This window comes from Lissotriton vulgaris, chromosome 1_1 (genome assembly GCF_964263255.1).
Source record: "Lissotriton vulgaris chromosome 1_1, aLisVul1.2, whole genome shotgun sequence".
Taxonomy (NCBI): Eukaryota; Metazoa; Chordata; class Amphibia; order Caudata; family Salamandridae; genus Lissotriton; species Lissotriton vulgaris.
In genome coordinates, this window is record NC_141685.1 from 87,060,348 (window position 1) to 87,191,707 (window position 131,360).

A 131,360-nucleotide genomic window follows, 5' to 3' on the forward strand; every position below is an offset into this window, starting at 1 on the left:
TGCAACCTAATTAGATGGTCAACGTCACAAAAAGCACACAGAAAAAAGTTCCCTAATTGTCCTTAGTTGCTCTAGATCTCAAATTGTATCTAGTTTTGTTTGGTACAGTCGGATCCTGAAAAAGTGTCTCTGGATTAGTTGTGTTCAATCTCAGATGTGGTGGGATAGCTTCTTGCAAAATATCATCATCTTCTTTCTCAGACTGCGTCCATTCTAGGTGTGCATCACCAAAAGGTAGAAACCGGGGGACCCTCTCTCCTTCACAATCACCTATACCTTCGCGAACCCATTGATCGAAGGGCAAAGGCAAGGGCACCTTTTTGCAGTGCACACCATGGATCCAGCTTTTTTTCCCAACAACTTTCACATCTGTACGTGTCGTCAGCAGGACCTGCCTCGGCTCCCGCCAGCGAGGCTCCAAATTCCTCTTCCTTTGGAAGTTTTTCAGACACACCCAGTCGCCAGGTTGGAGGGTGTGCCCTGGATCCGAGGAAGCCTGCGGCAAGGTGTCTTGTACCTGCTGATGGAGAACACGCAATTTAGTGGTGAGGTCATGCAAATAGTCAATTAATATTGGATATTCTATGTCAGAGTACTTCTTGGGTCTAGGGACACCCCAGACATTAGCCGGGCGTCCAAACACAATCTCGTATGGGCTAAGTCTCACATGAGAATGAACAGCTGTTCGAGTTGGCAAGAGGGCTAAAAGTAAAGCATCGGGCCAGGCAAGACCTGTGCTGGCTTGTATCTTCGCAAGTTTAAGCTTGAGAGTGCCATTATAGCACTCTACCAAACCCGCTGACTGAGGGTGGTTTGCCGCATGGAATTTCTGCTTAATACCAAGACCTGCACATACTTTCTGCATGATTTGACCCACAAATTCACTTCCGATGTCACTCCAGACAATTTGAGGTAAACCAAACCTCGGGAAGTATTCTTTCAGAAGGACCTTGGCTGTAGACAAGGCAGTATTATCCTTTAGGGGATAGGCCTCTATCCATCTAGAAAAGGCACACACCACCACCAGGACATACTTTAGGTTATTGCATCCCTCCATATGAATGTAGTCTATCTGCAATACCTCAAAAGGATACGTTGGGGGAGCAAATCGCCTGCTGGGGTTGGTGTCCCTCTTCCTGGGTTGTGCATCAAACAAACAATGCAATGTTTAACAAGATTGTCTGCACATTTAGGAATCCCTGCATTCTGCCATACCGGAGCCAAAAGCTTGCATATTCCTTTCGCACTGATGTGGGCTGGACCATGCGCCATAGTTACTACTGGAAGTACATAGGCATCTGGTAACAGCCAACGTTGGTGTTCCGACAATTCTATCCAACACCCCGTTGCATCCAACATTCCCGTACCATCTCTCCACTTACTCAATTCTTTTTCTGTAGCCTCTTCCTGAATCATTTACACACTTTCTATTGTGTCCTCACACAATCCTCCTTAACTGACCCATCTAGCAGGTCCAGCAACATACATATGACTCGTCACATCTCTCGCTGTCTCTTTCGCTATCTGATCCGCAAAAGCGTTTCCTTCACCCACATCATCAGTGATCCTCTTATGCGCACTACACTTCACAATTGCTATCTGAGTGGGTAAAGCAAGTGATTCCAAAAGGTCATTCACTAACTGACCATGCTGTATTTTAGTACCATGTGAGGTAAAGAATCCTCTTTCCCTCCAAAGGTGGCCAAAACTGTGGGCCACCCCAAATGCATATTGGCTGTCGGTGAACACATTCACTCTCTTCCCTTTAGCCAATACACAAGCTCTAGTCAGAGCTATCAATTCAGCTGCTTGGGCTGAATTCTGCCTAATGCGTGCTGTCTCTACAATTGTAGGCAAAGTGGAAACAGCATAGGCTGCAGTCGTTTCACCATTGGGGAGCTTAAAACACGATCCATCCACCCATAGGATCCCATCCGGGTCCAGGAGCGGCGTATCTTTTAAATCAATCCTACCTTTTGTCTCCTCCTCTGTACGGAGAAAACAATCATGTTGCTTCTGAATGTCTTTCTCTACTGGGATCGGTAACAATGTAGCTGGATTTAGGGTATTACATCGCTTGATGTGCACGTGACTAGCCAAGAGCGTCAGCTCATACCCTGATAAACGGGCGCTCGTAAGATGCTGAGTTTTTGTCCTGTTTAGAAGTCTATCCACTGCATGTGGCACCATGACAATAAGCGTATTGTCTAGCACCAATCCAGCAGATTGGCGAATAGAAACTGCTGCTGCTGCTGTAGCTTTCAGACAACTAGGTAATGCTTTAGCTTCAGGGTGTAACGTAGCCGAAAAATAAGCACACGTGCATTGCTTGTCACCAAATTGTTGTGTCAAAACTGACAGTGCGCAACCTTCTCTCTTGTGCACATAAAGTGTGAAAGATTTGCTGTAATCCGGAGTACCCAACACAGGAGCAGAACACAAGGAAGTACGCAAATCAGTAAAACTTTTCTGGCATTCCTCTGTCCAAGGGAGAGGTTGTGGTGTATCTTTAAGGGTAAGGGCTAACAAAGGTTTCGCTAACAAAGAAAAATTCGGAATCCATTGTCTACAGTAAGAGGTAATGCCCAAAAAGGCACGCACCTCTCTCTGTGTGCATGGTACAGACATTTGTGCAATTGCTTGGATTCTTTCCTGGGTCAATCGCCGTCCCTCCTTCGACAAGAGATGACCTAAATAGGTAAACTCTTGGCGACAATATTGTAATTTAGAGGGCGAAACCTTATGATGAAGGTCAGACAAGTGATGCAACAGTGAAACAGTAACTTGTTTACAAACGTCCTCAGAATCAGCAGCAACCAGCAGATCATCTACGTACTGAATAAGGGTGGCACCTGGAGGCAAAGTGAAAGCATCGAGTTGAGTTTTCAAAGCCTGACTATAAATAGAGGGACTTTCACAATAGCCTTGAGGCGCACGCTTGAACCAAAAACTTCAGCCTCCCAAAGAGAAACCAAAAATATCCCTACTTTCCTCAGCAATGGGAATGCTAAAGAAAGCATTCTTAAGATCAATGACCGAAAATCAAGCAGCCGAAGCAGGTATCATTGTCAATAAAGCAGTGATATGTGGGACGACAGGAAACTGGGGTACAACAATCTTGTTGACCTCCCGGAGATCGATCACAAAGCGATAAACAGGTGGCTGGGAAGAGTCAGTAAGTTTAAGGACAGGCAAAACAGGACTATTGCACACATTTCCTCTAGTCTCTTCAACCACACCTTTCTCAACCAAATCATAAATGATAGCCATCAGCGCTCTCTCACCATCACTCGAAATTCTGTACTGAGGAATGCGAGGTAACCGAACATTGGACTTGAGGGTGACAATATAGGGTGGAATCTGCAAGAGACCAACATCATTGGGGCCTGTAGCCCAAAGAGTAGCAGGCAGGGAACGTAATTCAGAAGGGAGTTGGTCTCTAGACAAATATGTCGGGGAAGTCAATCTCTTACCTAAAGTAAGATGTACACCAGAAGGAGAACAATGCAGTGTCGCATACAGTCTTTTCAACAAATCCAAACCCAACAAATTCTCCCCACAACCAGTTGTTAAAATAAGCGGAGCCTCCAAATCATAAGGACCAATGGAGATAGGCAAAGGACAAGAAACTGGGTTACGAACTGGGGCGCCAGAAAATCCTACAGAAACATTTGTTAAGCCAGACAAAGGTGCCCCAGGGAGTTTAGAGTGGATGATCGAACTCTTCGTTGCACCAGTATCCAAGAGAAATGGCTTTGACACACCAAGCACAACGACATCAACATAAGGCCCATTTTGGCCCACTGGAACTGAAATGACTCCCTCACTTTGTCTACGGCTGTCCTAGCTAGAGAAACCCTGATTCTCATCTTCCATATAATAATCGTCATTATAATATTGGGCAGACTGAGTATTTTGCTGATCAAAATAATTCATGGAATTTTGAGGCGGAAAGGAACGTTGATCCTGGGACATGGTACTTCGCCCCCTCCCCCTAGGTGTTGACTGGAAGCCACCTCGGCCTCGCGGCCCAGGCGTACCACCAGCACGCTGCAATAATATCTGGCAATTATTCTTGAAGTGACCTTCTTCCTTACAATAGGCACATTGATTAGGACCCAGTGAAGGCCGTGGGACAAAGGGCTCAGGTTTCTGAAACACCTTCTGAAACTGGGGAGTCGGCTGAAACTGGCGCTGAGCAGGTCGAGGGGGATAAGCCTGTTGCAAAAGAGCCTTCGTCTTTAAATCTTTAGTCTTTTTATCCAATTTATCCTTTTCCTCCTTATCCCTATTTTCATAATATTGGGCAGTAGCCAATATCTGGGCTGAAGAAGAAACAGCCCATGAACTTTCGGAATCCTTTAATTTATTAGAGAGCTCGGGAAGCAAATTAAATACAAATTTATCTACGAATAATCGATGTCCCCCCTCTGTGCTCATATCCTGACCACTGTGATCAAGAAACGTTTCTTCAAAACGAGTGAAAAAGTCAGAGACACTCTCATCCTTCTTCTGCTTGCAGGCAGCTAACTTATCCCAATTAACCCACAGAGCGGGCATCATAGTTTTTATTAAGGTGATTATTCTACCAAGAAGTTGCACAATTAAATCATCAGGTTTAGCACCGCCCACTTGGAGTCTATCAGCAGCAACTATACCATCCCAATCACCTCCTAATTCATTGGCGTGGTTCTCTTTCCGAATCCTAGCCCACAATGGTTGTGGAACAACATTTCCCATCAACATATCTATATCAGCCAAATTCATAATACAAGCATCAACCGTCTGAGACAATTCCTTGTAATAACCCGCAGGGTTTTTACGGGGGTCAGGTAAGGACTGTTTAAGGGCCAGAACCTCAGATCTCTTCCAAGGTACATGTACCCATATACGTTGGAAGTGAGCTGGTATAGGCTGATTACCACCTTGGGCTGGAACCGCATCTCATCCCTGAAGCCCAAAGAGTAGTAGGCAGGGAACGTAATTCAGAAGGGAGTTGGTCTCTAGACAAATATGTCGGGGACATTAATCTCTTGCCTAAAGTAAGATGTACACCAGAAGGAGAACAATGCAGGGTCGCATACAGTCTCTTTAACAAGTCTAACTCCAACAAATTCTCCCAACAACCAGTTGTCAAAATAAGAGGAGCCTCCAAATCATAAGGACCAATGGAGATAGGTAAAGGACAAGAAACTGGGTTACGAACTGGGGCGCCAGAAAATCCTACAGAAACATTTGTTAAGCCAGACAAAGGTGCCCCAGGGAGTTTAGAGTGGATGATAGAACTCTTCCTTGCACCAGTATCCAAGAGAAATGGCTCTGACACACCAAGCGCAACGACATCAACATGAGGCCCATTTTTGTCCACTGGAACTGAAATGACTCCCTCACTTTGTCTACGGCTGTTCTAGCTGGAGAAACCCTGATTCTCATCTTCCATATAATAATCGTCATTATAATAATGGGCAGACTGAGTATTTTGCTGATCAAAATAATTCATGGAATTTTGAGGCGGAAAGGAACGTTGATCCTGGTACATGGTACTTCGCCCCCTCCCCCTAGGTGTTGACTGGAAGCCACCTTGGCCTCGCGGCCCAGGCGTACCATCAGCACGCTGCAATAATATCGGGCAATTATTCTTGAATAACTCAGTTAGACTTAAGACCAAAACTTAAATTAAAGTGAGACTAAAGTCTAACTTTACTACACGTAAATACCTTTTGTGAATACCAAAAGTTGCAAAGTTAGACTTTCGTCTCAGTTTACATTTGTGAATCGGGCCCTAAGTGCGGGCCTCTCCCAGGCTGCCAGTTCACATGCGCGTGGGGGAGTGTGTCTGCCCATTGGAGCGCTTCACTGGTGACGTGGCAGTGGCGCTTGTGCTGAGGCCCCGGCTCAGGGCTGCTGTAAGTCCACCTGCATGAGAGTCTGCTGGCTGCAGACATAAAGTCGTCCGAGTTGTCACTCTGATATCTGGTGCTAGGATGCAGCAGACACTTGACCTGACTATGGCATGCTCCAGCACACCAGGAAAGAGTACATTCACTGCTGCTGCCTGCTGCAAAGCTGGTGGCCCTTTGGGGAGGTGCTGGAATGTCTGCCTCGCTGCAATTATGAATAAGCGTGGCAAGCCTTGCCAGAACATATCAACAGGCAAGGCGCAGCCTCATGGATCCACGTGTGCCTGGCGCTGTCTGCAGGTGATGGCAGTTATGTTATCACCGATTGAGGAGCAGCTACGCACGCCCATAAGACATGGGTTGACTCGGCTACTAATAATGATTTAGGACTTATTTTTGCCTGCGCCAGAACCCAGACCCGAGTAAAATCGACAACATAATGCAAGCACCCCCCTCCCCAGGATTGGGGCTGTAGGACATAAATACCCGTTGTGGCAGGCACTATTGTAACAGAGCGAGCCACGGCCCGACTGGAAACTGAAACCGGCCCCTGCAGACAGCTCAGCATTGGACAAATCATTGCAGTCTCACGTGACGGATTGGAGTGCCATGACTGAATGTAACTGAACTAGAACCCCTAAATGTGCGCTGCCAGCTTTGCTCAGTTTTACTTCTAATTATTATAGCATCGCTCCAGCACTTTACAGCTCAGAAAGCCATAAAAATGTGTGACTGCATTTCAGTACGGTGATGCGGACCACCACATTGAAATGCGTTAGTCTAACCGGTGATGCGTGGTACTTTGCAGGCCTGTTCCCCTCAACGCAGGCACCCTTGCACTATGGCGCAAGGCTGCCTGCATTGGCGCTAGGCAGCTAAATTCAGCACCAGCACAGGAAGAAACACAGGGCTGCACTATATTCTTGTAAATATGGTGCACCCCTGCATTTCAGAAGTGGAGAGTGCGTTGTTAAGCCAAGGAGGCTAACGCCGTACACCTCCAATTGCTTGTAAATATGCCCCTTAATGACAACAGCCTGACCTTTTGTATCAAGAGGCAGAAAGTCCTCTTATTTCAGAGGATGCACCACCTTGATGTAGCATTGCTCCAGGAAACACACCTGCACCTATTGAACATGATAAACTCAGAAGGATTTGGATGAGTACATGCTAGCAGGATCTAGACTACCCTTACACACCCATCTACTCCTGTGGAACAGGGGCACAGTGGGTTGGACATCTTATTTCCCAAATCCCTGGGCGTTTGCACACTGCGGACATTGCGGGACCCCCTTGACAGATGTATAACTTTGTCAAGGTTCAGATACTTATTGAATCTTTGTGTGTGGGCTCTATCAATGCCCCGGCGGCTGACCAAACTACTGCTCTCCTTTGGACAGCCAGGGTATTCATGAGGGGGGGTGCTGGAATATGGTACCTTCACAAGTCCAGAAACCACCAGGCAGCCCCGAGACCGGTTCATCCTCTCTGACATTATTGATGATCATGCCTTGATGGATCCATGGTGGTTGACTCACCTGAGGGAAGTGGACTATACTTTCACCTCCTGCGTCCATTGTAAACGTTTACGCCTTGATCCTCCCAAACAGTACCTCTGATCATGATCTTCTGCTACTCGACCATAAACTTCGATTGTTGCAAACCCCTCAGGCCCGTTGGCATATGTATACAGCACGGTACAAAGCCCCTGAAAACAAGCACAGATGGTGCCAATATCTGAGCCAGTACTTGGAGGAAAACATTGGGTCCACGTCCTCTGCACTGGTGCTGTGGGAGGGCAGGAAGGCCTTTTAGAGGTAATTTGATGAATGATTTGGCTGCCTATAAGTGCCACTGTGAGGCATAACAGCGTTGGTTGACTGACCTCATGCTTCTCCTGGCTCAGACGTATAACGCATTGCTGACACCTGCTCTTCTCAAGGAGCTGCTTGGGGCCAAGTATGATCTGAACTCCGATTACACAGTGGAGGACCAGAGGGATATGCTCTGTGGACGATATATTAGGGGACGGTGAGTTGGCCCCCTTTCCTACCCTCGTGCGTGATTATGGGCTGCCACAGTCGCATCACTGACAGTACCGACAGCTCATGCAGAGCCTGCCACACATGCTGGCTGCTCCCCCTTACGATCTAGAGACTGACCCAATGTTGCATTATATCGTGATGTGGAAAGGATTCAAGGACACTATGGTGGGATTGTATGTTACCACTATGGACAGCCATTCTTCGAGCACCACTGCCCACACTTAATGCTGTTTGTGGGAGCAGAGGCTGGGCCTCTCACTCTCTGAGCAGGATGGATACGACCTTTGGAAAGAACATGGCAGTTTCCTCCAGGAGGTCAGGTTGAAATTCAGTTATTTCAAGTTCCTACACCACTGGAACTGGACGCCTGAGTGGATCTATAAAGCACATACGGCAGACGATTCCAAGTGCCGGAGGTGCTGAAGGTGTGGCACACTCGCCTGTGACATTTTACATTTCCTGCGGACTGTACAGTGCTTTGTGCTACTGGGGCTCCGTTTGGGATACCTTGATGACCAACCAAGGGGTGGCACCGCAATTGATGGCCCGTCTGACCTTGCTTCACAAAAAGTCAGCCTTCCAGGATTTAAGCCACCACTGTAAGAGTTAGCTGGCTATGGCCTTTGTAGGAGAGTAGGGTCTGCAATCCTATGATCACCCAGGTTTTTTGCTTTTGTTTCACTGGTTTACGACTTTCTCTGGCTGTGGGCCTGCCAATCAGACCCACAGCCCGGCTGTTCTCTTTCTAAATTACGAGATGTACCCTAGGTGCATTTACCAATTGGTACTGGGCCACCTTATCAGACCCTGTAACTCAGGGCATAGGCGTACCCAGGGCCACCAGGGGCTGCAGCATGTATTATGCCACCCCTGGCTGGCCTCCTAAATTTGACACAACTGGCTGCATGACAGCTGGGGCGAAGTCGTGTAATCACCCTTTGCTTTAGGTATAGTAGTTCTATATCTAACCCTACAATGGACACCCGAGTTCCTATCAGTCACTCCTATGGCAGGCCTTGACAATCCTGAAGGCAGAGTGCATGGGCTCGTGTGAACTGTGTTCTGGCACGAGCCGAGCCGGTTGCAGCTTGCGGAGAAAAGACCCAATGGCTGTTCCATGATAACGCGTACCACATCGGTAACTTCGGTGTCGCGTTATCAAGACATGTCGAGTAAGGTGTCATACGAATCGGGGTGCTGCCCTCTCACCAACCCTGGCGACGAGGTTAGCATTCCGCCCTTCTAGAGGGACACGACATGTACGTAACTGTGAACCCCGGTTAAAGTTAACGAAAGCCTCAGCTCCACAAAATGGATGCTGCCACCACAGACACGAGTCTGACCTCCTGCTGCTGGGAGTCCTTCCAGCGAGGAGCGCTTGGACAAAGGGTTTCCTGTCGAGGGCGGTGTTCGCACCGTCCCAGACAGGGTTTGTGTATTCTGGGTAGGTAGGGCTTTTGCGAGAAGGTGACTGCGGAGTGGCACCCCGGTGCTCACTACGCATCTGACGGTTAGAACCAGTTCCAGGGGCGACAGCCCTGGCCTGGGGAAAGTCCGGCAGGGGAGAGGGGTGTAACTACCCCCCTTCCTGGTCCCACCCTTAGGGCAGGACCTAGTCATGTACCCACCCCTTTCTTTAGGATAAAGGCCGGAGCGGGGACCCTTCCAAATTAGATCATCTTTGAATCAAGAATACTTTCTACGAAAGGACTTCAAGACTCTTCTCAAGATTTCTCCCTTGTGGCTAAGGAGTAGTCACCCTGCATCAGCAGGCACCATCTAAGAACTCTGCGGTTTGCTGTAAGTCCTTCCTCAAGGAATCCGACGGCCCAGCTCGACGAGAACCGGCTTCCCTGGCACCTCTGACCTCTACCCACGTCATCAGCTCAGCTGTGATCTGTGGGTGCGACGAGACCTCGAGGGACCGGCCATCATCAGAACCTGCACGCTCTTAAAAACCAGCACGACCATCGAGGTAACTCTCTGGTGAGTGCTCTGGGGTCCGAGAAGCCCCGACCCTGAGCCGCTCCAGCACCGAAGTGCAGTCTCCCAGCATCTCCACGATCTGCGTGGGGCCCTTCTGCTCGCTGCTCAGCACGTTGTCTGGTCACTAGCCGCTGGCTTGTGTCCTTCTGTGACGACATCCGAGAATCATCACTGCCGGTCTGGTTGCTCCAGACTGGCCCTTGCTTCCATCTTTTCGAGAAGCACCCCGGACCCTCCTGGTCCACCCAAGACGCCGACAGCGCCATCCTTCGTGGGACAGCTCGCACCTCCACCGTGGTCGCCGACAACGCCTCCTGGTCCGTGAGACTGCAGAGCCTAGCGTCGCCCACTCACCTAGTCGAGGTGACGGCCAACCGGTGCCTTCCTGGTACCCTCTGACTACTGGCTAGTAGTACGAACTTGGTCCCCTCTGCTTTCAGGTTTCATCAATCTCCGATCCAGGCTTGGATCTCTACGAACTATTCATCACTGGTCGCCGGCCAGCAACTCTTTTTCTTCCGGCTCCTGGCTCGTCAGCGAAGACCCCGACGCCTGTAAGACTTGTGCAGCCGCAGCCCTCGTGGCTAGGTAACTCGGCATTTCGGTGCCTGCATAGCCTCCTTACTCTAGGGTCCCGAGTCCCTCGCTTCCGACTTGCCTTAACCTTTCCGTGTCTTCGGACACTTGTTTAAACGTGCACTTGAAGTATTTGCTAAAGAGATTTGGTTTGTGCTTAGTACCCTGTCCTCATAAAGAGTACAGGGCTGTTGTGATTCTTAATAAATATACTGTTTATTTTCATAACACTTGTGTGGTGTCCTTTCACTGGGTGTTCAAGGGGTACATGTGTGGTAAACAGCTAGCTTAACGCGCCCTCTCGAGTCTTTAGCCTTAGACTGCTCGTATCCACGCTACTAGGATAGCTGGTCTATAGGTTGACTTACAACCAAACACCATAAGGGTCGTTGGAACGATACATAGCGGTCGCTAGAATAGCGAACGTTGCATATCGGGCCAACTTCTCACATTGGTGGCAGCGGTGGGATTTGAGCTTGCTGTTGTTTTACCACACGTATCCTAAGAATATCTTGTTGAAAGATCGCACAAGTACTGTTAGTACATATAACTAAAAGCTTAGAATACTCTGAGTTCTACTGAACCAGCTGTTGTAGCTCCTCAAGGCTTAGCACACCTTGGCTACAACTCTTAGCAAGGGTACAGTAGGAAAACACATAGTGTAGGTAGGTGCATCACTTACACCACACTAGAAACAGTATGTCGGGCCAAGGAGGAAACTCTGAGTCTCCCCTTGTGTCAGTTGACCCTCCACAGGTCATCCCTTCAGGATATACTGTGCTGAGCTTCAAGGAGTTAAGACGACTGTGTCACTCCCGGAAGATTCAGCAGGGGTCTAACCCCACAACGTCCTTTCTGATTGGTCTCTTGGAGACTTATGATGCCAGGAGAGCTGAGAAACTTCGTAGCTCTTCTAATCCAGAAGGAGACATGCCTCCCCTCGAGGGAACCCGGGACGATCCTGACCTCATACACCTCGCAACTGAGAAAGAAGATGGCGAGGAGGATGAGGATGAGGATCTCTCTGGGGACGAGGCAGATAAGGGACAGGTAGAAGTCGTCAGACTAACACGGTCCAACTTAAGCAAACACGATAGTGGTACTGGGGAAACCCCGGCGCTACTGTCGGGTCCGCTTAACATGGGGAATGGACGAGCCAGATCTCTGTCAAGAGGCTCTGGCAGATCCCTTCATACCAACGGCTCTCACAACTCTTCTCAAAGAGGGATGACGTCCCCTCAGAGGAGAGTGTACGAAGCTAAGGAAAGGGCAGCTAATCTGAGGATCGAAAGGGAAGAACTTGCCCTGGCCAAGGAAAAGCTTGCTTTTGCTAGAGAGCAACAGTTAAGTGGGGCAGTCCCCACTGGTGGCAGCAATGTACCTAGTAATAGGGAAAAGAGTTTCGATACGAAGCACCTTGGGAAGATAGTGCCCCCCTTTAAACAAGGGGACGACATCCACAAATGCATTACTGCTTTGGAGAGGGCCTGCACTGTGCAAGGTGTTCCCCAGAGTCAGTGGGCGGCTATCTTGTGGCTCTCCTTTGAAGGTAAAGGAAGAGACAAGCTCCTCACCACAAGGGTGGAGGACGCTAACAATTACCAAGTCTTGAAGAATACACTCGTTGAAGGGTTCGGCCTAACCACTGAGCAGTACAGGGTGCTGTTCAGGGATACCCAGAAAACGCAGTCTCAAGATTGGTCTGATTTTGTCGATTGTGCCACTAAGGCTTTTGAGGGCTGGTTGCGGGGCAGTAAGGTTACTGATTACAAAGGATTGTATAATTTGATGATGAGAGAACAAATTTTAAACAATTGTCAGAACCAGTTGTTGCATCAGCATCTTGTCGACTCGGATCTGACCTCTCCCCAAGAATTGGGACAGAAGGCAGACAAATGGGTTCGTACGAGAGTTAAACAGAACCAGGGCCAGAATCAAGGTGGTCAGAAGAAAGCAGACCAGAAGGGTAAAGATTCTAAGGGGGAACAAAATGACCAGAAGTCTTCGACAGGTCCCCAACAACCCAAAGAGGGTGGGGGTCAGGCTCCCCAAAAGAAGAAAGAAGGCCAATCCAAAAGATGGTGCCAGTACTGTAAAAGTAAATCTCACTGGTTTAGTGAGTGCACCAAGAAAGGAGGAGGGCAGACTCCTGCCACTGCAGCCCCTAAGGCACCTGTGCCCCCTAGTACAGTCAGCAGTGGTAGTGCGCCTCCCAAGGGGTTAGTAGGGTTAACCCTGGGTTCTGAGGGGCGTGACAACTTAGTTGGCACACTCACTCAGGCTGTCCTTGTCAGTACAGGGGACGCGGACGTATCCCCTGACGTAAGCCCCAATACTTTGGGCAAATACCGACAGACGCCTTTCATAAATGGAAAGATGGCTCAGGCCTATAGGGACACTTGTGCCAGCGTCACCATGGTGACGCCTAACTTTGTGGACCCTGGACAGATCATGCCAGGTACAGAATTCCTGGTGACCAATGCAAGCAATGTCACTACCAATCACAGTATGGCAATTGTAGCTTTCTCCTGGGGAGGGGTAACTGGCCAAAAGAAGGTTGTAGTTAGTCCAGACCTCCCAGTGGATTGTTTGTTGGGCAATGATTTGGAGTCGTCACAATGGTCAGAAGTGGAGCACCGGACTCACATGGAAATGTTAGGTTTGCCAGCACATGTGTTCGCTGTGACTAGGTCACAGGTCAGGAAATGCCCCACTGAACAGGTGCTGGATCCTGGAACAACGGACCAGACACCTCCCAAGAAAAAGAGCGGTAGGGTTAAGGCTGCGCCTTCCCCCTTGCCCCAGGTCGAGGATCAAGTCTCAGAGGAGGCTGACCTACAGGAATTGAGGGAAACTGAGCCTAGGGAGTTCGAACTTGATCAAGTTGAATTCTTGGGCTCAGGGGGACCCTCAAGGGAGGACCTGGGGAAGGACCAGTTAGACTGCCCTTCTCTTGAACCCCTCAGACAGCAGGCTGCTGCTGAGGCTGCTGGGAACGCCACAGGTACCCACAAGGTATACTGGGAAGATGGACTCCTGTACACTGAGTCAAGAGACCCCAAGCCTGGCATGACCAGGAGGCTGGTCGTACCCTTGTCTGAGCGTGGTTTCCTACTTACCTTGGCCCACGAGATTCCCTTAGCAGGTCACTTAGGCCAGACGAAAACGTGGGACAGGCTTGTCTCACACTTTCACTGGCCTCACATGAACGAAGATACCAAGGAGTTTTGCCGCTCCTGTGTCACTTGCCAAGCCAGTGGTAAATCAGGTGGCACGACAAAGGCCCCCCTTATACCAATGCCTGTGGTGGGGGTGCCCTTTGAACGGGTGGGGATCGACATCGTCGGTCCCATGGAACCACCGACAGCATCAGGGCACAAGTTTATACTGGTGGTAGTGGATCATGCCACCAGGTATCCTGAAGCTATTCCCCTTAGGACCACTACAGCACCTGTTGTGGCAAGAGCCCTAGTTGGAGTATTCTCCAGAGTGGGCTTCCCTAAGGAGGTCGTCTCCGACAGAGGTGCAAACTTTATGTCGAGCTACTTAACTGCTATGTGGAAGGAATGTGGTGTCAACTACAAGTTCACTACACCCTATCATCCACAATGCAATGGGCTTGTTGAGAGATTCAACAGGACCCTAAAAGGGATGATTCATGGACTACCGGAAAAGCTTCGGCGTAGATGGGACGTCCTGATCCCCTGCCTCTTGTTCGCCTACAGAGAAGTCCCACAGAAGGGGGTTGGCTACAGCCCTTTTGAACTTTTGTACGGGCATCCTGTAAGAGGACCCCTGTGTTTGGTGAAGGAAGGATGGGAGAGACCTCTCAAAAAGCCTGCAACCAACATAGTGGACTATGTGCTTGGCCTCCGCTCGCGCATGGCTGAGTACATGGAAAAGGCATCTGAAAACCTTAAGGCCAGCCAAGAACTCCAAAAAGCTTGGCATGACCAAAAGGCTGTCTTGACTGTTTACCAGCCCGGACAGAAGGTGTGGGTGTTGGAGCCAGTGGCCCCAGCAGCACTCAAGGACAAATGGTCCGGGCCCCACACCATCCTGGAGAAAAAGGGAGAGGTCACCTACCTGGTCGACCTGGGAACTCCCCGGAGCCCCCACAGGGTGCTTCATGTCAACAGGCTAAAAGCATATGTCGACAGGAAGGACATGAGTTTGCTCATGGCCCTAGATGAGGGACAGGAAGAGGAGAGTGACCCTCTCCCCGACCTGCTCACTCAGAATCCTGACGATGGCTCGGTAGATGGTGTTGTCTTTTGTGGCAGCCTCTCCGAACATCAGCAGAGCGACTGTAAACAGGTTCTTCAGTCGTTCCGACATATGTTTTCTCTGACACCCAGTCAGACCGATTGGTGCACCCATGAGGTCGACACTGGTGACAGCTTGCCCGTAAAGAGTAAAATCTACAGGCAGCCTGATCACGTTAGAGACTGCATCAAAAGTGAAGTGCAGAAAATGTTGGAGCTGGGAGTCATTGAACCCTCGGATAGCCCTTGGGCTAGTCCCGTAGTTCTAGTGCCGAAACCTCACACCCAGGGTGGTAAGAGAGAGATGAGGTTTTGCGTAGACTACAGGGGTCTCAATGCAGTCACTAAGACTGACGCCCACCCAATACCAAGGGCAGACGAGCTTATCGATAGATTGGCTTCAGCCAACTACCTAAGTACGTTTGACCTGACAGCTGGGTATTGGCAAATCAGATTAGCTGAGGACGCCAAGCCTAAAACCGCATTTTCAACCCCTGGTGGGCATTATCAGTTCGTGGTGATGCCCTTTGGTCTGAAAAATGCACCTGCCACCTTCCAACGGTTGGTGAATCACGTCCTTACTGGGCTGGATGACGTCTGTGCGGCGTATCTTGACGATATTGCTGTCTTTAGCTCCACCTGGGAGGATCACCTGGTCCACCTGCGGAAGACGTTAGAGGCACTGCAAGCAGCAGGTCTCACTATCAAGGCCACCAAGTGCCAGATAGGGCAGACACAGGTTGTATACCTGGGCCACCTTGTAGGTGGAGGCCAGGTTCAGCCACTGGAGAGCAAGATACAGTCAATCAGGGACTGGGCTCCTCCAACCACCCAGACTCAGGTTCGAGCTTTCTTGGGCCTGACTGGTTACTACAGGAAGTTTGTCAGGAACTATGGTTCCATCGTGACACCATTAAATGAACTGACAAGTAAGAAAATGCCAAAAAAGGTTCAGTGGACAGCGAGCTGTCAAAAAGCATTCGATGACCTAAAGCAGGCCATGTGCACGGCGCCTATCCTCAAGAGTCCGGACTACTCCAAACCATTCATTGTCCAAACAGATGCTTCTGAGTTGGGTGTGGGAGCTGTTCTTTCTCAACTGAATTTTGATGGTCAAGACCAGCCCATTGCTTTTATAAGCAGAAGGCTGACCCCTAGAGAGAAGAATTGGTCAGCTATTGAGAGGGAGGCCTTTGCTGTGGTTTGGGCCCTGAAGAAGCTGAGGCCATACTTGTTTGGCACTCACTTCAAGATTCAGACCGACCATAAGCCCCTCTTGTGGCTAAATCAGATGAAGGGTGAAAACCCCAAACTGCTTAGGTGGTCCATTTCCCTACAGGGGATGGACTTCACAGTGGAACATAGACCTGGTACTGATCATGGCAATGCCGATGGGCTCTCCAGATATTTCCACTTAGAACAAGAAGACTCACCTGGTCAAGGTTAGCTAGTTGTTCCGACGTTTGGGGGGGGGTCATGTAGGAGAGTAGGGTCTGCAATCCTATGATCACCCAGGTTTTTTGCTTTTGTTTCACTGGTTTACGACTTTCTCTGGCTGTGGGCCTGCCAATCAGACCCACAGCCCGGCTGTTCTCTTTCTAAATTACGAGATGTACCCTAGGTGCATTTACCAATTGGTACTGGGCCACCTTATCAGACCCTGTAACTCAGGGCATAGGCGTACCCAGGGCCACCAGGGGCTGCAGCATGTATTATGCCACCCCTGGCTGGCCTCCTAAATTTGACACAACTGGCTGCATGACAGCTGGGGCGAAGTCGTGTAATCACCCTTTGCTTTAGGTATAGTAGTTCTATATCTAACCCTACAATGGACACCCGAGTTCCTATCAGTCACTCCTATGGCAGGCCTTGACAATCCTGAAGGCAGAGTGCATGGGCTCGTGTGAACTGTGTTCTGGCACGAGCCGAGCCGGTTGCAGCTTGCGGAGAAAAGACCCAATGGCTGTTCCATGATAACGCGTACCACATCGGTAACTTCGGTGTCGCGTTATCAAGACATGTCGAGTAAGGTGTCATACGAATCGGGGTGCTGCCCTCTCACCAACCCTGGCGACGAGGTTAGCATTCCGCCCTTCTAGAGGGACACGACATGTACGTAACTGTGAACCCCGGTTAAAGTTAACGAAAGCCTCAGCTCCACAAAATGGATGCTGCCACCACAGACACGAGTCTGACTTCCTGCTGCTGGGAGTCCTTCCAGCGAGGAGCGCTTGGACAAAGGGTTTCCTGTCGAGGGCGGTGTTCGCACCGTCCCAGACAGGGTTTGTGTATTCTGGGTAGGTAGGGCTTTTGCGAGAAGGTGACTGCGGAGTGGCACCCCGGTGCTCACTACGCATCTGCCGGTTAGAACCAGTTCCAGGGGCGACAGCCCTGGCCTGGGGAAAGTCCGGCAGGGGAGAGGGGTGTAACTACCCCCCTTCCTGGTCCCACCCTTAGGGCAGGACCTAGTCATGTACCCACCCCTTTCTTTAGGATAAAGGCCGGAGCGGGGACCCTTCCAAATTAGATCATCTTTGAATCAAGAATACTTTCTACGAAAGGACTTCAAGACTCTTCTCAAGATTTCTCCCTTGTGGCTAAGGAGTAGTCACCCTGCATCAGCAGGCACCATCTAAGAACTCTGCGGTTTGCTGTAAGTCCTTCCTCAAGGAATCCGACGGCCCAGCTCGACGAGAACCGGCTTCCCTGGCACCTCTGACCTCTACCCACGTCATCAGCTCAGCTGTGATCTGTGGGTGCGACGAGACCTCGAGGGACCGGCCATCATCAGAACCTGCACGCTCTTAAAAACCAGCACGACCATCGAGGTAACTCTCTGGTGAGTGCTCTGGGGTCCGAGAAGCCCCGACCCTGAGCCGCTCCAGCACCGAAGTGCAGTCTCCCAGCATCTCCACGATCTGCGTGGGGCCCTTCTGCTCGCTGCTCAGCACGTTGTCTGGTCACTAGCCGCTGGCTTGTGTCCTTCTGTGACGACATCCGAGAATCATCACTGCCGGTCTGGTTGCTCCAGACTGGCCCTTGCTTCCATCTTTTCGAGAAGCACCCCGGACCCTCCTGGTCCACCCAAGACGCCGACAGCGCCATCCTTCGTGGGACAGCTCGCACCTCCACCGTGGTCGCCGACAACGCCTCCTGGTCCGTGAGACTGCAGAGCCTAGCGTCGCCCACTCACCTAGTCGAGGTGACGGCCAACCGGTGCCTTCCTGGTACCCTCTGACTACTGGCTAGTAGTACGAACTTGGTCCCCTCTGCTTTCAGGTTTCATCAATCTCCGATCCAGGCTTGGATCTCTACGAACTATTCATCACTGGTCGCCGGCCAGCAACTCTTTTTCTTCCGGCTCCTGGCTCGTCAGCGAAGACCCCGACGCCTGTAAGACTTGTGCAGCCGCAGCCCTCGTGGCTAGGTAACTCGGCATTTCGGTGCCTGCATAGCCTCCTTACTCTAGGGTCCCGAGTCCCTCGCTTCCGACTTGCCTTAACCTTTCCGTGTCTTCGGACACTTGTTTAAACGTGCACTTGAAGTATTTGCTAAAGAGATTTGGTTTGTGCTTAGTACCCTGTCCTCATAAAGAGTACAGGGCTGTTGTGATTCTTAATAAATATACTGTTTATTTTCATAACACTTGTGTGGTGTCCTTTCACTGGGTGTTCAAGGGGTACATGTGTGGTAAACAGCTAGCTTAACGCGCCCTCTCGAGTCTTTAGCCTTAGACTGCTCGTATCCACGCTACTAGGATAGCTGGTCTATAGGTTGACTTACAACCAAACACCATAAGGGTCGTTGGAACGATACATAGCGGTCGCTAGAATAGCGAACGTTGCATATCGGGCCAACTTCTCACAGCCTTCATAGTGGGAGTTGGCTTTTTGGGGGCGACCATGGGGCTTGGCACCCTGACATTTTTTTTTCGTGTTCCCATGTCCCTTCCCCTCGTGTTCTCCCTCATCCTCCTCCCCTGATTATCTGCGGGGTTTTCCGAGCCACATCACCTCTATCTAGAGGGGTTATTTCATTTATTGTTTTTCCTGTTTTCAATGTCTTCTCACAAGTTCTAGTTTACACAGTATCTTGGACTCCGCTGAATCGATAAACTTCCATCCCTGTAATATGCTCATTGTATTTGAAAAATCAATAGAGAATTGAGGTATTTAAAAAAGACACAGGGAGTGGTGTCACTTAACATTTGACTTTGACAATTCCAAAGGAAGAGACATTACTGAATTTATAGACATGATCAGCACACATGTAAAGTGATAATATTGACAACCAAGTCTCACTAAAATAGACATTCAATCCAACATTCTACTGAACTGTGTGCAGTACTCATGGTGAAATATGAGAAAAGTGTTGCACCAAAATGTGGGACAGAGGGTCTGCTTTGCAGAATAGTCATGTGTGAAGTTCTAGTTAATCCCCATAGTTTGGAAGAGTGGGCCAGGTTTGTGTGAGACCTCAGCACGACCTCCAAATGTGTTAGTGTCACTCGTGATGAGTGACGCTTGAAGGCTCTGATATATGCATGTCCAAATTTATGTTGCTGTTGAGGCATTCAAGGCTGCTTGCATGACAATGCTGCAAAGAGTTGATGCACTCACTAATCAGCGGTGTATTGATGACGAGTGTACTATGATGGAGAAGCGTGGCTCAGTGGTTAGAGGCGGCAGACCCGGAAGCTGAGATCGGCCGTGGACCAGGGTTCGATTCCCTGCCTCGGCGGGTCTCGGGCTCAAAAATTCCACAGACTCGACAATTCTCGCTCCGGTGCCTACTCGACTCACGGGGTCACACTCTGCGACTCTGGGCAATAGCTTGCTTAATCTCCACTACGGCCCCTCGCGGCGGGATGCCTGGCTTTCACCTTGTGGATACCCTGCCGGGATATCTCACAGGGGAATACCAGGACGGGTTCCCTAAGCAAGCGCCTTGATACCTTCGGGTGATACGTGCGCTATATAAGTCGCAATACATTTACATACATACATTTACATGATATAGGGGCCTATGTGAAGGAGTAGAATATTTTCGAGTAGTGAAATGCCCCTCCCCCGTTCCTCAGACCAGTAACACCCACTCATTTTCATGATACAATGCAAACTGTGTGAGAAATTTCTGGTTCATACTTGGTTGCCCTATTTTAGGAATAAATTGTTTCAAAGATAAATTGCTTTATTTTTTGTCAGTGAATCTTTGTTGAAAGAGGATGGTGGTTATTGTAAACAAAACAACAAAGCCTGGAAGAGACCGCTATCTTAATATTTTAGGAGACAGTTGTGCTCTTAAACCAGAAACTCAAAACCTAATTAGAACCTACAATTCAGTCTTGTTTGAGGATATAAAACCGAATTAAATATAAGGAATAAGCCACAGGAAAATTAGAAATAAGCTGTTCCATCAATTGTCGCTTTGACACATGACCGATGCCGCATTGTCACTGATCTGGTGTTTAAAACTCCATGGTATTTACCTCTGTTTACTTTGCTATCTAGCACGTTGTGGATTTGAAAAACTGCAAATAAATTATTTAAAAGAATAAATAGGCTGCCCAGTTTAATTGGAAAACTGACTGATATTCTGATATATTCTTTGAAATACAGATATATTCATTGAAATACAGACTGCCACTTCCAGTTGTCACCTTTCTGTAAATACTCTTAAGTCCTTTACATCAGGGTTTGGAAGCTGCTCATCTGAAGTGAAGGTATAAATACTTTTTTACAGCAGCAAAGTGTGAGGCCCTGTACTTGAACTGTCTGACCCTTAAAAACATTCACATCTGTGACATCTGAAATCCCAGGTCTTTACAGGCACCAATGCTTTTTTGTGTGAGCCTGGAGGCGGTGGTTCCGTCAGCGGCCACCAGAGGGCGCCCCTCGCCTGCTGATGAAACCCACTGATCTGCATGTTGTATGAAAGGGAGAAGGGTTTCCTCTTCCGGGTCAGCGGCGGCAGAGACAGCACAGGCAGCGGTGCTGATATCACTTCCTGTCTCTCCTGTTGTGTCCAGCCTGCTGCAGAGGAGGAAGGAGCCCTGTCTGGTGGGCAGATACCTTAATCTTCAGACCCCCCCTCAGACCCAAGATCTGCCCCCCCAGGAGGAGGAGAGAGCCTGGACAGGTTTCTGCTTAGGAGGTAGGAGCTGCTAACTCACTTAGCTGCAATTTATTAATACATGGATCTTCCTCCTGCTGAGCTTGAGTGGGGTGCAGAGGAGGAGGGGCCTGTTCAGGGGTGCAAAGGAAGAGTGGACTGTCCAGGGGTGCAGAGGAGGCGAGGACTGTCCAGGGGTGCAGAGGAGGTGAGAGCTCTCCAGAGGTATAGCGGAGGTGAGGCCTGTCCAGGGGTGCAGAGGAGGAGAGGCCTGTTCAGGGGTGCAGAGGAGGAGAGGCCTGTCCAGGGGTGCAGAGGAGGAGGGGCCTGTCCAGGGGTGCAGAGGAGGTGAGGCATATCCAGAGGGGTGCAGAGGAGGTGAGGCCTGTCCAGGGGTGCAGAGGATGAGGGGCCTGTCCAGGGGTGCAGAGGAGGTGAGGCCTGTCCAGGGGGTGCAGAGGAGGTGAGGCCTGTCCAGGGGTATAGAGGAGGTGAGGCCTGTCCAGGGGTGCAGAGGAGGGGTGCAGCGGAAGAGAGGCCTGTCCAGGGGTGCAGATGAGGTGAGGCCTGTCCAGGGGAGCAGAGGGGGTGAGGCCTCTCCAGGGGTGCAGCAGATGAGATGCCTGTCTAGGGGTGCAGAGGATGTGAGGCCTGTCCAGGGGTGCAGAAGAGGTGAGGTCTGTCCAGAGGAGGAGAGGAGGAGAGGCCTGTCCAGAGGAGCAGAGGAGGTGAGGCCTGTCCAGGGGTGCAGAGGAGGTGAGGCCTGTCCAGGAGAGCGGATGAGGTGAGGCCTGTCCAGGGGTGCAAAGAAGAGGCCTGTCTAGGGGTGCAGAGGAGGTGAGGCCTGTCAAGGGGGTGCAGAGGAGAGGCCTGTCCAGGGGTGCAGAGAAGGTGAGGCCTGTCCCGGGGCATGCAGAGGAGGTGAGGCCTGTCCCGGGGCATGCAGAGGAGGTGAGGCCTGTCCCGGGGTGCAGAGGAGGTGAGGCCTGTCCTGAGGGGTGCAGGGGAGATGCCTGTCCAGGGGGAGCAGAGGAGGCGAGTCCTGTCCGGGATGCAGAGGAGGTGAAGCATATCCTGTCCATGGTGTTAAGAGCAAGTGAGGCCTGTCCAGGGGTGCGGAGGAGGTGAGGCCTGTTTCTGGGTGCAGAGGAGGTGATGCCTCCCCAGGGGGAGGAGAGGAGGAGAGGCCTGTCCATGTGTGCAGAGGTGATGAGGCCTGTCCTGAGGGGTGCAGAGGAGAGGCCTGTCCAGGGGTGCAGAGAAGGTGAGGCCTGTCCCGGGGAGTGTAGATGAGGTGAGGCCTGTCCAGGGGTGAAGAGGAGGTGAGGCCTATCCAGGGGTGCAGAGGAGGTGAGGTCTGTCCAACGATGCAGAGGAGGTGAGGCCTGTCCAGGGGTGCAAAGGAAGAGTGAACTGTCCAGGGGTGCAGAGGAGGCGAGGACTGTCCAGGGGTGCAGAGGAGGTGAGACCTCTCCAGAGGTATAGCGGAGGTGAGGCCTGTCCAGGGGAACAGAGGAGGTGAGGCCTGTCCAGGGGTGCAGAGAAGGAGAGACCTGTCCAGGGGTGCAGAGGAGGTTAGGCCTGTCCAGGGGTGCAGAGGAGGAGAGGCCTTCCAGGGGGGTACAGAGGAGAGGAGGTGAGGCTTGTCCAAAGGGTGCAAAGGAGGTGAGGCATGTCCTTTTCAGGGGGGGGGTTGCAAAGAAGGTGACACATGTCAAGAGTTGCAGAGGAGGTGATGCCTCCCCAGGGGGAGGAGAGGAGGTGAGGCCTGTCCTTGGGTGCAGAGGTGATGAGGCCTGCGAAGCTGGGGCAGAAGAGGTGAGGCCTGTTCCGTGGCGGTGCAGAGGAGGAGAGGCCTGTCCAGGGGGGCAGAGGAGGAGAGGCCTATCCAGAGGTGCAGAGTAGGAGAGGTCTGTCCAGGGGTGCAGGAGAGGTGAAGCCTGTCCAGGGGTGCAGAGGAGGTGAGGCCTGTCCTGAGGGGTGCAGGGCAGATGCCTGTCCAGGGGGAGCAGAGGAGGCAAGGCCTGTCCGGGGTTCAGAGGAGGTGAAGCATGTCCTGTCCATGGGGTTAGGTGCAGGTGAGGCCTGTCCAGGAGTGCAGAGGAGGTGAGGCCCGTCCAGAGGTGCAGAGGAGGAGAGGCCTGTCCAGGGGTGCAGAGGAGGAGAGGTCTTTCCAGGGGTGCAGGGGAGGTGAAGCCTGTCCAGGGGTGCAGAGGAGGTGAGGCCTGTCCTGAGGGGTGCAGGGGAGATGCCTTCTCCAGGGGGAGCAGAGGAGATGAGGCCTGTCCGGGGTGCAGAGGAGGTGAGGCCTATCCAGAGGTGCAGAGTAGGAAAGGTCTGTCCAGGGGTGCAGGAGAGGTGAAGCCTGTCCAGGGGTGCAGAGGAGGTGAGGCCTGTCCTGAGGGGTGCAGGGCAGATGCCTGTCCAGGGGGAGCAGAGGAGGCGAGGCCTGTCCGGGGTTCAGAGGAGGTGAAGCATGTCCTGTCCATGGGGTTAGGTGCAGGTGAGGCCTGTCCAGGAGTGCAGAGGAGGTGAGGCCCGTCCAGAGGTGCAGAGGAGGAGAGGCCTGTCCAGGGGTGCAGAGGAGGAGATTCCTGTCCAGGGGTGCAGAGGAGGAGAGGTCTGTCCAGGGGTGCAGGGGAGGTGAAGCCTGTCCAGGGGTGCAGAGGAGGTGAGGCCTGTCCTGAGGGTGCAAAGGAGGTGAGGCATGTCCTTTTCAGGGGGGGGTTGCAAAGAAGGTGACGCATGTCAAGAGGTGCAGAGGAGGTGATGCCTCCCCAGGGGGAGGAGAGGAGGTGAGGCCTGTCCTTGGGTGCAGAGGTGATGAGGCCTGCGAAGCTGGGGCAGAAGAGGTGAGGCCTGTTCCGTGGCGGTGCAGAGGAGGAGAGGCCTGTCCAGGGGGGCAGAGGAGGAGAGGCCTGTCCTGAGGGGTGCAGGGCAGATGCCTGTCCAGGGGGAGCAGAGGAGGCAAGGCCTGTCCGGGGTTCAGAGGAGGTGAAGCATGTCCTGTCCATGGGGTTAGGTGCAGGTGAGGCCTGTCCAGGAGTGCAGAGGAGGTGAGGCCCGTCCAGAGGTGCAGAGGAGGAGAGGCCTGTCCAGGGGTGCAGAGGAGGAGAGGCCTGTCCAGGGGTGCAGAGGAGGAGAGGTCTTTCCAGGGGTGCAGGGGAGGTGAAGCCTGTCCAGGGGTGCAGAGGAGGTGAGGCCTGTCCTGAGGGGTGCAGGGGAGATGCCTTCTCCAGGGGGAGCAGAGGAGACGAGGCCTGTCCGGGGTGCAGAGGAGGTGAGGCCTGTCCCGGGGCATGCAGAGGAGGTGAGGCCTGTCCCGAGGTGCAGAGGAGGTGAGGCCTGTCCTGAGGGGTGCACGGGAGATGCCTGTCCAGGGGGAGCAGAGGAGGCGAGTCCTGTTCGGGGTGCAGAGGAGGTGAAGCATATCCTGTCCATGGTGTTAAGAGCAAGTGAGGCCTGTCCAGGGGTGCAGAGGAGGTGAGGCCTGTTTCTGGGTGCAGAGGAGGTGATGCCTCCCCAGGGGGAGGAGAGGAGGTGAGGCCTGTCCATGTGTGCAGAGGTGATGAGGCCTGTCCTGAGTGGTGCAGAGGAGAGGCCTGTCCAGGGGTGCAGAGAAGGTGAGGCCTGTCCCGGGGTGTGCAGATGAGGTGAGGCCTGTCGAGGGGTGAAGAGGAGGTGAAGCCTATCCAGGGGTGCAGAGGAGGTGGGGTCTGTCCAATGATGCAGAGGAGGTGAGGCCTGTCCAGGGGTGCAAAGGAAGAGTGGACTGTCCAGGGGTGCAGAGGAGGCGAGGACTGTCCAGGGGTGCAGAGGAGGTGAGACCTCTCCAGAGGTATAGCGGAGGTGAGGCCTGTCCAGGGGAACAGAGGAGGGGAGGCCTGTCCAGGGGAGCAGAGGAGGAGAGACCTGTCCAGGGGTGCAGAGGAGGTTAGGCCTGTCCAGGGGTGCAGAGGAGGAGAGGCCTGTCCTTAGGGGTGCAGGGCAGATGCCTGTCCAGGGGGAGCAGAGGAGGCAAGGCCTGTCCGGGGTTCAGAGGAGGTGAAGCATGTCCTGTCCATGGGGTTAGGTGCAGGTGAGGCCTGTCCAGGAGTGCAGAGGAGGTGAGGCCCGTCCAGAGGTGCAGAGGAGGAGAGGCCTGTCCAGGGGTGCAGAGGAGGAGAGGCCTGTCCAGGGGTGCAGAGGAGGAGAGGTCTTTCCAGGGGTGCAGGGGAGGTGAAGCCTGTCCAGGGGTGCAGAGGAGGTGAGGCCTGTCCTGAGGGGTGCAGGGGAGATGCCTTCTCCAGGGGGAGCAGAGGAGACGAGGCCTGTCCGGGGTGCAGAGGAGGTGAGGCCTGTCCCGGGGCATGCAGAGGAGGTGAGGCCTGTCCCGGGGTGCAGAGGAGGTGAGGCCTGTCCTGAGGGGTGCACGGGAGATGCCTGTCCACGGGGAGCAGAGGAGGCGAGTCCTGTCCGGGGTGCAGAGGAGGTGAAGCATATCCTGTCCATGGTGTTAAGAGCAAGTGAGGCCTGTCCAGGGGTGCAGAGGAGGTGAGGCCTGTTTCTGGGTGCAGAGGAGGTGATGCCTCCCCAGGGGGAGGAGAGGAGGTGAGGCCTGTCCATGTGTGCAGAGGTGATGAGGCCTGTCCTGAGTGGTGCAGAGGAGAGGCCTGTCCAGGGGTGCAGAGAAGGTGAGGCCTGTCCCGGGGTGTGCAGATGAGGTGAGGCCTGTCGAGGGGTGAAGAGGAGGTGAAGCCTATCCAGGGGTGCAGAGGAGGTGAGGTCTGTCCAATGATGCAGAGGAGGTGAGGCCTGTCCAGGGGTGCAAAGGAAGAGTGGACTGTCCAGGGGTGCAGAGGAGGCGAGGACTGTCCAGGGGTGCAGAGGAGGTGAGACCTCTCCAGAGGTATAGCGGAGGTGAGGCCTGTCCAGGGGAACAGAGGAGGGGAGGCCTGTCCAGGGGAGCAGAGGAGGAGAGACCTGTCCAGGGGTGCAGAGGAGGTTAGGCCTGTCCAGGGGTGCAGAGGAGGAGAGGCCTGTCCTGAGGGGTGCAGGGCAGATGCCTGTCCAGGGGGAGCAGAGGAGGCAAGGCCTGTCCGGGGTTCAGAGGAGGTGAAGCATGTCCTGTCCATGGGGTTAGGTGCAGGTGAGGCCTGTCCAGGAGTGCAGAGGAGGTGAGGCCCGTCCAGAGGTGCAGAGGAGGAGAGGCCTGTCCAGGGGTGCAGAGGAGGAGAGGCCTGTCCAGGGGTGCAGAGGAGGAGAGGTCTTTCCAGGGGTGCAGGGGAGGTGAAGCCTGTCCAGGGGTGCAGAGGAGGTGAGGCCTGTCCTGAGGGGTGCAGGGGAGATGCCTTCTCCAGGGGGAGCAGAGGAGACGAGGCCTGTCCGGGGTGCAGAGGAGGTGAGGCCTGTCCCGGGGCATGCAGAGGAGGTGAGGCCTGTCCCGGGGTGCAGAGGAGGTGAGGCCTGTCCTGAGGGGTGCACGGGAGATGCCTGTCCACGGGGAGCAGAGGAGGCGAGTCCTGTCCGGGGTGCAGGGGAGGTGAAGCATATCCTGTCCATGGTGTTAAGAGCAAGTGAGGCCTGTCCAGGGGTGCAGAGGAGGTGAGGCCTGTTTCTGGGTGCAGAGGAGGTGATGCCTCCCCAGGGGGAGGAGAGGAGGTGAGGCCTGTCCATGTGTGCAGAGGTGATGAGGCCTGTCCTGAGGGGTGCAGAGGAGAGGCCTGTCCAGGGGTGCAGAGAAGGAGAGGCCTGTCCAGGGGTGCAGAGGAGGAGGGGCCTGTCCAGGGGTGCAGAGGAGGTGAGGCATATCCAGAGGGGTGCAGAGGAGGTGAGGCCTGTCCAGGGGTGCAGAGGATGAGGGGCCTGTCCAGGGGTGCAGAGGAGGTGAGGCCTGTCCAGGGGGTGCAGAGGAGGTGAGGCCTGTCCAGGGGTATAGAGGAGGTGAGGCCTGTCCAGGGGTGCAGAGGAGGGGTGCAGCGGAAGAGAGGCCTGTCCAGGGGTGCAGATGAGGTGAGGCCTGTCCCGGGGTGTGCAGATGAGGTGAGGCCTGTCGAGGGGTGAAGAGGAGGTGAAGCCTATCCAGGGGTGCAGAGGAGGTGAGGTCTGTCCAATGATGCAGAGGAGGTGAGGCCTGTCCAGGGGTGCAAAGGAAGAGTGGACTGTCCAGGGGTGCAGAGGAGGCGAGGACTGTCCAGGGGTGCAGAGGAGGTGAGACCTCTCCAGAGGTATAGCGGAGGTGAGGCCTGTCCAGGGGAACAGAGGAGGGGAGGCCTGTCCAGGGGAGCAGAGGAGGAGAGACCTGTCCAGGGGTGCAGAGGAGGTTAGGCCTGTCCAGGGGTGCAGAGGAGGAGAGGCCTGTCCTGAGGGGTGCAGGGCAGATGCCTGTCCAGGGGGAGCAGAGGAGGCAAGGCCTGTCCGGGGTTCAGAGGAGGTGAAGCATGTCCTGTCCATGGGGTTAGGTGCAGGTGAGGCCTGTCCAGGAGTGCAGAGGAGGTGAGGCCCGTCCAGAGGTGCAGAGGAGGAGAGGCCTGTCCAGGGGTGCAGAGGAGGAGAGGCCTGTCCAGGGGTGCAGAGGAGGAGAGGTCTTTCCAGGGGTGCAGGGGAGGTGAAGCCTGTCCAGGGGTGCAGAGGAGGTGAGGCCTGTCCTGAGGGGTGCAGGGGAGATGCCTTCTCCAGGGGGAGCAGAGGAGACGAGGCCTGTCCGGGGTGCAGAGGAGGTGAGGCCTGTCCCGGGGCATGCAGAGGAGGTGAGGCCTGTCCCGGGGTGCAGAGGAGGTGAGGCCTGTCCTGAGGGGTGCACGGGAGATGCCTGTCCACGGGGAGCAGAGGAGGCGAGTCCTGTCCGGGGTGCAGGGGAGGTGAAGCATATCCTGTCCATGGTGTTAAGAGCAAGTGAGGCCTGTCCAGGGGTGCAGAGGAGGTGAGGCCTGTTTCTGGGTGCAGAGGAGGTGATGCCTCCCCAGGGGGAGGAGAGGAGGTGAGGCCTGTCCATGTGTGCAGAGGTGATGAGGCCTGTCCTGAGTGGTGCAGAGGAGAGGCCTGTCCAGGGGTGCAGAGAAGGTGAGGCCTGTCCCGGGGTGTGCAGATGAGGTGAGGCCTGTCGAGGGGTGAAGAGGAGGTGAAGCCTATCCAGGGGTGCAGAGGAGGTGAGGTCTGTCCAATGATGCAGAGGAGGTGAGGCCTGTCCAGGGGTGCAAAGGAAGAGTGGACTGGTGCTGAAGAATTCAGATTTACATGATTTCATGACGAGCTCAGCTCGTCATCAGCACAGCTCCACTGTGCCTCATGACGAGCTGAGCTCGTCATGAGCATGGAAAGGGTTAAATACACTTAAATACACTTAAATACACTTGGAAATCTGCCCAGAAGATCACAGTCAGATAGAGAGTTCTGTTGCACAACTAGGACCGGCTCAGAGCTGTTGGGGTTAAGGGTAATGCCGAGCTTCCTCTGGTCTTTCCATCCTAGTACTGATGGACCAGTGGTTGCCACATACAATTTTCTGTTCTTTTCTCTTCCCTTAAACATGAAAGTTAATTCCCTGAAACCAACTAGCTCGCTAGGTTCTCCAGTGAAAGTTTTCAAAGTAATATCCGGCCTTTCCTTTCTCCCTCCTAATGCACTACAAAACTTTTTTCTCCCACACCTCGCGGTTAACAATAGCGCATGTTGAACCTGAGTCCGCAGTTATTTCAAGCTCTATTCCCCCTAACTCCACTTTGCACACAGGTTTCTTCTTATTGTTCTTCCCATCTCCATTATTATTTGTTACCTCCAACACACAGATTGTATTCCGAATCATCAAAAGAGTTAGTCTCTTCCTCGTCAACCTCTTGAACCAATTTTACATTAGCTCTTCCACTTCTCCTGCAAGCTTTCTGAAAATGTGCAACTAAGCCACACTTGCTACATTTGTTGTTTCTAGCCGGGCAGTTCCAGTCACTTGCCAAGTGCTTGTTGCTGCTGCAACGATATCATCTTAATTCCTCAAATCTTCTTTCTTTACTGCTGGTTCTTGGACCATCCTTTCCTTTGCTCTTATAGTTCACAAATGTTTTCCTTGCTCCACTTACTTTAGCAACCACATTAGTCTCTTCACTTTTACTCTTGTTTTCATTTATGACTTTCTTAGCACATCGACCCGTAAGTTCTGCCTTTTTGACCACATCTATGACCTGTTGTAGGGGTTTCTCACCTTTGGCCCACAGAGCATCTTGTATATTAAAATTAGCGGCACACATGACTATTTGATCCCTTATGAGGTCATCGTGCATATTGTCAAATTTGCATGATAGCGCCAGATTCTTTAAAGCAGCTACATAGTCATCAATGCTCTCGTCTTTACCCTGTTTCCTTCTGTAGAATTTGTACTTATGGACAGCAACACACACCATAGGTTTATAGTAGCTATCCAAATCCTCTATAGCATGATCATATACATTTCTATCCACACCATCATGTCTTTTTAGGGCTCGACCTACGTCCCAAGAAGTGGGCGTGGCCTAAGAGTCCTTTTCTGAGGGCTTTGAAAATCGTACCTACCGAATTCCAGAAAGCTCGTGATTTTTGCTGGTTTTTTTTGCCAGCTGCATGGCAATTGGCCCTCGCATGCGTGTGTTTTTACAAGAGAGCACGCAATAGGCCATAGGCGTTAGAGTTGCTCCACCAAGTGCATATTACGCGCGGACACGCGCAGTAGAAGGGCATATTTCTTCAATTACCAGCTGTCAGGGCCCGCGGTAATTGAAGACAGAGGCGGGGCTATCTGGCTGCAGCCTTCTGCGGCTCGCCCAGCTCTAAAAAGGGAACATCCCCCCCTCCCTGAACAAGGAAGTTGGCTTGTATGATTGCGTATTTCAAGAAAGACCTTAACGGCTTTCTTGTTTGTAACCTCGCCTGGCACGTTTTGAAACGAGCAGTTTATTTTTTATCTTTATGTAGTCAAGTTGGACTTGGTAAAATGCACCAGCCATGCGGTGGAAGAAGCTTATGCTTCAAGCTTAAAAGCGTTGCTTTTTCTCTTCACTACATAAATTGCCTTTTGGACAAGAATATTTGTATCCGTGATTAACACTGTTTATACGAGTCAGAGCACTGTCATTCCCGAGTGACGAAACGAAACCGCCAAAGTCCCGGCCACACAACGCTCATGTGTCCCGTCCGAAGTGCCAGCCTGTCACACACATGCAGATAACCATCACTCGCATTAACCTGAGACTGTACGCCGTACTGTTGCCCATCACCTCCCCAATCTTTCCGTCCTTTCCGAAATAGCAGACGGTAGTCATCTTGCCTACACGTCCCGAATGTTTAAGCCTGTCCCCGTCTATTCCATAACTAAGTCGTTTCTTGTTTTACAATTGGATCGCTTTCGCGATCCGTTGAAGTGCCGCTTCTTTCTCATTGTATGCGTGCCCCCATGCATGCATTCCAGCTGAAGATCGCGACCAAACACCCTTCCTTTTTTTTTGTAATTAAAATGTTGCTTATTCTGAAAAATGCCTATCCAGATATTCGTCATCTTTTTATAATTCCTCACTGTTAGACGGACCGGGAGGGTCGGCCGAGGACAAGGGGAGAGGTCTCCGGGGAGAGCCGTCTCCAGCGATCGTACAGACAAGTAACTTCCCCCCCACAGACGGACACCACACCAGGATAAGGTTCAACGATACTTTATCAGCAATTCTTTAGGTACGGTAAAATTATACAAGGAGGTCTGGACTCAGGGGTCCCCTCGATTCTGGTCTCTGGATTGGGAAAAGGGTAGCGGGACAGTCTTGTTACCAATAGATGAAAATAGCTCTCAATCCTCGAGCTCGGCGTTCTAGATGATCGGGCCGCGGCGGAGCCAGGCAGGTCCCGAGATGGATGAAGGAAGCGACGGTCCGCGGCGGAGCCAGCAGGTCCCGATGAAGATGGTGGTTACAAACGGTCCGCGGCCACGCCAGCAGGTCCCGACGACGATGAGGGTTACGAAGGTTGCGGCAGCGCCAACAGGCAGGACGATGGTTCGCAAGGCAGGGCTACGGCAGCGCCAGTAGTCCGTCAAGGATGAGTTCTTCACTGCGTCTCTCGACTCCAGGATACAACTGCCTTCCTGCTCTGGAGCTGCCCCAGTTATAGGGCTGGTGCCCTTTGATGTCCGGACCCTCGCACTTGGAGGTTGGGGGGTCCGGGATGAAGGGGTCCAGACACCCAGCAGGGGGGTGGAGCCAGCGCCCGGGGAGGTTGTGGCGAGCGGCACCTGGCGAGGGAGACCCATCGACACCTCTTTCTCCCATTGACCTGCCAAGTAGTCCGCTCACCTCCTGGGTGGATGGTGGTGCCGGGATGTCTGAGGCCTGGCCAGGCCCAGGGTTGGGGTCGATCGGGGGCCACGCGGCCTCGTGGCGGAGTGTCCAAGATGGCGCCCGGGCTGGCGCGCGGGCCAGTAATGGATCGGGCCCACGAGGTCGATATGTTCGGAGGCAAGGGTCCCGGAGGGGACGGAAAACGTGAAGTGGTGGTGTGTGACACTTGAGGGACCGGGCTCGGGCCTGGTCGGGCAGAGGGGGAGCGGCCCTTCACGTGGCCTGTCCAACACTCACGTGAGCCTTCCTACGTGTTAGCACATGAGCACATGTCACCCTGTCTGTAAACTGCACTTTTAGCAGCATTTCGTGCATTTGAACAGAGTACTTTTCACGAGGGTCAACTCTGTGTACAGGAGCTTTCACTTGTGTTAGAAAGCTGAGTTGCTTTGTGTGCTTGCTGCAGATGGCTACTGCCTGTATGCCACTAGTTTTCTTCAATGAGAACCTGACTCAGTCTCCCCCTCCCCCTGATCAATAAAATAAACTCGTGCCATTCACTTTGTTATACTTCCGGGTGGTACTGCGCCGTGAAGCCCCAGTACTGCCACTGAGTGCTGTGTTTTTGTTGTTCTCAAATTGCACCTACCACGTCTTCGGAGAACCAGGGAAACTTCGATTAACCTGTTTGCGTGTAGTAGTTGCCCAGCTCTGCGAAAAGGGCCAGGATACATGTGTGTTCGCCTGGCTCCACTGGGTACCTGGGCATGGAACAGACCCGGCATTGTTATCACCACCTCCTCTGTGCGATAAGGGGGCGCGGCCGGGTGGCTCTGTGTTAGTTCTCAATGCGTGCCGCGTCCCTGGGGCCCGGCGGGTGTAAGGCACCCTGGCAAGTGATGAGACGGGCGCTGCCTCTCTCTTCTTCACATGTGGCTGCAGGCGAGGGAAAGGCAGCAGTAAATGAATGGAAAAAACACAAACCTGCCATTTGGGAAAGCACCCGCCCAGAGGCTCTGTAATATACCTGGGGCCTTATTTATGAGGGCCTTGCGCCACCGGTGCGTCACTTTTTCCCATGTTAAAAGTGACGCACCGGCGGCGCAAGGCCTTCATAAATAAGGCCCCAGGACTGTACTTTCTTTGACACAGCACCACGTCCAAGAGCTTGAGTCCACTGTGTCCACACTATGTTTCTAGGACAGATATAGACACACTTCCAAGGTCTGTAATTTTATAGCTCAGCCTCTTTGATGCATTGAACGCTCCTGACGACTACACCGTGTTCTACATTTTAAACAGTTACGTTATTTGTTTATTTATCTGAAAAGTACTTTCTGGAACGTCCTCCCTCCCACCCCTTAAATCCGATTGTTTACCAACTCTCTGCAGCGTGCGGGATAGTACACGGCGGCCCCCGCAACCTGCCAATGTGGAATGTGTGACTTGTGTGAGCAAGTATTTTAGTTTGAAGCTCACTTCTGATGTTGCAAATCCAGACATAGTTGTTTGTTTAAATCACTTCTTTCTGAACAGACATAGTCCATTTGTGGCTAAGCTCAGTTTACTGTTCAGAGCTGCCGGTGGCTTGCGGCTTCGTGGCACTTTGCAAAATATCCCTATGGTAAATATGTTTATAGGGGGTGACAATTACTTAAATCCGGATCAAATTGCTGTGACACGACCCTTTATTATTGTTTTAAACAAAGTGCTGTTTTCAATTTCTGTGGAGTGTAAACAGAAATGATTTTTTTCTGCGCACTGGATAATCACATATAAACTGTGTTTGGAAAACGTTAGGCAATAGTTTAATTACTAGTCAAATTAATGTAAATTATCGGGAATATAGACTTTGAATTGGATGTTCGCAGAGGAGGCTTGTTGACCATGGAAAAGAACTGTGGCGCAAATTATGTACCTCACTAAAACTTATTGTGGGGGAGTGTAAGTGTGGAATCTGTAGTCGATGACGATGGGTGGAGAGCTTTCTGAAACCTGCAGAGTGAGAGTGAGTGCAGAGTGAGAGTGAGTGCTGCAGAGTGAGAGTGAGTGCTGCAGAGTGAGAGTGAGTGCAGAGTGTGTGCAGAGTGAGAGTGTGTGCAGAGTGAGAGTGAGTGCTGCAGAGTGAGAGTGAGTGCTGCAGAGTGAGAGTGAGTGCAGAGTGAGAGTGAGTGCTGCAGAGTGAGAGTGAGTGCAGAGTGAGAGTGCAGAGTGTGTGCAGAGTGAGAGTGAGTGCTGCAGAGTGAGAGTGAGTGCAGAGTGAGAGTGCAGAGTGTGTGCAGAGTGAGAGGGAGTGCTGCAGAGTGAGAGTGAGTGCAGAGTGAGAGTGCAGAGTGTGTGCAGAGTGAGAGGGAGTGCTGCAGAGTGAGAGTGAGTGCAGAGTGAGTGCAGAGTGAGTGCAGAGTGAGTGCAGAGTGTGTGCAGAGTGAGAGTGTGTGCAGAGTGAGAGTGAGTGCTGCAGAGTGAGAGTGAGTGCTGCAGAGTGAGAGTGAGTGCAGAGTGAGAGTGAGTGCAGAGTGAGAGTGAGTGCAGAGTGAGTGCAGAGTGAGTGCAGAGTGAGAGTGAGTGCTGCAGAGTGAGAGTGAGTGCAGAGTGAGAGTGCAGAGTGTGTGCAGAGTGAGAGTGAGTGCTGCAGAGTGCAGAGTGAGTGCAGAGTGAGTGCAGAGTGTGTGCAGAGTGAGAATGAGTGCTGCAGAGTGAGAGTGAGTGCAGAGTGAGAGTGCAGAGTGAGAGTGCAGCGTGTGTGCAGAGTGAGAGTGAGTGCTGCAGAGTGAGAGTGAGTGCAGAGTGAGAGTGCAGAGTGTGTGCAGAGTGAGAGTGAGTGCTGCAGAGTGAGAGTGAGTGCAGAGTGAGTGCAGAGTGAGAGTGCAGAGTGAGTGCAGAGTGAGAGTGCAGAGTGTGTGCAGAGTGAGAGTGAGTGCTGCAGAGTGAGAGTGAGTGCAGAGTGAGTGCAGAGTGAGTGCAGAGTGTGTGCAGAGTGAGAGTGTGTGCAGCAGAGTGAGAGCAGAATGAGTGCAGAGTGAGAGTGTGTGCAGAGTGAGAGTGAGTGCTGCAGAGTGAGAGTGAGTGCAGAGTGAGAGTGCAGAGTGAGTGCAGAGTGTGTGCAGAGTGAGAGTGAGTGCTGCAGAGTGAGAGTGAGTGCAGAGTGAGAGTGCAGAGTGTGTGCAGAGTGAGAGTGAGTGCTGCAGAGTGAGAGTGAGTGCAGAGTGAGTGCAGAGTGAGTGCAGAGTGTGTGCAGAGTGATAGTGTGTGCAGAGTGAGAGTGTGTGCAGAGTGAGAGCAGAATGAGTGCAGAGTGAGAGTGTGTGCAGAGTGAGAGTGAGTGCTGCAGAGTGAGAGTGAGAGTGCAGAGTGTGTGCAGAGTGAGAGTGAGTGCTGCAGAGTGAGAGTGAGTGCAGAGTGAGTGCAGAGTGTGTGCAGAGTGAGAGTGAGTGCTGCAGAGTGAGAGTGAGTGCAGAGTGAGTGCAGAGTGAGTGCAGAGTGTGTGCAGAGTGATAGTGTGTGCAGAGTGAGAGTGTGTGCAGAGTGAGAGCAGAATGAGTGCAGAGTGAGAGTGTGTGCAGAGTGAGAGTGAGTGCTGCAGAGTGAGAGTGAGTGCAGAGTGAGAGTGCAGAGTGTGTGCAGAGTGAGAGTGAGTGCTGCAGAGTGAGAGTGAGTGCAGAGTGAGAGTGCAGAGTGTGTGCAGAGTGAGAGTGAGTGCTGCAGAGTGAGAGGGAGTGCAGAGTGAGTGCAGAGTGAGTGCAGAGTGTGTGCAGAGTGAGAGTGTGTGCAGAGTGAGAGTGTGTGCAGAGTGAGAGCAGAATGAGTGCAGAGTGAGAGTATGTGCAGAGTGAGAGTGAGTGCTGCAGAGTGAGAGTGAGTGCAGAGTGAGAGTGCAGAGTGTGTGCAGAGTGAGAGTGAGTGCTGCAGAGTGAGAGTGAGAGTGCAGAGTGTGTGCAGAGTGAGAGTGAGTGCTGCAGAGTGAGAGCGAGTGCAGAGTGAGAGTGCAGAGTGTGTGCAGAGTGAGAGTGAGTGCTGCAGAGTGAGAGTGAGTGCAGAGTGAGTGCAGAGTGTGTGCAGAGTGAGAGTGTGTGCAGAGTGAAAGTGTGTGCAGAGTGAGAGTGTGTGCAGAGTGAGAGCAGAATGAGTGCAGAGTGAGAGTGTGTGCAGAGTGAGAGTGAGTGCTGCAGAGTGAGAGTGAGTGCAGAGTGAGAGTGCAGAGTGTGTGCAGAGTGAGAGTGAGTGCTGCAGAGTGAGAGTGAGTGCAGAGTGAGTGCAGAGTGAGAGTGCAGAGTGAGAGTGCAGAGTGAGAGCAGAATGAGTGCAGAGTGAGAGTGAGTGCTGCAGAGTGAGAGCAGAATGAGTGCAGAGTGAGAGTGTGTGCAAAGTGAGAGTGAGTGCTGCAGAGTGAGAGTGAGTGCAGAGTGAGTGCAGAGTGCAGAGTGTGTGCAGAGTGAGAGTGTGTGCAGAGTGAGAGTGTGTGCAGAGTGAGAGCAGAATGAGTGCAGAGTGAGAGTGTGTGCAGAGTGAGAGTGAGTGCTGCAGAGTGAGAGTGAGTGCAGAGTGAGAGTGCAGAGTGAGAGTGCAGCGTGTGTGCAGAGTGAGAGTGAGTGCTGCAGAGTGAGAGTGAGTGCAGAGTGAGAGTGCAGAGTGTGTGCAGAGTGAGAGTGAGTGCTGCAGAGTGAGAGTGAGTGCAGAGTGAGTGCAGAGTGAGTGCAGAGTGTGTGCAGAGTGAGAGTGTGTGCAGAGTGAGAGCAGAATGAGTGCAGAGTGAGAGTGTGTGCAGAGTGAGAGTGAGTGCTGCAGAGTGAGAGTGAGTGCAGAGTGAGAGTGCAGAGTGTGTGCAGAGTGAGAGTGAGTGCTGCAGAGTGAGAGTGAGTGCAGAGTGAGAGTGCAGAGTGTGTGCAGAGTGAGAGTGAGTGCTGCAGAGTGAGAGTGAGTGCAGAGTGAGTGCAGAGTGAGTGCAGAGTGAGTGCAGAGTGTGTGCAGAGTTAGAGTGTGTGCAGAGTGAGAGTGTGTGCAGAGTGAGAGCAGAATGAGAGCAGAGTGAGAGTGTGTGCAGAGTGAGAGTGAGTGCTGCAGAGTGAGAGTGAGTGCAGAGTGAGAGTGCAGAGTGTGTGCAGAGTGAGAGTGAGTGCTGCAGAGTGAGAGTGAGTGCAGAGTGAGAGTGCAGAGTGTGTGTAGAGTGAGAGTGAGTGCTGCAGAGTGAGAGTGAGTGCAGAGTGAGTGCAGAGTGAGTGCAGAGTGTGTGCAGAGTGAGAGTGTGTGCAGAGTGAGAGTGTGTGCAGAGTGAGAGCAGAATGAGTGCAGAGTGAGAGTGTGTGCAGAGTGAGAGTGAGTGCTGCAGAGTGAGAGTGAGTGCAGAGTGAGAGTGCAGAGTGTGTGCAGAGTGAGAGTGAGTGCTGCAGAGTGAGAGTGAGAGTGCAGAGTGTGTGCAGAGTGAGAGTGAGTGCTGCAGAGTGAGAGCGAGTGCAGAGTGAGAGTGCAGAGTGTGTGCAGAGTGAGAGTGAGTGCTGCAGAGTGAGAGTGAGTGCAGAGTGAGTGCAGAGTGAGTGCAGAGTGTGTGCAGAGTGAGAGTGTGTGCAGAGTGAGAGTGTGTGCAGAGTGAGAGTGTGTGCAGAGTGAGAGCAGAATGAGTGCAGAGTGAGAGTGTGTGCAGAGTGAGAGTGAGTGCTGCAGAGTGAGAGTGAGTGCAGAGTGAGAGTGCAGAGTGTGTGCAGAGTGAGAGTGAGTGCTGCAGAGTGAGAGTGAGTGCAGAGTGAGTGCAGAGTGAGAGTGCAGAGTGTGTGCAGAGTGAGAGTGAGTGCTGCAGAGTGAGAGTGAGTGCAGAGTGAGTGCAGAGTGTGTGCAGAGTGAGAGTGTGCGCAGAGTGAGAGTGTGTGCAGAGTGAGAGTGTGTGCAGAGGGAGAGTGTGTGCAGAGTGAGAGCAGAATGAGTGCAGATTGAGAGTGTGTGCAGAGTGAGAGCAGAATGAGTGCAGAGTGAGAGTGCAGAGTGAGAGCAGAATGAGTGCAGAGTGAGAGTGAGTGCTGCAGAGTGAGAGCAGAATGAGTGCAGAGTGAGAGTGTGTGCAGAGTGAAAGTGAGTGCTGCAGAGTGAGAGTGAGTGCAGAGTGAGTGCAGAGTGAGTGCAGAGTGTGTGCAGAGTGAGAGTGTGTGCAGAGGGAGAGTGTGTGCAGAGTGAGAGTGTGTGCAGAGTGAGAGTGTGTGCAGAGTGAGAGCAGAATGAGTGCAGAGTGAGAGTGTGTGCAGAGTGAGAGTGAGTGCTGCAGAGTGAGAGTGAGTGCAGAGTGAGTGCAGAGTGAGTGCAGAGTGTGTGCAGAGTGAGAGTGTGTGCAGAGGGAGAGTGTGTGCAGAGTGAGAGTGTGTGCAGAGTGAGAGCAGAATGAGTGCAGAGTGAGAGTGTGTGCAGAGTGAGAGTGAGTGCTGCAGAGTGAGAGTGTGTGCAGAGTGAGAGTGAGTGCTGCAGAGTGAGTGCAGAGTGAGTGCAGAGTGAGAGTGCAGAGTGTGTGCAGAGTGAGAGTGAGTGCTGCAGAGTGAGTGCAGAGTGAGAGTGCAGAGTGTGTGCAGAGTGAGAGTGAGTGCTGCAGAGTGAGAGTGAGTGCAGAGTGAGTGCAGAGTGAGTGCAGAGTGTGTGCAGAGTGAGAGTGTGTGCAGAGGGAGAGTGTGTGCAGAGTGAGAGTGTGTGCAGAGTGAGAGTGTGTGCAGAGGGAGAGTGTGTGCAGAGTGAGAGCAGAATGAGTGCAGAGTGAGAGTGTGTGCAGAGTGAGAGCAGAATGAGTGCAGAGTGAGAGTGCAGAGTGAGAGCAGAATGAGTGCTGAGTGAGAGTGAGTGCTGCAGAGTGAGAGCAGAATGAGTGCAGAGTGAGAGTGTGTGCAGAGTGAGAGTGAGTGCTGCAGAGTGCAGAGTGAGTGCAGAGTGAGTGCAGAGTGAGTGCAGAGTGAGTGCAGAGTGTGTGCAGAGGGAGAGTGTGTGCAGAGGGAGAGTGTGTGCAGAGTGAGAGTGTGTGCAGAGTGAGAGTGTGTGCAGAGGGAGAGTGTGTGCAGAGTGAGAGCAGAATGAGTGCAGAGTGAAAGTGTGTGCAGAGTGAGAGTGAGTGCTGCAGAGTGAGAGTGAGTGCAGAGTGAGTGCAGAGTGAGTGCAGAGTGTGTGCAGAGTGAGAGTGTGTGCAGAGGGAGAGTGTGTGCAGAGTGAGAGTGTGTGCAGAGTGAGAGTGTGTGCAGAGGGAGAGTGCAGAGTGAGTGCAGAGTGTGTGCAGAGTGAGAGTTTTTGCAGAGGGAGAGTGTGTGCAGAGTGAGAGTGTGCGCAGAGGGAGAGTGTGTGCAGAGGGAGAGTGTGTGCAGAGTGAGAGCAGAATGAGTGCAGAGTGAGAGTGTGTGCAGAGTGAGAGTGAGTGCTGCAGAGTGCAGAGTGAGTGCAGAGTGAGTGCAGAGTGAGTGCAGAGTGTGTGCAGAGTGAGAGTGTGTGCAGAGGGAGAGTGTGTGCAGAGTGAGAGTGTGTGCAGAGTGAGAGTGTGTGCAGAGGGAGAGTGTGTGCAGAGTGAGAGCAGAATGAGTGCAGAGTGAAAGTGTGTGCAGAGTGAGAGTGAGTGCTGCAGAGTGAGAGTGAGTGCAGAGTGAGTGCAGAGTGTGTGCAGAGTGAGAGTGTGTGCAGAGGGAGAGTGTGTGCAGAGTGAGAGTGTGTGCAGAGTGAGAGTGTGTGCAGAGTGAGTGCTGCAGAGTGAGTGCAGAGTGAGTGCAGAGTGAGTGCAGAGTGTGTGCAGAGTGAGAGTGTGTGCAGAGTGAGAGTGTGTGCAGAGGGAGAGTGTGTGCAGAGTGAGAGCAGAATGAGTGCAGAGAGTGCAGCGTTCATCGCAGTATGGTGCACTTTACTTTTCAACATATTCATCTAAAATGCAGCGTGCCACCATTGCTATAATTCGAATCTAACCCACATAATTCCACTACACACCACATGCATACACTCCATAACACATGGCTAAAAGACATTGCCATTTACAATGCCATTAGCTCTAACTCAAATACATCCGAGACCTATTGCATTTCTAATGCTTGTTTTAATAATGTTATTGTACACTTTCAAACCTCCAGCACCCAGGCTGTGCAATAAGATCTTTTTCTTCTCCTCTGGTTTCAGAGGCTCATCCTCCTTATCGAAAGTTGATATGTAATTACTAAAATACTCGTTCCACTCTTCTCAATTGATAATTGGAGCTCCAGCACCTTTTATAAAAGGTTTTGGTGGTTGCAGGTTGTAAATATTGCTATTTGCCATGTTAACCCCTTCCATGCTCATGACGGAACGGTTCCGTCATGAGCGTCGGTTGAGCTGTGCTCATGACGGAACCGTTCCGTCATGGTTCCATAAGCCCAATGGAACGTTCAGCACAGCGCAGGAATCTGCGCCGCGCTGAAGCGGTTAACAGTCAATTCGCGCTATTTCTATAATTGCCTTAAACGACTTTTGCAGCAGACTTTTTTTTCCTGGTTAATGATTAAAGTCATATATATTTGCTTTAATGTCCGTTTCACGCCAAGCTATTATCCAGTGTAACAACTAGACTGTAAAAGTTCTCCTTCCAAAATGGCTACTCGCGCATTACGTCACGTCAAGTACCGCGACTGCGCACTTCACTTGTGGAGTCTTCACATCACCTCAGATCTTCACCATAAGCCTGTTCCACGTTTTAACACGGTAAAGCTTTTTCAATTATTTTCCTTTTTAAAGAGTTTCACTCACCCTTCCTTACGCTCGTATTTCTCCTGAGATTCCTTCGTGTTTCCACGCTGGAGTTCGCAATGCGATGCCTTCTTACGATTTCCTCACATTTTTCTCACCAGCGCTTCCAGATGAAACTCCGCTATGCTCAGCTTTTTTTTTTATACTCCGCTGTGCCTCAGTTTCTATACGTTAATCTCACTTCCATAAATGTAATCTCTTCTAATATGCCAACAAACGCTTCTCTTCTTCATTTGTTTGTTTGCTCACTGCTCCCTGCCCACGTTTTAACGTACTGTTAAGCCACACCTTTATTTTTTTTTCCTTTCCCGTTATTTTCCTCATTTCATCTCTGTAAATTTCCTTCAGCATTTATTAATATTCTTTCACGCGTCGGGTTCCTTTGGCGTGTTGTCCGTCGTCCTCGTCGCCAAATTGTAAAGTAAGAGTCAGGGGACTGGCAGTAGATTAAGTTATTTAATGGCATAAAAGACAACACACCTTATGCATGTGCAGCCTAGCAGGGAAAGCAACAACTGTCAACTGTCAACGAATACACAGCTGTCAACATTCCAGCTGGACACTAGCCAATAGCACGCAGGGGAACGGCACGCACAAGGAGGGTAAGTAAAAGGGAGAAAGGGCTAAGTCCCAACAGCATGCCGTTCGTTTAGGCCTCACACAGTCCTGTCGTTCTGCCACATACAGTCCGTGAGTGCCACAAAACAAGGCTCAGCTGCAAGGCGCGTGAACCTGGCTGCAGCAATCCCCGTTTCCACGCTCCATTGGCATGATATTTACCTTCTACTATGTATGTAATGTGCTTTACAAATGAATGATTGATTGATTAGGTCGGTCAAGAGAAGTAAAGAGAGGTCAATAATGTGTATTGTCGCAAAGAGGCATGGCAGTCCTAAAATAATCGGCAGGAGGGGACTTTCTCCTTTCGGAACTAAGGCCCTCACACACCCAGCCAGCTAGGTGCCATGCTCCATCATTTGGGCCTGCCCCTCGTTGGGTCGGCGCTGCAAGACCTGACGGGCCCACAAAGAGGGACTCTTTGGCAGAGATCTTTTGTCCTTTGCTGTTTGGTGCAGTGGAGGTAAGGGACCTATAACGAGTGGATGTGGTGTAAAGGAAAGTTATGAAAACAGGTTGGGTAGTCCAAAGAATTACTTTTATTCAGGTTGGCTCCCCACCTGGTTAAAAGGAAGAGTGGCGACTATCTGAAGTAATGGTTCGGGATAACTGCGCTCTACTCTTAAGGGGTCGACAGGTTTGATGCCTCATAGCCTGGAGGATCAGTAGCAATTCATCAGTATCTGTGAACAAGTTAAGGTTCGGTGCTACACAGATGAGAAGAGTTTCCCGTGGGTCAGTTCCGTGGCTCAGGAGAGTATAGATAGAGGTATCCAACAGAGTTCAAAGGGGCATAGAACTGATGAGTGCCTCTGAATTAGAGGGCCACTGTCCCCGTTCTATCGCCTAAGCAGGAAAGTCTATAAATGTATTGATTAAACTCCCCTGTCGTTAGGCTGGAGGGGGTTGTGTTAGACCTGGCCCTTTTTGCAGGGTCATCCCCACACTTTATGCCTTCCTCCTACTACTTTTTGATACATTTGTTTTGTTGGCCTTGGGACTCTGTGCACTTTACCATTGCTAATCCATGCTAAAGTGCTTGTGTTCTCTTCTTAAAATATGGTCACATATACTTCTGCCCATTTAGCATATTTAATCTACTTGTAAGGCCCTAGTTAGGTAGCTTTACACGTGCCCATGGTCTGTAAACTAAATGCCACTAGTGGGCTGCAGCACTGCTTGTGCCACCCACTTAAGTAGCCTTTTAAACATGTCTCAAGCCTGCCGCTGCAAGGGACATCACTGGCAGGATAGGAGGGAGGGCCTGAATAGGCTCTGTAGTGTCTCAACACCAAGAACTGTACACCCCCTGTAGTTAGTCCGGAACAAGGGCAGGGAAGGTAGGGCATCTGTACACTTCAAAGGTATGCCTCTAGAAGTTTCTTCCACTTCAAAGGCACAACTGTGTCTGAAAGAAGGACATTGGACACCACCACTTTAGTACACTTCTGGACCTGGGGACCCTGCCAGGAAGGAGGACTACTGTGCCGCTACAAGGAGTGCCACTTTGCTGGACTTCTGCTATATAAGGAACTGCGCCCTGCTTTACTGACCTGCTACACTCTTGTCTGGGAAGAATATCTAGGCCTGCAACTCTATCTTGAACCTGTGACCCCCGAGTGACTCAGTGGGCTAGGCTTTTGGCCTCCTAATCTGAGCCTGAGGGCCAAAACAAGCTTCTAAGCAGCTCCTGGACCAGTCTTCAGCGCGTTCCTTGCTTCCAAATGGTGCTTCTCAGGCCCTAGACCCCTGCTGTGGTTCAGTGGGCTCCTAAATCAAGATTTTGAACTCTTCATGAGTGCAAATGAGCCCATTCTCACCGGTATCCCACTGCTCGCACAGAACTTCAGCGCGAGCCCCTGCCGCCTATCTCCTTGAACAGCAAGGATCAATCGATGTGGAAGACCACCAACGCGAAGCTCCAGCCCGACTGTCTGCAACACATGGGACCGCCCAGAAGAGCGACACGACCTGGGGTGCCCAAAGTACAGCCAGGGACGGCGCTCGCGGGGGTAACGCAACCCAGTTCACATACAACCAGACAACAGCTCAAGTGAAGAAAAAAAACCTAAACAAGCGCAGCAGCGCGGCAACCGCGAGGGCGCTAATTGGAAACATAATGCCAAACAGATGCCACTGTTGCTTGCTTTCGCAAACGTGGGTGGATACAAAGGTGGGACATGCACCCGCCTTTGCCCAGTTGCATGCTTTCTTTTTAGAATGACGCACACAAACCCCAATAGCCTGTGAGCACCACAAGCACAAGCTTCAAGAAAAGCTGTAGCGATTCCAAGAGGCCCTCTCCTAGAGCAGCGCATGCGCGCTGCGCTAGGCTCGACCTAAAAAAGCACACTTTCTAGACCAATACTTACCTTTTTGCCAAATTTGGTGTAATTCCGTTCAGCAGTTCGGGCTGTAGCTTTGTCTAAATTTTCCTATGTAAATTTACATGGGATAACACATTTTGGGACCTGTGAGGAGGAGCCCTCTTTCCCTACCATGATAAACCCCGTCTCTGACTCACAAGTAACGTTGTCATCGGCTGAATGGATTCCAGGGGATATGCAAGGGTTAAATAACCCGGACTCCTCTTCCCCACAGGAACTCCCAGAGGAAAAGAACCAATGGGAGAAGGTCTCGGGGGAATAGGAAGGGCGGACCTGTCAGCGGGTGAGCAGTTCCAGGAAGAGGCCGTGGGACGGAAAACGGCGAGCAAAGACTGGACATGCAGTACCTAGGGAAGGAGAAACTGGAGGACGTGCTGCAGTATTTACCGGGATACGAGAAGGACCAAGCTCCGACTGAAGCCGCCATCCAGGAAGAAGAAGAAGACGACTCAGCGGAGCCCGAGACCTGGTCTGAGGTCTGGTGGACGCCCCCGGAGGATGCCTACATGCCGCCCTAACTCCGGAGAGTTACGGCTTCCGCGGTACGTGTCCAGGAAAGGAAGAAGAGGGGGTGTGGAGCGGGTGCACTGGGGCGATAGAATTGTTCTTGTGGTTAGTATTTGGAGGGGGGGGCACACAAAACCTTATCTGCTGCATGGTAGAAAAGGAAGGGCATGGTTTAAAAGGGACAGGAGGAATGCACGTCTGTGGGAATATGCCCGGTATGAATATGCCGCATACACTGTTGCCTTGAGATGTTTTGGTAACGGAAGAAGTGCGGAAGCATGGAACGCTAGCCTCTATTGTCTCTCACCCTGAAGAAAAGGGAGAGAATACTCTGTATCAGGTTTTCTTTTGAGCACTCCCAAGTTTATACCTTCTAGCACCTTGCACTTTCTTTTATTGGAGCACCTGTTTTTTTTTTCAGTCCTAGCCTTGGTGAAGGAACCTTTTTACTTACCGTAAACCTTTTTGCATTTCCGGACAGCCAGATTTACCACCTGTGTTGTTTTTTAGGTCCAGCCTGCGTGGCTGCGCACATGCGCTGTCTCGCTCGCGAGATTTAATGTTTTTGAGGAGCTTACACTAGACGGCTTTAAGCCCCGCCCCTCTTTCCCATTTGCTGGCGTCACTGTTTATGCTAAACGGTGGCCAGCCATTGGGAAAGAGCTTTTTCCTAGGGAGACTTTTCTCTCTGTCAGACGGCCCACTTGGATGGGCTCGTCTGACTTACTCCTGTCGCAAAAGGGTCCTTATCTTTATGGGGCCATGTGTTTCAAAGACATGGCCCCGTAAAGACAAGCTCCGCAGCGTGTTTATTTTTACATCTGGCTTTCACTTTAAAGTGAAAGCCAGATGCAAAAATAAACCGTGGCTGCGTGGATATGGTAGAAAGTAAGCAGCTGCTTCATCTGATCTTATTCTCCTTTTTTCTAGACTGCTTGGTCTAATCCCTGGCAAGCTGTTCTTCTGTTCCAGCAAAGCTTTATCGTTTTTTCTATCCTCTCATGGAATGTGTGTTTTTTTGTGAGGATTGCTTTCACTGGTTTCATGTGCAGAGTTGTGGCGGCCCATGGGACCTTGCCGCAGTATTAAATTGCACAGATGAAAACGGGGCTGCACCTTAGGGCAGGAAAGGCCGGCGCCAGAGCCCCGACCCCTCTCCTGCCCCCACATACCTATTATATAGATCCCCGCTAGCTGCATCTCACACTGAATCGTAGCCCCAGAAGGGCTGCAGACAGCGGGCCGTAACTGAGAGGAAACGCCAAAATAGCCCTGTCCTGCCCGGTGTTACAGCTCTGCCTGTAACTGTCTGCGGGGTGGGCCGAGGGAAGGGGGTGTAGGCGTCATGTGGAAATAAACCTCACAGTGCCCGCGATTATAACAAATACATGTCTTTACTTCCTGTCCCCTCAGCAGTTTTTCCACTTTCCACTGCAGGCTGCGGATCTTTTATCACCATATATTGTGGGAGGCGTGCATGAAGTACCAGTAGATGGTGTAGCACCCAGGAAAATGTGCTGCATGGCTAACTATTTATAAGGTCCCAAAACGAGACCTATTGGCTATGTCAAAGCTTGTTTTCAGGAATTCCACTAGGTTAATTTAGTTACTTCTGCTTTTTCATAGGAAAATAACGTTTTGTCTTGCCAATAACTTTGGGACCGGAGTATGAATCTCCACAAAACTTTCCAAAAAGATCCTCCTTTTTTATTAGTTTTTGCATAGAAAGTTGGGGGATGATCCATCAGGCGATGGCCGAGAAAAAGGGGGGGTCCCAAAATGCAAAATCCCAATGCATTTTCCATAGACTTCTATATAAACTGCTGAATGGAATTGCCTTATGTTCGGCAGGAAGCTAGACCATGGTCCGCAAATTGTGCTTTTTGTGATTTGGTGTAAATCTGTTCAGTAGTTTTTCTGAAATTATGGCTGTAAAATAATTGTATATCCGGACTGTTGGGAGACCACAGCCCTTTGGTTTGAACCCATAATGGTGTCAGAAAGGCCCCTGTAATGTAACTAAGGCTGTTTTTTTTTTTTTGAGAACCTTTATTGTTACCTCAAGTAAATACAAGCATGGGCCTACAACCATCCCGGCCGGCCGCTTGTCAAATCGTGAGTTCAGCAAAGCAGTATAGAAAGATACAGAAGCCCGAAAATCGGGGTCTGATAAGTGTCCAGGATATAACTTGTATTCAAGCGTACTGCGTATGGTTCAGGATTTGAGTAGGTTCATTTTACAATAAAGAAAGAAAATTCAGAATCAATGCCATATGGTCATACATGTTCCTACAATAGCAAGCATGAAGCGGGAATCTGCAAAGAGTGCGAATACAGTTGAAGAAATGGGGGTAAGGCACACGAGTCAGGATAAATGTAAAAAACACATACACTTTGTGGCGAACTGCACCCCACCCCTCAAAACGAGACAGACTGTAGGAAACATGAAAAACAGCGACACGAAAAAAGAAGAAGGACAAAGGGCCATAGAGACAAAGAAGGAACAAATTAACAAACCCCATCCCCCTACCCCCCACCCTGCACCCCTACAGAAGGCTACGGCCTACCCCCCCCCCCCAGCAGCGTGCCTATCGCCCAAAATGAGAGACCCGAAATATAGAAGAAGAGAAAAAAGAAAAAGAAGAAAAAATGTGGAGGAGGGCCATCGATCCAGGTACCCGACCCCCCCCTCACCCACCGCGCACAGTAAACATTCCAAAAGCAGGATCAGAACAGCCACAGTAAACAATAATCATCAATAGCGCAATCAAGAACATCCCCGCTGAGTGTCCCCCTAAGCACCGTCAGCCAACAATGAGTTCCACTATGTCCTAGACGGTCTCACCCCTGGCCTTTTCTATCAATAGTACCAACATACGTCCAGTTATCAATCGACATATTGAGCAGTGTGGCGGGTCCAACCGATCCGGGCGGACCTGGCAGCGCCGTCACTCTATGGGACTGTAGCCCCCAAAACCCAGCCGAATATGTATGGCGGAAATCCGTCTGTGTCAGTATCGACACCGGAAACAACCTCCAGTCCGCGCACCATCTCACCAGCCAGGAAGAGAGAGTCACACAATCCGGTAAGCGTTGAAACGCCGCCGGGGCAACCCAAACCATAGATCGATGTTGTTTCTTCAGCCGCCGAACAGATAAGGGCCCCGACGAGTCACTCACATATACAACAGATCTATCCAAAGCGGTATCATGAACCGGGTCTATCGGCTTCTCCACAAACGTAGGCGTAGCTGGAGCATTCATCACTGACGTAGAAGCGGGCACATCGGCACTTCCTTGAGATCGAACCACGCCGATGTGGAGCGGTGGGACAACAATGGCGGCCATCCTTCTTCCCAGATCCCGGGCGTCTCGGATCAGGGTCATTTGCAGAGTTGTTAATGCAGCCAGTATATCTCTGGACGTGGGCTCTTTCTCGTGGTGCCAGACCCCAGGACTCTCACACACAGCGGCTTCTCTGCCCAGATGAGGTGTGAGTAAGAGGGTGCTATCCGCCATCTTAGCTGATCCGGCCTCGTCCTTCCCCACCTCACCTCGGGACCGGGCCCCACACCAGGGAGGAACAGGATTCACCACGGGGATCCCGCAGTCAAGGCAGGTTTCTCATGGGAGGGTCACCAAAAGACTAAACAAAATCTCTGCCGCTCCCTGGGAGCTGCCCGCCGACTCCAGGAAAAGTCGGTAGTATGCCCGGACAAAAAACTGGAATGGGGGGCCAAGTGTCGTGCACACCCCTCGATCCTGCTGTATCGCACTGCCCACAAGGGTCTCCGCAAGTTGAACTGGGTTGGCACTGTCGCCATCGGCCATCAAGTCTTTGGTTCCCACCGGCCGACTCCTCACCATCACCAGAGGCCGCTGTTGTCGCAATCGCGGCCGGCCACTCTCCTCACTCGAGACCCTGGTCCCAGCTACGTGAAGGCCGCAAAACCGTCGGGGACATTGCAACGGGTCTGCCGAACGTAGAAGCCTCGGGAGCAAACGGTAAGTGAAAGTTGTCCTTCGCCTACTTAAATATGCCGTTGCGGCTCAGGATGGTTGCCAGGATGTATGCGCGGGGTGAGAAGGCTCACGGAGCCGAGCGTTTACGCAGCCATCTTGGTCGCCATCTTGGCTCCTCCCCCTACTAAGGCTGTTTTTAAAATTACAACCTTAGCAACAAATTAGTGCACAGAGGCAGAAACTACAGGGCTGGATGCTGATCTAGAAAGCCACTTTTGGGTAGTTTGGGTGACGAGGATTTGGATGTTCATGAATGTTTTGGTAGCGGTGTTAGACACTGCCCACCATGCTGCTTTTGCTGACCCAGGAGTGGTGTAAGTTAACAAGGACATCACAGATGGTCTCCCCTGGAACTGGTGCTTAAGTGCTGAGATGTTTGGGTGTGCTCAAGTGGCGGCAAAGCTAACTGTGGCTCTGGGTATGGTTGTGAGACCCGATTCTTTTGTTCTGCTTGGTAAGCCGAGACCGTACTTGTTGAATATTCACCCAGTGTGAGTGGTGAGATCCGCTTTGCTGGTCTGCCTGAAGTTATGATGCTGCTGACAGTAGCGTGTCTGCTAAAAGCGATGGCGTGACTAGTGGAACTATAAACCCAAATAAGAGAAAGTTATCTTCCGACACCACAGTCTTTGTGACTGAGACCAGTAACACTGAAGACTCTGAGACTCACAGCCGTAATTTCTCCTTTCAGAGCGTTATTGCTGCAGATGGAGTGAAGCCCAGAAGTAAGCACATTACTAATGTACCAACAAAGTTTAATATTGTTCATTTGTATTAACTGTTTCTCTTTTGCAGCATTTGGAAATGCATTTTCTAGTTTTGTTGATTTTGGTTTAGTTTTTTCTTGTAGGTTGTTATCTTTGGTTTAAAGGGAAAGATGTTGTAGTGTGTGACCTTAATGCTGCAGTTTGCATTTCATTACCATCATTTGCTTACCCTGGAGAATCTCCAGGGTGTAGGAGGTTTGCTGTTCCAGAGTTCTTTCTTCAGATTCTGGGCAGTTGTCGCTCTGTGGCGATCTGTGGTCCTTTTTCTCTGCTCTTCTTGTAGCAGCTCTTATCAAAGCTTCATCCATCCGCCAACGATATTAAGATGCCAGGCATCACCCAGCACACAACACAGACTATGTTGGGCTACGTGTATCTGCTCTGCACAGTTAGAGCGCAGATAAAGTTCGCCGGACCTATCAGGCTGTGAATGTAACCTAAGGGCTTAAGATGAAATGAAGAGCTTACCTCCTTCCTGAGTGGCTCCAGACTGCTATGTGCCGACCTGATAGCTGGCAGCACCCTGGAGTATGTATGTATAAATCAGATTATGTTGGAAGTAACCTGCAATATAGTGGCAGGCAGCACCCTGCCATAGAGTAGGATTTCTCATAGTATGTTATTTCCTGACACATTAATGGATATTGTCATTTACCTGGCAGAAGAACAACACTGACCATACATTTTTCTGGGTTTGTCTTTAAAATGACGTACACAAATGGCATTTCGTTCTGCTGGAATAATAACACAAGTTATCTTGCATTCTATGTTGTTGCATGAATTTTTTATCTGCAATGCATTCCATGTTTCATTCAAACGTGCTTTCTACAGGGCACATACATGATTTGCTGCTGTAGAGAAATAATGCTCCTGTGTACTGTGGCAGATTCAGAAATATTGATAAACGTAATGTTTTCTCTTCCAGCACTTCCAAGTAACACCTTTCACTGTTTGACCCAGTCATTTGGCAGAAACATAACATTGTACCATTAAAATAGTTGTGATGGGGACATTCATGTGGGGTTAGGACTGGCTCGACCAGAGTGCTTGCTGACTTGGAGGAGCACGGAGTTGACCACCTTGCCTGATCCTGTGTGGAACCAAGCCAGCGATGCTTTGCTGCAGGCTCGTTTGCCCTGATAGCTGGTCAACAGTTTGAGGAGGAGGAGGTGAAGAGCTGGCTAAGTGTGCCATGAGGCTGGCAGTTCAGTACATCCCTAAAAAGTGAGCTTTGAGTCGATGTAGTGTTCCTCTTATACCACGTGCAATTCACCCTCTCCAAAGCCTCAAGAATTCCTGGGTGTGAAGGGCGGCTGATTCTGATTGGGTGCTTGATAGTTTTCCAGAAACTCATGTTCTTGATTGTTCATGTTTGTCAGTAGTTAATGAAACACGCCCAGGCGTTTTATCTCTTCAGTGACACAAGCTGCAATAAAAGTTTCTTTCTCGTTGCAAGAAAATATGAACGGCTGACGAGCCTCTGTCTGTCAAAGAATGGAAGGGCTGGGGAACTGTCAGTCATCTCACTGCTAAGCAGAGCAGTGTCATACTTCATCCTCCGTCAGGCCTCTGATTTTGAACAACATCGCTTAGAACACTGGGACTTTAGAGCCCATCCTTTAATGGGAAAAACAAAACTAGAAGTCCCATAAGCAATATTAGAACATTGGAATGTTGGGAGCTCCATTGCAGTCAATGGAGTGCTCCCTGCTACTACGGGCCGGTAAAGGCCCGCAGAGCAACATTCCAATGTTCTACAAAGGCTTCTCGAAGTTGAAGGGGATACATATCCCCTCGAGCTTCGAGAACCCTTTGTTTAATTTGTTAGAACATTCTGCCCTCTAGTGGCAGAATGTTCTAATAGCCTTATAGCCCTTCGTAGCAGGGCTATACCGGCAATTAAAGTCCCTCTGTTTCGTTAAAGTCCCTCGCCTTCGGCTCGGGCCTTTAACGATTCAGCGGGCTTTTAATAGCCGGTATAGCCCGCTACGACGGGCTATAAGGCTATAGTGGTGGAAGGTGTCACGCATGACCTGGGACAGAATCCGATTCATCACATCCAGTTCCATTTTTTAAGTATTTGACACAATATTGAATTTATAATCTTTGTTTTTTATGGTCATGAGTCACCAGAATACTAAAAATGTGTCTTTTATTTTGAAGGTCAATTAAGTAATGGTCTCCAGCTTGGAAGCTCTGTTGAATCTTCAGTATTTGTCATTGATCTCACCATGTGGCTGGTTTGGGTCTGCCCCTGCATCGTTTCAGATAACTCGCACAGGTAAGGAGCTTGTAGCAGCAAAATAGAACAGTCAAATCCCTGTATACTGTTTTCGAAGGTTCAGTCCCAGCGACATTATCTGTAACTGAACGCAGACACCCTAGGAAGCATGTGCTTTTAAGACAAGTTGCGTTCACTCACCTGAAGGTGACATGCCTCATCATTGGTTTATACTCCTCACCAGGCCGGCACTACAATGCCTGGCGGGCACCCCTAGAGGGCACTTTGTCGCACATCTTTTATTAAGTACGCCGATGAGCATAGTAGGACAGAGGATGTTGTGTCAAAAGAAGTGAGATTGGTGAAGCCTGAATATAAGATCAACTATCGACCAGTTGCCACAATATAGTTAACCCCTTTGCTGCGGCAGCTATTCCGCCGCAGCGCTAAGGGGGCGGGGGGGGCGCTCAGCGCCCACACGCTGGTGACGGAAGCGCTCCGTCAACAGCCTCGGGTGAGCTGTGCTGATGACGGAGCTGTTCCGTCATGGCCCCGCCCGCTCAATAGAACGCGCCGTGCAGGCGCGAAATAAGCTCCGCGCAGGCGCGTCCGGTGGGCCATGACGGAACCGCTCCGTCATCAGCACAGCGACACCGCGGCTAATGACGGAGCGGTTCCGTCATCAGCATCGATGCGGTTAATGTGATCTTCCTGGTCCATGTTGAGATTAAAAACGGTGGCAGAGAAATTGAGGAACTAATGGCCCCTATCACTATGTGAAAGTGTCAATCACCTATGGACCTGCTGGTAAGCTGGGGTCTATACTTCAGGTCAACGTTTTTCATGCCTTGTGTGGTCATGGAGCAATCTGTTGGCATTTCATCAGGACCAAATATGGGAAAATGGGTAAATGTGACCTAATCTTCTCCACAGCGTGAGGAGCTCTGTAACTCAAAGCCCTGCACCGTGCATAGGTGATAAGGTGCCTATTAACATCTTACTACCACAGGTGAGCGCTGTCTAACAGAGTGCACTAGATACGGTAACCCTCCTAAAATTCAGGACATATTAACTTATCCAATAGCGAAGACGCCGCATCAGACGGCAACTGGTTTGAAAAGCACATGCTTCCTAGGGTGTCTGCGTTCAGTTAGAGATAATGTCTGTGGGGCTGAACCTCCAGAACAGTATACTGTGAGTTGATTTATATGAAGAATGTGTACACTGGACTGTCATTTTCCTCGTCATCTCTTGTGATATGTAAAATAAAACACAACACACCGGGAGGCCAACAAATCTATCATACATTTAATGCAAAAATAGCAAAAGGCCAAGCAAACTAACAAGTGACAATTGTCTTTGCAATGGACGAGAGCATCCGCCCTAAAGCAAGTTGGAGTATATAATGCTAATGCTACACAATGTATTTTTATACACTTTTTTCCTAATACAAGTCAATGAAACGTGAACACGTGATAGAAACAGTTACTGAAACAACACTAATGAGTAGGAGGCAGGATCTTCTCTCGAGAGGAATGTGAGGAGTCCATGAGGTGCAGATCAAAGATACACAGACTAGCTGCAGAATTCACTGTTTCTGGAAATAACACTTGTTTGTCAATATTCAATTTACTACAAGATGCAGGAAAGTGTGCAGATGGACATCACTAAATAAAATGGTTCTGGGCCCTAATAGAATCATATAACTTTGCAGGCATATTAAGGCGAACAGACACATAAAATTAATATAAGAAGATTGTAATTTGGTAATGTAATATATCAATGCAGGTTGTGGCATTGATGTGTATGATGTGTAAACAATTATCGGTATTAAAGAAACCAGTATATCCAGTTATGTTTTCTCAATTCCTTCTTCCTAGAGGCCACCACTGCTGCTATCCAGCTGTGTTCAGCAGTGCCTCCTGTGACCTGGAATCCTGCATTTAATCAACACCAAAGGTTGTCAATGCTTCTAGCCAACTCCGGTCACTGGTGCCACTCGCACCCCACCACCCTTGGGCCTGTTATTCTTCTAGCCAGCTCCAGTCAGTAGTGGCACCTTGGACCTGTATGTAAGCTTACTAGTTAGCTCCTGTTAGTATTGGCCCCTAGGACCTGTTATCATTATAGCCAACTTGAGTCATTAGTAGCACCTTGGGACTAGTGATCATACTAACCAGCTTCAGTCAGTATTGGCTCCCTGAGACCTATTATCCTGCTAAGTAACTCCAGTCAGTAGTGACCCCTGTACCTTAAATCCTGAAAATATTCAAAACCAGAGGTCAACTCTACTGCCAACCAGTTCCATTCAATATTGACATGTATTGTTGCCCTGCCTGTAATGAATACCAGAGGCCAGCGTTGTTGCTAGCCAGCTCCAGTCTTCAGTGCCTGTCACATATTATCCTCAATAAGATCAATGCCCAAGACCTGTGCAGCTGCTAACCTGCTCTAGTCAGTAGTGACCTCCCAGACCTGTTATTCTGCATATAATCAGCAAGGCTTCGGCCCTAATAGCACTCACCCCACATCCTTATGGTATATTAGCAATGTAATTTATTTACATCATACGGTAGGTACTGCACTATATCACACGATCCCAAAAACAAAGAAAATCAAAATTTGCCTAACCATCCAGCACTCCACCTGGTCAAAAATGACCAAATCACACCAAGCACTATAGCCTGCCACATCACATGGCACACTCAGCCACAACATGACAAGATACCACGGCAGGGATTTGGGGCCATTAATCCTCAGGCATGTATGCTGTAGATGCACATGCTTTGCATACTCCTGCCATCTTGTGTTGGGCCCAGATGTTTGCAAGTTGTTTCATTATTACCCCTAGATTTATATTTCATCACAAAAATTACCTGCATCACTCCCTCTTTTTGATCTGGGTTATTTAATTTAATTTGCTGCAGGCTATTTTCACCTTGAGCATGCTCAATTAACCTTCCATTATGATTACTAACAGTTTGAGACAATGATTGTCGATGTTTATGTAACTGCTTCGTTTCGGTTCCCAGATCTTGTGGTAATTTAATATCCTTCCAGGTTTTTAACAAATCTCTGATACTCTCCCTCTTTGCTCTATTTGTTTCCAATTGTGATGGCTTATTTCCACTTGCAGCATTTCTAAGGACTGAATTTTCCCATTCTCTATCATTTTTATACTAGCAGCTTGATTGTTTAGGCAATTATTTTTTATAACTGCTTGTACCTCCGATAGATCTTTATTAAATAGAGGGTAAAAGGGTTTTGTTGGAGACATTTGTTTACCCTCACCTTCACAGTATGATATTTGGTCATGATTGTTTCCAGTGTTCAATCTCACTATATCTGATGCATTTGTATTTTTTTATACTTTTAGAAGCTTTATTTCTTGCTTTCCGTTGTTTTTTCCTCTGTCTTTTTGATAGATGATCCCTCATATCCATTGTTGATGAAAATCAACATTGGATATGGCAAAATTACTTATGGAATTGACCATAAGTTATTTTGCCATTGTATTTCAACATCTCTATCGTTAGACCATAGCATATTCATGTTATAATCGCCGGTAATAATAATCTCAGGTTGGATGTCATTGTCAAGTTGCTGCAATATCATAATTATCAAATTGGTCGCCATTGTTCTTCGTAATTATATACGTTGATTACTACAAGAGATGTAATTAAATTTTGTTCTTTGTATCATATTTTGACAATTAGATAATCCTTTTGACTTGGGACGTCTATTTCACTTTCCATTTTTAGCTCAGTTGATATAAAAATAGCCAAACCCCCACAAGGTCTGCCATAGTTACTTGTTCTCTTAGCTAATGAGTAATAACCCTATACCCTTCCAATCTAAAAAGAACTTAAGCCCAAGTCTCTTGTAAACAAATGATTTGAAAACAGCACAAAGTAGCGAGTTGGTTATTCTGAATCTTTGCTTGAACCCCATTTATATTCCACAAACATAATCTGACACTTTCATTCATAATTGTTGGCCCCCTTAAAGAAACTTCAGATTGTAGATGTCAATCCTGCCTGACATTATGGAGGGCTGCTGTTAGCCAACCTAATTTGACAGTGTCAAATAATAGGTCCGCTATTTTTTCCTCTAATGATTTGAAAAGATGCCCGTTGGTCATACCTGTGGGTTTTTTAATATTGAGTATTTCTTATTATTCTCGGTTCTCATTGGTTATGATTTTGTAATTTTGTTGAAACAAAAGGGCTTGGATAGGAAGGTTGCAGGGGAGTTGTTATTTTTATTCCCCAGTCCTGAAAGAGATTATGTTCGTCCATAATAAGGCTGGCGGCAGTAGAAGATGTCCAAATTACTAATGTTGATTTGCGATTATTATTCTTGAAGTGTGGAATTCAATTGATTCTATGTCGGTACATTTAATTTTCTTTCATGAGGGTACTGCATTACACAATTTTAATATGTTCCCACGAGTCAAGATGTCATTATTACCCCTAGATTTGTATTCCAGCGTAGAAATTACCTGCACCACTCCTTTTTGATCTGGGTTATTTAATTTAATTTGTTGCAGGCTATTTTCACCTTGAGCATGTTCAATTAACCTTCCATTATGATTACTAACAGTTTGAGACCAAGATTGTCATTATTTATGTAACTGCTTCGTTTCGGTTCCCAGATCTTGTGGTATTTTAATATCCTTCCAGGTTTTTAACAAACCTCTATTCGTTTCATCCCCTCTGATACTCTCACTCTTTGCTCTATTTGTTTCCAATTGTGATGGCTTATTCTCCACCTGTTTATTACATTCCTCCACTTGCAGCATTTCTAAGGACTGAATTTTCCCATACTCTATCATTTTTATACTATCAGCTTGCTTGTTTAGGTATTTATTTTTCATAACTGCTTGTACCTCCGATAGATCCTTATTAAATAGAGGGTAAAAGGGTTTTGTTGGAGACATTTGTTTACCCTCACCTTCACAATATGATATTTGGTCATGGTTGTTTCCAGTGTTCAATCTCACTATATCTGATGCATTTGTATTTTGTTTATACTTTTAGAAGCTTTATTTCTTGCTTTCCGTTGTTTTTTCCTCTGTCTTTTTGATAGTTAAACTTCAGGAGCTGCGCCTGTCATTGTTGATTGTGTTGAGCATTGGTTTATCAATTCTTGATCTTTTGTTTTATCATCTATTTTTTCTTTAACAACAACAGTATTGTCTTTACATTTTATTGTATCTTTAGAGGGGCAGTCGGTCTTGATGGGTTGAATTCCCTTTTACATTGTCAATTATTGTTTTTAAAATATCCTGAATGGTAGCCAATTTGTTAATTAGTGGGGCACAACTACACTCGGCATACGTAGATATTGGCTGAGATTGTGCCCTTACAATTAGATTATTTTGCGTTGTTATCTTCTGCTCAGTTCCGGCAACAGAGGATGCCGTAGCGCTCAAGAGATGTATTTGGGCCTCCTTTTTGTTGGACTTAAATGTTAAAGCTTCCAGAGTTAATTGCGAGGTTTTGAAGAATAAATCCCAAATTGCTCCCGCGTTCCCACTTCCTGGTACCTGAGTACCTGGGCTATGGTGTTGCCCATTTATGAATGATAGGTCCTTATACTCCTCTGTTTGTGGTTCCTTGAAAATAATGTCCCTCGTCAAAAGAATTAATGAATTGTGGATTACTCTTCAAAACGTCTTATACATATGGAGTACTCCAATGCTGCAGAGCTTCTGGGTTGCTGTTGTATTCATCCTTATTAATTTAAGTTCCGATATATTGATTAGATTTCGGCTAGTCCAGTTTTTTAACTGAATTTATTTTAGACCGAGTAGTTCCGATTTCAGTGGGGTATTGGCTTCCCTTATGATTTTCACCCCACCATTTAGTTCATTTGGAGCTTCTTGCTCTCGTTGATTTATTTGGCCCAAATTAGATGGTTCCCCTATACCGTTAGCTTTTCTGATTTTTACTTTCACTTCTATTGACATTGGCTGCCTAGTTGGTAGTAATTGTTGAGTATCTCCCATTGTTGGATTTGTGAATTTTGGGTAATCTTGTTGTGAACGACCAGGAAGTGGAATAGTTAACATCTCTAGGTCCGTTTTTTGACCCCAATGAGTGCCTTGGTCCTTAGTTGAATTTGACATTCGCTCGACTTCAGCTTCAGACTCAGGGTGGCCTGGTTCACTTACTCCTTGCTTAGGGTATATAATATTTGTTCAACTCAGTGGTTTAATTGGAGTTTGAAAATCACATGGGTTAGTTAGCAATGTTAGCATAGCACCAGTTGGATCTTTCATAAAATCAAACTTTGACAGCGACTTTCCCAGTTTCCCAAATGTATGGACCTTACATGATTTAAATGTATCTAGTATTAGTGTGTGTTGTATTTTTCTTTTCCTTTTGATAGGGGGGAAAGGTGGCCGCTCCTTTACTGACCTCATAATACACCCTCTAAGGTGAAGAAGTCTTGCTCCTTTCAGAGAATCAAACGGGCCAGTGACAAGACCAAACGGTGCTTTGATAGGACAAAAACACCTCCCAACACCTCCAAGGGAAAACACCCCCAAAGCACACCTCGGTACAGAATCCGCCGGTACTGCTGGTTACTTAATTATTTAATTAACCGATTAATTAATATCCGGGGTCCGGGTAGGGCTGTAGTCTAGGCATGCAGAGTAATTCAGGGACCGAGGGGTGCTTCAAGAGGGTCAAAGTCTATTGTCACTTTTCCCTTTGCATAATTTCTCAGATTTTGTATTACAGACTTATTACAGACTCCAATGGCTCAGCGACTTACGGACCGATCAACCTTTACTACTAGTCACACGCCACACACCTCTTGCCACTTGTCACTCACCACTCACTGTTCATTGCTTGTTCATTGCTATTCATCGCTGTCAAGAGTACAAGGGAGAATGCTGGCAATCCTTCAGGAGCAAGAGCAGGATCCAGAGCCAGTCCCACTACAGATGGCAGATGTAGGCACTCCCCTCCACTCCTCGGCTCAGCTCTGCTCTGCTCAATGCTTAGTAAATAAGTAAAATCAGGCGGCAGGCCAAGGCTCCTCTGTGCCCTCTTTGCTCCTCTGTTCTCCTCTGTGCCTCTGTGCCCTGCAGCAGCCGCCGCACCAGCAGCACCGCAGTCCAAGGCTCCTTTGACCCCTGCAGCGGCGGCCGCACGAGCAGCACTAGCAGCGCCTTAGCACCACGTTGCTGGCAGCAGCCGTTCCTGCCCCCACAGCAGATCTGTAGAACTTAAAGCGCCCGTATAACAGGACGCGGGTGAAGCGGGAGAAACCTTCGGGAGCGGGAACTGGTCACAAACCAAACCAGGGCAGTGGTCGCAGGCTCTGCTCCGCTTGCTTGTCAACTCCTCCTCGGCTCGGCCCCTCAGCTCTACTCGGTATGCTCTGCACTCAATGCTGAATCACAGGCCAACAACAACTGTGAACACCAACAGAGGGAAGAATTGCGTGTTTCCCCCAGTTAGTAAAAAAAACAGCATAAGTCTTGGCTGCTTCTGCTGCACCCAGCGTCTTATGCATCTTTGCAGTCTAATTTTTCTGTCTGGAAAAAAATTGTGTCCTGGTCCAGGTGCAGAAAAACCTAACAACTGATAACCAGGTGGAATAAAATGAACACATGAAAGTACGCCTTAATTTCATTGCCCTGCGTTCACACTCTGGACCATAGTTGAGGGATAGGTCTAGGCATAGTCCTCACAGCACACAATAGATTTGCTTGAGGCAGAGGCCAAATCTCAAGTCAGGATACCAGATACAAGTAGGTGGTAACTTAGGGCAGGGGAAAACACCTGTTTTCCGTGGAGGAGTAATTCCCTTCCCAGAAATCTGCATTACAAATTAATAATAGTATATCTTTTTTTATTATCTGTTTGGTGCCAGTCCATATGACTTTAATTTCTGCCTTTGGGATTCTATGTTACAACTTCATAGGGTACATGTATCCTTTGTGAGCTTAATAAAATGTTGAAAATTCTAGAAATCCTCACTCCTACATCCAAGTACTCTCAGGCTACCATTCTACACTCTGCTCTGTCTGAAAAACAGCTCAACATTTTCAAAATTCTGCATTGATTTGGCTTGTAAATTATATTTTTGGAAATGTACATGTATTAACTATTTAATTTTAATACTATAGGTGATTGAAATTACTGACGAAGAAAGCAAGATTTAGCACTAAGCAACTGAATGTCAGTGCCATAAGAAGGATTATTTAAACAATTTCGAAAAATCTAAGTGTGGCGAGGAAAGTACTACACCTGTAAGTGAAGTTTCTAATTTTGCATTTCATTAACCCAGAGCAAAGCCATATCTGTGCACACAGCATCCGAAATAATGTAGGAAGACCACTTCAGCATCCTCATCTGAAATATTATCAGAAAGACAAATCGCCTCAGCATGACAGAATAACGTACATCTAAAGCATCATGTAATTCTAGAGAGGAAGCGCACACTGCATAAAAGAAAGTTACAACTAAAGGTTTATTCTGGATACCATCAAAGAAAAGACGCTGAAAGAAGACTCCGAAGCTGACACGTTAACAACCAAAAGATTGGAAAATCACCTTTGTTCAACAACCGTTTTTAACCAGTTACGCAAGTTTGAGACTAACTGCCTCGAGATATGACACCTCGACCCACTCTACTCACTCTGGCGAAAACCTTAAAAATTCACCATTTTATTGTTTTCATGACCATCTCAGATTGTTTCCTTTTTATTGTGTACTGTTCGGTAATTCTATGTAAATCGCCTCAACATTATCTGTTGTGCAGGAGTGATATGTAAAACTGTTAAAGATGAAAATGGATTAAAGGAGCACCGTTGCGCTATAGCTAATATAAATAAAGCCTCGTCTTCAGGACTACAAACCTTAACCTTACACCAAACATAGAAAGGGTAGAAGGAACGGATATTCTGCGACTAATGATCCACAATAGTACTCTGCACGTTCAAACGCCCTCAGTTACTGCCATTACGTCAGTACAAAACGGACCTTATCAGTTTAATCATTAAATATCAAACCAACACCTTATTACTGCATTGCTAAGAACCTATACAAATAGATTTGAGAAAAACTTCAGTCACAATTTAAGTTGCTGCCGGAGAGGCTAAAGACTATTATCTGCTAGAAAAATTTCAACAGGTGTTACAGGACTGCTTCCAGACAGTTTGCTCAATTCAAGTGTTAAGAAAATTACACACAATTTTTAGAGATAAGTGCTGAACATTATCTAAACAAGCCCGAAGTTGGGGAAAAAAGTTACCTGTGCCCAAAAAGATACAGCCATAAATCTTATCTCACAGAATTTGACAGAATGCACACAGGGGGAAACCATCCTCAGTGCAAAGTATGCCACAAAAGTTTCAGGCGTAAGTCTTATCTCACTGAGCATATGAGAATCCACACTGGGGAAAAACCTTTTCAGTGCTTTGAATGTCAGAAAAGGTTTAGAATCAAACTGAGTCTATACCGACATGCAATAACCCACTCTGTGGAAAAACCTTACCAGTGCGCTGAATGCTCGAAAAGTTTCAACCAAAAATCTTATTTAACTGAACATATGAGAATCCACTCTGGGGAACACCCTTATCAGTGCTCTGAATGCCAGAAAAGGTTTTGTAACAAATGGAGTCTATCTCGACATACAATAACCCACTCTGTGGACAAACCTTATCAGTGCCTGGAATGCCAGAAATGTTTCAAAGACAAAAGCAGTCTCACTCAGCATACAAGATACCACTCTAAGGCTAAGGAAAAACGTTATCAGTGCTCTGTATGCCAGAAATGTTTCAGTGATCAAAGCACTCTCACTCTGCATACAAGAACCCACACTGGGGAAAAACCTCATCAATGCACAGAATGCCAGAAATGTTTCATATACAAAAACAGTCTCACTCAGCATAGAAGAACCCACACTGGGGATAAACCTTTTCAGTGCTCTGAATGCCAGAAATGTTTCAGTTTCAAAAGCGGACTCACTGAACATACAAGGACCCACACTGGGGAAAAACCTCATCAGTGCTCTGAATGCCCAAAACATTTCAAACTTAAACCACTTCTGACTGCACATGTGAGATTCCACACAGGGGAAAAACCTTATCAATGCTCAGAATGCCAGAAATGTTTCAGTTTCAAAAGCAGACTCACTGAACATACAAAGACCCACACTGGGGAAAAACCTTATCAGTGCTCTGAATGCCCAAAACATTTCAAACTTAAATCACTTCTGACTGCACATGTGAGATTCCACACAGGGGAAAAACCTTATCAGTGCTCTGAATGCCAGAAATGTTTCAGTAGAAAAAGTAGTCTCACACGGCACATAAGAATCCACACTGGGGAAAAACCTTATCAGTGCTCTGAATGCCAGAAATGTTTCAGTCAAAAAGACTGTCTCACTCTGCATACAAGAACCCACACTGGGGAAAAACTTTACCAGTGCGCTGAATGCCCGAAAAGTTTCAACCTTAAATCTTATTTAACTGAACATATGAGAATCCACTCTGAGGCAAACCCTTATCAGTGCTCTGAATGCCAGAAAAGGTTTTGTAACAAACGGAGTCTATCTCGACATACAATAACCCACTCTGTGGACAAACCTTACCAGTGCGCTGAATGCTCGAAAAGTTTCAACCAAAAATCTTATTTAACTGAACATATGAGAATCCACTCTGGGGAAAACCCTTATCAGTGCTCTGAATGCCAGAAGAGGTTTTGTAACAAATGGAGTCTATCTCGACATACAATAACCCACTCTGTGGACAAACCTTATCAGTGCCTGGAATGCCAGAAATGTTTCAAAGACAAAAGCAGTCTCACTCAGCATACAAGATACCACTCTAAGGCTAAGGAAAAACGTTATCAGTGCTCTGAATGCCAGAAATGTTTCAGTGATCAAAGCACTCTCACTCTGCATACGAGAACCCACACTGGGGAAAAACCTCATCAATGCACAGAATGCCAGAAATGTTTCATATACAAAAACAGTCTCACTCAGCATAGAAGAACTCACACTGGGGATAAACCTTTTCAGTGCTCTGAATGCCAGAAATGTTTCAGTTTCAAAAGCAGACTCACTGAACATACAAGGACCCACACTGGGGAAAAACCTTATCAGTGCTCTGAATGCCCAAAACATTTCAAACTTAAACCACTTCTGACTGCACATGTGAGATTCCACACAGGGGAAAAACCTTATCAGTGCTCTGAATGCCAGAAATGTTTCAGTTTCAAAAGCAGACTCACTGAACATACAAAGACCCACACTGGGGAAAAACCTTATCAGTGCTCTGAATGCCCAAAACATTTCAAACTTAAATCACTTCTGACTGCACATGTGAGATTCCACACAGGGGAAAAACCTTATCAGTGCTCTGAATGCCAGAGATGTTTCAGTAGAAAAAGTAGTCTGACACAGCACATAGGAATCCACACTGGGGAAAAACCTTATCAGTGCTCTGAATGCCAGAAATGTTTCAGTCAAAAAGGCTGTCTCACTCTGCATACAAGAACCCACACTGGGGAAAAACCTTATCAGTGCTCTGAATGCCAGGAATGTTTCAGTGAAAAAATCCATCTCACACTGCATATTAAAACCCACACTGGGGAAAAACCTTACCCATGCTCCGAATGCCAAAAATGTTTTAGCCAAAAATCTAATCTCAATGAACATGTGAGAATCCACACTGGAGAAAAAACATTATCAGTGTTCTAAATGTTAGAAAAGATTCAGAGGTAGAGATGGTTACAAGCACCATAAGAAAACACACCATCAAAAATAATTCAGTGCTATGAATGCCAGAAAAGCATCAATTTTAAACGCAACCTCACTCTACATGAGCAGACGCACACAGGGAAAAAACATTACCAATGCTGTTAATGCCAGATATTTCTATTTGATAGGCACAGCCTCGCTAACCAGAAGCGACTCCATACTGATGAAAAACCTTATGAGTGCTCTGAATGCCAGAAAAGCTGCAGAGAAAAACGTGATCTCACCATGAGAAACTCCACACTGGAGAAAATCCTTATGCCATAAAAGCTTGGATCTGAAAGACAGAGTTATGCTTCATGAGAGATCCCACTCTGGGGAAATACCTTATGAGTGCTCGAAATGCAAGCAAAGTTTTGGTTACAAATTACTTCTCACTTGTCATGAGCGAACTCACACGGGGGAAAAATGCCTTATGTGTGTTCTGAATGTCAGATAAGGTTTAGTCTCGAATACAATGTCACTTCATATGAGAGAATTCACACTGGACTAAAGCCATATACAGGAGGGGAAAGCCAGAAACGTTATACTCAGAAAGGAGATCTCACTACACATGAGAAATGCATCCACACCAGGTGAAAAGTAAGGCGTAGCTTGAGTTGCAGAAAGCTTCTAACAACCTGACTTTACATGAGAGAGCACATATTGTAGTTGCAATAGAATTCATCAAGAAACTCTTGCAGGGAGGGAGGAGCCAAGATGGCGACCGGAGCAGACGCTTGAGCGCCCGGCTCCGTCGGCCCTTGGCTCTGTAACAACATCCTGATTGCTATCCTTATCGTTTCTGGAGGCGAAACGTGTGCGACGACGCGCTGACCACGCCGGTACTTTCCCGAAGTCCCAGCCTGCCCGGATGCCGGAGTTGTGTGTGATTGTGCTCTCCGCCCTGGACCCTCGCTCCATTGTCGCCCTTGCCGGCCCCTGGAGGCTCCGCAGTGACCGGACCCACTAGCGCCACTCCGAGCCGCGCGGTCCTGACCGCACTCCACACCACGGACTGCCGTCAGCTGTGCCTGGGAGGTGATGGCCAAACAACCGCTGCACCCTGCGCCTGAAAGACTAGGGCTGTGAGGTAAGCCCCGGAGGAACGAGTCTCCTGCTCCGATCTGTGGAGCGCGCTGTGGGAGGCTGCCGGCCCCCTTTTCCTGTCGTCTAACCGGCTGCAAGGGGAACTTGAGGGACGGGTGGCGACTCTCAGCATTCTTTGTGGCGGCGCGGACCTGAGGGGAGCTGGCTTTCTGCTGCGACCTCCCCCCCAGGCCATTATACCGTCCTGCGGTAAACATGACTTTATCTGCCTGCCCGCGGCTGGGGGGTGATAGCCCGGTCCTGCCCGCTGCCTGCTTCGCCCTCCCTACATCAGGCACCAGCTCTACAGTGCCGTCCCGGATTGATGCCAATGCGGGGATGCAGCTTCCACTGTCATGCGGCTCCGTTCTGGCCGTCCTACGGGACTTTCACTTGCAAATGCGTGCTGGTTTGCAGGCGCTGAGTGAGCAGTTTGACTCCATGCTATCGGCTGCGGGTCGTGAGCGCCTCGTCTGTTACCAGCAAGGCGTGGGTCTGCCTTTGTCTTCATGCGGGGATACAATGACTACATGTGATCGTGCTACACTGGTGCCTGCAACTGGCTTTCCCGGCACCCATGATCAGCTACTCTCCCGCTCTGCTGCTGATACTTTGTTTCCCCGTCCATCGATGCCTGTTTCATTGTTGCCTGCCTCACCGCGTCTGCAGAAGTATCCGGCTGGGCAGCACCTGACACCCTCGAGGACTCATTTACTGTGGCCCTCGTCTTCTTTCCTGCGGAACTCCTGTGCTTTAGATGCCCTGTTGGGACTTTGTGTAGTGGACAAAGGGACCTCTACAGATGGTCGGCGGCCATTTTATGCTCCTGCTTCACTTTCTTCTTCTGAGCGGCCATATTGTCTTTGTTTGCACGGGATGCGGGGCCTTCATGTAGGAGCTGGCTTAATCTCACGCCCGCGGTCAGGCCAGGGTTAGGCTGATTCATGACGCTATGGTTTCACGGGTGGGCTGGACTGGGATTGGAACTGCTATGTATATGCTGTGTGCACTCGTCGCGAACTGTCTTCTTCCATCTATAATACTGTGACAATTTATTTTAACACGACTGCTTTTGGTGCAGTGGGTTTTCAGTGTGTGGAAGCTGTAGATGGCCGAGGGTTTCGGGCGCTCTGATGTTACGTAGGCTCCTCCCCACCTTCTTCTTTTTGGGAGTTTAGATTAGAATAGTTCTATTCTTTTCTCACCCCCTTTATCATAGGTGTAAACGTTTTTCTATCTTCCTTTTTATTCTACTCTTGCTCTCCTTTCTTGTCTATATTTCGGGTTTTAAAGGGCGACAGGCACTATGCTGGGGGGGGGCAGGCCGTAGCCTCCGCATTGGTGTAGGGTGGGGGGGGTAATTTACTATTTCTTATTAGTTCTATGGGCCTTTCTTTCCTTTTATGTTTTCTGCGCTTTACTTGCTTCGATTCTGGGTCCGGGTTTGGGGTTGGCTGAGTGGGGGCGGCACTGAAGGGGTGCGTAATTGCTGATGTGAATATCCTGTTGTTGATTTGCACCGCCTCACTGCCTGGGATTTTAATTTCCATTGTTGTTTTCAATAATGTTGCCGCTCTCCCGTGTTGTGAAGATACCGTGCGGACTCGAATCTCCTTGGTTCTTATTCTTCACTGCCTTTTTCCCTGATAAAATTATATAAAAAACTTTAAAATTAACCTTCATTTCTCCTATCCCCTGGTGTCATGGGTCTCTCCAGTGTAACATTCATAAACCGTTGCTGTTTTTGACCGTTGATGCTAAGGGGCCGCAATGTTTGTATCAGTGCTTAACCGTATCGTGGCCGGCCTGATGGTTGTAGGCCCGTATTTGTTCTTTTTATATGCACGAATAAAGGTTTTCAAAAATAAAAAAAAAAAAAAAAAAAGAAACTCTTGCAGGATAACTTAGGCTGCCCTCATGCAACCTCCAAAGAAATTTCAGGTCTTGAAAATGTTTTAATTTCAACAAAATCCACAATTTGATTATCTGAAAGTTACAAAACTCTCAAGGTCTTTACTTGACACAGAGAAGTGTTAGTGCTTGCAAAAATCAAATAATTGCCAAAAAAATCACAAGAATTTGATTTGATTTGATTTTGATCTCCTGGTGTTTGTCCCGCCCTGTAAAAATAATCGCGAATGGCACCATGTTCAGCACAAGAGGGTGCAGCTGCTTCTTCAATGCGAAAGAAGTTTTCTCAACGCAAGTGGTTGTGACCTGCCGCGACCACTTGCATTGAGAAATCCGACGATCTGCTTTGAGAAATCGCCCCAGGAGGTTGATTTTGCTCACCAACTAGACTACGGCGAGCGCAAGCAAGGAAAAATCTCATTAGGAGGTGGATTTTCCCTGCTGAGGCACATGACGTTGAAGAGCGCAAGCGTAGAAAAAAACCTCGCTACGCTCCTTGGAGCAGAGTTTTTAAGAACTATGCGAGCTCCAAGGAGTACAGATAACTCCACGAGCAGAGTTCACCACCCAGAATGAGATAATATACGACAGCAGGAAAACATAACAAACCAGTCACTTGCCTTCGATAATGCTCTTTCTGGTGGATACTGCTTTACCTGCAGATTCCTTACCGTGTGAATATTCCCAACTCGCCAGACTGGATCCTCAACCCTTAAAGCAGTCCTGCTGCATGCAGTAGGAGATATCATGCAGCTCAGTGTCGACGTCACTCTGCTCCAGAAGTGACAAGCGTAGAACCTTACCTGGTTAGCTGGCTGAATCCACGAGGCTCCTTGGGTGAATACTGTTGTGGGGAACCGGACTGCCTTCCCAGTGCCCGTTTCATCTGCAAAATGGAACGGCAGTGCAACCGGCCAGACGAACGCCGCGAGGGCAAGGACTACAATCCCCAGGTTCCCCGGCGGCCACGGCGCACGCCTGACGTCATCGCAGCGCCCGGAGCGCTTGAAAACTGAGGAGCACCGAGCGCTCATTGGGAACCTTACCTGGTTAGCTCGCTGAATTCCACGAGGCTCCTTGGGTAAATACTGTTGTGGGGGGACCGGACTGCCTTCCCAGTGCCCGTTTCACCTGCAAAACAGAACGGCAGTGCAACCGGCCAGACGAACACCGCGAGGGCAGGGACTACAATCCCCAGGTGCTCCGGCGGCCACGGCGCACGCCTGACGTCATTGCAGCGCCCGGAGCGCTTGAAAGCTGAGGAACGCCTCCCGCCTCGCGGGACGCGCGCGGGACTAGCCGGGCTAAGCCCGGGCAAAGGGTGGGCCCTCTGTGGCCCTCAGAGGCCAAAAGAGGCCTGGCTGGGCCACCCCATTTGACTGTGGACATTGAGAAAAACTGAGTAAGTTAATTATATATGGACACGATAGCTTATTGTGTGGTTCTTGCTTACTGGACTACGCACCGGCTAGGTGGGTTTCCTGTGTGTCCTGTTCTGTTACTTGGCCATATATAGAAACATCACTCGTATTATGACTACTAAAGGGGTCCATAAAACTATCATCTCCAAGGGGGGATCGCTCAAGGGGACAATAGACCACTACTTAACAAGGCAGCATCTGCTATTGAACGTGAAATAGTGAGAGCCGAACAACGCCTATCTGTAGAAAGTACATCTAATAAACGATCTTCCCTGGTGTTAATCGAATCTTCACAACCTCCATCTGCATTAGGGGATGGAACTGAGATTAGCAATATTTCATGTACCCCACTAGAACGAGACTATGGGCCAACCAGGGATCTAAGTTGTGAGTTAACCACGGGAAAGACAGGGGCTGAGCCCAATGTACAATTTATATCAGACTTAAGTCTTCCGAGTACTGCTCTCAACTCACCTATTAAAGACAATACGAAATCTCCTACACATGCTCAGGTTCCTTTAGCTAAAAGGAAGCGTAAAGGTGCCAAACATAGGGGGAGATTAGCGAAACAACAAAAATTGTATTCAAGTCCCCCAACGGCAACAAACAGCCCCCTTACATCACCAAAGGTTTGTCCAATACCACGAGTCCCCATATCTACCCCACCATCAGACCTACTCGCCCAGATTGAACATTTGGTTAAATCTTTATTACTTCCATTGGTAGAACGGGTGAAGAGAATAGGGGAAAAGGTGGGGAGTATAGAGGAAATCACAAAGGCAAACGCCATACTCATTAAGAAAATGACAGGAAACAAGCAAACTAAGAAGCCAATTGAAACCATTGTGGCCAAAAGCATTGGGCCAGGGAATATTGCTTCAAATCAACCGGTAGCCCTGGAAACATCTTCCCTAAACACCCAGGATTCAAAATCAATCCAAAAACCTACAATAACCAAGAATGTTGCACCTATGGTAGGGCAGATTAAAAAAAGTATCAACCTAGATAGGACGGGTGGTAACCGGGCAGGGTAAACAGAAGAATAAACCGTATTGATTTACCTCCGGAGGCGGCACCTTATGTGAGTATCCACTCGGGGGTTCCAAAGCTCATAAATTGGAAAACTGAAGGACAACAGGAATTAAAAAATAAAGTAGCCTTTTGGTTAAGTAAAAACAGACCTCTCCCACCTAATATTGATGGGAACATTTTGAATGCCAGAAGGGTGGGATGGCTAGGACACATGCCAAAAGATATAGCAGGTGACTTGATCATACTAAATTTTAGGGACAAACATGTTATCCCTTACCTCCGAAGCTGGCAACCCCAAATAGGAGATAGCTCTATAGTAACCTGGGAATTAGGTGATTTCTACCCCAGAGCACCATACCTGCGATCTGTAAATCCTCGATTAGAAAACAACCATTTCGGTGGCAGCACAGGTCTTGTACCAGGTAGTTATAATATACCAATATATAATCGGTTTGACTTACTTTCAGGCCTTGAACTGACTTCCTAGGGACAATGCTGTTATTTTTATGCACCCTACACCACAGGACAGTGATTTAATTAAGTCGAATAATGAAGAAATTGTACTGTGTGAAGGAAAGACAGCTACTAACTGTGTAGTCCCCATGTCCCCAGAGAGTTTTAGTATTAACTAAGGGGAATGTAAAATGAATAATAGAGATGTTAAAGTAACCCTCCAGGGAGATCCTGGAGGGCACGAAAGGAGTAAAATGGGTAATCTGTTAAGGGCTGAGCCAACAGATGGGGCTATTTCTTCCACAAGACCCAATAGTACCATCGAAAAAAAGGAACATTGTAACATTATGTTTTGGAACGTGGCAGGACTTAGATCGAAAATTAAAAACCCTATCTGGGAAAATGTAGTAAATAAATATGATATCTTGGCATTACATGAAACCTGGTTACCAGAGCCAGTTCAAATAAATGGATATAAAACCCTGTTTACACTGGCTTTGGGGGGGGAAGATATGGGAGGGCAAAGGGTGGCCTGAGCATGCATCTTTCTAACCAGCTTAAGTATGAGAGAGTACAGTTACTCTCAAAAAACAGCTTCTATCAGCTGGTAAGGATAGATGTTAAGAAGGCGGTTAGTTTGATTATTATAAATTTTTATAATAACATCCCGAATAGCGATATTGTTATTACTATAAAACGCTGAGGGATGACCTAAAACATGAAATTGACACCAATAAGAAAGAAGTAATAATTATTTGGGGGGGGATTTTAATTATGCTCTTTGAAAAAGGGGTCAACAAGGCATTTGTGGTCTTATGCTTGAACAAGACATTAGTCTTACCCATTTTGAACACTCTGTGTGTGAGGACCTCTTAAATGAAATACTGTTTACCTATGATCTGGGATATGCTAATGAAATTGCTCAAACTTCATCCCCCTTTGTCCCGACATTTATTGGCAGGGGAGCATTGTCTGTTATTGACTTCATTATATCCGTAAATAGGTATGGTCGGCAAATTAAAAGATTCAAGACTCTTGATTTGCCAATGAGTGACCACCGGCCACTAACATTAGAGATTGAAAATCCATTTCAGGAGCTAGATGGTGAAGGGTCCTCTAGCCAGATAGTCCCTGATGTGATGCTTGGGAGGCAAAATGGCTACACACTTAAATGGAGTAAGGTGACCCAAGAAAAATTTACAAGGAATCTGGTGATTAAATGTCTAGAAAGTTTTATGATCTGTCTGGATGAGCACACCGTCAGTGAGCATATTGTTGAACAGTTTAACTTTATAGCGTCTGCTATCAGGGATAGCTTATGGGTTGAGTCCAAAAAAGGGGTAAAAGGTAATAGGAGACGGTTTGATACTTCATGCACTAAGGCCCTCCCCGACCTTAAAAACACACTACATGGGAACCCTCGAGACCTGTCATTGGTGAGAGGCTTAGGGAAAAAATATAACGATGCATTGAAAAACAGGAAAAATATTATAAAACGGGAGGCCTGGGATGCCCTCTGTGAAGCGTCGCTATCTAAAGACCCATCTGCGTTCTGGAAGGCGGTAAATGCCCCCTTTCTTTATGATAACACTAAAGCTCGCATAGAAATAGCGATTTCTGAGGATGTTTGGGTCGACCATTTTTCCAAACTCTATAGTGACCCACATGGTACGCACCAATTACTGCTCCCCATAATTAGGGAAAAAAGGGCACCGGATTCGAAATTGGTCGTAACCATGGAAGAAGTCATGGCGAGTCTGAAAACAACCAAGAGCGGAAAAGCCCCAGGCCCAGATGGGATACCAGCAGACTTGTTTAAAGAAAATAGCGAGATTTGGGGGCCTATGCTGGCACAGCTTTTTAATGCCGCTCTGGAGAGGGGACTAAATGCCTCCTGGTTCACCTCGGTAATTGTGCCAATATTTAAGAACAGAGATAGGCGAAATTGTGCATCCTACCGACCCATTTCCCTTTTGGACTCGTCCATGAAGATCCTTGGCAGAATTATTTTAGCGAAACTTCAAAACTGGGCAGAAGAAAACGGGATAATAAGTGACCTGCAATACGGTTTTCAGAAGGGAATAGGTACAGTTGAACAAGGATTACATTTATTTATTGTGCATCAAAAATATACCAGGGTTAAGGGGGAACGCTTATATTTTATGTTTGTCGATCTTACATCGGCATTTGACTGCGTGTCCCATAGTAAACTTTGGGCATTATTAGAAAGGTGAGGGGTGGAAAAAACTATTATTTGCTTCTTAAGGGAACTATACTCAGGGGCCACAGCATCTGTCCGTTATGGGAAGGGTGGAGAATGTACAAGATCCTTTGGGATCGGCCATGGGGTAAGCCAAGGGTGGGTCCTGGCCCCGTTTCTGTTCTTGATCTATATAAATGGTCTCGAGCAGCGTCTGCTGCAGGAGTGCAGGGATATGCCCATGGTTGGTAAGAGATCTGTCCCTGCACTCCTGTACGCAGACGACGCGGTTTTAATGGCTCAGACGCCCCTGGCGTTACAGAACCTCACAACATCATTTAATAAATTTATGTCAAACCTGGATCTAAAAATTAATTGTACAAAAACGTTTTCCATGAACTGTGGTACAGGAGGTAAGCAAAGAAGGAAAAATATTTACATAAATAATACTCCCTTGGAATCTACCCCTACCGTTCCTTATTTAGGTATCCTGTTCCATGAGACTGGCACATGGGCAAGTGCGGTAAAAGCGAGAACACTCTTGTTCTCAAAAACAATAATGGCTTTAAAAAGTGTTATTAAAAAAATGGGGGAAAAAAACAATTAGGGAAATTTTAACTATTTATAATGCTACTTGTATATCAGTTGTTCTTTATGGATCAGGCCTCTGGGGATATGCCAGTATAAAAACAATTCAATTCGCCGAAAATATGTTTTTGAGACACATTTTACCTGTTCCTGAGAGTGTTTCGACTTATATTTGTCATGCAGAGCTCGGCCGCAGATCACAGACACAATTAGAATACAGCCTATCCTCCTCTGGCATAGGGTATGGACTACTAATGAGTGTGTCCTAAATCGCGCTATTCTTTGGGATGTCTTAGAAAAAGTGAGTAGGATCAAGTGGCTCGATTATGTTAAATCTTTCCTAGCTGAAATTGATTGCAACCAATACTACGATGATCCTCTCACAATGGTTAACATACCCAGAAAAGCATTGAAAAAACTCTGTGTGGAACATCTTCAGGAGAAAAGAATAAAAGAGGAAGTAAAGAAAAAGACTGTTTCTCTACATCAAGTGATATCGTCTAGGGACAAACTACAGCCATATTTAACCTTATATATGATTAATTATGAGGTTTATCCTGACGCGTTTTATATTAAACATTGTTTTTAGACTCTTGACTTTCCCTGTTACAAATTCTTGGTCTCATGATTTAATTCTGTGCCCAAGTGATGATTCTTCAGCCCAGTCTGATATCCACGTATTATTTTTCTGTACATTTTATACATTGCCTCGCAGGAAACTTATCATCCCTATGCTTAAGGAAATGAATTTAAATCGATGCCGCCCAGCGTTTTTAGAACTACAGAGATTAGATACAGTTTTAACGGTTGCAACCGTCTCAGAATTTTTAAAACATGTTTTTATATTGCGGAATTCAATTGGCATGGATGAATTTTAACTGTCTCTTTTTGTTGAATATTGTTTTATATGGTAAATTATGCATATTACTTCTTTGTAAATGAAATTTCATGTTGTATGCTTTTATGGTTACTGTCAATTAACCATATAAAGTATTTGAACTTGAACTTGAACTTGGCAAGCGTAGATGCATAGAAGCACTTCCCATGTGCACTGTGAACAACTACAGGGGTCTATGAGTTCATTATCCCATATGCAAGCCCTGGGCAGATATTAATTCACCATTTTTATCATGATTAGAATTCAGATGAGGCCTTTTCATTTCCAAAAATTATAATTGTGTTCTCAGCAGCAAGTGTATATATAAATCGTTGAGTGATGACTGCGCAGTGCTCAAGATGAAAGTGATATGATGATAAAATAGTCAGATCCACATTTTGTTCACAAAAACAGGGCTGTAAATTGCTTATGTACAATACAAGTTAAGCAAAGGCTATTCTTAGAAGACATAATTTATATGAAATAGTCCCTGTTTAGTCAATGTTTCAACCATTCCAGTTAATTACCGTGGACTCATCAGGACGGTAGATCACCGTCTCTCCCATATGCTTCTCACACTATATTCAATACAACCCAGTAAGGATTCTTCAGTATCTCGGGGCAGCGTACCTGGGAGCCAGTGAATCCTCGGCTCGCTGTCAAACACGTTCAAGTGTGACACTTCCTGATGAGACCATCGTCATTGACTGCCCTGTCTGTGAGAAGCTGCACCCGCCCTCCTGTGATGGTGGGCAGGAAGACCTCCACCGCCAAGTGAAATGCTCGCAACTCCAACAGCTTGATGTGGAGTTGAGTCTCTGCTGGGGATGAGGGTTCCCTAATCTGTCTCCCATATGGCTTTCCCATCCCAGAAGTGATACATCCGTCGCCACTGTTAAGTCTGGGTGGAATAGGGAGAGGGGTCTGCCACTGGCATAATCTAATTCACTGGAGAATATGTTGGATACTGCCTACAATAGGGTGAGTCAGTGTCTGGAAGGACACAAAGAGGTTTTGAGGCTGCAGCAGTTGTAGAGGCAGGTCACGCAGTGGCATGATGTCCTGGACTTTGCCTTTGTGTGCCATGGCCATGAAAGAACTGGCAGACCTGTTGGGTTTGCAGCAGGGTCTGGCGCTGGCAGTGTTGAAAAACCCTACAGTAGCCAAAAGGGGATGAGATTTGTGATGAAATTGCGTGGCGGAGGCAGACAGACCCAAGGAATCTGTCTGGGGCCTAGTCTGCTTTCTTGCTTAAAAGACGAGAGCCATCGAATAGCTTGTCCATTAACGATGCTTGGGTATCTTTAGAGAAGCATAAATTACCGAACCACTCCTGAGGCGGAAGCCGGGAGAGTCTGCTCGCTGTTTGTGTTTAAAATTATATTTGCATTTTCTGTGTTTTTAAAACCACGTTTTACTCACCCTTGAGCACTTTCCCCCAGAAAGCTGATACAAAGTCCCTCGCACAGCGGATCTTAGCGCTGTTGCAGGTAGGGAACAACATCGCCGCAATCGCGCGCTCAACCCCCGGGCCACGCCCACTTCCTGAGGCCACGCCCACTCAATCCTAGCCTTCGTAAGCCGCGCTGACTCCCTATCGCGCCAAAATTACCGAACCACTCCTGAGGCGGAAGCCGGGAGAGTCTGCTCGCTGTTTGTGTTTAAAATTATATTTGAATTTTCTGTGTTTTTAAAACCACGTTTCACACACCATTGAGCACTTTCCCCCAGAAAGCTGATACAAAGTCCCTCGCACAGCGGATCTTAGCGCTGTTGCAGGTAGGGAACAACATCGCCGCAATCGCGTGCTCAACCCCTGGGCCATGCCCACTTCCTGAGGCCACGCCCACTCAATCCTAGCCTTCATAAGTCGCGCTGACTCACTAGCGCGCCAAAATTACCGAACCACTCCTGAGGCGGAAGCCGGGAGAGTCTGCTCACTGTTTGTGTTTAAAATTATATTTGCAATTTTCTGTGTTTTTAAAGCCACGTTTCAGTCACCCTTGAGCACTTTCCCCCAGAAAGCTGATACAAAGTCCCTCGCACAGCGGATCTTAGTGCTGTTGCAGGTAAGGAACAACATCGCCGCAATCGCGCGCTCAACCCCCGGGCCACACCCACTAACTGAGGCCACGCCCACTCAATCCTAGCCTTCATAAGTCGCGCTGACCCACTAGCGCGCCAAAATTACCGAACCACTCCTGAGGCGGAAGCCGGGAGAGTCTGCTTGCTGTTTGTGTTTAAAATTATATTTGAATTTTCTGTGTTTTTAAAACCACGTTTCACTCACCCTTGAGCACTTTCCCCCAGAAAGCTGATACAAAGTCTCTCGCACAGCGGATCTTAGCGCTGTTGCAGGTAGGGAACAACATCGCCGCAATCGCGTGCTCAACCGCCGGGCCACGCCCACTTCCTGAGGCCACGCCTCTCTCCTCCCTATATCTATGTGCATTTACCGGACGCGCAGCGAACGAGCGCAGTGGGCGCGCCATCAGCGCGCCGAAGGCGGCCAAAGGAAAGCCCGTCTGCGCCCGTCTGCACCAGGCCGGGCCCAGGGCCCGAAACCCCTGGAGGCTACACCACAATACCTAGGGTTTATACGCCTGAACTACTACTCTCCATGCGACACCCTATCAAACAAAAATGTCAGCTCCTACCAAATGATAGGCACAATTCCATCTCGTGTACGTCCTGCAAATTCAAACTTGATGTTCCTCAGCTCTGTCGGCCCACTGTCGTAAACCGTAAGCCGGCACACACGTGGCTTCTAGGAAGCCTGAACTGTAGATCCCTCAGCAAAAATAAAAGAAACATATTCGACCTCTTGTCCGACAACTCTCTGGACGCCCTATTTCTCACGGAGACGTTGCTACACGCCAGCTCAGGCCCAGACATAGCGGAAGCCCTCCCGTCTACTTATGCCAAAGCCAGAATAGACCGAACCATTGGTGTTGGGGGTGGCATAGCTGTTATCTTCAAAAAATCGGTGCAATGTACCCTGGAACCAGTCTCCTTGAATGCCTGTGAGATGGCCCTATTTAAACTTCAACTCCACCCGAACTTTACCTTCACGGGTCTCCTGATTTACCGACCACCCGGCCCTCCTCAACCCTGGGCAACCCAACTAGTGGACTGGGTCGCCTCGGTCCGGATAAACTACAGCAATATGTCCATCTTAGGCGACCTAAATATACATTTTGACGACCAGCTAAATAAACCAGAGTCAAACCTAATCCATGATCTTGCTGCCATGAATCTCACTTTGTGGAACTCGGGGGCCACACACAAAAGAGGACACCTTCTGGACCCTATTTTTTCCAGTCTTACACTGTCACTCTGCCACCCAGCCTTGCCCCTACACTGGTCTGATCATTTCCTTATAAATTTCAGCGTGTCTGACCACATAAACTCCTGTCCCTCCGGCAGGACAGGACAGTCCGGCAACAGAAACTGGAAGAAACTGGACATAAACCACCTTATGTCCGTCCTAGACTCGGCACCCCTGGATAATTTATTTGACACCGAGGACATAGACATTGTAGCTACTAAAATTAACAAATGGCTATTAGGAGCCTTAGACACCTGCCTTCCCTTGACTCGTAAAAAAATCACAAACCATAACCCTCCTGCATTATGGTACAACGTGGAACTGAAGGCAGCGAAATCCAAGTGTAAACGCCTGGAACGACTCTGGAGGACAGACTACTCTCCTACAGCCTGCCTGACCTACCGAAACGAACTCAAGCTCTATCATAAAGCTTGCTCCACGGCAAGAACCAACTACGTGGCGAAAGCAATCTCAGAAGCCACAAACAAATCCAAAACTCTTTTTAATCTCGTAAAAGAATTAGCGGGCTCAAATACATCAGCCAAACCCCCTCCATTGAATAATGTCCAATGTGAAGAATTGGCGCAGTTCTTTACTAAAAAGATTGAGACCATCTACCAGGACATTTTAAAACAGCACCAGATACAAGCAGAAACTGTCCTGGACCTCGATCCAAAGGGAGAGGCCATTTCCCCTGCGCAAAACCCGCCCTACGTGCCATTAACATTCTGGCCCGAGATAAATGTTCAGGGTCTTCGAGTCATCTTAGGTAAAGTAAAATCTGGCTCTCCTATCGACCCCCTCCCAATCTCTGTACTGAGACTCCTGGACCCCCCACAACTCTCTGTCATCTGCCAAACTTTGAATTTGTCCCTCACCACAGCAAAGGTCCCAGCCATGTGGAAACATGCCAAGGTGTCACCACTTCTCAAGAAACCATCGGCGGATCCGAAAGTGCTAGCCAATTTTCGTCCTATATCCCTCCTACCTGCATTCTCCAAAATCTTGGGGAAACACGTCCACGGACACCTTGCCAGTTTCACGGAGGTAAACAACATACTTCACCCCTCCCAATCGGTTTTCCGCCCCGGCTTTTCCACTGAGACGACACTGCTCGGGGTCATGGAAAATCTTCGCCTTCTAGTCGATAGAGGTGATTCCGCTGCGCTGATTGTACTCGACCTCAGAGCAGCGTTCGACACCATCTCTCACCGCATTTTGTTAAAATTGCTCTCCACCATGGGAATTAGGGGCAAAGCACTGGACTGGATATCATCTTTTCTGACGCTCAGGACGTTTCAAGTCACCTCTAGTACTGCGGCCTCAAATGTCCACCAATCCCCCTATGGTGTCCCTCAGGGATCGGTACTGAGCCCCCTGCTTTTTAACTTATACGTTACCCTGCTAGCTCAGATCGCCGAAGCAGCAGGCCTCAACATGTTCACTTACGCCGACGATTCTCAAATCGTATTTTCACTCTCCAACGGAGACCACGACTCCTCCTCCCTCCTGCAGTCTGGCCTTAGGAGCATTGCCACCTGGATGAGAGAAAACATGCTCAAACTTAACGGCAGCAAAACAGAGGTCTTAATACTGGGCCCTAATCAAAACCTCTGGAACCCAAGACATTGGCCAACTGAAATGGGCTCCCTACCCATCCTGTCACAAAAAGTACGAAACCTAGGCATCATCATCGACAACGGCCTTACTATGGAACCCCAAGTCACCAATCTGACATCCACCTGCTTCACCATCCTGAGGTGGCTCAGGAAAATTATATGGATGTTACCAGATGACACTCAACAATCAGTGGTCAACGCATTAATCACCTCCCGCTTGGACTACGGTAACGTCCTCTACCTAGAGGCTTCTAAAGCAGTCATGCGATGCCTTCAACTGGTGCAGAACGCCGCAGCTAGACTGCTTTGCAAGTGCCACAGGAGGGAATATATGTCCGGTCACCTTAAAACGCTCCACTGGCTACGAATTGAAAATAGGGTTAAATTCCAAACCCTTAGCCTAATGCACAGAATCAAATGGGGCAATGCACCTTGATACCTGCAAGCCCTCGTTCAAGCCTACACGCTGGCTCGCTGCCTGCAATCCTCATCTCAAGGCCTTTTTTCAGTTCCCAGAATACGCCTAGTGAGGATGGGGGGTAGATCTTTCTCCCTTCTGGGCCCCAAGCTCTGGAATTCCCTTCCTCAACACCTACGCCTGGAGACCCACTATACCCACTTCCGCAAAGCCATCAAGACCTGGCTTTTCAACCAGTAATTTGCTCATGCCTCTCCCCTGAGTCTCTCGCTCCTGCTTTTGTGGTTTAGTATTCTCTTAGCGCCGGGAAACCCTTATCGGGTAGCTTTCTCGCTCTATAAACCCAACAAATAAATAAAATAAATAAATAAAGCATATAGACCTAATCCAGGCAATGCACCAAAGTTCCACACTCATGCCAATCGCCTGACCAAAGCAATAGGCTATGTCCAAGTCACAACATAGTACTGACTGCTGCAACACATCTATCCTGAATAGCTTGTGTTCGCCGACAGAGTTTGGGCCACTGTTTCCCGCAGGGCATGATTATATTTGGGAGCATTGTCAGTCAGACCCCTCAGGATTTAGCGATGTGCGAAAAAAAATCGCCAGTTTTATAACAAGCCTGCACTTTTCATAAACATGCCAGTGAATGCTACCTCGTCCTTGCATTGATCCAACGCTCGCCAAGCCAGGTGTTCCCTGGACCGGAAACAAGCAACTGGGACCGGTTTCGGGGTAACACCCCATATCAGCCAGGATGCTTGTTTCCGGTCCAGTTGAGACCTGACTTGGCAGTTCGGTCTGGACTGTTCCCATGAGGCACATGGTCAAGACTGGTTTGCATATGGCTGGGCCTGAACTATGGTGGCGAAATGAGCTAAAGAACGATGATGGATTCAACCCAGATCTGTGACTGGGGGTGAGTTTCTGAAAAGTTTCAACGCTGAGGGTATTCAAGGGCTTTAGTGAATTGGACCTCAGGATCTGCCCTGACAATAGATCCTGAGTCTTCGTCTCAGATACTGCGGACCTTTCTGCTCCAGGGCTCTGTAGGCGAAGATTAATGCCTTGAATTTGTTAGGCAAAACAAGGGTACCCTGTTAAGCGAACCTGGGGTTGTGATGTATATAAAAGGAACAATGGTTCAGGGATGGCCTAATTAGGTCCAAAGATACAAAGAAAAAGTTGTTTTATCTAGATATTGAATAAATTAGGGAGCACAGTATGTAGGGCAACATGTGTACTTTTAATCGGTATGGTTGCCAGTTGGCATTACACAGGCTCGTTCAGGTGCTCACTTGAGTGAAAAAAATGCGTAACGTGACTAAGTGAAAGAGAAGATACACGAAATATCACAAAGACAACAACAGGAAATCCACAACGATATATACAATGGGGGGATTTTCATTGGGGGGTTGACGGCGTTTCACTCTTTACTTAGTCAAGATCATCATCAGGACAGGGTGAGCAGTCCGAAACTGGAGTAAAGAATGAGCTCATGTTCGCACGGTGCCCTACTGGACACTTCATTAATACAGCGCCTTTGTGCTCCCAGTGCCAGAGTAATAACAGTTGGCATGCTTTTAGTTTAGTTCACAGTTTTTTGCATAAAACATCCCAAGTGCGGAAGGGATTAGAGCTAATGAGTGCTTAAGTAATTGGGGTAATGATACCAGGGTGACCTTTACACAACGCGCTGTGTCGCATACCTATACTTACTAATTACTAATTAAGGGAGCAGGTAAATGAAGAGGAGAAGTGTCTGGGGCACTCTATGTAGGTTCAGTCTCTTCGAAGCCTGGTTAATGTAGCACTCGAGTATGGAAGGATCTGGGGCGAGTAAGGCACAAAATCAAAAATCAAACCCAATTGTCCATAAGTAGGGATTCTAGTCTGGGTCTTAGCGGTACATAGTGGCTTCTTACTTGCAACTCAGTTGGAGTAGAGGGTCCTCTACATCAATTAATGACTTCAAGTGAGTATTTAGAGGTCATAGTCTACAAGAGATTAATCACACAATATGGAACACGGTACTAATTTATGAAAGGGTGTAAATTACAGTTAAAATCTTGAGCCATGCTTACTTGAGTATACTTTGTGGAGGATATCATATTTAAAGAGGGTTTTTAGAGGATTGTTCAAGTCGAGTCCTAAAAACAAGGTATAGATATTTTCAATTAAGATATCCTTGTTGGTACACCCTTATTTAGGTCCACTAAAATTTTTGGGGTTACATAATACACTATCCGCCTTGGGGGGCTGACCATTAGTGAAATCGTGGGCTCAAATAGGGCATAAGCATAATTACCAATACAGTCTCTGATTCACGTCTGAGATCTGGATCTGTAATTAAAGTGGCGGGAATTACAAGGTTGAAACGGGAGGTCATGTCCAAGCAGCAGGGTCCGCGGGGCAGGCAGGGACACTTACTAAATCGCCGTGTTCTGGGCCGGGATAGCTTTCCTGCTCCACGCGGCGGTCGCGCTGAATGCTGTTGCTGCATCAGGGGGCGGGGGGAGGGGGCCAAGGTAATAATGGCTTCCAGGCATGTTTGATCCTACGCGCCCGCACAAGAAGTCATGCACAAGTCGCTCTACTGACTGCTAACACGCGCCTGCGTGTTGGAGCCGCATGTGTAAGATGCAGGAGAGACACTACCCATTTGCGCATGGCTAATGGTTCCCTCGTTTCCAGGATGACATGTTTAATCATTAATGCTATGAGTTCAGTATACATACTTAAATTTCGGGCTTGGGAATAGCCCTTATTATGTGCCGTAATTCTACTTTAGTGTTGACATTTAAATTCAATTGCGGACTTAAAATGAGCCCCTATTCAAGAAAGTATTTAATCTGGCAATACATCTTTTGGGATCAGTAGGTAATAGCTAGCTAGTATTTCCTGCAACCCCTTGTTGGTTATTAAAAATTACAAGTTACAACAGGTATATGTGCTAATAATTATAATGTTCATATTTTCAACCACAGGGCTTGAGAGTAGCCCTTTAACGCTCAGTTGTGCTTAGTCCAATGTATGTGCTGATATTTACAATGCGCGTGATGACCCTAAGGGTTCCATAGGTAAGGCAAGTTTAGATATACAGAACTAGCCTCCTAGCTGTAAGGATATATTGATTACAGTGCGCATTCAGCCTAGGAAAAGTACAAACACATAAGGGATGCGGTAGCGAATTCCATCATTCACAATCATTTAGACTCCTGAGGCGGAAGCCGGGAGGTTAGGGAATAGATCATTTTTTTTTTTTTAAACATGCTAAATTATTGCGAGCACTGTTTTTTAACCTTATTGTATTTTGCACTTTGCCTATTTCAAGCGCTTTGCCGTTTGTATTCCCCGCTTTTAATTCCCTTCCCCCTCTCACCACATTGTCCTCACCTGCTGGAGTATCATGACAGGGACCACCGGGGCTTAAGGAGCCGATTTGGGGCTTCTCTGGACCTCCGCCCTCGATCTCTTTCGGCACTTTTAGTGGCCGCCATTTTGGTTAGGGACGAGGACAGCGCTCTAGTGTTCGGCCGATTGGGGGCCCAGACACTATAAAATTGATCCCTCTTCTCGTCCGCGCAGCGGGTGCGCCGATGGCGTGCCAGAGGCAAGCCCGTCTGGGCCCGTCCGGGCCTGGACCGGAACCAGGGCCACCCCCCCTGGCCCTGGGCTCATTGATACTGATACTCCCAGTGCTCTCATTCGTTATTCCTCCACTCAGCTGCGGGATCTCAATATACCCATTACTAACCCGCGCTGCCGGAACCTGTCACCCCCCAGTTGCCTTGTGTCCGCCCCTGCCCCATGCCCCGGTTGTAACTACACCCTCCCATGCCCTACTCCTTCTGCTCTCAGAATCTGCTCCACCCCTAAGCGCTACTTTCGCGCAGCCCTTATCAACGCTCGCTCTCTCCCGAAACACAGCTTACAAATCAGGGATCTCATTGTACACCAGGATCTGGACATCCTGTTTATAACTGAGTCCTGGAGAGACGCTGCCTCTGGCCCGGATTTCTGTTCAGCCACACCGGAGGGATTCTGTGTGGCAAGACAGGATAGAGTTACCGGGAGAGGTGGTGGTCTAGCCATCATTTATAAAGGGGTTCTGCAATCCAAAATTGAACCCATTCACCGACTTAATTGCGAAGCCTGTATTTTTTCCATCACACTTAACGATAATCAAGTCTTCAGGGGAATTCTTATATACCGCCCCCCAGGCCAGCATACCCACTTCCTGTCGACTCTGGTTGAACTTACTGAACTTTCCTTGAGCCACGCTGATTGCACCATTCTGGGGGACTTCAATTTTCATCTAGAAGCCTTAGGGGACAGAGATACCTCCCAGCTGATCTCTGACCTACTCGCTGTAGGACTAAAGCAGTTGGTGGCATCCCCCACCCATCAAGCAGGCCATACGCTTGATGGTTTGTTCACCAATAACTCTAACATCTTACTGTCTACAGTTCTCCTTGTAGTATGGTCAGATCATTCTGCAATAATTTTTACCATCCTGGCTCATAACCCCAACCCTCCGCAATCCACTGCCCGCACCCCTATTGTTACTAGAGCCTGGAAAAACTTGGACTATCCTCTTCTGACTAACATTCTGACTAAATCCTCCTATGAGGCTTCACCGCACCCCGCGTTACTGTCCAGCAGTTACCAGGAATGGATTCAGGATGCCATTAATCAAGCAGCCCCACCTAAAACCATTATTTCTAACCGGGCCACCCCATCTGCTCAATGGTTCTCAGAGGACCTTCGGCTACATAGACAGTATTGCAGGAATTTAGAAAGGCGTTGGCGCAAGCACTATAGGCCCTCGGATAAGCAAACTTATAAAGATGCACTAGCGCTATATAAGAAGGCTATAATTAAGCACAAAAGTGCTTTCTTTCTCTCTCAGATCGAGTGCGCACAGAACTCGGCCAGAAAACTTTTCCAAGTAGTCGATTCCCTCTCCAATCCCCCGACAGCGCCTCCTATTGAACCTACACAAGATCTGTGTAATGCCGTGACAACGTTCTTCTATACCAAGGTCATGAACATCTATTCATCTTTCTCTCCCCCTACCTGCTTGGACCACATAGACCCTTTCCCCTGTCCCTCTTCCCTCACTCCTACCTTCTCCAACTTTCACATGGTCATGAAGGATCAGATTAGCAAGCTAATCACGTCCATTAAATCTGGGTCCCCACTAGATCCCTGTCGCCCTTCTATACGGAATGCTCTAAGAGAGGTCATCACCTCTCCACTCACGGAACTATGCAATTCCATCTTCCAAACAGGTACTTATCCCGAAATTTGGAAAAAGGCGGTCATTAAGCCCTTGTTAAAAAAGCCTTCCCTGGACCCCGCTGACTCTGCCAGTTATAGACCTATCGCCTGCCTTCCATTCCCGGCAAAAATATTTGAAGCTATTATGAACAAACACAGCTTTCGGATTTCATCGATTGCCATCAGCTTCTAGACGATACCCAGTTCGGCTTCAGGAAGGGCCACAGCACTGAGACGGCTCTAATAAAGGCCTCAGACGAGATCAGAACTATAATGGACCAGGGTGGTGCAGCAGTCCTTATACTTCTGGATCTGTCCGCTGCCTTTGACACGGTCGATCACTCCATTTTGATCGACCGTGTCACATCCCTGGGGGTGACCCACCTTGCCAGGGATCTCATTGCTTCATTTCTGGCTAACTGCACTCAGGCGGTAAAACTGGGCACCTTTTATTCGCCCATCTTCACCCTTCCGTGCGGGGTACCCCAGGGCTCCTCGTTAAGCCCCACATTATTCAACATATATGTGGTGGATCTGGCGAGAGTTATTAAAGCACACGGACTCCGCTTAACCACCTACGCGGATGATACCCAATTGGTGCTGGCGGTCCATAAGGATGGACCAGCCGTGGCCGCAAGATTTCAGGAGGGGATGTTGGCCACCGGCTCATGGATGTCAAGCAACTTCTTAAAATTAAACTCGGACAAGACCGAGGTGATGACCTTTGGCAACCTCTCACCGGAATGGTCTTCCACCTGGTGGCCCAGTGAAATGGGCCCACCTCCCACTCCGGTTGCGAAGGTCAGAAACCTCGGTATCTTGTTCGACGAGAAGTTGCTGTTCAAACACCACGTGAATTCGGTGGTCTCATCGTCCTTCTACACTTTAAAAAAGATCAACAAATTGCTGCCATATCTCCCCTCAAGGGCGGGGAAAACTTTGATCATCACTCTCGTATTCTCTAAATTGGACTACGGCAACGCCCTCTTCCTAGGCATGCAAGAACAGACCCTAACTAAACTACAAACGGTGCAAAACGCAGCGGCCAGAATTCTGTTAGACATTCCCAGCCGCCGCCCCACTTCTCTGGCCATACGTCACCTACATTGGCTTAGAGTCAGTAGCCGAATTAAGTTCAAGGCACTATGTATTGCCTATAAATAAATATAAAGCCATCCATGACTCAGGACCTAGGTTCCTCAAAGAGACCTTTCGGATCTATGCTCCTCAAAGATCCCTTCGTTCGGCGAATACTCACCTCCTCCCCGTTCCACGTACCAGAACCACCAGCTGGGGAGACAGACGCTTTTTAGTGGCAACCCCCAAACTGTGGAACTCTCTTCCTTTGTTTATCAAAACCAGTCCAACTCTTATCATCTTCCGTAAACTCCAGAAAACCTGGTTATTTAACCAATGATCTATCTGGTAGCTCTCCGCCCCAGGCAGTCTAATATGCGCCGAGACACCTTCGGGTAGTTGTGCGCAATAAAAATCTCAAAAACATAAACATCATCGCTTTGTAGGTTATGAGATATCTTGATATGTAGATATGGTTAACACAAAAAGTAACATTAGTAATTTCTGTACAAGGTTAGCATAGTGGGTGACAAAAGGCTCATCAGGTTAGACCTATGAGGAGGACAACTGGTTCAAGGTACCTTGGTGGCATGGTATTAAATACAGGTATTCCACTCATCAAGAGTGTTCAGTCCTTTTTCAATTGTCTTGCAGTTATAGATCCATTTCTATATATATAGCAAAAGTAGGGCAGTTGGGCTGTGGAAATCGTGCACATGTGAGGGTATAATGTGGAGGTGCCGGAGACAATTGTGAGTGCTCTTATTAGGCTTAAAGCCATTTTGATCATCATCCAGTAGTGTTCGAACGACATTATGTAATCTCAAGGCTATTACGTTTGTACAGGCTTTAGTTTCGATATTATTAATTACTGAAATCGAATTATAGAAGGCACTGAGTTGTGGGGATTTATGCGGCTTCAGAGTAACTGAAATAACCGCCCCTCACAAGAAGTCAGAAAGCGTGCAATTCACAATGCCCTTTGAAACATCAACTTTAAATGCAGAATAACCAGAAAGGCACATTTCTTGAAGAATTTAATAGTACACCCCTTGGGGCCTGGGTCCTCCCTTGACAGTGCCCACACTGAAAGATCTCTTATGGTGGAATTTTGAAGTTTAGCAGGAGGGGGATGTACACAAAAATATAACATTTCGTAGTAATGGGTGAATGTCTCTGTAATATCTGTACTTGACCCTCAGTGGATAAAATCGAAGGGACAATTCTTGACATATGGCCTTTGTTTGGAAGCCAGTACAAAAATTCCCAGCCTGGTCATCCACTTCATACTTTGGGAATATAACTAACCTGTCCATCCAGTAATATCAATCTTTAGTGTGGTTCTCGGATGTTAAAGGAGTTGAACTGCTTTGGTATGGTCTGCGTTCACCTCCTTCTTTTCTACCTGAATAATTTGGTCTTCTGGGTCAGTATTCTCCCTCTTCCAATTTTCGAGCTGACCTCTAACCTGAGCCATGGTATTTCCTCTAGTCACTACCTTGAATGCTTCCCAAGCTGTAACTGCTGAGGAGACTGAACCCGCAATAATGTAAAAATAATCTATGATCTTATTCCGCAGATGTTTCAAAAGAGTATCATCTAACATTCAAACACCATTTACCCTTAAACTCCCATCGTCGATGTCAGGAGGTTTATAGGACTGGTGAATGATCGGAGACCCCACTGGAGAGAATGACATGTTTACCTTTGTCGTCTACGTGAACTGTCTGTACTGAAAATGGGAAGGACCTACAGAGGCAAATGGGGAATGGCGATCCCTTGTGGACCACTGAGTAAATCCTGGATGATTGACATGTGTGTATACATCCTACCCAAGAACACACACTTTGTACCTAGTAAATGAGTCTCCTGAAGTAACAGGATATCAGGGGTGTGATGATCAACAAACAACATAAAGGCCCCATCTCAATTTTAGTTTTTAAACCATTATCATTCCATGACTTTATACTATATCCCATCTAAGTCTGACAACAATTTGTTAGTCATTAGAATCAAAGCGATCCTGTACAACTTGCGGGGGCATGTGCCTGGTAACCCGAGCAAAATGAAACCCTGAAGAATCTAACCTAAAATCCCTACCCCTAACATCCCCACCCTATATTTCCATCGTAGAAGCATCAGTCACCCCAAATCATATGTAATAATCACATGTGAAACTCAATGGCAAAAAATGAAAATAGAAACAAGCAAACAAAGGAGTGTTGCACTTTGAATGAAGAGTCCCTTTTCTTTCTCTTTCAGGGGCTTTGTATTGTGCAGAAAAGCTGAACATGAAGTCAGTCCTTTCATAATGGTCTCTGTTGCCACATGCGTGTTATTTCCCCCAATCCCAGGTATGGTGAAGACTGTCTGCAGCAGGAGTAACCTCTACCCCCAATGACTTAAGGTGTCATAGATTCTTTGATGCCTCGTCGGTCGGTTTTCGTAGTGTTCTTTGCAGGATGAAGATATTTAATCAGACGCCCTTTCAATCGCCCGGATGCGTCAGCTGAAAACATTTTAAAGGAAATATCTTGACCCAGCCCAGTGGAGCAGAGGTCCTATCCTCCACGCCCATTTGTAACACTAAGAGCAACTGTGACATGGTTATCCCCTGTTTCTTGCTGCCTGGTTTTTGATGTAGTTTCAATTGTAGTGCACAGGGTCTCCTGTGCCAGTGCTTTTTCCCAAAACATATCCACAATTGGTATGTCTGTCCCCTGTAAGTCACTAGTAAATGGTACCCTGGGTACCCAGGGCCTGGGAGCTGAAGAGGGTCCCCTCGTACCCTCCTCAGTGGGACCATGCCACAGCCGTTGCAGCTCGCATGCCCCTGTGAAAGCGAAAACAACAAGGTTGGCATGGCATTCTACCTGGGGTCCATGCCAGACAACACTGCCTGAAGGTATAGGTAAGTCACCGCTCTAGCCGATCTCACAGCCCTAAGGCAGGGTGACCCATACCACAGGTGAGGACACATCTGCATGAGCAGATACGCCCCTACACTATTAGGGTCCGTTCTTTAATATTCTAAGTGCCAGTGAAGCCAAACAGAGCACATGGGCTGGAAACTCGACAGCTCGATTTCCACAGCACCATGATTGCTTCCCTGAACACAGGGGTGTTTGGTACCAAACTACTCCTTTCGATATATCCACACCAATGCCACTGTGAGATTTATTGTACCATGTACTCAGAGGGCACCTCAGAGGTGCCCCCTGAAAACCTACCAATCCGGGTGTGGTTTCTGACCGGCTGTAGGCATTTAGCCACCACCAGACATGTTTCCGGACCCCTGGGTGGAGAGCCCCTTCTCTCTTGGACCAGGAACAATGCACATCCTGGGCCAAGGTGTCACACCTCCTCCCCCAGGATGGGCCAATGCTCAAAGGGGAAGCTTCAAAGGCCTGCCGCCTTTGTAATATGCAATCCTGTGCCTCTGCTGCTTTACACCCCCACTTCATGTGGGAAAACTGGTGGAAAAACTTATGAGAATAGGAGATGTGCCCACCTCTGCCTATCCACCCCTCAGGTGGGGGAGGCGGAGTGGAGCACTTGTGGGACACCCCCGCGCCGCACGGCCACCAGCTGCTGCGTGTGCCCCAGTGCCTGCCTTCTGCCTCAGCGCCGGCCTCGCTGCCGCCTGGAGCGCTCCCCTTGGTTTTCGCCGGTTTTTTACCGTAATTTGTGCCTGTTTTTCCTTGTATGCCGTATGATAGTTTGTTAACTGTTTTGCCTCCGTTTTGACCGTAATTTGTGCTTGTTTTTCTTTGTATGCCGTATGAGAGTTTGTTAACTGTTTTGCCTCCGTTTTTGACCTGCATTGTTGCCTGTTTATTTTTGTACCGTTTCTTCTTCGTGTAGCCCTCCATTTGGGCATTTGTGCTTGTCTCCTTCCTGTTTGCCCGCCTACCTCGCCGCCCTCCGCTCTCCCTCCCCGCTCCCGCTTCCCGCCACCGCCACTAGCCCCGCCCCTTTCTCTTCTGTTCCCTCCCCGCTCCCGCCTCCCAGCTACTCCGCCCACCCGCGCACTTCGCCTTTAAATGGCGACCGTGCGAACGCGCAGCAGTCACGCGCAGCGGGCGCGCCGATTGTGCGCCGAAGGCGCGCCAAAGGTAAGCCCGTCTGCGCCCCTCCGCGACCGGATCGCGTCGTGCGCCAGGACCCCTGGACCCCGAAGACCCCGACCGACCCGCCTGACGTACTCCGCCGCCACCCTCACCTCACTCAACACCGGCCGACTCCCAGAATGCCATCAAGCCACTCCACGACGTACCCACGGACCTTTCAGCTGCCACGCCTGCAAGTTCTCCTGCATCCGGACCAGCCTCGCACCAGCACCCGCCAAGTCGAACACCAGCAGCACCCACCTCAAGTGCATTCTGCTCAACACCCGCTCCGTCCACAGACACACTATCGAACTCTGGAACCTTCTAGACGCCACAGCCCCTGACGTTGCCTTCCTCACGGAGACCTGGATGAACGCCTCCTCAGCTCCCGACATCGCCATCGCTATACCAGAGGGCTACAAGATCGTCCGGAGGGACCGAAACGCCAACCAGATGGGAGGAGGCATCGCCATCATCCACAGGAACACCATCCGTATCACGACCAGCACCGACAACACCCTGACCAGCGCCGAACACCTGCATTTCCAGATCCACACCAACCCGAACACCACCCTCAGAGGCACCCTGATCTACCGACCCCCTGGACCACGCACACAATTCAGCGAGGACATCACCGACTTCGTCAGCCCGCATGCCCTCCCCTCCGCTGACTACATCCTCCTGGGAGACCTCAACTTCCATCTAGAGAACAACAACGACCGCAACACCAGCACCCTGCTCGACAACCTCGCCAACCTGGGACTCAAGCAACTGGTGTCCACCCCCACCCACCTCGCCGGACACACACTCGACGCAGTCTTCTCTTCCAGCACAGACATCGACTTCAGCCACACCACAGAGCTTCATTGGACGGACCACAGCTGCGTCCACTTCACCTTCAAGAGAACAACGACCCACCAACACCAGCAACAGGCCGCCCACAGAAGCTGGAACAAGATCACAGCAGACCAGCTCGCCACCTCCCTGAGCCAGCACCCTCCTGCCAGCTCAGCGAACCCCAGCCAGGCCGCCGACAACCTCACGAAGTGGATCAGCAACTGCGCGGACGAACTCGCCCCACTGAGGACCCCGCCTAGCAGACCCGGCAGCAAGAAGGCTCCATGGTTCACCGACGAACTCAAGAGCTCCAAGAAGAACTGCCGAGCCCTCGAGAAAGTCTGGAGAAAGGAACCAACACCGGACAACAGGACCTCCTTCAAACTTGCCACCCGGAAACACCACCAGCTGATCCGCGCCGCCAAGAAAACAGCATTCAAGGACCGGTTGGACAACAACGCACACAACTGCAAGGAACTCTTCAACATCGTGAAAGAGCTTTCCAACCCCAGCGCAGGAAACAACGACATCACCCCATCGCAAGACCTCTGCAACTCCCTCGCTTCATACTTCCACAACAAGATCGCGGACATACACAACAGCTTCTACAACCAACCAACGCACACCATGACCGAACAACCACACCCCACCACCACCCTCCACGCCTGGACCCCGATCAGCACCGAAGACACCATCCGCACGATGAACTCCATCCACTCCGGATCACCGACCGACCCCTGCCCTCACCACGTCTTCAACAAGGCCGACGCTGTCATCGCACCCCACCTGCGAGACATCATCAACACATCCTTCGACACCACCATCTTCCCTGAGAGCTGGAAACACGCCAAACTCAGCGCTCTACTCAAGAAACCAACAGCGGACCCCACCGACCTCAAGAACTACCGCCCCATCTCGCTCCTCCCATTTCCAGCCAAAGTCATCGAGAAGACCGTCAACAAGCAGATGGCCGCCTTCCTCGAGACGAACGGATCCCTCGACCCCTCACAGTCCGGCTTCCGAGCCAATCACAGCACCGAGACCGCCCTCATCGCCGCCACCGATGACATCCGAGCCCTGATGGACAATGGAGAAACAGCGGCCCTCATCCTCCTAGACCTCTCCGCGGCATTCGACACGGTCTGCCACCGCACCCTAGTACGGCGCCTCAGCAACATCGGAATCCAGGACAAGGCGCTGGAATGGATCATCTCCTTCCTCGACGGAAGAACTCAGAGAGTCCGCCTACCACCGTACAAGTCAGAGGCCTCCGAAGTCATCTGCGGCGTCCCTCAAGGATCATCTCTGAGCCCCACCCTCTTCAACGTCTACATGAGCCCCCTCACGGCCATCGTACGCAAACACAACCTCAGCATAATCTCCTACGCCGACGACACCCAGCTGATCCTCTCCCTGACCAACGACCCCACCGCCGCCAGAGCCAACCTGCACGAAGGGATGAAAGAGGTAGCCGAGTGGATGACGACCAGCCGCCTGAAACTGAACTCGGACAAGACGGAGGTCCTCATCCTGGGCCCCTCACCCTCCGCCTGGGACGACTCCTGGTGGCCTCCCGCCCTGGGCACCGCACCCAAACCGACAGACCATGCACGCAACCTGGGCTTCATCCTGGACTCCTCCCTCTCCATGACCAGGCAAGTCAACAACGTCTTCTCGGCGTGCTTCAACACCCTACGCATGCTACGGAAGATCTTCTGGTGGATCCCCACCGAGACCAGGAAGACCGTCCCCCAGGCCCTCGTCACCAGCCGACTGGACTACGGCAACGCCCTCTACGCCGGTACCACCGCCAAGCTCCAGAAGAGACTCCAGCGGATCCAGAACGCCTCAGCCAGACTCATCCTCGACATCCCACGAACCAGCCACATCTCCGGACATCTGAGAGACCTTCACTGGCTCCCCGTCAACAAAAGAATCACCTTCCGCCTCCTCACCCACGCACACAAAGCCCTACACGACCAAGGCCCGAGCTACCTCAACAGCCGAGTCAACTTCTACGCTCCCAAACGCCACCTCCGATCAGCCAACCACGCCCTCGCCGCCGTCCCCCGCATCCGAAGAGCGACTACAGGAGGAAGGTCCTTCTCCTACCTGGCCGCCAAGACCTGGAACTCCCTTCCGACCGACCTGCGCCTGACCCAAGACCACCTCTCCTTCAGGAAGAAGCTGAAGACCTGGCTGTTCGAGCAGTAGCGGCACCCCCCCCCCCCCCCCCCCCAGCGCCTTGAGACCCTACGGGTATGTAGCGCGCTTTACAAGTGTCATTGATTGATTGATTGATTGAGCACATCTTTCAGTCCTCACCATCTTGAAGATGGGTAGACCCGCCAATCATGGCTAGGTCTGTGCACACTCCCACAGGAGGGTGGCATAATAGATAGTATAGTCAACCCAGGCAAGGTGCCAATTGGCCCTACCTGCTACTCGCTTAAAAGGCCCCTAAATTTAGTATTTAGGTGGCTCTACCAGTCCTGAAAATTGGATCTGCAATGACTTAAGAAGAAAGAAGAGGTCCCTGCTGAGAAGACTGAATACGACGACTGCCTTGGCCCCATCCCTACCAGCCTGTCTCCAGCTTCTGTGAACCTGCAACCTGTCTTGCAGCCGGTGACCTCTGAAAACCCTGGTTGGCCTGCTGCCTTTGAAAAAGACTCCAATCTCCCGCGGAGAGTGGACCTGTCCAGAAGAAAACAACCCCAAGGGCTCCGGATCCAGCTGGAACCGTGATCCCTGCACCCGACGCCCACGGTCCGAGTCTGAGTGGCACACCTGCCCAGTGAAGTCTCCCCAGTGATTCAGACCTCGAATCCAGTGTTCGCTGACCGCTCTCTCCAAACCTCCATGACGATGCCTGTAGACTGAATCCAGAGGCTCTGCTTGATCCGTGACTGGCTCAGGTAAGAAGACTTGGAAGTTGAAAGGCACCCCTGCACCCGGAGCCCCTGGGCCTTGGTGAGCTGAACCAATTGTGCCCCTACGACACTCTGCCTCTCTACTTACCTCTCTGTAGTTGGTCTCCCTCTTGCAACCTCCAGTGAGATGCCTGCAGCCTGTTTGTCAAAAGCTCCAAACTCCATTTAAAAGCATTGGGCACCCAACGCTGATGTAGCATCCAGCTGCCCCTCTGCCCCTGGTGGTGTATGCTTGGTGCTGCTTGGGCCCCCCGTGCTTGTGCTAACCCCCAAAGCTTAGCCTCTGCCACTGATCCACTTACCTGCAAGCAGTTTGGCTCCAGGCACCCCCAGTCTCTAATTGAAAAGCATTGGGCCGAACTCTGACCTCTGCACTTGGCCGCCCCCTTGCTGCTAGTGGTGCAGTGTTGGTACTCACCTAACCCGTGCTCCTTGCTAACCTTTGGGCCCGAATACTGGATTTGTAAGTGTGGAACTTACCTGTTAAACTGCATTATTGTTTTCACCATAGGGAACATTGAACTGCTTCAAACATATTGTAAATGGCAACTTTTAAAAGCGAAAAGTATTTTTATTTAAAAATGTACTTACCTTTTTGCGAAGATCTTGGTCTTAAAATAAAATACAAACAAAGTATGTTTTTCCAAAAGTGGTGTGGATCTCCTCATTGAGCCGTGTGTCCATTATTGGTCAATGTTGTGCAATAAATGTCTTTCACTCCTCTGTGTAAGGCCTAAGGCTGCTCGCCCACACTCCCACTAACAGAGCACTTTGGGATTTACAATGAGGCCTGTACACTTTTAGGGAACCCCTGATCTTTGTGCATCGAATGACCACCTAGTAGGCATACCATATACAAAGCCAGATACATACAGCGCCAATGTACATTTTGAAGAGCTTCTCTTAGTGAACCCACCTCGGCACAGAATTTGACTTACTTCAGTCACATCCAAGAATCAGCAGAAACAGACAGCGCCTTTAACCACTTTCTCCAGGAAACATAAATGTTACTTCTCTCTCAGAAAAGACTGTATGCGTTTTCGTGGGCAATTTAGTTGGAGAAACAGCACAGCATGAAAGTTAAGAGACTGAAGGTACTCGGAGGAACGCAAGTGAGGAACCACTTTGTGACCATTGTAAAGTTCAACAACACTGACATGAAGTGTAATGAAACTGAAACAAACATTTCATATCCTTTTGCAGAGATCAGCACCCTTCTGGTCTGAATGCTGGTAGCATAGCTTGGCAGGAATGTGTCAGGGGAGCGCCTGTACTGCTTTCAGATGGTTTCATCTGTCAGCAAAGACCATGCTCCTCCCCCTTACTCAGAGGCGCAACTAGAGCCAAATTTCGAGGGGGGGGGGCTACAAATATTTTCGGGGAGGGGACTAATTCTTCCAGCAATAGGCAGAGTGGAGTTGCAGGAGCTCTAAGAAGGGGTGAAAAAGCAACAAAGCCTCGCTAACGAATAAATGGCCTTTTAAAGACCTGTGAAGTACTCATGTGCGGCGGCAATAAGACGGACGCTAGACCAGCCGGGCTACAGCAGCTTAAAAACTGTCTGTGTGTGTGCACGGGAAGCTGTCTCAGCCTGGGCTGACACCCACGACGGGGGGGAGAGGGGGAGGCTGAAGCCCTTTGAGCCCTATGGGCGTTGTGTGCCTGCCCTTACTCCAAAGGAGCGCTCATGTATGTGCTTCACAGAGCTCAAATCTTTTAGATTCTTAGGAGCCGAAATAAATTATCCTACTGATGACCTCACATGAAGTGATGTCACATAACATTTGACTTTGATAATGTCAGAGGAAGAGATATTAGTGAAATTATAGGAATGATGAGTTCACAGCTAAAATCCAAATCATTAATACAGACATCTAAATTAACATTACACGAAATGTATAATTTGTGCAGCCGCAAGGTGAAATATTGAAAATGCAGTGTAATCAATCTGTAGGACAGCGGGTTTGCTGAACTCTATGAAGTGAATAGTGTCTCCCTCTTTAGTTGTAAGCGGCTACTCTGCACACAGTGGAAGTGCGAGCAAAGTCACATATGGAGTACTAGGACCCTCTCCCATCTCCCAGTGATAAGATTAAGCAAGGTGTATGTGAGACTTCAGCACAACCTCTAAATGTGTGAGTGTCACTCATGATGAGTGAGACTTGAAGGTTCTGATGTGTGTGTGCCTGTCGGATCTGATGTAATTGTGGAGGCAACAAATGCAACTTGCCTGACGGTGCTACGAAGCCCTCCTGCAACCGCACATTGATGGTGCGTGGTCGAGGAGTGACCTATGATAGGAGAGAGGGCTATCACCTGGCTGGTCTTTTATAGGCGTGGCATGGCCAGTATTTTAATGCTCCGGCCAGTACAAAAAGTAGGAAAATAACCTAACGCTGATATTGTTTTCTTCAATAAGTGCAAAGTTAAAATATCAAATATAAGTAAAAATCACTTGTTCAATGTGTTCCAGAACTGCCTTAATGAATCATGACTCATAGTTAAAGTAAACAAAGACAGCAAAGCCATGTTAATAAATAATACAAACAATTTTACACAAAGTCTTATTGAAGAATAATATCCGAGCCTTTGCAAACTCTTAAAACATGACCAAGAGGTGGTAACTCTAATAAGAGCCTGTATGAAGGAGTCTGGCATTAGTTAGTGCTGGAATACCCTCTCATCCTCAGACCCGGCACCGTTCACTCATTGCCATGTGACCATCCACTGAGGGAGAAATCTGTGAGAGTCAAAACTGATTGTTCTGTATTATGAAGTTATTGTGACTACAATCTTCTTAATCTTTCTTTATTTTATACGTGAAACTTTGAAGGGAGTGAGGTGGTAAACAATGCAGACAAATGCAAAACTTAATTTGGGGCAAACCGTTGAAATGCTGTTTGAGTATACACAGCCCTAACAAATATAAAGATTTACCCTCAGAAACAGGGAAATTAGAAAAACGCTGTCTAGATTTATTCTAGCAGTGAGTTGCATATACATGTTCATCTATTTAATGAAATTCAGGCTGTCATTTCAAATTCAGTCCTAGAGACTGGAGGTGGCGGTTCCATCTTTGGCCACCAGAGGGGGCTCCACACCTGCTGATGAAACACTGAGCTGCATATTGGCTGAAAGGGAGAAGGGTTTCCTCTTCCGGATCAGCAGCGGCAGAGACAGCACCAGCAGCGGTGGTGACATCATTTGCTGTCTCTCCTCGTGTGCTGCAGAGGAGGAAGGAGCCCTGTCTGGTGAGCAGCTACCTCCATCTTCAGATCCCCTCAAACCCCAGATCTGCCCCCCCCCCCCTCAGACCCCAGATCTGCCCTCTCAAACCCCAGCTCTGCCCCCCCAGGGGACAGGGGAAGGAGAGAGCCATGGACACGTCTGCACAGGTCTCTGCTCAGGTAGGAGATTGTCAGCACCTTCTGCTGTGTTTGTAGAAATAGACTGAATAATCCTGGAGGGAATCTCTGCAGGAGCCGGGCTGAGCTGGGCTCTTCTATCCGGGGCCCCTGGGGCTGAGCTGGGCTGTTCTATACTGTGCCCCTGGGGCTGAGCTGGGCTCTTCTATCCGGGGGCCCCTGGGGGGGCTGAGCAGGGCTCTTCTATCCGGGCCCCTGGGGGCTGAGCTGGGCTCTTCTATCCGGGGCCCCTGGGGCTGAGCTGGGCTCTTCTATCCGGGCCCCTGGGGCTGAGCTGGGCTCTTCTATCCGTGGGCCCCTGGGGCTGAGCTGGGCTCTTCTATCCGTGGGCCCCTGGGGCTAAGCTGGGCTCTTCTATCTGGTGCCCCTGGGGCTGGGCTGGGCTCTTCTATCCGGGGCCCCTGGGGATGAGCTGGGCTCTTCTATCCGGGGCCCCTGGGGCTGAGCTGGGCTCTTCTACCCAGGGCCCTGGGGCCTCTTGGGCTGAGCTGGGCTCTTCTATCCGGTGGCCCTGGGGCTGAGCTGGGCCCTTCCATCCAGGGACCCCTGGGGCTGAGCTGGCCTCTTCTATCCGGGGGCCCCTGGGGCTGAACTGGGCTCTTCTTTCCGGTGGCCCTGGGGCTGAGCTGGGCCCTTCCATCCAGGGGCCCCTGGGGCTGAGCTGGCCTCTTCTATCCGGAGGCCCCTGGGGCTGAGCTGGGCTCTTCTATCCGGTGGCCCTGGGGCTGAGCTGGGCCCTTCCATCCAGGGGCCCCTGGGGCTGAGCTGGCCTCTTCTATCCGGAGGCCCCTGGGGCTGAGCTGGGCTCTTCTATCCGGTGGCCCTGGGGCTGAGCTGGGCTCTTCTTTCCGGGGGGCCCCGGGGCTGAGCTGGGCTCTTCCATTCGGGGGCCTTGGGGCTGAGCTGGGCTCTTCTATCTGGGGTCCGTGGGGGCTGAGCTGGGCTCTTTTATCCAGGGCCCCTGAGACTGAGCTGGGCTCTTCTATCCAGGGCCCCCTGGGGCTCAGCTGAGCTCTTCTATCCGGGGGCCCTGAGGTGGCTGAGCTGGGCTCTTCTATCTGGGGCCTCTGGTACTGAGCTGGGCTCTTCCATCCGGGGGCCCCTGGGGCTGAGCTGGGCTCTTCTATCCGGGGGCCCTGGGGCTGAGCTGGGCTCTTCTATCTGGGGGCCCCTGGGGTGAGCTGGGCTCTTCTATCAGGGGGCCCTGGGGCTGAGCTGGGCTGTTCCATCTGGGGGCCCCTGGGCTGAGCTGGGCTCTTCTATCTGGGGCCCCTGTGACTGAGCTGGGCTCTTCTATCCGGGGCCCCTGGGGCTGAGCTGGGCTCTTCCATCCCGGGCCCCTGGGGCTGAACTGGGCTCTTCTATCCGGGGCCCCTGGGGGCAGAGCTGGGCTCTTTTATTGGGGGGCCCTGGGGCTGAGCTGGGCTCTTCTATCTGGGGGGCCTTGGGGCTGAGCTGGGCTACTCTATCCGGGGGCCCCTGGGGCTCAGCTGGGCTCATCTATCTTGGGACCTCTGGGAGAGAGGGGGGGGGCTTTTTCTTCTGGCCCTGGTGGTCTTTGTGGGCATCATTTGTGTTTAAGACTGTAAAGAATCTGCACACTGCGCTGCATCTTACTGCATAATGAAGAATCTGTTCACGCTACCCTGCATCATGCTGCATAATGAGTAATCTGTGAACCCCGCCAAGCCTCGTACCTCATGATGAGGAATCTGCACACATTGGTCATTTTTTTACTACACTTTGTGTCTTAGATTGACAGAAGAGGATGTCTGTGAAAACTGCACTGCTTTTTGCTACCTTGTGAAAAATGTGTGCTCTGCTACATTACTAATCTCTGTGAACCGATAAAATCTGTATATTGCATTGCTTTTCCCTGCTCTATGAGGGCTGTTGACAGGAAAGCTGATGTGCACACACTGCACTGCTTTTTACTACACTGCGAGGGGGGTTTAAAATAAAAGAGGAAATCTGTGCAGACTCCTCTGCCTTTGACTATTCTGTGAAGGATGCTCAGAGCCCATCTGTGGTCTGCAAACGGAATCACTTTTACAGCAGCTCGAGGGGCGTTTAAAAAAGAGAAAACCTGGGCACGCTGCACCGCTCTTTACTCTTCACTCTCCACTGGGAAAAAACTGTCCATTCTGCACTTCCTTTTACTACACGTAGGGGCATATTTATTCAAAAATTCATGCAGCACATTCCTGTTTTTCCCTGCGCTGGCGCACAATGTTCTACCTAGCGCCAAAGCAGGCGCCCCTGCACCATGGTGCAAGCGTGCGTGCCTTGTAAACAGGACTGTTTTTGTGCAGAAAGGGGCACCTTCCTGCACATAAGCAATCCCCTGAGGCATTTTCCTCTTTCATGTGTGCTGCAGAATCCAGCACACAACGAAAGCAAGGAACAAGGAGAAATGCAGATATTTATCCTCGTTACCCCGTTCATGGGGATGCGTACCATTATGACGCACTCCCAGGTCTACCAATGTTGGTGAATGTGGGAATGCGGCAAAATCTATGGGGCGATGCGTGGGAACGCCCACGCTCCGCCCATGGAAGCCGTCACTGGGGCAGAGTAAAGCAAAGCAGCGATTTGTGCTGCGGTGCGTTGCTCTAGATTTATCAGGCCACATATGGACATGCAGGGCGAGGTTGCGTGTCTTGATAAATCTAACTTAAGAGCTGCGTCGCTCTTGCGCTTCATTGTGCGGCTCAAGGCCGACGCAGCTCTTTGATAAGCCCCTAAGTGTGGTATTTTCAGAATCGATGACCTGTGCACGTTGCTTAGTTCTTTACTACATCACAAGGCGCGTTTACAGAAGAGGAAGTCTGGGCACTGCACTAGAATCAGTGTTTGGACAACAGGAGGAGAATGAGGGGTGGGTACAAAAGAGTAGATCTGTCCACTCTGCACTGCAGTTTACTGACACTTTGAGGGGCCTTTACAGAGAGAATCTATCAGTACTGCACTGCTTTTACCGATACTATGAGGGGCAGTAACAGGAGGAAAGCTGTGTGCAGTGCACCGCTGTGTATTACACTACCAGGGACATTTACAGAGGAAACACAATGAGGGGTGTTTACAAAAGAGGAAATCTGTGTACAAAGCACTGCTTTTCACTGTATTATAAGGGGTACCTATCGATCTGTAAGGTACATGGATGTTTACGCACACTTCGAGAAGTGTTTAAAGTACAGAATATCTGTGTGCTGCTTTTGACTCACACCACGAGGGGCATTTAATGTGGGAACATTTATAAACTGCACCACTTATTGCTGACACCCATGAGTTTTAATTATACAAGGGAATCTGTGGAGAACCGGGTTTTTATGGACCCAGTGGTGCCAGGGGAAAACACCTGAAATCTCCTAGATTCACCTGTCTCAGAGTTACAGAAACGCGGCAACTTCTTAGTGACGTCACGTCAAAATTCAAATTTATTGGCTGCAACCAGTAACAGAGGTCCACGAAGTACAGTGGCTGTATATTCGTAGGAGACTGCTCAAATTTACAATGTCAGTCAACCCTTTTTATACGAAATATTATGCTTCAGGCAAACATTTCTTCTTTACAGTAAACCAATCCCATGTGTACAATAAACATTGCATGACAAGCCCACATTCCATTGTCCAGCCCACCATCAGGTATTGCATGACAAACCCACGTTTCATCGTCCAGCCCACCATCAATGACTTGGCAGAAACCCAACACCATCAGATAGATATTCGGACCCCTAATAAAAACGGGCACCTCCTCATCGTAAAGCAGGTCATAAAGAACGGAGCAGAGACAGGTGTGTGTAAGATTAGACATAGTTGTGTGCAGTAAAGGGTTTATGGCAGGCTGTGCCTTGATCTTAATCTCGGTCGGTGTTATATCCTGATCATCTCTTTCCCTGCTGCTCAGCCTGTGTGTGTGATGTCATTAGAATGTTCCTGTGTGCATGGTTTGAATGTGTGGTCAGTTTGATTGAGTGGGCTGAGCAGCTGGATGCTGCTCCCGGTGGGGCCTCCTTCTTACCTTCCTTATTACCTATTTTAACCAATAAATACCTACTTAAGAATACCAACGTCTACTGGATCTACTTACATAAATAAGTACTTTTCTGAATGCAATAATGGCGACGAGGCAGAAAGAACTACGTGTGCAGAAACTACATTTGAAACATGGAACTACAGTCAGGAAAAGTAAAGATTTTGAAAGAAGACAAGCAACGCTTTTGATGCCCCACCGGTGTCATGTCACATCTGACAGCCTACAGGAAACATCTTTAAAGGTATGTTTCAAGCGTTGGTCTTTATGGAGTTTATTGAATTTTAAATTGGCTGAGTTATTGGCAAGAGCGTCAAAATTTCAAGTTATGACTGTTGTCAGAGAGAAACGGTGGAAAACTTAAATATATTTCCTCAAGATGTTCAGAGCCCAATTTAAAATGACTATTTATATTTCAAGGGCAAAGATGTGAACCTTTCAGCAATTTAAAATGACTATTTATATTTCAAGAGTAAAGATGTGAACCTTTCAGTAATTTTTCTGAGGCGGCTGTTCTGTTCATAAACTTTGAAGATAATAGAGACCAATTACTGCGCTATTTCCAAGTGGATTGTGGCTGTGAAACAAATGAGCGGCGTTTGTATAAACTGTCTGCAAGCATGGTGTACAGGCTGCGACTTTTTTCCACTCTAAGACTTCCGTTTTCATTAAAATTTGTAGTTAATTGGAGCAGTGTTTAGGAGGTAATTGGGTGCCAGCGTGATCAACTTAACAGGTGCCAGCGCGCCCAACTTAACGGAGCTGTAACAATACCTTTCACTTAAATCTCTGACACTCACCGTCCTGTTTGGAGATGACGGTTGAGTTGTCAGTTGGTTTGCAGCGATCCTTGCCCTTCCCCTGCTTCACGCTGTGTGATGACGTCTTCAGAGTGTTTCGAGGAGTTGGCGAAGGGGAGCTCTCCTCGTGTTCTATTTCCGTGATGTCAGCCTATGACTCACCGCCTTTGTTAAAGCACATCTTCTCAGCCTATGAGTCATCGTCTTTGATCAAACGCATTTTCGCTGTGAGCCATCGGGCGAAGACGTGACAGCATGATGTTTGCTGCGTGCTGTCGTCATTAATCAGGCGCTGTCCGATGTGAAAGACACTAATGGGGTCCTTTTTCCTTGATGCGCTGATGTCGTCCTGGATCGGGCGCTTCCATTCCTACAGCGTTTCTGTCATAATGCTTTGCCTTTCTGGGTGTCTGCCATCGTGTTTCATCATCGTGTCACAGCGACTGGCACGCTATGTCGTTTTTGAAACCCTGCATTCAACAGGTCTTGGGGTTGTTTTCGTTTCTATTTCAAAGAGACAAGGTACTGTTTATTTATTCAAGTCTCACAATTCACAACGTCCAGCATGACAACGGTGACTACTTTTATTATTTTAGTTTCTTATTTTCCATCAGTCACTATTTATATATATATTGACGTACGTGTTGTGTTCTGGGTGATTTATGGAACTGTGAACTGTTATGTGCTGAAATTGATGAATTAGTTTATTTGTGCTCTGAGTGTTTCACTTATTTATTTTTACTATATGGAGCTGTTATGTGTTGAAATTGATGAATTAATATATGTATACTGTTTGCTTTAAAGGTCGATTTTAATGGTCAGGTTTTGATATGCTGAGTTGTGGCAATGTTTGAATTTATTTATGGAAATGAACCACATTTGTGTTCAATTAATTTGAGGTGTTCATTTAGTTGTTGATATTTATTTATGCTGATTTGTTGATGAACCACTTATTAATAGTGCTCTATTTTAAATAGAAGAGTTCACACTTTACTGGCGATTAGTCGTGCAGAGTCTACATTTATTGCTTGAACTTGAGGAGTTCAATGCTAGTGTGTATTTTGGATTTTTTAATATGCATATTGTGCGGAGCCACATAGGTGCTCATTGTTTGAGGCGCTCCATTCGTCTAATTGTATTTTCTGAAGTTTAGTTCTCCAGTTTGGATTTTTAGGATGCATATGTTGCGGAGCCACATACGTGCTCATGGTTTGAGGTGCTCCATTTCTTTGTGATGAAATTATATGAGGCTGCAGAGTCCTCAGTTCTGTTTATTCATGTTTTATTTTCCTGAACCACGCAAGTGCTCTATTCAGTTAGAGGTGTTCAGTTTTACAGAGAGTCGCTAGGTAGCCATGTACCCCATGCACTAGGTGTTATGCGCTTTGTTCTTTATGCTTTATTTAAGTGTGTTTCGGGTAGCGTGGTAACTCCTATGTCCTAAATTCGTTATTCTATTGGGATGCCATTTTGTCTAGTTGACTCCCTTTTTATTGCTTTTCATGACAGTCTGGCCAACTGGCATGATTGGTGATACTTTGGGTTTTTGTTTGTGAAGGGGGATGGTTCTTATGTGATTTCTCTCTTGTTTTGTGCGAGGAGATATTGTTCCTCTCTTCATCTTTTATGCAACAATTTTTTATGATTGTGATATATTTGAAATTTGAAATATGCAACAATTTTATGATTGTGATATTTTGCTGTTTCATAATATTATTTACAGTCATTCATTTTCTTATGTTGACTGCTTATTTGAAATTTGAAATCCTGTTTTGTCATCATCAGGACATACTGTATTTAGTTTCTTCTGTGTTCATTGTTTTAAAAGAGGGAGATGTGTTATATCCTGATCATCTCTTTCCCTGCTGCTCAGCCTGTGTGTGTGATGTCATTAGAATGTTCCTGTGTGCATGGTTTGAATGTGTGGTCAGTTTGATTGAGTGGGCTGAGCAGCTGGATGCTGCTCCCGGTGGGGCCTCCTTCTTACCTTCCTTATTACCTATTTTAACCAATAAATACCTACTTAAGAATACCAACGTCTACTGGATCTACTTACATAAATAAGTACTTTTCTGAATGCAATAGTCGGCCACTGGGAAAGGAACTGGCCGGACAGGTTTGGCTTCCGGCAGTGGAGTCAGCTTGCCCAGGTCACACAGGAGTCAGTTAAAGGTGTACGTGTCCCAAAGACTCGTTCGGCCTTAGTCATCGGCCTATGTGAGGGCAACCACAAAATGGCTGCCGTACACAAAATGGAACCCGAGGGTTCAGAACGGAATCTCTGGTTTCCGGTTGATCACGTCACTCGAACATGACGAAAACACTCGTGTATAGTATACTCGTCATTCTCGGTCTATTGATACCAAAATCGTCATGATTCGACGATGTTTATGAAATGGGTCCAGAATTCACGGAACCACATCTGTGCACATTGCACTGCATTTTACTGTCACTGTAAGGATTGCAGAGGTCAACATGGCTACTCTGCATTACTTTTTACTTTACTATACTTTGAGGAGGCATTTGCAGAAGTAATATTTCCACCTGGCGCTGCTTTTTACTGACAGTGGAAGGGAAATAAGGACATGAATAATCTCGGTTAGATCTAGATTCATTCTGATATCCAGTCTTTCTGTTACTCAGACTATTACCAACTGATAGTTTCTGGAGATTCACTTTGCATATTCCCTTCTTTAAACTAGGCTGATTCACTATAATTCCACCAAAGGTTTCCAAACTCACCAGTGCTGCATGCTTCAATCTGTGTGACCCAGAACCTTGTTTATCTTGTGAATGTCTAAGAGGGGAGGGAATTGGATTAGTCCCTACATGAGGGTCAGTCTCTGTTTACGTGGCCTGCTTCAGAAAGCAGCCCCTGATAGCTTCCCCGAGGAACCCCTTGTTGTTCACTGGATGTCTGGCATAGGGGTGGAATACACATCCGGCCTCCTGGAGCCTGTTCCATCCCATTTGTCTACACTTCAGAGCAGGAAGCCTGGCAGAGATGAAACAAAAAGATCCTCTTTTCTTGACTGATTGGAGACTGGTTGAAAGGCAAATTCAAGAAAGGTCCTCTGGTTTGGCTTATTGTAGAATCCAGCCTGTTGCACCTCGTGTGACGATGAAAGAGGGTATGACGGACATCATTTCACAGAAGAGCTCAGATCGGCAAGTCCAGTGTTTGGTGTCTGAAGAACCCATTTGAGCCCTGAGCGGAGGCTTCCTTTTTCACCCAGTGAACTAGAGCCATGTCTCACCTAATGCCTGTCACAATAGAGTCCATAAGATCTAGAGTACGTAGACCTACAATCTAGTGGATCAGAAACCTTGTTGGCTTAAACTATGCAAAGATACCATGACTTGGTGTGAATCTGTACCTATAGTATACAGAACTAGCCTCTGCACCTGAAATTACATTGATTGCATCAGATCCTCCTCATGCCTGGCCTGTGTTATTGCATTGTTTGCATCAGATTCTCCTCATGCCTTGTCTGTGTTATTGCATTGTTTGCGTCACATTCTGTTACTGCCTGGCCTGTGGTATTGCATTGTTTGCATCAGATTCTCCTCGTTCCTGGCCTGTGTTATTGCATTGTTTGCATCAGATTCTTCTGGTGCCTGCCTGTGTTATTGCATTGTTTGCATCACATTCTATTACTGCCTGCCTGTGTTATTGCATTGTTTGAGTCAGATTCTCCTAGAGCCTGGCCTGTGTTATTGCATTGTTTGAGTCAGATTCTCCTAGTGCCTGGCCTGTGGTATTGCATTGTTTGCATCAGATACTCCTAGTGCCTGGCCTGAGTTATTGCATTGTTTGCATCAAATTCTCCTCGTGCCTTGTCTGTGTTATTGCATTGTTTACATCAGATTCTCCTTGTGCCTTGTCTGTGTTATTGCATTGTTTGCACAACAAAGGGACTTAATGATGCCATAACGACCTATCAACTACAAAAACAATAAACTAAAGGAAAGTAAAATCTGACAATCCTAAGCTACCCTCAACAAATGAGGATACCCATCAGACGCCACTCGGTACCGCCCTTCATCATTTGGGACTCCTCAGGGACCTGCTTACATAAGGACTCTAGGTGATATATGAGGATAAGTTGGAAAATCCTTCATAAACCAAATAGCCCATAGTGCGGTCCTTATATAGTGATTTAGTAAAGTTCTTCTAGTGGGTGATGGGATTGCAGTGCTAGTGTGTAGTGAACAAAGTGTAATAAAATTGGGTGATGGAGGAAATAATACTTTATTCTTGTTAATGCCCGATCCTCCAATATTGAAACAAAATAGCATAGGGCAGTTTGAAGCAAATAACGACATGTTTCAGCAAAAATGGAACAGATAGTTCCTGCCTTCCTCAGGACCTTGTCTGTAATGCTACTACAATGTGTAATAGTGAAAAATAAAGTACACAATGTGAAATAAGTAAATATAGAGGAACGTGATCACCTGTGATCCTAGGTGTCTGTATTCAACCTGCACATGGTTTATTTGTACCACTAGAGGGAAAAGAACATAGTATGATAAGTCAAAATATGCACCATATAGTCGCTCGTAAAAAGACACATGTAAGAAAGACAACAGTATCTAGGTCGCCATGTGGTCGAACCCCACTAGCACGAACTATGTGCGAAAATATTGAATACAGTAACATCTTAGAGTGATTACTACATAAAGATGTACTGCAGAGCCTGCTTATCTTTGGTGAAAGAAAAATGCGCCTCACCCCACCTGGCAGTGACTCAGGAGGAGGAAGCACCGCTCAGAAAAAATAGGATAAAAGAAACAAAGACCCGGAGGTGAATGTCCCAAATCCTGAAATAAAAAGACCCTTAATGTTCTCTAAAATGTAGTACCATGTGGACACATTAACCAAATTCAAATGGGTAGTGGTTTATGCTGCTGGCAACCAAAGCATAAAGCTAGCGAATGAGGAGGAGGAGCTCTGGAAAAACTCCGGAACCTCGGCACTTAAGGCGGACAGAAGCTAGGGCTCAGCTCATGAAAGACCCAGCCAGCAGCGTACCCCGGAGAAGGCTGACGTTAAACAAAGTGTCTATCAGGAAAAGAAATGATAGTTTGAGCCCAAAGTATAAAACAGATCTTTGAAGAAATCCATCAGGCGGTCACTTACCTCTCCGTCGGTACTTCGCGCCAGCATCCAAGCCGACTGGGGAGTTACCGAACGGGAGGAAGATCACTATATTTATTATGGTCATATGGTATTGGTTGGACCAGAGTCACGTGACCATGAACAGTGACGCCATGAGAACCGGGCGTAAGTAATAGCAATTTGTTTTAACACAAAGAATTGCTGTGCCCCGGTAAATGGTACTGATGATAAATTAGAACTAAGAAACAAAGAAAACAGCGATATGGGTGAAAAAGGGCCCATTTCACTCGGTAGTTATGAAAATCTCTTGAGACAGATGTAAGCCGCACAGGCGCTTGGGAATTGTAGTAAAGTACTAACGTGTTGCAAACGTGGCAAAACGTGGTCTCCAGAATCACAGTGACTCTTTAACCCTGTTCAAGTGATTTCAAACATCGCTCAATGTAAGGCGGATTATGATATCAAACCTGCTGTGTTGTAAACTGTGCAGCACTCCAAGTTGGCACGAGGGCTAGCAATAAGCTAACTAAAACCACACAGAATATAGAGAAAAAGCGCTCAAACCAACTCACCAAATCAGTTGATCAGTGTATAAAGCCATTAAGGATTAAAGAGGCTTGCAAGTATATAGTAATAGCCTTATTCTGCAGTAATGGATGCCCAATAGGATGGCCATATCTAAGATTGTGTGTGATAAGCATGCAAACCAAAGGTCAATAAGCAGAAAAAGACCTTGTATTTAGCTGCCATACACTATCTATGTCAATGGTAAAAAACAGCATGTACCATGCGGAATTAAATGGGTACTTAGAGTCAGGTGTAGAGCTAACAAGAAAAAAGGGTGGCAAACCCTGGGCAAAACGTAGGACCTAATATAGGTGACCTGAATGTCTGTAGAACTCTCTAGCAATGCAACATACGTCCCGGTGCACTAAACTGTATGCTGGTATTGAGACAGTTAAAAGATGGAAGATGCAACTTTACAGGATGGGCCACGGAATCTCGTCCTTCACATCTAACATGAGCTTTGATTGGAATTCCATAGAGCATATTATCAAACCCATTATCGCCACTTTAGTGGCACTTTGCTGCCAATAAAGTGGCGATAATTTTGTTGCCAAGGCTTGATAATGGCCCTCTCTCTTTTCACAAATAAAGGTTACACTACAGTTTTGCGAGTGCAGTGTACCTGGTACATTTCACTTGTTATAGTGCCGCATTCAAGTGGTGTCTATATGGAAGTGCCTACTGCGTTACTGACACCCGTTATGCCGACTTATTTCTAATGCATTGCTATGAAGGATTTGTAGATCTAGCCCTCTGTGCTTACCGTTGTATAAACTTTGCGGCCAAACACATAAGAAAGGAGTTCACAGCTCGTGCGGAAGGACTGATGCTGTTCATGCGCCAGGAGGCGCCTTATCTGCAGGAGCGCCAAAGCGTTCGGGAGCATCTAACCGGAGTACCAAGCCAGCCGTGAAGGAAACAGCGTTGAAAACCAACTCCTTACCTTCCAATCCCGCCGTGAGGGGAACGGCACCTGCGCTTGCCGTCAGTCGCCCGGTGCCACACGCAGCTGGGGAACCACAACACCCAGCTGCCCCGGGGCTCGCGTGGCAGGACTGATGCTGTTTATGCGCCAGGAGGCGCCTTATCTGCGGGAGCGCCGAAGCGCTCGGGGGGCATCTAACCGGAGTACCAAGCCAGCCGTGAAGGAAACGGTGTTGAAAACCAGCTCCTCACCTTCCAATCCTGCCGTGAGGGGAACGGCTCCTGCGCTTGCCGTCAGTCGCCTGGTGCCACACGCAGCTGGGGAACCACAACACCCAGCTGTCCCGGGGCTCGCGCGGCAGGACTGACGCTGTTCACCCGCCAGGAGGCGTCTTATCTGTAGGAGTGCCTCTCGCCCCCACGAGTCAACCGCGGGAGCGACCGGGAGAAGCCCGGGACAAGGGCGGGCCATCTGGGGCCATCAGGGGCCAAAGAAGGCCAGGCTGTGCCACATCTCTGACATCTACAATATGGGTAAGAGGAAACAGCTGAGCACCTAGGGTCACGGGGGAAAAAACGCCAAAGTACCAAAGACAGCTGAATCCATTATCTTTTATCTGACCTCTGCGGTGGGCATATTCACAAAAGAAATTGCTGATGCAGAGAAAGAGTTGGCTTTGCCTTCTATGTTGGCCACGAGGACAGACACGAGCACTTTGGATATTGTTGCAGACAGGGGGACTCAAGACACTGACCAATCGCAATCATTGCCCAGTATTGGATTGAGCAGACCCATGACTTCAGACATTGATATAATTCCTGATGTAGGGCTGGAAACTTTGCCAATACCTCCCTCACCACAAAAATCGAATCCTAAACTACCGCAGCAACTGGAGAAAGGGGAGCGAACAACCAAGAAATGTCAGAGAAAGACTAAAAATGTGTTGCCCCATTCTAATCACATTGCATCCAACCGTGTGCCAATATAGAAGAGGAGGGCCCCCTATATTCTCTACCCATACATCTTGAACACTCAAAATGGGGGGAGGCCCTTGAAAACTTTTTGGCGACATGGAATCTCTATGAGTCAGGTTGCGGGGAATGTGGCTCTAGGACACCCAAATTTAAAGGAACAGCCGACTGTACAATTATTGATTATATTTTTTATTCTTCTTTTATTTTATCCAAGGTTTTATGGTATAAGACTGAGGTCTCGGTTTTTAGCGACCACAATCCTGTTCTAATAGAGATGATGCTTGGGAACCTGTTGAGCTACAAAACTGTGATACATATGGGCGGCTTGAATGTGACTGTTAAAGATCAAGGACGGAGGCTAAAATGGTCAAAAATAGTCCCTGAAACTTTCTTGCAGGAAGTACTAAACAGGGTTGAAGATCATGTGGCCATATGCCCAGAGAAGCAATCTCAAAGTACACATGTGGTTATTGCTTTTGATAATATTTGTAGACAAATAAACCATAGTCTACTTGCAGGAACCAGACAGACTAGATATAATGGTAAGAGATGGTTCAATAAAAGTTGTTCTAGGGCACACGCAGATTTACTCAAAGCCCTGAAGGCCACTCCAAAAGATCGCGCACTAATAGCTAGCACAAGAATTGCTTATAAAAAAGCTATTCAAGAAAGGAAAAAAGAGCTGAAAGAAGAGGCTATCCACGGCAGTTACTTGTGCCCATTTGGTTTGGCTGCTGCCTGTTTGCCCACTCCTCGCGGCCCCCGCTTCGCGGGAGCCGCTCGAGGAAATTACTTTACCGGTCTCCCTGATCTTGGAGAGGAGACGTCGAGGAGCCGTCGAGGGACGCAAACAACTTATCGGGACTGCGAGGACCAGCGGGCACTGCGCTCTGAGACTCGCCGCAGCTGGTCCTCTTCCCGCCCCCTCCTGCCTGGATCATAAGTGCTGAGGGCTGGTCCTACACTGTGCTGCTATCCACGGCAGTTACTTGTGCCCATTTGGTTTTGCTGCTGCCTGTTTGCCCACTCCTCGCGGCCCCCGCTTTGCTGGAGCCGCTCGAGGAAATTACTTTACCGGTCTCCCTGATCTTGGAGAGGAGACGTTGAGGAGCCGTTGAGGGACGCAAACAACTTATCGGGACTGCGAGGACCAGCGGGCGCTGCGCTCTGTGACTCACCGCAGCTGGTCCTCTTCCCGCCCCCTCCTGCCTGGATCATAAGTGCTGAGGGCTGGTCCTACACTGTGCTGCTATCCACGGCAGTTACTTGTGCCCATTTGGTTTTGCTGCTGCCTGTTTGCCCACTCCTCGCGGCCCCCGCTTCGCGGGAGCCGCTCGAGGAAATTACTTTACCGGTCTCCCTGATCTTGGAGAGGAGACGTCGAGGAGCCGTTGAGGGACGCAAACAACTTATCGGGACTGCGAGGACCAGCGGGCGCTGCGCTCTGAGACTCGCCGCAGCTGGTCCTCTTCCCACTCACTCCTGCTATTTAGAGACAGCCCCTTGACTCGTTAGCGGGGACGCGTGCGGGGCAAAGCGCGGAGCTAAGACCGGGCAAAGAGCGGGCTCTGAGGCCATCGTAGGCCAGTGTAGGCCGGGCTGGGCCTACTCTCTTTCGCCTTCTTTGTTCTGGATTTTGGACCTTGATACAGGTGACGGATATGGCTTTTGTAGGATTGAATTCGGCCTCTGTTATCGATCATTTATTGGTTTCTACACATTTTGTCCCTTTTTGTACGGTTCCCATTGTTGTCGACCTTGGAAGAAGCAACCATAATGCTATTACCATGTCGATCTCTGTCTGGGGGCTACCAGTTAACACTCATCGCTTGATAGTTGAAGACCCTGTAGACAGAATGGTATCCGTATTAAGTGGTGTATGGGTAACTCTGAGAAGTTGCAGCTTAAAATCATAGAAGCAGGGTTTGCTGCCATATATAAATGTTTGGATCCAGAGGAAACCCTTGAGTGTATTATAGTTGATTTTGTGGAGGTGGGCACAGTTATAAAAAGATGTCTTACCATTACCAAAGGCCAAATCAAGAAGGAAAATGTGGGTTGGATTGATAGTATGTGCACTAAATCTCTCCGGGAACTTAAGCAGGCACTCACCAAACAACCCAGAGATAGGGAGGCTATTATATCCCTTAGACTGACATACAAAACTCATCTTATACACAGGAAACAAGAGCTAAGGGAACAAGCTTGGGATGCTCTTAACAAAGCAGCTATATCATGCAGCTATATTGCATGATAGTAGGCTCTTCTGGACTACGGTTAATAGCCCCTTCCTTGTAAAAGAAGACTTCCCTATATTGTCAGCCCAGGTTAGTGAAGCGAACTGGGTTGCACACTTTTCTGGAATTTTTAATCCGACTAGGGAGGATTGCGCCAGTTTCTCCCCTCCTATGTTTGAAATGAAGTTACCCTTGGACATTACACTACAAGAAGTGGATACTGCTATTAGTCAGAGTAACGGGGGAAAGGCACCAGGACCTGATGGGGTCCCGGTTTACCTGTATAAATCCAACCCAACACTTTGGAGTCCACTCCTAACACAGGTGTTTAATGCCTCAGTCATGGAGAGTACACCACCTACCTGGAGTGAATCCATAATCTACCCATCTATAAGAAGGGAGATAGAGGAGAGGCCAAGAACTACCGCCCTATCTCCCTTCTGGATTCCTCCCTTAAGATTATGAGTAGGGTTCTCCTGATGCGTTTGGAGGAATCGGCGGAGGAAAATAAAATTCTGGCCGAGTCCCAATACGGCTTCCGCAAAGGCCTTGGGACAACAGAGAAGTGTATCAATCTTGACCTCCTTATCGGAAAATACACGAAAGCGAAACAGGGCTCTCTATTTCTCTGTTTCGCTGATCTCTCGAGTGCCTTTGATTTAGTGGACCATACTTTGTTATGGTCCACCTTAATGGACATGGGAGCCCCCCCAGCAATTATATTTTTCGTGGCCAGACTCTCCAAAAAGTTATCGGCTCAGATCCGTTATGGCCAGGCAGGTGAATGCACTGGGAAAATTAGGGTTAACTCAGGCATAAGACAAGGCTGTGTGCTGGCCCCTCTGCTTTTTTCCCTTTTTATAAATTCTATGTAGTCCGAATTGAAGAGGGTACAGGCTGACTCTCCGCAGATTGGTGGCTACCCTGTGCCAGTCCTGCTATATGCCGACGACACAGTTTTACTTTCGCGTACCCCGAACGGGCTCCAAAAATTAATGAACTATTTTTATGACTTCATTAAGGGGAGAAAACTGAAAATTAACACTTCCAAGACTTACATTATGGCCTGTGGTAAACGGATGAAACTTTCCAAGCCGTTTCATTTTAATAATCACAAAATTGAGGTGGTGGACAGATTTTGTTACCTTGGAGTAACATTTAATAACAGAGGGACTTGGGCACCTGAGATTTCAAACGTGAACGCTAGGATGGGCAAAAGCTCCTCCGGAGTTTTTCGCTTTGCATCTAAGCTTGGTAGTCGCCGCATACCAGACATATTAAACATCTATAGGCATAGATGTGTATCTATTGCTCTATATGGTTCTGGTATATGGGGCTATTGTAAGCACAGGGAACTACAAGTTGCAGAGAATCGGTTCCTCAAAAGACTCCTTTGGTTACCCTCCTCGGCATCCAATGAACTGTGCCATAGCGAGGTGGGCCTGAACCATCTTACAGACCTAATGGGAATGAGACCTTTAATGGTCTGGAGGTCAATATGGGTTAAAGATGAGACTGATTTCACCAGGCGGATTATTTTAGATTGCCTCAATTTGGACAACTCCCGCAAGATTCCCTGGTTAAATTACGTTTCATCTTCCTATAGTGAAATCTTTAACCTGGACATTGTTAATGACCCCCATAGTGCTGTTACTGTACCAAAAAAGGAACTAAAAAATGTCTATATTGGGACCAAATCTAATTTACGCAGGGCTAAATGCAGCCTCATGTCAACTCATGTATTCTTTTTTAATTCTAATATGTTGGAAGACAGGGGCATGCTTATGTACCTTAAAACTATTACCAAGCAATCGCACCAGTTTGTTCTCACAAGGTTGAGACTTGGTATTGTACATAATTTAGTGGCATTTCCAGTGATAAAAATTCATAGCCAATACCCCTGCCCCTGTGATGGCTTATCCAGGCAAAGCACTTTGCACTTTATGCTTATTTGCCCTCTTTATATACACCTTCGTCGTTATTATCTCAGACCTGTTTTTAAGAAATATTCTGTGTATACTACAGCCCAAGCATTGAAACTGTTATTTGCACTTGATACCATATATATCTGTTTTTTTACTGCTACCTTTTTTTACTTAAAGCTGTTTCACATAGGAAAAGCCTGGTGTTTTAATCCCTTTTAATCCCATCATTGATGAGTTGTTTTCCCCACTGAAATATATGTAGCCTGTGTTTTATATATTGTATGCTTTTGTGATTGTTTTTAATAATCGAATAAAGCTTTGAAATTGAAATTGAAAGAGGCCTGGACACAATTACTTGCCCCTGAGGTTTTAAAAAACAGTGGACAGTTCTGGAAAATTATAAATCAACCACTGTTCTCGGTTGATGAGAATTCGTTCTTCGATTCCAATATACCAGATGAGGGTTGGATAGCGCACTTTGGGAAAATATATTGCTCCCCAGGCTCTGAGAATCACACGACTATTGATCTTCCCAGAATTGAGGGTTCCTCTGTGACCTTTGAGGTCATAGAAGTGGAAAGAGCGATAGAACAGACTTTAAAAAATAAGGCACCAGGCCTCGACGGGGTCTGTGCCGATATATTTAAATGCGCACCGAAATTCTGGTCCATGATCTTGTGTAGTGTTTTTAATGCTTTGAACCAAAATAACATACTGGTGTCCTGGAAAAAATCCATTATTATCCCGGTCTTTAAAAAGGGAGCTAGGCAGGACCCCTCCTGTTATAGGCCTATCTCCCTAATAGACTCATCGGTCAAAATCCTGGGACGGGTTATATTGCATAACATAAAGGATTGGCTTGACGATAGAGGGGTACTCTTGAATGTACAATATGACTTTAAATCCAAAAGGAGCACATTAGACCAATGCCTTAACCTACAATTACTATTAGACAAATACACCAAGGCAAAGGAGGGGTCAATGTACCTGGGGTTCCTGGACCTCTCCTCGGCATTTGATCTTGTAAATAGGTCAAAGTTATGGCAAATCCTGCTAAATATGGGATTTGACCAGGCTCTGGTTAACCTCTTGGCGGATTTACACTCTGGCCTATTGGCTTTTGTATGGGTCACTGCTGAGGGGCGCTGTTCCAGCCATTTTAACTCAGAGAGAGGGGTCAGGCAAGGGCGCATCCTGGCCCCCCTCCTTTTTACGGTATATATCAATGCCCTGGAGCAGGTGCTGAAGGAGGAAACACACAACACACCGCGTATAGGGGAACTTGGTATTCCAGTTCTCCTTTACGTGGATGATGCTGTTCTTCTTTCACGTACGGGGGTTGGATTACAACGGCTGCTAGATGCCTTTGGGAATTTTATGAGGTCCCTGGATCTTAAAATTAACGCAAAAAAGTCACAAGATATGATCATGGGGAGGAGTTCCAGGAAGAAACAAGTTAAAACCGTTTTTTTGTTGCAAGGAAGAACTTAGCAGAGTACCCACATTCCCATACTTGGGTATCATCTTTGACGAGAGAGGGAACTGGGGCCCGCAACTTAAAAATAGAAATATTGCCTTTGCACGTACTACTTCGGCACTTCTGGGCTTCACAAAAAAACTGGGGGCAAGGCCAATAGAAGCCATAATGAAGATGTACAAAGCCAAATGCCTTGCAGTCGCCACATATGGTAGTTCAACATGGGGCTATAGTGCCCTAGATCGTATGCAGGTGACTGAGAACAAATTTATGAGATCTGTCCTAACAGTGCCACAGTCCACTCCCTCATACACCATCCATTCTGAGTTAAGGGCAGGCTTCATTTCTGACAGGATAAAAATAGCTCCTTTAATATGCTGGATGAAGACCTGGTTGAACCAGGAAATCTCCTTGAACCACATTATCATGAAAGATTGTCTCCTACTAGAAAATGTAAGTAAGATCCGGTGGCTGACATATATTAAAAATAGTTTTTATAAACTTGGGAGACCGGAGCTTTTCTCCTCACCAGAGTTAATAACATCTAAGGATATTACACAAATTAAGGGTGCTATGTCACAGATGCTGGCATTTGAGAGAGAGGGCTTAGAACTAAGAAAACCCACTGTAAGGGCTAACCTCATCTTAGTTAATTCATCAGGATCCGAACCTTACCGTAACCTGGTGAACCGTCCCTATCACAGGCATCTTTTAACTCGCTTTCGTTTTAATTTGATCCACCTGAACCTAGGCTACTTCCCGAAATGGAGTACCCTGGAAAATGCTATGCCATGTAACTGTGACAACTTTTCCACTCAGAACAAAATGCATTTCTTGATGTTCTGTGGACATTATACGGAATTAAGGATGACATTTTTGGTTCCTATACTCAAAGAGGCAGGGTTCTTGCAAGTTAAGCCTGCTCTCTTGTACTTACAATTACTAAATAGCCACCATATTATTTTTCATGTTGCCAGTTTCTTAGTGGGTGCTGCCCGGATCAGGAAAAGGATTAATTGTACCTAAATGAATTTGGTTGTTGTTAATTAGAATGATGTTATTTCATCCTGTAAAATTGATAGCAAAGGTAACTAAATTGGTTGATGGTTTTTTATATTCTGATTTTATGAAATCTTATGAAATTTTTAGGAAATTTTTAATGGTTACAAATTTTCTATTCTATTCGTGTAAATAATGTGTATTTTGTATTGTACCGTTGCCTTTTTATGATATTGATTTATCGAAATAAAGTATTCTGACAGACTGACTGAACTTGATTTGAACAAATCTTCTACACGTCCAAGCAGGCAGCAGTGTCTATAAGTTTAAGAGAGAAAGAGAAATGATGTCACAGAGAGTGAGAGAGAGGAAGAGAGAGAAAACAACATTAAAACTGTGTCACAGAGTCTGGAGTTGAGATTTTTTTCTTGAATTGTCAGACGGAGATTTACTAGCTCCTTGTATCACTTTACCCATGTTAAAAGTGACTCAAAAGTGGCGTTATAAGGTTGTGGATCTGTTTGTCATACTGGTGTAACCTGTCTGTTGTCACTGCTTGGAGGTAATTATAGATTTTACAGAGAAGCTGCTGTACACTACGCACTCTGGGCCATAATATCAAGCCTAGGCGACAAAATTATCGCCACTTGATCGGCAGGAAAGTGTCGCTAAAGTGGCGATAATGGGTTTGATAATATGCTCTATGGAATTCCAATCTAAGCTCATGTTAGATGTCCTTCACATCTAACATGAGCTTCGATTGGAATTGCATAGAGCATATTATCAAACCCATTATCGCCACTTTAGCGGTACTTTGCTGCTGATAAAGTGGTGATAATTTTGTCACCAAGGCCCTCTCTCGTTTCACAAATAAAGCTAACACTACAGTTTTACGAGTGCAGTATACCTGGTACATTTCAGTTGTTATAGTGCCGCGTTCAAGTGGTGTCTATATGGAAGTACCTACTGCGTTACTGACGCCCGTTATGCCGACTTATTTCTAATGCATTGCTATGAAGGCTTTGTAGATCTAGGCTGCTGTGCCTACCTTGTATAAACAGTGCGGCCACCGGAGTTCACCACTCAACTTGAACTCTGCTTCTATACATCAAAGTATATTCAATACGGTGGAGGCAATTCCATTGCTGTTGCTTGATAGGCCGTGGTTGCTTCTGAACAATGTTTGGTGAAGGAAACAAAAGGATATTTTGATTAGTCATCGTAAACTGAGTTGCGTAACTACTATCAAAAGTGAATTTTAATGTGGATTCTTAATATTCCGTAGTTAGACTGTTGCAGCTTCAGCAAACAAAGGAAGATCAATAACTTAATATAGACCTGGGACGGCCTCGTGACACAGAAAAAAAATACTATCATGGACGCACAATTATTAATAATAGAGGCCTAAGCACGTGGCGTAGTACAGAAATACAACACAGAAATTTATGCACACACAATTTTTAAAATTAGAGGTGTATAGGACCTTGTGACTTATAAAGAAATATTTCAATTATGTAAGTACAATTTAAAACCATTGAGGGGTAGGAAAGCCATATGAAGGAGAACAAAATAGCATTATGCATATACAATATACAGTGGAGGCTGATGTTGTGACGTCTTCTCTTACCTTTGCTTCTGTCGTCTTTTGACGTGTCTTCAAAGGCTGCGGTTTCGCTGAGTCTCGGGTGTTTTCGACAGTCTGTCTGTCACCGCAGCACAGGCAGGCAAAAGATAACGTGCTCACGTCAGTGCCCGCATTATATGGGAACCACGGGGGCTGACCAAATCAAGCCCAGGGCCGTCATTGGTAGCATTTTTGCGGTCTGCATGAATGACGGCCCTGGGGGACATCCCATTGGGTAATGTATTGGTTTCCAGGCTTAGTGATATCAAGCATGCTAGGTGGTTGCATGTGAGTGTGTGCACTAACAATTAACAACAGAGAGAGATGGGGGCGGTGTTATAATGTGCGCAGAGGCAGGCCCAGAATTGGATCTGCAATGAGTGAACACTTCTAATCATTCTCCTTAGCGCGCCCTGAGCTCTGATTTGTCACTGAGAGGGTGATCGCACCATAGTTTGTACTGCTTATCATACTCAGTGTGTACCCGTGCATACGTTACGAATATGCTTTGACGTTACGCGATGCATTAAAGCTTCCGTGTGACTTCATGTTCGGAGTTTTGTACCCGAAAGGGGGCAATGTTTCTACTTGGTTTAAAACATTTATTTATGTATTTAATGTACATACTAAGGGCAGACATTTTTGATAACTATGATTTTTTTTAATACTTGTAATATTCATATATTACTTTTAAAAACAATTACACAAATCGCGGTAGAACATCATGCGTTCTGCATCGAAATAGCTGCGTAAGCGCATCATAAGCGTACACAAAGGCATGTGACTTTAAAAGTAGAGATTTGATTGGTTCATAAGTTTTCCTAATGCGACTGTTGAAAGTTCCGTCCCATTATAATTATTCGACTTTGAGTTTCTAAGAAGAAGCATTTCTTCTGAGAATCTTCTCAAATAGAAGGAAGATCACCATAATAAGAGCAATAGAGTCATCTTCCAGCTGTTCTTCAGACGGAGATTTCATTCCTGAAGAACGTCTAAAGAAGAGGAAAGAAGCTCTAATTTGAATTTTTTTTTTACTCTTCCAGAAGGACAAAAAAAGGTTAATGCTCCAAAAGTAACCTGTAAAATTTGCCAAACAACTCTTTCAAGGGGTGAACCATCTAAAAAATACTCCTTTGGCACAGCAAATATGGTGCGACACGTGAAGAACTTGCACCCCAAGAACTTTGCTCGAGCTGCATGACGGAGGTTGCACGAGAATCCACCCGCTGCTACACCGAGCACATCAACTGCGGCAACAGCATTTTCAGCAAGCAGTCCACACCCACATATTGATTCTGACTTTGCTAAAGTTACAATTCTATGCATTTAGTGAGATAAACATTTGTGTTATGGGGAACAGTCTATAGACCTGAGGAAACGCTGCAGATAAAGTGGCTATAATTTTGTCGCCAAGGATGCAGGATCATTGCTGTCCTCGACATTAGTTGTTTGTTTTTTTTCATTCTTTTGTACCGCTTGGAATTAGTTGGGAAAACACAAAAAAAACTACAAAACTAAAAAACAAAAACAAAAAGTTCTTTTTAGAACTACCTTCACTGGTCAAAGAAAGAACTATATTTCTATGTTAGTGTGTAAAAGTTTGTCAGAATGAATGTATAGTTCATAAATGAATGAATGAATATCTTACTAGCGTATGGAGAATGTGAAAGTGCAGAACTATAAGGAAGTGCTACAGCATAAATCTATAAGGTGTTTATCTATAGTATACTGTAGTATGTCCGAAGCACTTGAATGTAACATATGTACATAAATATGGTACAAGTCTATGCTTCAAATTGCGCTGCTGGTGAAACTGCCTGGGTGAATTTGTATGTGTTAGGGGCGGATTTACAATCCCCTTGTGTCTCTTTTACACAGCCGTTGTGTCACTTTTGTGACACAGCGGTGGTGCAAAAGATGTGCCATGGTGTGTGCTACTAACAATTTGACGCATCTGGAGGGTGTATTACATTGTAAAGCTCTGCGCCAGAAGAGGCTTTCTTGTGCAGAAGGGGGTGCAGCAACGCCTCCTAAAAGTGACTGATTGAAATGTATAACATTTCATTCAGTCACTTTTGAGCTTATGCTGCGTCAAAACCTTGCACATGCTTGAAGGAGGTGTTAGGATTGATACAGCATTGTGAGCATAGGGCCCCAAGAGCATTGGTGGAGCTGTGTTATACTTGCAACTGACGTCAAGCAATTATTAATCCAAAAATTCCTTTGCAATTTAGTTTTGTTATTATTTTATAATAAGAATATGAAATATATTCTAAAAAATAAAATAAATATACATATTTATATTAAAAATATAAGAAATTAGTATAAAAAGAAATACATAATAATTAATAGATTTATAAATTATCATTTACAAAACCTTTTAAATTCACTGAAAAGCCATAGGTTTCACACACGTTATAGTTAGAAATTAGCATTTAAAAAACCTTGCGAATTCATTGAAAAAAACATAGGTTTCACACACGTTATAGTTAGGAATTAGCATTTCAAAAAGCTTAGAAATTCATTGAAAAAACCATAAGTTTCACACGTTATAGTTAGCTAAACATTTCTCTCATACAAAACCTTTGAAATTCCTCTGTTATTGTTAGCTCAGCTAACTATAACATGCGCGCCCACAATACACTGCTGATGACGTCACATATTACATCACTCATGACATGGTTAGTGACATCACTCATGACATCACGGATGACATCTCAAATGACATCCCTGATGACATCACTGATGACATCATCCAGTGAATGTGTGTCTTTCTGAAAAATAAATATTTTTTATATATGTATATCTAAAGGTCAATGGAAGAATAAATGGGTATCTGAGTATCTAAATGGATGTTTTTTTTGTAAAATTGATTGTATAACTGACTTATTAAGTATATTTAAGTGAATAGGTGTATTAGCGAGTAATCTTTAAATATTTAAATATCTGTATCAGTGTCTCACTTTGTATATAAGTGGCTGCATGGGTTGGTGAGTAGCTACATCAGTGTGTATATGGGTTATTAGTTGCTTATTTGAGTACCAAAATGAGTGTCTGTATGATTGACAGCATGTGTGCAGGACTGTATGGGTGGGTAAGTGTGTGTATGGGTGTGTTAGTGAGTGAATGACTGTCTCAATAGTATCTTTATGAGTAACTACCTATGTTTTAATTTCAAATTTCAATTCCAGTGGTGTAGTGAGCACGGGACCCATGTCTAGGCATACCCTTCCCATACCCTTCCCACTTAGTGTGAATTATTCCATCAATTGTTGTTGGTGACGGCGACTTCCGTGCTCTGTCCTTGTGTATAGTTAAAGCACTGTTCAGTGATCTCTGAGGGGCTGTTGTGGATGAATGTTTTCATGTCTGCTAATCTAGTGGGCAGTATCCCCTTTTGGGACATGGTCACTTTTCTGCTCAGTGGGCTAAACAATTCAATTCAATTCAATTCAAAGCTTTATTCGGCAATTTGCCATCAAGCCAACAAGTAAAAATACATTATACATTAAACAAAATTACATCAATTAGAAGAATAAAGTGCAAGTTGTTGTGCAATCCTCATGTAAAGTCCTAATTATTTACAATTCACAATAATTTGATTACAATTCATAAAAGGGACATATACATTTTACATACAAGGGAGTTTACAGACCTCTAATTAAAAACACTTATTTAAAATTTTCTTTAAATAGTTTAAAAGCCAGAGTTAAAAACTTTGTATCTATGTTTTAAAACCATGCTTTTTCCTTATCAAGCAGATACTAAAAAGAAATCGACTGACTCCAAAAGTTATCAGTCTAGTGGACAAGGATCTGAGTAATCTTTCTGCCTCTTTGTATGAGCGTATACCCAAATTTTTACAAAGGGGTTTGATCCATTTTGTACGTTGAGCATTGTATAATGGACAAAAGAAGAGGATGTGTGCCTCATCTTCCCTTTGCTTCAGGTCGCACAGTTTACAAAGTGTATCATCTCTGTTAGGGTTAGGATTCCCCCACCGGCACGTATTAGCATTTATTTGGAGGACCCCGTACCTGTATTGGAGATACATGGTTTTAGCCAGGGGTGGTTCCACCTCGTCCATAAATTGCTCAAATATGGGGATGTCCTTGAATTGCAGAAACTCAATTGATAATGAACCTGTAACACGATTATGTATGTTAGAATTCATATAATACCAAAAGGCGGATTTTACCTGATCTTTACAATTAGGTTGCATGGATGTTGGGTTTTTCCAAAAATGTGAAAGGCCCAATTTAGTGAACCATGCAGATATGTGTCTCAGCCACTGAATTGAATTGTAAGTATCTAATTCCATAATTTCCAGCAGACCCGCTCTATAGTCTGCGAGTTCCGGGGTTGTCCAGATTCTTACCCAGTAAATCAGTGGCCTCAACCAGCATAGATAGTCTGTACGTTTAAGATTTATGTCTAGGAAAACAGGTGCTAAAGGTGTTCGTGTTGGTAGCTTTAGCAACCTCCTGCAGAACATATTCTCCACAGTATGGAATGTTTGTTTAACATACGGCCCCCAAATCTCGGCTCCATATAGAGCCGCAGATTGTCCTTTAGCTTTGAACACTTCAATCGCGGGTGATATAGCTTTTGAAGTGCTCCTTCCATGGATTTTCAGAATGGGGAAGGAGTTCTGTTTTAATATCAATCTACTTTTTTCTAGCTGATTTGTCCAAGACATTTTGCTATCAAACCTAATACCCAGGTAATCAAATGATTCCACATATTCAAGTTTAGTATTGTTTAAGGCCAGATTTCTCTTAAAGGATTTTGGAGGGTTAATGGCCATGTATTTGGTTTTACTTGAATTGATTTCTAACCCCTTCGTTTCACAATAGCTGTAAAATTGATTTACCAAATTTTGTAAACCTTTTGGAGTTTGAGATATTAAAATCGTGTCGTCTGCAAAGAGCAGCGCTGTAACAGCCTCATTACATAATTTAGGGGAGTCGTGGTTACACTGTGCCAAAAATGGGGGGATATCATTTACAAATAAAGAAAAAAGAGTCGGGGCCAACACGCACCCTTGTCGCACCCCCCGTCTGACTGGGATAGCTTGAGTGAGTTCGCCATTTCTTCCCCATCTTATTTTTGCAAAATTGTCTGTGTGGAGTTTTATGAGGTTAGACAATAATTCTTCAGGGACACCCATTTGCCCTAAAGTATTCCATAACAGTGAGCGGGGGACCAGATCGAACGCTGAGCGTAGATCCATGAACGCAACATATATGCTGCATTTTTTAATCTGGACATACTTCCAACAGATGCACATGAACCTATGTACCTGATCTACAGTACTTGTCCTAATTCTAAAACCTGCTTGGTATTTTGAGAGGATTTTAGTATCCTCAATCCAATCTAAAAGACGATTTAAAATGTGTCTGGCAAAGATTTTTTGTAAAATATCTATTAGACTTATAGGTCTGTAATTGCCGGGGTTGTAGCGATCTCCCTTTTTGTATATGGTTACTATTTCCGCCCCCTTCCATGATTCGGGGATCGGAGTGCCTAGCAAAATAGAATTGCACAAAAAGTTTATGTAAGGGCACCAAACTTCTATATTATGAGTAAATAGATCGCCCGGTAGTTTATCCGGACCCGGCGCCTTACCTGCCTTAACTGCCTTAATAGCACACAATGTTTCCTCTGTGGTAAATTTTTCCGGCTTAAAGTGAAAAGGACTGGATCCAGAGCAAGGATCTTCAGAGGGTACCTCAGATGCATCATATAATTTTGCAAAATGGTCGTACCAAATTTTTCCATCTAAGAAGAAGTCTCTATTGGAGCTCCCTGTTTTATTATTTTTGGATATTAGACTCCAAAAGGTGCATTGATCATGCGACCTGGCAGCATTTAAGAGGTCATCCCAAATTGAATCGTCCCACTCTTTTTTCGCTCTCAAGAGGAGGTTCTTATATTCAGTTCTACACTCTTTAACCTTCTTTTGATCTTTAGATTTTACGGCCTTAATGAGATTATCTTTGGCCAGGCGACACTGGTTGTTATACCATGGTGTCTCCAGTTCCAATTGCCGTTTAATTTTACTATCCCTGTTGTTACATGGTTTGCTCAAGAGGGGGATTAACTCTTCTATTAATTGATAGTGCATAATGAGCACTTCGTGGGATCCCATAACCAACTTATTATATGAGGAAATAGTGTTTGAAAAAATATTGTAAATACCTATGAGTATGTCCTCTTTTGCCAGGATGTGCGGCCACTTTATTGCTCTCCTATTGTTAGAAACTTCAACCTCACCCACGTCATTATTCGGTTCCACACCACTATCTAATGGGTGGAATAGTGCCGGGAGTAGCCCTAACTCAAGGGGGAAGTGATCGCTTTCTGGTCTATTCACAACAGAAAAAGACAACAACAGGTACCATAGGTTAATAGTAATCAATACATAATCAATAAGTGACTTTGCAATCCCTTTGTTGTAAGTGAAGTTAGATGGCCTATCCGGGTCCAATCTACCATTACATGCTCTTAAGTTGTGAGATATCGTCAGCTCATATATCTGCATAGCTGCCACCGAGCTTTTAACTGCTTTTACACTATCTAACCGGGGAATATTGTTGGCCCTATCCTCATTTTCAAGGATATTTTCTAACCCCATGACGGGCTCAAACTGACAGTTGAAGTCCCCGCCTATAATTATATTAGGGTCCTGCTCCAGGGTATTCAAAAACGTGTTTAACTGTTCCACAACCAGTGATTCCTTATTTCGAGGATTGGGTCTGTTATAAATGTTTAACAAGTAAATGTCCCCAAAATCCTTCGTGGTGATCTTTACCCCAAGCAAATCTTTAGAATCAATATTACAAGGTGATACAATGACATCCAAACATACTTTTATCCAAATTATCAGGCCCCCTGATGGTCTGCCTCTCACAGAAGCAGTGGCCCCACAATGGTACGCTTTGTATCCAAGTCTATGCACCATATTAATTGCCCATGATTCTTGTAGGAGAATAATGTCATACTCTTCCAAAAATGAACTCCAATTCCTATCGCATAGGTTCCTGGATACCCCTGCTATATTCCATGACAGGATTTTTAAATCACGGTTAGATTGACATGACACTAGATTGCTGGGGCAATTATTACCTGTACCCAGGATAGAGGATGTTGCCCCTACATTAGAATCATCAGAGGTCTCATGGGAAAGTGTCAAGTCCTGCGAGTCGTTAGGTGCCACTATTGACCTAACTAGATCTGGTACATGGCCACTGTTCGGTATAGCCTCTCCTTGATGGTCTTTGGAGGGGCTAGGGGACAGAGCTATGACCGGACTGGTTTTCATGTTATCCGCTGGGGGGAGCATTGATCCAGAATGTATAATTGGTTTTAAACAGGGGTTCTCTTTGGTACTGTACAGGGAGGATGGAATTTCATATGTACCACTTTTTCCTTCTTGTCAGTAACCCCACCATGACCAATTTTTATCCCCTTCCATGGAACCTGGAAACATTCTTCCTACTGGAGTTGGAGGGTCAAAAAAAGAGTATTTGTTATTCATCGGGCCTAACCGAGATTGATCTCTGTTATCTTGGGGCCGCTGCATGGGGTAAAAGTAGCTGAGGTCGTAAGTGCCAATTCCTAGATAACCACCTCGTTGGTTCTGGCTATACACAAGTTGAGCCACCGAGGGGTCCTTAAAATTGACTAGAATACAATCACCTGCTATGTCTTTCTGCCTTGTTCCCAACCAGCTAATTCTTCGGACTTGGATAACCTGACAATTGACAGAGTATGGCAAGGGTCTATTTTCTTTGAGCCAGAACAGTGTCTTATTTTTCAGCTCATCGTATGACTCCCTTTTGTTGGGTTTCAGGGGAGGGACCCCGGTGAGCACAACTACGTATGGTTGGCATCCCGGAGGGAGGTGTGCATTGGGGGTCTTTTTCATTGCTGGTTTGTCTCCGTCAGTGTCAGTTACTTTGGCATTATTGTCCGTGCCACAGTTAGTAGAACAGGTAGTAGTTTTAGGCCCGACATCCGACTTGGGTGGAGCCGGGGCTTGAGGTGTGGTGGTTGTGTTAGCCAAGTTTACTTTCCGAGGTGCAGGTTTCGGTGGGACAGTCAACTGAGTACCACCTTTATTTGAGTGTGCCTTGACAGGTTCCGATTGACCTTTCCTTGAGTCATTAGTGGGTCTATTCGGCTGGGTCCCACTGTCACTCCTAGATTGTCGGGGATGTTGTATTTGTTTGGAAGCTGTCGGGCTGGATTCCACCCTTATAGACTCTCCGCCAATCTTGGAGTGTAATTTTACCAAGGATTTTAGGGCGAAAAAGTTATCTAGGGAGGTTTGTTCAAAATTATCCAGACGTTCTGTTAGCCCTTTTAATTTTTCGAGGACTGGCGAAAGCAGGGTTGTCATGAGTTCTTGCATCTGATCAACCAACCGGTTTTTGGCAGGTGAGTTCTTAAGACAGTCCAAAATCTGCTTTTGGCCAGGTGTGGCGTTATGGTCCACCCCCGCTTGTGAAGTATTTACTTCTGGCCTCGTGGTTAATTTTTCTAGCTCTGCAAGTTTACAAGAGGTGCCTCCATTTGCGTAGTTCCTGCGGACTCTTTTAAGTGTTTTAAGTCTGTAGGCTTTTCTCGGAGAAACCACTCTCTTCCTTTTGACAGCTGGTCGACTATTTTTTGGCGACGGTGTTATGGAAGCTGGCACTAAAGGTGAATCGTGCACCAAAATTACAGGTAATGTGGGTGGATCAAGTGGTTTGTTGATCAAACAATTGTTTGTACCAGTGCCTACTTGGGTGCTGCCTGCGGGTTCAAGGTCCGAAATAATGTCAAAAGCGCCATTATCATGACTTGGATCAAAAACACAAGGTTGTAAAAGACCAGTTGGAGCAGATAATAATGGTTCAACAGGAGTGGTGTTAACCGGAGATGTAGCATTGACTAGTGGTCCTAGTGAGGAACGTTTATGAGCCAGGTATTCTCTTGACAATCTGCGTTCTGCCAGGATAATTTCCTTTTCTACTACTGACACAGCACGGGTAATGAAATTATCCATTGTACATAGGGTCGGGTTTCCCCCTCGTCTGGAGCTTCTACCTGAACGGGTGGTCATTGGTGTAAATGAAGACATGCGGGATTACAGTACACTTTTATAACGTCCGCTGGCAACAATTGGCAAGTTTACCTTGGTTGTTGGGGAGGTGGCCCGACCCGGCCCCAGCTGGCCCCGGACGGCCACAGACGGCCCGCCCTTTGCCCGGGCTTCGCCCGGCGTCCCGCTTGCGTCCCGCAAGACGGTCCCACTTCTGGTGATATAGGTTGGGCGGTGGGGGCGGGGCACGCAGGGGTGCGCTGACCGGATGTCTCGTGGTCAAGCAGGGACTCCTGGGATAGTGAGTCCCTGCCGCGCTACCCCTGCAGCCTCCACAGATGATTCCTTCTCACAGCGGCACCTCAGGCTCAGCAGGCTCGTCAGCGTTGGTGGGTCTCTGGTCTCCTCCCACAGCGAAGCGGCTCCCGCGCAGCGGGAGCGGCGAGCAGCAATCCTGGGCAAAACGGAGCTAACGGAGTAAGTGATCTCCCACAGTGTCACCACGTTGCAGTACAGGGTCACACAGGGAAACGCTGATGCACGCTATTTACCAGGTATGCCGGTGGGGGCGGGGCACGCAGGGGTGCGCTGACCGGATGTCTCGTGGTCAAGCAGGGACTCCTGGGATAGTGAGTCCCTGCCGCGCTACCCCTGCAGCCTCCACAGATGATTCCTTCTCACAGCGGCACCTCAGGCTCAGCAGGCTCGTCAGCGTTGGTGGGTCTCTGGTCTCCTCCCACAGCGAAGCGGCTCCCGCGCAGCGGGAGCGGCGAGCAGCAATCCTGGGCAAAACGGAGCTAACGGAGTAAGTGATCTCCCACAGTGTCACCACGTTGCAGTACAGGGTCACACAGGGAAACGCTGATGCACGCTATTTACCAGGTATGCCGGTGGGGGCGGGGCACGCAGGGGTGCGCTGACCGGATGTCTCGTGGTCAAGCAGGGACTCCTGGGATAGTGAGTCCCTGCCGCGCTACCCCTGCAGCCTCCACAGATGATTCCTTCTCACAGCGGCACCTCAGGCTCAGCAGGCTCGTCAGCGTTGGTGGGTCTCTGGTCTCCTCCCACAGCGAAGCGGCTCCCGCGCAGCGGGAGCGGCGAGCAGCAATCCTGGGCAAAACGGAGCTAACGGAGTAAGTGATCTCCCACAGTGTCACCACGTTGCAGTACAGGGTCACACAGGGAAACGCTGATGCACGCTATTTACCAGGTATGCCGGTGGGGGCGGGGCACGCAGGGGTGCGCTGACCGGATGTCTCGTGGTCAAGCAGGGACTCCTGGGATAGTGAGTCCCTGCCGCGCTACCCCTGCAGCCTCCACAGATGATTCCTTCTCACAGCGGCACCTCAGGCTCAGCAGGCTCGTCAGCGTTGGTGGGTCTCTGGTCTCCTCCCACAGCGAAGCGGCTCCCGCGCAGCGGGAGCGGCGAGCAGCAATCCTGGGCAAAACGGAGCTAACGGAGTAAGTGATCTCCCACAGTGTCACCACGTTGCAGTACAGGGTCACACAGGGAAACGCTGATGCACGCTATTTACCAGGTATGCCGGTGGGGGCGGGGCACGCAGGGGTGCGCTGACCGGATGTCTCGTGGTCAAGCAGGGACTCCTGGGATAGTGAGTCCCTGCCGCGCTACCCCTGCAGCCTCCACAGATGATTCCTTCTCACAGCGGCACCTCAGGCTCAGCAGGCTCGTCAGCGTTGGTGGGTCTCTGGTCTCCTCCCACAGCGAAGCGGATCCCGCGCAGCGGGAGCGGCGAGCAGCAATCCTGGGCAAAACGGAGCTAACGGAGTAAGTGATCTCCCACAGTGTCACCACGTTGCAGTACAGGGTCAAACAGTAGCAGGTATCAGGGCTTCCTGCTTGTTGCCGACCCACTGTTTGTCTTAAGTTATCGCATTGCCGTCCCTCACCCCTGGCCAAGCAAGATCGGGCTGCAGATTTAGTGGGAACGGCACCCCCTAGAGCACCAGGCCAAGTTAGGCCCCCAGCCTGTGTGCTGCTGTAGAGACCCTTGTACTTGAAATTCTACTTCATTCCATAACCGGTGTCATTCTCTGCCATGCCAGCAGGGGCACAGCTTCAGTGGGTGGTATTTGGGGTGTTACATCTCACTAGTAAGTGTATTTTCAGCTAAATAGTTGGGCACAAATGCTTTCATTCGGGTATGGTGAGATGTCTGTCGCATTTCAACAGGAATTTTTATCGACACACAGACACAGACGCGTGCACACACTTTTCCCTTTCTGTTTTGAAAGTCTTTAACAATGTTGGTTGTATTACAAAATAACGTGTTTTCTCTCACTCCGCGTGTGTCTCCTTTCCATTGCCCCTCTCATGCGCCCTGCTTGTCATATAATGTGTTTTAACATTATATGCCAGCTCCATTCATGGAAAATCTACAGCTCACCCCTCCAATCTTACTGCCCAAGCCACGCTCCTGCCTGCCAGTGTCTCATTATTACCTATTTACTCCAGTGTCAATGAGGTGTGTGCTGGTGTACGTGTGTGAGTGTCTTTTAGCCTGTGTGCTTGTTTATGTGTGCATGTTTGTGTGCATCTGTTTGAATATCTGTTTGTGGGTGTTAGTTTGTTTCTATTTGTATTTATGTGTTTGTGTGCACCATTGTGGGTAGTTAGGTGTCTGTGTGTTCATGTTTGTTGTGTGTGTTTGTGGGTCTGTGCATCTCTTTGTATGTGTATTTCTTTTATGTCTTTACCAATGTACTCAACTTCTTCCTTAGAAGATAGATAGCCTCTTTTAATAAGGTATTCCCCATGCCTGCCCTACACATTGAAACACATATTAAATTACATTAGCACACGCAATTTTCTATGTATTCACAATCAATTATTAGGATAAGATTTTCAGTGTAAAAACAGTACTTCTAAATCATTATTTTTATCTCAACACAAATTGCCTATCTTCCACTCCTACTTTCAAATACAACGCCTAAACTAGAGGCATAGCTTCCAATAGTGCAGCAGGTGCAGTGGCACCAGGGCCCACTGAACTCTAATTATTGCTGTATTTCTCAGTTTAAACAGGGACCAAAGAGGGCATTTCTTTCTTTGACTAGAGCCCCTGACACACTGGCTGCTGCTGTAACCTAGCCTTGCTGGAGAACGTTATTTGCGAGAGGGATGCTGTATGGAAGTGTAAAGCCTCGTTGGATATTGTTCTACTTGTGAAATACATCTGCTTAAGAGTTGGAAATGATTATCAGCCCCTCAGTGGCGGGAAGTTAAATCGGGGAGCATGGCAGTGCCTAACAGGACTGAATGTGAACACAGCTAAGTACAGGAGGTTGTCCGGTGCATTATAGGTGCCTGTGTTCAAGGCCTTGTCATAACTTTTGGTGAATTTAAGTAGATATGGTGATCTCCTCTATGTGAATTTGAATTTAAAAATATTTGTATAGCTCACGTTTACCTCGTGGTTTCATGGCGCTGCGGGGACAATTCAATTTCAAATGCAGGCTCAAAGTTGGATCAAGTAGAGAAGGCCTGTAAGAACAGAAAAGTTTTCAGTCTCCCACGAAACTCCATGTAGGATACTGATGTTCGAATGGAGAGGGGTAAGGAGTTCCAAAAGGACAGGGCGAGAACAGAGAACTTGCAGCCTCCTGTCCTGCTTTTCTTAAATCGGGGTACCACTAAAAGAGATAGGGAAGAGGAGCGTAAATGCCTACTAGGAATGTGATAATGAATGTTAGACTTGATGAAAGCTGGAGCTGTCCCGGCAAGAGCCTGGAAAGTCAGGCATCCAACCTTGAACAGGGCTCTTTCTTTTATAGGGAGCCAATGTAAGGAACAAAGAAACGGGGTAATGTGCTGGGATCTAGGTAGACTAAGAACCAAGCGGGCAGCTTAGTTCTGCACTAGCTGGAGTCGACGGAGGGCATAGCTGGGAATGCCATTGTACAGTGCGTTACCATAGTCAAGGCGAGAGAGAACCATCGCCATGACAATAAGTTTAAGGGCTGAAAAAGTAAAAGAACGTGAAATCTTGCGAATAGTACGCAACACAAAGAAACAAGAAGAGACCACCATGCTAATGTGTGAGTGAGGAATAAGGTGTTGATTAAGAGTGATCCCCAAGGTTTTGACAGAAGAAGAGGGAAGAGGAGGGGAACCAAATGAGGAAGGCCAAAAAGCAGAAGACCAAGGATTACGTTTACCACCAGTCAGGTCGAGCTCAGTCTTATCAGGGTTGAGTTTCAGATGGTTGGAATTCATCCAATTCCTGATAAAAACCATCACTGACTGGAAGTTGTGAATGGAGTGAGATGAATTTGACAAAGTAAAAATAAGCCGGAGGTCATCAGCGTAATTAAACACTGTGACCTCCATCCGCTGTAAAGCAAAAATAAGTGGGAAGATATACAAGTTGAAGAGAAGCGGGGAAAGAGAAGAGCCCTGAGGGACACCACATTGTACTTTATGAGCCATAGAAGAAAAGTCCGCCAGATGGACGGCTTGGGTGCGATCACTAAGAAATGAGATCACCCAAGCCAGGGCGGAACCCCCGATGCCTGCCGCCTCGACACGGGAAAGAAGGATGGTATGATCAACCATGTCGAAAGCGGCAGACAAATCGAGGAGAATCATTGCTTGTGGGAGATTGGAATCAAGCCCCTCTCTGAGTGTATCCATAACGGATACCACCAACTTTTCGGTGGAGTGGAGGGGGCGAAAACCCGCTTGGGAGGGGGGCAAGAAACCCACTGGACTCAATAAAGGAACTAAGAGTGATGGTGATATACCGCTCCAAAACCTTAGCCAGGTAGGGAAGGAGGGAGATGGGACGATAGTTTGCCAATACTGTAGGATCTGCGCCAGGCTTTTTTAAAATGGGAACAATCGTGGCTGACTTGTGAGAAGAAGGGACAGTTCCTGTTTTTAGGGACTCGTTAAGGAAGGTAAGGGGAGGGAGAGGGCAGCTCCGGAAGATGTCACACATAATGTAGGCCGGGCAAACATCTGCAGGTGAACCAGATTTAACACTAAGGAGAATAGAGAGAAAAGTCTCCTCGGATAGCAGAGTTATTTGGTCAAAATGACAAGAGTTATTCTGCGGGACAATGTCGGAGAATGATGTAAAAGGGGAAGGGATATTGGACTTGATGTCTTCAATTTTACTAATGAAGAAATCGTTCAGGGAATCACATAACTGTTGGGAGGGAACCCGTTTGGCAGTTGTTCTGTCCGAGGAGGCCAATTCGAACACTGTGGAAAAAATTTCCCTCGGTTTGTTCTCCGCCTGGAGAATCTTGCCTGAAAAATAGGATGTTTTTGCCTTAAGAATAGCTTTCTTGTACTCTGCCTGGATAGAGTTATACAAGATTTTAGAGGTCTCACTATAGGTACGTCTCCAGGTGCGCTCTGCTTGGCGGACGCCAATTTATTCTCTTTAAGCTCCTGGTTAAACCACTTGTTCGCTTAGTGAGGGCGCTTCACCTTAACACGCCTAAGGGGGGCCACCTGATCACATTTCCTAGACAACCATTTATTAATGGCCTCAACTTGAGATGAAATAGAGAGGTTGTCAATGGCTGGACTAGAGGTTGAGAGAGAGGAGCACAAAGATGGAATGTAAACTTTACCCCAATTACGCGCCCCGGTGTTCTTTGGAGGGGGTGACTTCTGAGCTGACCTCAAATCCAGGGAGAAGGAGATCAAATAGTGGTCAGACCACAAACAGGGGGTAACAATAGGGACAGGAATACGAATGTTAAGGGACCAGATTTGGTCCAGGGTATGACACTGAACATGAGTAGTGGTATGAACGTGTGAGATAAAATTTAGACTACCAAGCAGTTCGGTGAAATCTCTGGAAGATGCATTTTCCGCTGAATCAGAGGGCCAGAAGTTAAAGTCCCCAAGCACCAGAACCGATGAATGGCTTATTGCGAGAGTAGCTAATAATTCCTGAAAAGCTGGGAGAAAATGGGACATAAGTTGGGGTGGACGATACATCAGAACACAAGTAATAGGGGTTTTAAAAGACACAGAGCGGGCAACCAGAAAATCAACCTCTAAAATTGAGGGAAAAGAAAGTAGTTGGAACTGAATGCCAGAGCGGACAATCATGGCCACCCCTCCTCCTACCCTGCCAGAGGGCCGGTCTGCTCGCAGAGCATAGTATGCGGTGGGCAGAGCCGCCAATAAGCTAGGCAGGGATTCAGGGCAAAGCCAAGTTTCCGTTAGGAACAATAGGTCCGGTTTGTAGGTGTCCAAGAAAATAAACAGGTCTGACTGATGTTTAACAGCCGATCGGGTGTTTAACAAGAAGGCTGAAATAGTCGGGGTAATAATCCCAGAAGAGAGAGGTGAGGGGATAATGACAGTGTTTGGGGTGGCCACGGAAGGAGGGGAAGTGGATGGCAGCAACAAAGAGGGTATATTAAAAGTAAGGGAAGGCAAGGCTGGAACTCTAGCAATGCCCATGTCACAGACATGACCCCGAATTGCAGGATCTAAGTGGCAAGGACCTTGATAAGCGCAAAGTTGGTCAGCCGGGTAGGAGCGAAAATTGGCATAATGCCGTGCCCCTAGCCCCATCTGGCCGTGGACGGGCGCAGACGGGCTTACCTTAGGCGCATCTTCGGCGCACAAAAGGCGTGCCCGCTGCACTCATCCGCTGCGCTTCCGATAACACATGCGCGCTTTGTAGGGAGCAGCCTCGGGCCGCTAGACCGCTGCCTGCGATGTGTGTACCCTTCAGGCTACTGCTAAGATGGCGCCTTCTCTTCAGCTGACCGGCACAGGAAGCCGCGCTGAAGGAGCTGCCCTCCACGCTATCGGCACTAGGAGCCGCGCGGGACCGGGGCAGAG

The 131,360-nt window shown here is 48.0% G+C and overlaps 1 protein-coding gene across 1 annotated transcript; it reads left to right on the forward strand.

Annotated features, from left to right (window-relative positions):
• The first annotated feature begins 51,190 nt into the window (after positions 1–51,190).
• Positions 51,191–121,425, forward strand: LOC147737478 (uncharacterized). The gene is made up of 7 exons (XM_086952132.1): positions 51,191–51,202; positions 59,645–62,110; positions 62,192–62,267; positions 62,352–62,393; positions 62,461–62,593; positions 75,153–76,101; positions 121,411–121,425. The coding sequence occupies exons 1-7, from the start codon at positions 51,191–51,193 to the stop codon at positions 121,423–121,425; spliced, it is 3,693 nt and encodes a 1,230-aa protein (XP_086808258.1).
• The last annotated feature ends 9,935 nt before the right edge of the window (positions 121,426–131,360 follow it).

What these genes read in the sequence shown, in the direction of transcription:
- LOC147737478 (XM_086952132.1), top strand. An exon ending in CTGGAGAAAAAACATTATCA is followed by an intron (nt 62,111 to 62,191) that starts GTGTTCTAAATG and finishes AAAATAATTCAG; the next exon opens with TGCTATGAATGCCAGAAAAG. An exon ending in GACGCACACAGGGAAAAAAC is followed by an intron (nt 62,268 to 62,351) that starts ATTACCAATGCT and finishes CTGATGAAAAAC; the next exon opens with CTTATGAGTGCTCTGAATGC.